The 144,179-nt window shown below is 43.9% G+C and overlaps 2 protein-coding genes and 1 long non-coding RNA gene across 12 annotated transcripts; all 3 read right to left on the bottom strand.

The window, feature by feature from the left end:
* Positions 1-19,431: 19,431 nt before the first annotated feature.
* LOC110079230 (uncharacterized) lies at positions 19,432-111,799 on the bottom strand. Of its 8 annotated transcripts, none has more exons than XM_072984767.2 (6): positions 111,767-111,799; positions 110,211-110,304; positions 45,210-45,302; positions 34,013-36,272; positions 27,721-27,783; positions 19,432-22,821 (listed from the first exon to the last, which is right to left on the bottom strand). In XM_072984767.2, the coding sequence occupies exon 4, from the start codon at positions 36,066-36,068 to the stop codon at positions 34,014-34,016; it is 2,055 nt and encodes a 684-aa protein (XP_072840868.2). In that variant the 5' UTR covers positions 36,069-36,272; positions 45,210-45,302; positions 110,211-110,304; positions 111,767-111,799; the 3' UTR covers positions 19,432-22,821; positions 27,721-27,783; position 34,013. The 8 variants fall into 8 exon arrangements, with proteins under 8 accessions (XP_072840868.2, XP_078235028.1, XP_072840861.2 ...); XM_078378902.1 differs by lacking the exon at positions 27,721-27,783 and adding an exon at positions 38,841-38,959; XM_072984760.2 differs by lacking the exon at positions 27,721-27,783.
* LOC110079283 (uncharacterized) lies at positions 87,671-111,810 on the bottom strand. Of its 3 annotated transcripts, none has more exons than XM_072984786.2 (4): positions 111,767-111,810; positions 110,211-110,304; positions 107,497-107,555; positions 87,671-98,573 (listed from the first exon to the last, which is right to left on the bottom strand). In XM_072984786.2, the coding sequence occupies exon 4, from the start codon at positions 98,364-98,366 to the stop codon at positions 96,519-96,521; it is 1,848 nt and encodes a 615-aa protein (XP_072840887.2). In that variant the 5' UTR covers positions 98,367-98,573; positions 107,497-107,555; positions 110,211-110,304; positions 111,767-111,810; the 3' UTR covers positions 87,671-96,518. The 3 variants fall into 3 exon arrangements, with proteins under 3 accessions (XP_072840887.2, XP_072840888.2, XP_072840886.2); XM_072984787.2 differs by lacking the exon at positions 111,767-111,810 and adding an exon at positions 109,432-110,126 and having other exon boundaries at positions 110,211-110,310; XM_072984785.2 differs by lacking the exon at positions 107,497-107,555.
* Positions 111,811-123,735: 11,925 nt separating this feature from the next.
* LOC140702946 (uncharacterized) lies at positions 123,736-138,195 on the bottom strand. The gene is made up of 2 exons (XR_012082213.2): positions 137,116-138,195; positions 123,736-129,317 (listed from the first exon to the last, which is right to left on the bottom strand). It is a non-coding gene; the product is annotated as an uncharacterized LOC140702946 (long non-coding RNA).
* Between the last annotated feature and the right edge of the window lie 5,984 nt (positions 138,196-144,179).

Genomic DNA, 144,179 nt, shown 5'->3' on the forward strand with positions numbered 1-144,179 from the left:
GCACATGACCCAGAAAGCTTTTTCCTCATTCTTTCTGGATGATGGCTGTATGTATGTATGTATGTATGTATGTATGTATGTATGTATGTATGTATGTATGTATGTATGTATGTATTTATTTATTTATTTATTTATTTATTCATTTATTCATTTATTCATTTATTCATTCATTCTATTTATATCTGGTCAATTACGACCACTCTTTTAATTGATTTGACCATTCCCATGCCTGCAAAGATGTTAGTGGAGGTCATGGTGAAAGGAGAAGACGTGTGTGTATCACACACAGAGAGATTTCAAAAAGAAAAGGCAATAAAGATATCTAAAGGCTTCCTGCTGATAGACAAATTGTGCATGTAGGACAGTTTTTGCCAGCATATTTCTTTTAGGACAAGAACTTGATGGTACTGTTTTGGGTTCTTTTTGACATATCAGTTTTTACAAACTGCATGCATAGGCAAATGCATGCATTATGCAGATGAGCATTCTGTTGTTGTTTAGCCTCTACTGTTGTTTTAAACAGGCTCCATGCACTCTGGAGAGATTGGATTATATTTACCTTCCTTTTCAGCTTCTTTTTAACTAGTTTCCTCATTTGAGGGAAGTCTGCTCTTCAGAAATAAAGGGTTTTTTGTGTCAGATTTGCTTGACACTTCACCCCACCCCCCAAACATGCATGGCAGGATGGTCACTATTCCCTAGATGGTCAGTGCCATTCAGCTCCCCAACCAGGTCCTGAGTTCCACACAATAATAAATCCAGAGTCATCTGTCCTCTGGTGGGTTCCATGAGAAATTACTCCCAGGCACAGTCATTTAGCATGTCAAGATGGTCTCTCGTTCTTGACCTGAGCATGCGTTGGCCCAGTCGATGTGAGGATAATTGAAGTTCCCCATGATTACAATCCTGTCCCTTTTGGATACCGCCCCGATTTCCCTCCACATTTCAAGGTCCCCCTCAAGTTTTTGATCTGGAGGATGATAGAAACACCCCCCTTCCACTATCACATCGCTCCTTGGGCCTGGCAGTTTAACCCACAGTGATTCCAGGATGGAGTCAGACCCGCCGTCCATCTCCATTCTGTGGGATCTTAATTCTTCTTTGACCTAGATGGCCACCCCACCTCCCACACACCCCTCCCTGCCCCTCCTATCGAGTTCATATCCTGGGATTGCGGCATCCCACTGGTGCTCCACATTCCAAGAGGTTCCCATTATGGCCATCGTGTCCATGTTATCCCTGTCAGCAAAGTCAATTTCCTAAGAAATTGCTCAGCCACGGGCAGAGAGGTTTCAGAGTAAATCGCTCCTTTACCAGGGTCCGTAAATTTTGCCTTAGGGCAGCTAAAATTTACTCTGGTACCAAGTCTGACCGATTTCATTGAGAACCAAACCACACACGTGAGTACTAGGGAATTCCATCCTTCTAGCACTCATAAATCAGTTGGACCCAAATTGGTAGCGTTAAGTATACGTGGCCTTGTAAAATGCATCAATTTAGATAAGCCAATTATTTATAACAGCTTGTGTCTATTCAAGCAGCTAACTTCCAGATCTTAGGCATATTTACTTTTATTAGAAAAATATAGTTCTGAGAGAAATCAGTTTAAGCAAAGCATAGCAAAGCGTATTTACATATTTCCAATCCCATCCCCATTGACAAGAGATTAAATTCCTCTAGAAAAAACGAAAATAATAACACAGCTAACTAACAAAAAGAAGGACCTCCCCTCCAACTTCAGCAAAATCTACCTTTTAAAGCAAAACTGCAGATTCCATAGTCCATTATAAAAACAACAATACATCAGGCTTCTGGAAATCCAAAAGTATGTTTGCTCAATAGGAAAAGCTCAGTCTTACTGTCCTTAGAATTATATAGTCCATCCCGAGTCCTTGTTGGCATCCATCTTCTTGCTTCCCTCGTGTTGGAATTCTCCTCCCTTTCTTCTTCCCACGAGGCTTAAGGAAAACTTGTTGAGTCTTCCTCACCCTGTACTAGCCAGGTTGCTTAGTTACGAGATAAGGCCATGCTGGACTGTACAGAGGTACAACTAGGAACCAACTTTGGAAATTTCCACTCTCAACTCACACACAGAAACCAAGATGAATTCATTCTGGCTAACTTTGTGATTGTAAATCCCATCAATAAATCATTTTATGAACTTTCATAACCAAGCTTATCACAATCCCTAGCTACCAAATGTTCCAGCTCTTCCATCTTTTCTCAGATGCTTCGGGCTTTTGCGTAAAAACACCTGTGCATGAGGTCCTCAAAGAAAGGCTACTGGTTTGTTTCTTTCCCCCCACGTCTTCTCCTTCCAGTGGACCAACTATCATGTCCCATCATGCTCCCAGTCCTAATTCCTACACTGTCATCACTTCGCAGTTCTCTACCCTCTCCACCCTCATTCCACAGGGAAGAGGAGTCCCAGCCTGGATGCCACTCTGCTCCTGTCCACTTTCCCCCAGGATTCAGTTTAAAGGCTGCTTTGCAACCTTTTTAATGTAACGTGCCAGCACTCTGGTTCCGTGTTCGTTCAAGTGACACCCGTCCCTCTTGTACAGGCCCGGCTTGTCCCAAAATGCTCCTCAGTGCCTAAAGAATCTAAACCCCTCCCCCTGACACCACCATCTCATCCATGCGTTGAGACCCCTGAGCTGCGCCTGGCTAGCTGGCTCTGCACATGGAACAGGTAGCATTTCTGAGAATGCTACTTTGAGGTCTTGGCTTTGAGCTTCCTCCCTAACAACTGAAATTTGGCCTCCAGGAACTCATGGATATATTTCTCCACGTCATTGGTGCTGACATGCACCACGGCTACGTCATCCCCATCACTCTCTATCAGCCTATCCAGATGAGATGTGATGTTAGCTACCTTTGTACCAGGCAGGCAAGTCACCTTGCGGTCCGCACAACCGTCACAGACCCCTCGCTCTATGTTCCTGACAATCGAATTGCCAAATACCAGAAGCCCCCTCCCCACGAGGAGTATTCTCGTATCCACTTATTTAAATTTAATTGTCTGAGAAGTATCTCTTAGGATCAGAAAACCAAAACATGTTAGTACATCTGGACACCGATAAAACTGCCATTTGCTATAAAATGCAATTGTTTTATAAATGCCCACTGGGATTAGCTCAGATTTTGACGAATTGTGTATCCTAAGATTTTACAAAAATAATCAGATCTTTTCATTAATATAGGAAAATCCCTAAAAGCACATGACGAGGGTTCCAAACAAAAATCATATAACAATGGGAAAATTTACTTAACACCCAATAAGGAGCATTTTTATGCACGATTGTGGCTACACCTTTAGAATTCTTAGAATAACCACTCCTAGAAACTTCCCTTATCCAATCTTTCAGCAAACTATCTTTGTCGTTGTGGTGTTCACCCTCATGCCCCTTGCTTGACTGTCAAGCCTCAGAGCACATGAAGGCAAACAATCCCTCTTTTCACTGCTGCCACCAGGTGATCACTAATCACCATTACCTCAGAAAGATTCAGGTCCACACTTCAAGGTCTTTTAAATAAAAGTTTGGTTTATTGATTACAGAGATTGATTCATGAATGTCTTCAGTAGCTAATCACACCTCAGAATAATTCCCCAAACTCCATACTCTGTCTACTTCTCCCTCTTCTCATTTTCCCCTCTCTGTTACTCGCTATCTGACTCTGACTCTTGCTGACTCCGTCTCTTTTATAGCATCTCTCAGCTCTGCCTCTCAGCAACATGAATATGCATGAACCATTACCTTACGCAACAAACATGAACCATTACATAAAACATGAACCACAGACCTAATAAATGGTGAACGCTACAGACCTCCCCCCTTAAATATGTTTGATTAGGAGGGAAAATACGTTTTTCCTCATAAACAAACAGGCACAGTTGCATAACTTACATAACATATAAGAGTTATGTAAGTAACATCATTCAATATAACAATTTCCATTCCTATTACTCTAAACATTTTACTAATTTCAACAATATACTTTACCTTTATATTGATCCACCTTACAGAAATCATCATCAGGAAACTTTTACATAACTAATTAAACTGTGAATCAAAATCCAAATCAGTTTAAAATAAAAGTCCTTGAATCATTCTTCACATTTCTGTCCATCAATTCAATTTTTATCTCATTTACAAATGTCTATTCCTACTCCATCAGTCATTTGGCTTCCAAGGCACAATCTGAGTCTCTTTTGCAAAGTCCAAGTTTGCAAAGTCCAAGACAGGCTCACTCCCGCAGTCATCTGCATGGCACTGCACCTCTCCAAGTCCATAGCTCGAAGCATCTGTAAAGAAGGTGGACTCACGGTGGTAACCAGGTGCGCTGAAGACTGATTCGGATCTTACCGCCTCCTTCAGCTGGACACATGACTGCTGGCACTCAAGAGTCCCTCTGTCGACCACTGGCTCCTTCCTCCGCAACCTTTTCCATTGACTGGTGGTCATCGGCCACTCGGTTGTCCACAGGATGTCGTCTGCTGGTCGTTTTATAATGAAGCCTGTTTTCTTTCTGGCTCAGGGCTTCACTATCTCATTTGGGGAAAGGGTAGGCAGTTCCCTCTCCTCCTCCCGACCATCTCTAGATGCGTCCCTCTTTAAGACATCAGAGCGGATGCCTTTCTCCTCATTCACATATTGTCCCACAGGTACTTTCATTGAAATGATTTCCCTATGTGGGGGACCATTATCAAGGGTTTCTTTAAGATTCTCAGGTCTGTCAAGTGCAATCTCAAATGATTGGGTTGCTTTCAATGCACTGCACTTGTCATTTGATTCTGTTTCTTTATTCAGGGATATGTCAGGTAGGGGTTTGCTTTGCAAAGTTTTAAGATCTACTTGTTCTACCCCTGCCAAAAGCAATTTTCTCCCCTCTATAGTTCTCAGTTTTACTCCTAGGTTCTCAGGAGAGACTCTCTTTCCTGGGCCTTATACAAGCTTTTTCCTTTTCTAGGAGCACTTCCCAGGCTTGGCTCTGCCATCTCTAAGGACTTTATATAAAAGGTCCTTATCCAGGCAAGACGTTTCAGGGTATTCAGGAGACAACAAAGTGAGTGTACTGGTATCTGCTTCAAAGCAATCTGCCAAACTAATCTCCTGCTGCTCCTGAGCCAAACTATTTTTATTTGGGGTTTTCACAAGCACAAGTTCAGCTTCAGCACCACTCTTAAGCTGGGTATCTGCAGAAACCTATCTCTGCAGGCTCCTTTCTGATACTGTATCAATTACAGCTGCAAAGGGTGATTCCTGGCCTCCTGGTGAGAGTGCAAGTGCAAAAGCACTCTTAACATGCTCTATTAACTGCAACCTATCTCCATATATCAGGTCTTTGTCAGTCACAGATTTCTCTGGGTATTCAGGGGTTACTGTTGTACCCTCTTTCAAAGTACTATCTGTGATGAGATTTGTTTTTATGGATAAGCCTGTCTCAATAGAATCCATTTTAAATTAGGATTTCTGTGTAGTTTCTGAGATGAGCCACCGTGGCTATCTCTTATTTAGTTGCTAAGGAGAAACATTCCTGGTAGCCAAAGCATTTCTGTAGCTCTCGTGGGAATATGGGGCGTGACCTGTCCAGAAGTTTCTGGCCCTTGGGAACTCTGGGAAGAAGAAGCGATGGAGGAGAAAAAGTAGTGTGTGTTCCATCATGGATTACAAATGGTTTCCTCTGCCATGGACTGAGGGGAAACACCTGGATTGCATCTACAACAGCTTGTGAACCCAGGACACGTGAGATGGACTATGTTACCCTTTATATTAGTTAGCATAGTTTCATTTCTTTATTTTTCTAGCTGGAGTGGGGGAGGAATTATCTGTGCCTTGTATTGAAAATGTACCAACTAAACATTTGGTTTCTTTACTTTAACAACTTTTATTAATAAAACAGTAATGATTGATTTCTATCTAGAAGCATTGTTTCTTGTTCAGACTAGCTGAGGAATATTAATTGGCCTTATATGTTCGCTACCAAAGATTTCTAGAGCCCAGATTAATGGGAGTATATCTCATGGTTATGTCTGTGTTGGCTATTTGGCTTATTAAAGGAGTGTGGCTTTTGGAGAAGAAGGAATAGACAAGACCCGGCTGAGATCCCCTGGGCTCTACTCAGCAGTATTGTGGTTTGTCTGTCTTTCGGATCCATCCCATTCTCCGGAACCCCGCGAACGTCTCCTTGGAGATATGGGCGGTGTTTTCGCACTATCTTCCCTCTGTTCCTCAATACAGGAACATTAAGGGTTTTCAAAATGCCCTCATCAGCCATTTTGGTTACCTCATGGTCCTTTTCTAAACTGGAGCATCCCTGAATAAATTCAGAGGTTAAGGAATCAATTTTTCCCTCAGGGATTGTTGACTGCTCCTTCATGGAACATGTTACTTCAAAAGCACTTTTCACATGTTCTATTACGTCCCAACCAAGTAGAAAAGCTGCTGGTGTTTCATCTGAAATGGCTACCTGCCACTTTCCAGACCAATTCCTATAATCTATTTGAATTTCAGCCACTTTTAACACGACAGTTTCCTTCGCAATCCCTTTTAAGGTCATTGTTCTATTTGGAATTATGTCATCCTGAGTTATCAGATCAGAATGTACTATAGAAATCTGAGATACCGTGTCCTTTATAGCAATGTATTTTTTTTCCTCCCACCATTATCTCTTCACCAGTGTTTCTGAGAAGGGTATTGTCATTTCTAATGTAAAAACAATGAACTACAGTGGCTTCAGGAATGTCCTCCTCAAGATCAGGGAAAGCATGCATATGTATGGTACGGGAAACATAAGGAACACACACAGTTTGGAGAACACATTATTAGGAAGGCCTTAGGGATGGTATGGCAAACATTCCAAGCACAAACCTATGAGAAAATCCCATTGTGGGTGACACCTATAGAAGCATTTACATTAAAAGTCTTGAACCAGAAAGGAATGCTGACCACATATGAAAATCTGTTAACTAAAGAGCAGAAGATAATCTTGCATCCCACATTTGAAAATTGTTCTGGTTCAGCTTTGGGATTGCAAATATGCCACTTCTGTTACATACACCCAGCTGAAAAACGTTGATAGGATGTATTAGCTTCTGGAGTAGTAGTAGGAACTGTAGACATCTTGATACTAATAAATGTTGTCTTCTAATAAGGCAAAACTCTAATAAGAATTTTCCTCTCCACAACTTCTGTCTCAATTTACTGAAGGTTATTTGACTGCGTATAAAAATTGCTGTTACTTTAAAAATGTTTTGCAGTCTCTTATCAAAATTGACTCCCTTTAGTCAGAGGCAAAAAACAACGCATTCTCCAACTGAAAAATGAAAAAAAGTTTGCAAAAGGCACTCTGTTCAATTATCTAAACTTCAAATGGAAAAAGTACAAAAGTTCAAAAAGCACGGCAACAAGTTATGTTGGAAATGGAGAGAGCTCTTAAGGTGTTAAGGATTCAGAATGTACCAGAAAAGATTCTGAAGATCTGGAGACACTAATGAGTTGAGGCCCTGGCACCAGCGATAGAGATGGATGTAGTGGAATTCCGCCAAGGTCTGGAAGCAGCCTTCAGAGTGAGCACAGCATATGTTAGAAAAAATAAGTTACCTAAAGAAGTGCATCTGAGATTCACAAAGAAGACAATCAGAGATAAGGTTCTAAGAGCCTCACAAGAAAAACAATTGACAATAGAAGATAAGCAAATTAACGTCTTAAAACAAATCCCATGGCAAGTGAGACAGAGAAGAAAAGAATATAACACTTTGGTACAGCTACTTCAACAAAATGGAATCTCATACAGATGGTTAACACCAGAAGGACTATTTTTCCAGATTGATACACAGAGATATAATATAACGTCTCCAATGAAAGCAAGAGATTTCATGGAAAAAAATGGGAAGAAGCTGAAAAAACCAGATGACAAGGAACCAGAAGAAAGATCCCGAGCAGAACAAACGCAATTATCACAACCAGAATCAGACACGGAATTAGAAGAACAAGAAACAAATGAGCCAAGATGCACCAGAAGCATGATGAAGAAAAAACAAAAAGATAGTAATTCCAAGCAAGATGTCTAGAAAACAAATGAAGATTATATCAGTAAATGTAAGCGGCCTAAACTCACCCCAAAAACGAAAAAGGACCTTTCTACAACTGCAGAAACAGAAATGTGATGTTATTTGCATCCAGGAAACTCACGTGAAAAGAAAGGATTTGAAATTATTAGAATGGCCAAGATTAGGAAAACTATAGTATTTGCGGCTTCAGACGTGAGCAAGAAGAAGAAAGGAGTTGCTATCTATATTAAGAAGGAATGGGAGCCTTGCCTTACCTTTGCCTCAGAGGATGGAAGGATAGTAATGGTAGAAATTCAAAGAGAATCCAAGAAATTGTGAATAGTCAATGTCTATGCACCAAATGGAAACCAGGAAAAATTTTATAAACAACTGCAACGAGAACTGGCAAATAAAGACTATGACCATTACTGTATAATTGGAGATTTCAATGCCGTCTTTGACAGAGAACTAGATACAAAATCAGGAAAAAGAAGCAAAAAGAAGAGAAACATCATCCCAAGAAATTTTTTACAACTAGCAGAAGAATTGAGTATGGAGAACATGTAATCCAAAGACAAGAGATTATACCTTCTACTCTAATAGGCATAAATCATGGTCAAGGATTGATGCATGCTGGATGTCAACAAACCTGATGAGAGAATTGGAACAAATAGATATTCTACCCAGTACATTCGCAGATCATAACCCAATTATGTTACAAATAGGCAGTAGACCAAGAGATTTCAACTGGAAACTTAATATACTACATTTAAAAAATGAAGAATTCAAGAAACAAGCAAAAGAAGAAATGGATTTCTTTTTTAAACAGAATATAAGACCAGATATTTAGGCTTTCTTTAGAGGAATTGCCATAAGATTTGGAGCAAAACTAAAAAGAGAAAGACGGAAAAAATATGAGATTCTAGAAAGCAGTTTAGCTTTCGAAGAGAGGCAGTTAAAACAAAATCCAACAAATAAAGATCTGACAGAGAAGATAAAATATATACAGACAGAAACAGAAACAGAAACCTTTATTGGCATGCTGCATAAATAAACATAATAACACAATAAAATACTGGGGAAAGATTCATTACTGGCAAGAGGAGGTGCCAGGAAATCGTAATTGGAGCCCCTCGTTTTCGGGAAGCATGTTGCGGCGTCTCTGAATAATGGCCTGGAAGTATCTAGCAGTTGATAGAGTGACTTCCTTACTAAGGTCACATAGAAGGTATTGTATTTTCCTCAGGTCTGCCCATCCGGAATGAGAGGGGAGAAAAACCGTCAGATGTGACAGACGGATGTCCTTGTACAGTGTGCAATAAAATAGCATGTGTTGCAGGGATTCAGTCTTTCCCTGGCCACATGGGCAAACTCTCAGTTCTGTTGGTAAGCCCTTGTACCTACCCTGCGCTAGACTTGATGGTACTATGTTACATCTAGCGAGGGTGAATGCCCAGCGGTCTTGTGGCTGTTCTAGATGATGTAGGTAACTGGGTCTGCATCCGAGGGTAAGGGGTAGCTGAAAGTGCAGCGGGGAGCAGACTTTCAGGGCCGTGCTAAACAGCGTTTGCCCTTCTATGTCCAAGACCCTGTTTTTGATGGTTTGAAAGACCCTGGGGGGGGAATTGAGCCCATTGAGTCTGGTGACAGCCCTAGGGTCTTAATTTTATTGAGGAATAGGGCCAGGCCTTTGGGTAACAGACTGTCAGCAAGCAGAGCTTGGAGTAGGGTGTCCTTGGGAGAAAAAAAAGCAGATTTTGACCCAATATTTTAAGAATCTAAGCCAGGCCCTAGTTTCAATTCTCTGTTGACCGCCTTCAAGACATAGGGCAGCATATGGAACGCAGTGGGGGAGGCCTAGGATTTTGTATAGAAATACAGATTGGACTCTCTCCACGGAGCTATGTAGTGAAGACATCCAGATGGGGACGCCGTATAAGAGCTGTGAGACTGATTTCGCGTTGAAGATCTGCAGGGCTGCAGGGATATAGCCGTGGCCCCAGGTGTGATGGAAGCGTAGGATGGCTTGTGCTGAGAGCTTGGCAGACTTAGTTGCTGCCCGTTGGTGAGTTGTCCAGGAGTGTCGGTAGTGGAAGAAGACACCCAGATACTTGAACTCTCTGACCTGCTGGATAGGATTCCCATGGAAGGACCATGAGAAGGATTTCCAAGCTTTGCTGAAGACTATGATTTTGGTTTTCTCGAAGTTTAGTTGCAGGTTGTTATGTGATAGATAGTCAAGGCAGCAGGTAATTAGCCGCTTTAGTCCAACCCTTGTACGGGAAAGGAGGACCATGTCATCCGCGTACAGTAGGATTGGTATCTGTAAATGGCCTAATTTGGGACTGTGTCCGATGGTATTGCGTAGAAGTGGGGCGAGGTCATTAATAAATAAATTGAACAGGGTGGGAGCCAGGACGCAGCCTTGCTTCACTCCTCTGTTGGCGAGAATGGGATTGGAAAGAGCCCCCTTTCCAACAAATAAAGATCTGACAGAGAAGATAAAATATATACAACACCAGATAAATATATTGCTCACCGAAGAAACCGCAAAGAAGCTTAAATTTGCAAAGCAAAACTTTTTTGAGAATGCAAACAAATCAGGAAGATGGTTAGCATATAAATTAAGGAAAGAGAAGGAGAAGACAATAATCCGAACTCTGAAAGATGAAAAGGGAACAGATAAATTCAAACAGGAAGAAATAAAAAAAAATCGCTGAAGATTTTTATCGGAAACTATATGAGAAAAAAGAAGTAGACAGAGAAACTCAGGAAGAATATATACTGAAAGACAACAATATGAAATTGACTAAAGAACAAATTCAGTCCTTAAATGAGCCCATAACGTATGCTGAAATTATAGAAGCCCTTAAAAAACAAAAAAAAAAGGGAAAGCACCAGGTCCGGACGGCCTGCCAGCAGAATATTATAAAGAATTGGAAGAGGTGCTACTTCAGCCATTTAAGAAGCTGTTAGAATGTGTTGAGGAGGAAGGGAAAATACCAGCAACATGGACTGAAGCGATAATTTCTCTTATACATAAAGAAAACACGGAAGGCAAAGAAATACAAAATTATAGGCCGATTTCACTGTTGAATGTGGACTATAAAATATATGCGACTATTCTGGCAACTAGAGTGAAAAGAATTTTAACTCACTTGATACATCAAGATCAGTCTGGGTTTCTCCCCAAAAGACAGATGAAGAATAATATAAGGATAGTTTTAAATGCCCTGGAATACTACGAAGCACACCTGGAGAAACAGATGGCCATGATATTCCTGGATGCGGAGAAAGCTTTCGATAATCTTGACTGGAATTTTATGATACACACGTTGAAAATACTGCAGGTTGGAGAAAGATTCATGAAACTAATCAAAACAATATATACTGAACAAAAGGCAAAAGTAAGAATTAATGGTGAATTATCAAAAGAAATCCAAATACAGAAAGGTACTAGACAGGTGTGCCCACTCTCCCCATTCCTATTTATTTTGACTCTGGAAATACTAAATGATCAAATTAGAAATAAGAAGGAATTGAAAGGATTAAAAGTGAAAGGTCAAGTCTACAAACTTCAGGCCTTTGCGGATGATTTAGTTATCATACTGGAAGAACCACTGGATTCAATAGAAGACCTGATGACAAAGTTAAAATTTTTTGGTGACATGGCAGGAATGAGAATAAACCAAAAGAAGACTAAATTACTTACCAAAAACATGAGAGAACAGGAATGACAAGAGTTAATAGAGAAGACAAACTTCCAAGAGAAGAAAATTCGATATTTAGGAATACAAATTACAAAGAAGACAAGCACACTATTCAAAGATAACTACATGAAACTAATGAGGAGATACAGGACAATTTGGAGAAATGGGACAAATTACAACTATTGTTGCTGGGAAGAATCGCGGCGATTAAAATGACTATCTTGCCAAAAATCTTATTTTTATTTCAGCCTATCATATTAAAACAGTCATTTTAAAAAGAATTTAATAAGATAATCATGAGATTTATATGGCAAGGTAAAAAACCAAGAATTAAAATTAAGGCAATGCAAGATGCTAAGCAGAGGGGTGGCTTTGGTCTTCCTGACTGGGTTCTGTATTATAGAGCTTGTATTCTAGATTGGATAAAAGAATGGATAACTCTAAAAAATGATAGATTACTTATCTTGGAAGGACACGACTTGCAATTAGGTTGGCATGCCTATTTATGGTATAAAAAGGACAAAGAACAAAAGAATTTTAACTCACATATGATAAGAAAAGCTTTACTGGGAATGTGGAGAAAGATTATACAACAAGTTTATTACAAAATACATGTATGGGTGTCACCGATAGAGGCCGTTACACAACCCAATCTTATGATAAAAGCAAATCTTTTAAGATATCAAGATATATTAAAAAAGGATGGTGAATTAAGGTCTAAAGAGGAACTAGAGTCGCAGAATGTATATTTAGACTGGTGGCCTAGAATACAGCTAGAATCTAGATATACAAAAGATAAAATAGAGGGTTTCTACTTAGAGCAAATGATTTTCGATAAACTGTTACTGGGTTCAAAAGAACAAATTGTTAAGAAAATGTATAATTATATGTTGGAAATTAAAATGCAAGATAAAATGGTTTAAAAACCTATGATTAAGTGGGCACAAAACATAGGGCACAACATTGATATTGATCAATGGCTGAAAATATGGCAAAATAACATAAAGCTCACAAGATCGGTTAATTTTAAAGAGAATATATATAAGATGTTTTATAGATGGCATATGAGCCCAGAAAAACTGTCAAAGATGTATACTGATGTATCAAATAAGTGCTGGAAATGTGAAACACAAATGGGAAGTTATTATCACATGTGGTGGTCATGTGGAGTAGCGAAAAAATATTGGAAAAGAGTACATGCTATGTTACAACAAATTTTGCTCTGTAAAATGCCACTAATCCCAGAATTGTTTTTACTAAGTATGATATCCGATAATATAGATAAATCAAAGGAACACATAGTTATATACATTATTACGGCAGCCAGAATTATGTATGCTAGAAATTGGAAAAGTCAGACGGTACCGGAACAAGATCTTATTGAAAAGATACGGGAAATAGCCGGAATGGATATCTTATCAGAAGTCATGAAAGATTAACCCCTGCAAAAGGCAACAGAAAGATGGGACTTATTTAATAAATAGACTGAATCAACAGGCAGTAGCTGAAATGAGAACTTTATATACAAGGCAGAAAAGAGTATATAGAATGATTCAAAATTTGATATGGCAATAGGTATAGATTGGATATTAGTATGTCATTGTCTCCCCTCTTCCTCACAAATCCCGACTCCCCTTTTCCTTTGTCACTCCTTATGTTAAAAAAAATAAAATAAAAAAATCTGGAAAAAAAAAGCACGGCAACAAGTTTCAGTGTCTCAAACTGTGGCTTATCAAAAATGCAACCATCAGAACCATCCTCTGCTACCAAATGTGTTGGGAAAAAAAGCAGGCTTTAAAAAAAATTGTTCACAGAAGAAAAAAAGAGAGAAAAGCAACAGACCAAGTATAAAGGGAAAAAAAACTAACTACTAACCCCTCTATTTAAACGAAACCCTCCCCCCTTTGGAGTCAGAGACTCCAGCCTCGTTAACCCCTCTACTCTCCCCGGTTTGGTTTCCAGTGTATACTAGGTAGATATACATATACAGTGGTGCCTTGCTTAACGAGCGCCCCGTTTAACGACGAATCCGCATACCAATGCGGATTTTGCGATCGCTTTTGCAATCGCATTGCTATGTTGACTATGGGGAACATAGCCCAATTTTCCCCCAGCTGAGCGGCGGGAGTTTCGAAGCCCCGCCGCTCAGCTGGGGGAAAATGCCGGTGGTGGCCTTGGAAGGACTTTCAAAAGGTCTCTCAAAAAAGAAAAAAAGAAAAAAAAAGGAGCTCTCAAAGGGTCTTTCCGAAGCCACTGCCTGCATTCTCCTTCGGAAGGGGCATTTCCCCCCAGCTCAGCGGGAGCCCCGCCGCTCAGCTGGGGGAAAATGTCGGTGGTGGGCGGCGGCCTCGGAAGGACCCTGAAGCCACCACCGACCGCCAACATTTGCCTTTGGAGCTCTCAAAGGGCCCTCTCTGACATTGGAGAGAGCCCTTTGAGAGCTTGGAAGGCTCTCAGCAGCAGCGGGAGCAGGGTAGGGTGGATCTGGATGGCTTCCAGGCAAAGCACTGGAAGCCCTCCAGACCGCCCCCTGCCGCCCCCGCCGCTTGAAGCCGCCCTGCGCCGCCTATCCAGGAGTCTGAGCATGCTCGGACTCCTAGATAGGCGGCGCGGGGTGGCTTCAAGCGGTGGTAGTGGGGTCCGGACGGCTTCCAGTGCTTTTCCTGGAAGCCTTCTGGACCCCCCTACCCAGCCCCCACCGCCCCATGCCGCCTATCCCAGCCATGCTCGGACTCTTGGATAGGCGGCGCGGGGTGGCTTCAAGCGGCGGCAGCGGCAGCAGGGGGATCCGGACAGCTTCTGGACTCCCCTACCCAGCTCCCACCGCCCCGCGCCGCCTATCCCAGCCATGCTCCCATAGCCCAATTTTCCCTCAGCTGAGCGGCAGGAGCTTCAAAGCCCCACCGCTCAGCTGGGGGAAAATGTCGGCGGTGGGCGGCAGCCTTGGAAGGACCCCGAAGCCACCGCTGGCTGCCAACATTTGCCTTCGGAGCTCTCAAAGGGCCCCCCTCCGACATTGGAGAAAGCCCTTTGAGAGCTTGGAAGGCTCTCAGCAGAGGCGGGGGCAGGGTAGGGTGGATCTGGATGGCTTCCAGGCAAAGCACTGGAAGCCGTCCGGACCCCCCCACCCTGCCGCCACCGCCACTTGAAGCCGCCCCGCGCCGCCTATCCCAGCCATGCTTCAAGCGGCTTCAAGCGACGGCGGCAGCAGGGGGGGTTCCGGATGGCTTCCAGTACTTTGCCTGGAAGCCATCCGGATCCACCCTACCCTGCCCCCGCTGCTGCTGAGAGCCTTCTGAGCTCTCAAAGGGCTTTCTCCAATGTCGGAGGGGGGCCCTTTGAGAGCTTCGAAGGCAAATGTCAGCAGTCGGCGGTGGGTTCGGGGTCCTTCAGAGGCCACCGCCCACATTTTCCCCCAGCTGAGCAGTGGGGCTTCGAAGCTCCCGCTGCTCAGCTGGGGGGAAATTGGGCTATGGGAGCATGGCTGGGATAGGCGGCGTGGGGCGGCGGGGGCAGGGTACGGTGGATCCAGTTGGCTTCCAGGCAAAGCACTGGAAGCCGTCCGGACACCCACCCACCCTGCCGCCGCCGCCGCTTGGAGCCGCCCCGCGCCCGGTTTCCCAGCCATGCTCGGACTCCTGGGAGTCCGAGCATGGCTGGGATAGGCGGGCGCGGGGCAGCTCCCGGTGGCAGAGGCAGGGTGGGGGGGTCCGGACCCCCCCACACCCTGCCGCCGCTACCACTGGTTGGAGCCGCTGGCCGGCAGGCCCTTCGGAGCAGCCGTAGGGGAAGGGTTCCCCCACCGTCATTCCGAAGCGCTCCAGCTGGCCAGCTGTGTGAAAATGGGGGCTTTTCCTCCCAAAGGCCCCATTTTCACACATCTAATTGGCGGTTCTCAAATGGCCACCGGCGGTGTCCTCGCTTACCGAGGCGGCGAAAATGGCGGCCCTATGGAGGAAACCTCGCATAGCGGTGAGTTTTCACCCCACAGAAACGCATTAAACAAAGTTTAATGCGTTTCTATGGGGTTTTCCGTCCCACATTGCGATGTTTCCATATAGCGACGATTAATCCGGAATGGATTAATGTCACTATGCCGGGCACCACTGTATCATAAACTTTGCCCTACACTCCTGTACTCTTCTGGGCCCAAGAGTACAGTGGTGCCTCGCTTAACGAGTGCCTCGCTCAACAATGAATTCACATAACGATGGCCTTTGCTGGAAATTTTGCCGCCTCACCTAACGATGTTTCCTATGGGGGATTTTCGCATAACGGTGTTTGGGACCTTGCTTCACTTAACAATGACAGTTTTAGGTCCCCTGTTTAGCTTAACGTTTTTTTTTGATAGCCCTGTTTTCGCTATTTTAAAAATATTCTAAAATGTTTAAAAATGGTTAAAATGCTTGGAATTGTTAGTGCACCTAATAAAACCTTCGTTAAAGTAATTTGGCGTCGTTCTGAGTCTTCTTGAATTTTTGGTGATTTTTTTCACCATTGAAATGTATTGAATAGGCTCCTATTGGAACGGATTAACCGGTTTTCAATGCATTCCTATGGGAAATGGTGTTTCGCTTAACGATGTTTTCACATAACGATGTTTTTAATGGAACCAATTAACATCGTTATGCGAGGCACCACTGTATATTAGTTCCCAGCTTTGTTTTACATAGTCTCTTGGTTGTTCCCATAGTGCTTCTGATAGAGTATCCAGTTCTGCTATATCCCATAGCTTCTTTAACAACTCTTCTATTGTCGGAACCTCTTCGGTTTTCCATTTTTGGGCCCAGAGTAATCTGGCTGCTGTGAGTACATACATGAGACAAAGCTTCAATTTAATATCATTAATTCCTGATATGACATTCAATAATGTCATTTCAGGTTTTATATCTAATTTCTGCTCAGTAATTTCTTTCACTAATTCCCATACCTGTGTCCAATAATTTTTGACCTTTTCGCACGTCCACCACATATGATAATAAGTTCCTGCATTTTTTTACACTTCCAACATATATTGCTGTTACCCTCTGACATTTTGCTAGTCTTACAGGTATGTCATGCTATCTGTAGAACATTTTGAGGATATTTTCTCTAAGATTTACTGGTTTAAACATCTTATAGCTTTCTTTCCACATCTTAGTCCAATCATCAAGATCCATATTGTATCCAAATTTTTTTGCCCATTTTACCATTGTCTCTTTCACCCTCTCATCCTCTAAGTCAGTGGTCCCCAACATTGGGCCTCCAGATGTTCTTGGACTTCAACTCCCAGAAATCCTGGCCAGCAGAGATGGTGGTGAAGGCTTCTGGGCCTTGTAGTCCAAGAACATCTGGAGGCCCAAGGTTGGGGACCACTGCTCTAAGTCATATTCTAATAAGTATATGTACATTTTCTTAAATTGGGGGAGCAGAAGGGTTAATGTGGCTGGAGTCTCTGACTCCAAAGAGGGGAGGGGTTAGTTTAATTTGAGGGATTAATTAGTTTTTTCTTTTTTCTTTTCCCCATGTTTTTCTTCTTTTTTTGTGAAAATAAAAACAAAACAAAACAAAACAAAAAGATCAGTGTAAGCTGCGGTTGCCATGGAAACAAGACAATGTTTACTGCTTCCCTCAGAGAATTCAACTTGTTTTAAACAGTAAACCTTTTTGGTTTGATTATCATTCTTCCCTGTATTAGGATTATTCCGCCCACACTGGAATTGTAAATGACCTGGCTGGCCACAGTTAAAACATAGTTCTTTCTCTCATTCTGAGGAGATTTGTTGAACTTTGACTCAGGGTTTATTTACCTTGGTAGGCTAGGTCTTGGCAGTTTATGGGAAAGACTGGCCTTCTCTTTCTGATGTTTTGCTGAGGTAATTTTCATTAAAGGGTTTCTTATTGTTGGCTCAGTTTGGTCTGTTAATTTTTAACTCTGAGAATCATGGGTTCCTGTACTCATTAATAAAATCTGCCTGTTCACCCACTTCTAGTAGATCTTTAGGATTTTTGTCCCTAACTAAATATTGCAATTTCCCAGGTAATATGGAGTAAAATTGTTCTAACCAAATTAGATTCTTCATTTGTTCTAGGATAGTGATATTCTCCCTTTTCATCCACTTCTCGAGACATTGCAGCAATTTAGCTTCCAACTGTGAACAAGATTCCTCCTGCTTTTTAGTAAGAGAGCGAAATTTTCGCCTCAAGTGTTCAGCGTTAATACAAAAACGTGGATAAACCATCTTTTTATACACCTCAAAACCTTTTGCCTTCTCGAGGGGTATCTGGGAATACAACTCAGTGAGGTCCCCACTAATTTGAGCCTTCAAAACAACCATCCTTTCCTCATCTCGAATTTCAAAGTCCCAGCAGGCACGCTCAAAGGCAATGAGAAAAGATTCGGGACAGTCCCCTCTTTTATATTGGGGAAACTTCTAAAGATTAATTTTTGAGAGAATTCCCCCTCCAACACTGTTGTTATTGTTAAGGTTATTGTTTGGAGCAGAAATTTCTAACTGTCTCATCTGTAATTGAAAATCCATCTCTTTTTCTCTTAATTCCATTTGTCTAGCCTCAGCTTTTTCTCTAGCCTCTAGCTCAGCTGCCATTTGTCTGGCCTCTTGCTCAGCTGCCGTCTGCCTGGCCTCTTGCTCAGCTCTGAGGTGTAGTTCTTTAAATTCTAATTCCCTGGCTTTAGCTTTGAATTCCTGTTCCAGCTTCTATTTTTCAAACTCCTGAGGGCTTAATTCCTTTTGTTCCCCTGAGACACCCTCATCAAATTCCTCTTGTTGTTGTTCTATTTCAGATAAAGGGTCACTGTTTCCATCCATTTCTTGAAGTAATACCTCCCCCTTTTAGTACATTTGTGTGGCAAATTTACTTATGGAATGATTAATATAGAGTGTTTACTGAATTTTAAAGGACCTGTCTTTCTTCTCCTACTTCCAGTCACTAAAATAATTCTATTTCAAGCGAAGGCTTTCTCCTTTCTTCCCTCAGATCTGCTCTGACCCTTGGCTTCTGCTTTTTCACAAGCACTCTCTAAGAGCCTTGGGCCTTAAGCTAGCTGACTGGTCCTCAGATCCTGAGGTAAAACACAAGAACTTTCAGAGTCGTTCCCTAACTTAGACCCCCCCCCCCAGTTCTGGGTTCAGAAGCCTCCACCACTAAGCTTTTCCCAAAAGCTCTAGTGAGGTGCCAAACTTCTTTGCCAAAGACCTCCGTCTAAAAGGTACCCTTGACTCAAGAAAAATTATTTTTAAATTCAGGCTAGTCTGGAATTCTTTGAGTTCAAACTCAGGCTTCAATGGATTCCTTCATATCCTGCCACTGGACACCAATTGTGGTGTTCACCCTTGTTGACTCCGCCTCTTATAGCATCTCCCTCGGCTCCGCCTCTCAGCAACATGAATATGCATGAACACCTTACATAACAAACACGAACCATTACATACAACATGAACCACAGACTTAAGAAATGGGGAACGCTACAGTCATCTTTGACATGTTGTCTTTCTTGAAGTAGGAACATATTTCTTTTATTTATTTATTTTAGTTTAGAAAACTTTCCTTTCTCCAGGGTCACACCGTCCCTTAACATTCCATCAGAAACACTGTTTCTTCAAAAATGACTTGCCCTAATTTCATAGTAGATTATCAGTAGCTGGTAAGTAATTCAATCAAGAAACATAACATTTAGTATTCCTTTAATGGTAGAACCTACTGTACTACATTTTAAAGGCAAAGAGGGGAAAAATAAAAAAAGAAATCAAAATGAAAAAGAAATGCAATAGCTAAGACAAAAACAACATAATTGTTCCAGTGAATCGGAAAAGACGGAAGGGATGACTTTATAGCACTTTTAATCTCATTTCAGTTTTGAACTTTATTTATAAAAAAAATTATCCTGCTTTTCTCCTTATAAAGAACTGAAGGCCCTGATTCCATTGGCACAATAACTGACTGTTAGCTCATTGAAAGAATACACTTTTCTGTGTCCTCAGGCTTATGAAACAAATCAACAGGGAGCCAGATGGAATACAAACACACACACACACACACACACACACACACACACACATCACATCACATACCATCCCTAGGGCCTTCCTAATGTCGTCACATAGTGTGAAATGGAATTTTCATATGTCAGCTTATGTGCTGTTGTGAATGCCTTTCGTTGCCAAACCACAGGAAATAACAGAATCTGCTGCTGTTTTGGTCCTCCAAATAGCTGACCCTTCTCCCTGGCATGTTTGTGGCAACAGAAAAACTCAGAAGTCTCACAATAAACAGAGGAGGTCTACAAATTGCTTCTGAATGAGGAGGAGACACACAATGAGCCCTCCTTATAACAACCTTGTCATCACCCGGTAGTTCTAACGCAGTTCGTAAAAGGCCTTCCCAAAACGTAATTGATTGATCTTGCTCACTCTTAACTAGAACACCAAGGCTTCTCAAATTCAGTCGACATCTGATGCCTTCCAGCTGATCTGTTTTAGCCATCGGTTCTGCATTTGACTTTTGTAGGGCGGTCATTGCTCTGCTATGTGTTGAAGTGATATTTTCTGAGTCAGGGCTTCTGGCTTCAGCCTCACCAACCATGCCTGCTACCTTTTCAAGGTTAAGAGCCAGAGTGGCCAGGCCCCCTCGGCAGGTCAGGGGGGGAATGGGATCTGCCTGCTGTACACCGGGGCCCTGGAACAGAGAAGACACCCATCACATGGCCAGAAGCACCGCTGCGGCCTCAGCAAGATGAGAAATAGGAGAGAGCTGGGAGGAGGAGAAAAACTCCGAGGAAGCCCAGGAAGATGCTCGGGAGTTCCTGACAATGGCAGCAGGAGGGGAGGATGAAGGCACAGGGCTGAAGGAAAGAGACTGGGCAGAAGGTCATGGAGGTATGTTGCCCTGTCCTGCAGAGGCTCTCCGGGTGAGACCAGGAAGTGAGGGCTGGGAGTCAAGTCAATGGTAAGTTCAGGGAGACCCCTGGCACCTAGGTGAGCAACAGAAACTCCTTCCACCTTGTCTTCCATCCTGTTTCTGATGCAGAGCCTGAAGCCTGCCTAGCCTAGGCTGTGGCTGCTGTCCGACCTCTCCTTATGTGGACCCAGCCCTCCCACCCAGTTTTTCCCTCTTGCAGAGGCCAACGGTTAGAGGGAGAAGCAGGGGAGTGGGGAGAGACCTCTCCCTCTTGGGGCTTAGGCAGTTGGACTGGTGAGACAGACATCCTTGGGGGGAGGGTCTGAGCTGTCTCAGGCCTGGAGTATCTCAGTATAGTCATAGCATATGACATCATCCTTACCCCTCCTGACAAAGATCCTCTTCTCTTCTAAATGAACTACAAAATCTCTGTGTCTTCTCTGAGTTGAAACAAGGCCATGTCCTCAAAACATTTTCTACCAAGCTTCCGAATGCTCAAGAGGTTAACCTCTCAACCACGTCTTTCTCCAGTTTGCACAGATCCCAGGATCCTGCCTTTCAAGCAGAGACTCACCCCTCCCATGAGTTCATGTAGGTTCATACAGTTCACAGAGCAGAAGGCAATATTGCTGTTTCATGTTGATTTCTATTAATTTTTATTCAATGAAACATTTCCCTATTTAGTAAGTAAAAGCAAGTAAGCAGGAGAGAAAGTTTTGCCAAAATTACACACCTCAAAGTCTGCAGTCTTTAGGATGGCAGTGATGGACCAGTTCCAGGCCCCAATTGAATTAGCGACAATGGTCTCTGGGGCAGGTGTTTCTTGGACTTATTCCCCCATGTTGGTTAAGGTCACTTCTTCCTCTCCCGATCTATTGCTTCCCTGCCTTTGCCTTGACTCCCAGTCTCCAAAACCTTAATCACTTCCAGTACTTCCTACCAACCTCTGGACAGTTTGCAAGTAAATGACGCAAGGCACACATCGGCCACTTCCCCAGCAACCTGGGGACTTACTTTACCAACCTCAGAAGGACGGAAGGCTGAGTCATTCTTGATCCAGCTACCTGAATCCACGGTTGTCAAACACAGGTCCTCAGCAGAGTCTTGGCTGCTGTCCAGCATTTTATCCCATGCACCACGAGGAGGAGTCACAAGTATATCAGTTCAGTTCACTTCCAATCAGGTCTCGAAGCAACTGATAAGGTTGAGATCCATCTGATTCAACCTTTTATGTGTCTTAAACTCCAGTACTGATCTTACCTATTACTAATTGTTTATTTATTTATTTTATTTTATTTTATTTATTTATTTGCTTTTTACCCCGCCCCTCTAGACCATATTGTTGAGGTATGGGATTGTTGAGGTATGGGATTCTTCCCTTGCCACAAAATCCTGTTGTGTAGCTCAGCCAGCGTAGCTTCAGAGTTGTGCCAGATGCTGTGAAATTGGCCCTGAGGACAAAGTCATATTCAAGAAGCCGTTCCATTGGCACCGTCTCACATTCTGTTGTGTGGCTGTTGTGGAATTCGTTGTGTGGTTTGTTCAATAACCAAATTGTGTAGTTCAGAGGAAAACCTATGGACTGCGTGGGCGCTAACTCCTGCTGTGAATATAAGCTTGTGTCAATTTAAACGACACAGAGTACAGAGATTTCAGTAAATTTTAACGACAATAACTCCAAGCACATAAGCTTGTAGCCCTACTATATAAGTAATAATAGTGTAAATAAGTAAAATAGAGCTTCATATGCATTTTATATACCTTAGCTTTAATTTTATCTATCTAGATTAAGAGGGCTTCTCCTGAAAGGCATAAGGGGACATGACAGCATAGTTCCACAAAATGTTAGCCCGAACCTCACAAACGTATGAAGAGTCTCTACAATGCTGGCTATTACTTTGAGGGAAAAAGCTTTTCCCCCTTAACTGAATGTCACATGTAAATTTCCATCTATTTAAACATCTGTATCATTCCTAGATGGCCGGATGGCTCTGTGTATTTTTCATTCGCAAGTCGAAGCTCCGTTTGCAAGTCGAAGCAAAATTTTGCAAATGGAGCTGTTCGTAACTCAAAATGTTCATAAGTAGAGACGTTCGCAAGTCGAGGTACCACTGTAGATCCAGCCATTGTGGCCTCAAGGAGGCTGCACAGTCTCAAGAACTGCCAAGAAAGGAAGGAGAAAACATTTATGAGTTACTTTCTACCTGGAGAACCTTGAAAAGGGTTGTCATAAGCCAGCATAGGCATGACAGCACACAATTATTTTATAAATTGGAATAAAACAGTTACCCCTTTAACGTTTAAGCTTTTCACCAGTGTGAGTTCTATGATGTGAACTAAGGGCTTTGCCATCACTGAAGCTTTTTCTACATTCCATACAGTTATTGTATTTTTCCGTGTATAAAATGATACCTTTTCCTACAATAATTAGAGGAAAAATTGAGGGTCATTTAATCCATGGAAGGAGGCAGTCACATGCGCGCTTGAGCGCCTCTTGCAGCTGCTACCCAATTGCCTCTTCCCGAGCTCACGGCTTGTCCCCTGTGGTTGCTGAGGCAGCAGCAGCAGGCGAAGGCGAAGGAGCAGTCACACATGCTCAGGCACCTCTTGCTGCTGCCTCCCCGATCACCTCCTCCACTGGGACAGACGGGGCTCAGCTCACGTCGCCACCTTGTCCCCTCCAGTGGCGGAGGCAGCAGGAGGCGGAGGTGAAGGAACATGCTTGGGTGCCTCTTGTTGCTGACGCCACTGCCGGATCACTTCCTTCAGCGAGAGTCTCCTTAGGGCAGGGGACAAGGCGGTGACATGAGCTGGAGGTGAGCCCCACCAGTCACACAGGAGGACATGATGGGTGGGCAGCGGAGACAACAGCAGCGGTAGGAAATGGAGGCGGAGAAGCAGTTGCCCATTAACTGCTCCTCTGCCTCCATCAAGGGTCAAAATTATGGGCTCGTTTTATACATTGGGGGATCATACACAGAAAAATATGGTATATGGTTAAACCGCAGAGCCTCTGCATTGCAAGGTTGAAAGATCAGCGGTTCGAATCCACACAATGGATTGAGCTCCCATCGCTTGTCCCAGCTTCTGCCAACCTATCAGTTTGAAAGCATGTAAATGCAAGTAGATATATAGGTATTACTATGGTGGGAAGGTAATAGCGTTCTATGTCTAGTCACGCTCGGCATGTTGTTGGTATGTCAATCTGTAACATGCTTCTCACTAAGGGTTAATACCTATGGACCTCATATGTAACCAATTAGGCTTATACAGTGGGGTCTCTACTTGCGAAAGGTTCTACTTACGTACTTTTCCAGTTACGTCCTTCTCCGTCTGCAAAAATCCATTTCCACTTACGAAAGGAGAATCCACTTACGAAAGGAACAGGGGAAAAAAAAACATTGGCCAGGGAAGTGCCTACGACCAAATAAGGGCAAAAAAACAAAGCGGGAGGTGCCTAGGATCATGCCTACGACCAAATAAGGGCAAAAAAACAAAGCGGGAGGTGCCTAGGATCATGCCTACGACCAAATAAGGGCAAAAAAACAAAGCGGGAGGTGCCTAGGATCATGCCTACGACCAAATAAGGGCAAAAAAACAAAGCGGGAGAGGCGGGGAAAGCAACAGATTCAAACTGCTTCCATTCGTCTGTTGGCCAGGGAAGAGAAAATTGTTTCCTTTTCTCCGCTTTGCTGATTACTGTACTGTACATCTGGGAAAACGTGGGGTGAGTGTTCTGGGAAAACGTGGTGGTTGGGAGAAGGAATTGTTTGCTTGCTGCGGTTTGATGGTTCGATCTGGGAAAACGTGGGGGTTGGGAGAAGGAATTGTTTGCTTGCTGCGGTTTGCTGGTTCGATCTGGGAAAACGTGGTGGTTGGGAGAAGGAATTGTGGGGTGAGAGTGTAGAATGAACTCCAAAAATGAATTGTTTCCTTAGAATCTGAACATTTTCTACCCATGGTGCATGCATGTTTTCCCCCTTTGAATGGAAATGGAAAAATGGGCTCCTGATGCTTGCTATGCTGGATACTTGCCAAAACGGGCAGCCTGGCAGGGAGGGAGGCTTTAAAATGCAGTTAAGACTCCATTCTTTTTTTCTTTAAATCATGGAATGTGTTGGTTTGCTGATGCAGGGTTCGTGCACTGTGGTGAGCTGAACCATAGTCATGGCTCCAAAGAAAGAACAGAGCAAGCCCAAAAAGAAGCTCATCTCCATTGAGACCAAGAAAGAAATCATCAAAAAGCATGATGAAGGCATGTGTTTGAGTGATCTGGCCACTGAGTACAAGATGGCAAAGTCAACGATTGGAACCATCCTGAAAAGGAAAAATGTTCTGAAAAACATTGATGTGGCAAAAGGAGTCACCATCATAACAAAGAACAGGCTACCCCTGATGGACAATGTGGAGAAACTTTTGCTGGTGTGGATCAACGAGAAGCAACTGAAAGGGGACACCATCAGTGAAGCCATGATCTGCGAAAAAGCGAAGAAGCTGCGCAGCGACTTGTTGGAAGGAAACCCCTCCGGAAGTGCAGCGCAAGAAGAATTCAAGGCCAGGAAGGGGTGGTTTCAAAAATTCCAGAAGCGAAGTGGCATCCATTGTGTGACAAGACATGGGGAGGCTGCAAGTTCTGACCATGCAGCTGCAGAAGCCTTCAAGGTGGAGTTTGCTGAATTCCTCAAGGAAGAAGACTACCTCCCCCAGCAAGTCTTCAATTGTGATGAGACAGGGTTGTTCTGGAAGAAGATGCCCAGGAGAACCTACATCACCCAGGAGGAAGAGAAACTGCCGGGCCACAAACCAATGAAGGACAGGCTGACCCTTTTGTTCTGCGCCAATGCCAGCGGAGATCTGAAGATCAAGCCTCTGCTGATCTACCACTCCCAGATTCCTCGACCATTCCAGAGAGAGAAAGTCAACAAGGCCAGACTGCCTGTCATGTGGAGGGCGAATGCAAGAGCTTGGATGACAAGGCAGCTGTTTCTGGAGTGGCTCTATGAGGAGTTTGCACCGACTGTCAGAAGATATCTTTCAGACCACCAGCTTCCTGAGAGGTGCCTTCTGCTGATGGACAACGCCCCGGCACACCCCCCATCCTTGGTGGAGGAGACTGATGAGGATTTCATCAAGGTCAAGTTCCTCCCCCCCAACACAACACCTCTTCTGCAGCCCATGGACCAGCAAGTGATCAGCAACATCAGAAGCCACTGGCAATGGTGCGGCTAAAAAATATTGTAAATAAATAAATAAATAAATAAATCAGGAAGCTGTACACAAAGGCACTCTTCAACAGGTGCTTCAACATCATCGAGGAGACGTCCCTGACTCTGAAAGAATTCTGGAAGACACATTTCAATATCCTCCACAGCATCAGACTCATCGACAAGGCCTGGCAGGATGTCACAGCCAGGACCTTGAACTCCGCCTGGAAGAAAATCTGGCCAGAATGCTTCGCAGACAGTGCCACGGAGGGGACTGATTCACAGCTGGTGAGGGACATCGTCACCATGGGTGAAGGCATTGGTCTGGAAGTTGACGAGGACGACGTAGAGGAGCTTGTGGAAGAACATGAAGAGGAGCTGACAACAGAAGAACTGGCAGAACTGCAAGCCAAGCAGCACAAGGCTCTTGTGGAGGAGCATTCCACAGAGGAAGAGGAAGTTCAGGTAAGCAGCGAGGAGATCAAATCCGTCTGCCAGATGTGGACCAAGTGCCAGGAATTCTTCGAGAGGCACCACCCAAACAGGACTGTCACAGGAAGACTTATGGACATGGTGAACGACAATGTGGTCAGCCACTTCAGAAAGATCCTTCACCAAAGGAAAAAACAGACCACATTGGACCGATTTTTCACTAGAATGCAGCCTGCAGGAAAAAGACAGCGAAAGGAACCCCCTGCAGAAGATGACCCAGAGGAGGGGACCTCACAGTGATGTCCTCCAGAAAGAAGACAACGAAAGATAAGTTGGTTGGTGGGTGGGTTGTTTGTTTGTTTGTTTTGGTGAAAAGTTGCTTTGTTTTAAAAATGTTATTAAAATGGTTTAATTGAAATGTGTTTTAGCCTCCAAACTCCCCCCTCTTTGTCTGAGGGGTCTGTGTGCCCCAATGATGACCATTTTGTGCTTCAAAGCACAAACATTTGTCTGAGGGGTCTGTGTGCCCCAGTGGTGACCTTTTCTTTCTTCCTTCCTTCCTTCCTGCCTCTTTTCCACATTGTTCCCTCCCTCCCTCCCTCCCTCCCTTTGGGTTGGTTTAGTTTGGTCGGAAAAGAGCTGTGTGTCTTTGTGCTGAAGAATTGTGTGGGTCAGGCATTCTGGCTTGCAAAGAAAGGGCTAAGGTGTGACTTCAAGAGTTCTGCCTGTGTTTTGCAGAAGAATTGTGTGGGTCAGGCATTCTGGCTTGCAAAGCCTGGGTCAAGGTGTGACTTCCAGACTCCTGCCAGTGTGTCTTTGTGCTGAAGAAATCAGCACAACAAGCTTTAAAACATGTTCCTGAACCTTTCTTGACCTAAGAAAAAAAATATCCCCCTCTAGTGGTCGAAGGTGGAATAGCAGCTTCCCATTAGTTTCTAGGGACGGAAAAGAGCAGATACGGATTAAATGGTTTTCAATGCATTCCTATGGGAAATGCAGATTCTACATAAGAACTTTTCCACTTGAGAACCACCTTCCAATACGGATTAAGTTCTTAAGTAGAGACTCCACTGTAAAGCCTTGTCTCCTCTACCGTCTCTCACACCCTCAATGGTGCTGAGTTACGGAGCGAAGCAGAAGCTGTGTGTGTTTGCCTGTTTCTCGGTATTACCCGAACTGCAATCACTTACTCTGTTTACTCTTTTGGTATGTTATGTAATAGAGTTTTAGCACTTTGTTTTCTTAGGAACCCCCATTTACCGTTCCCTAACAGAACTAGATAAAATACAGTGGTGCCTCGCTTAACGACGATAATCCGTTCCAGGAAAATCGCCGTTAAGCGAAAACATTGTAAAGCAAAATAAAAACCCCACTGAAACACACTGAAACCCATTCAATGCTTTCCAATGAGGTAAAGACTCACCGTCCATTGAAGATCCTCCATACGGCGGCCATTTTCGCTGCCTGTACAGCGAGGAATCCGTCCCTAAACATAGCGGGGAGCCATTTTAATTACCCGGTGGCCATTTTGAAACTGCCGATCAGCTGTTAGGAAAACATCGTTTTGCGAAGAATCGGTTTCCGAAGCAGGGAACCGATCATCGCAAAGCGAAATTCCCCCATTTAGACCATTGCGATCGCAAAAAGATAGTTGTAAAGCGGATTCGTCGTAATGTGGGGCAATCGTAACGCGAGGCACCACTGTATATGTACTATTTATCTCAGTGTCTCAAAGCCTCCTTTTTCCCAACACATTTGGTAGCAGAGGGTGGTTCCAACGGTTGCATTTTTGATAAGCTGCTTTTTGATACACTGAAACCTGTTGCCGTGCTTTTTGAACTTTTGTACTTTTTTCATTTGAAGTTTAGATAATTGAACAGAGTGCCTTTTGCAAACATTTTTTTCATTTTTCAATTGGAGAATGCGTTGTTTTTTGCCTCTCACTAAAGGGAGTAAATTTTGATAAGAGACTGCAAAACATTTTAAAAGTAACAGCAATTTTAATACGCAGTCAAATAACCTTCAGTAAATTGAGAGATAAGTTGTCGAGAGGAGAAGAGAATTTAACTTTTGCCTTATTAGAAGACAACATTTATTAGCATCCAGATGTCTACAGTTCCTGCTACTACATCCACTCAATGGTGTAAGTAACAGCAGTGGCATATTTGCAATCCCAAAGCTGAACCAGAACAATTTTCAAATGTGGGATGCAAGATTAAGTTTCCCTTCAAGTACAGGATTGTTTAAATGTTATAGACCAAGATATACCTGAAAGTCAGCCATTAAATCAAGTAAGTAAGAATATAATATTTTTGAAGATTATATAGCATGAGAATGGAAGAAGGAACTAGCAGTGATGAGCATTTGGATGAAATGCTGAAACTTGTCTCAGAGCTTCAAGTTGCAGGGGTAGAAATATCTGATTCTGAGTTCCATACTTGTATATTATTCAGTTTACTACAATCTTTTGCAAATCGGAAAGTCATGCTTGAGTGTACTGCAAAAGTGAACTTGGATTATACAATTGCCTATTTGAGAGACTCTGGACTTAAAAGGGCAATAGATAACATGCCTGAAAAACTGCTTATATTAAGAATAAGACCTGATCCTAAAGAAAGGCGATACTACGTACAGTATGTTCAAAGGTTGAAGACATTGCCAAATATTGCAGATTTAAAGGCACAGGAGCTCAAATATCCAGAGGTGCAAGTGTTTGTATTGAAAGAGCGGCCCCTAGTGTCCGAGGACATTTTAGCAGTCATGGAAATTTCAGAACATCACAAGGTAGATCAAGTATGAGTTACAAGCAAAGATCCAATGATGGAAAAATTGCTCATAATAATAACCAAGTGTTCCAAATATCTGATTATCAAGGTGTGGATGATAAGAGACATTTCCTTCTTGATAGTGGCAGTTTCATACATATTTGCTGATTTCGAGAAAGCTTCAGTCAACTTGATACAGAGAATAGACCAAAGATATTACAAGCAAACCAGCGAAGTTTAAATGTGCTTGGAACTGAAACAGTACCTTTAAAGGTTCTTACTTCTAAAAATGAGGTGGTGAATCTTAAATTAACAAATGTTGCTTTTGTCCCTGAAGCCTCAAATAATTTACTTGGCACGAAAATGATTGTAAAAAGTGGTTATACTGTAATTCTTAAAGGTGACTCGGGAAAGGTTATCAATGATAAAACTGGTCTAGTACTTAAGGTTGATGAAAAAGATGGTTTCCATTATATAATTGATGTTAGTGTGATTTAAATACTGTAGTAGATGAAGGAAGATCTGTATGTCAAACTAGGCAAGATACTTGTGATCATAAAATTTGTCTTTACTCATGGCATGTAAAATTGGCACATAGAAACATGCAAAGTATTGAAAAATTATTGACACAATGTGGAATTGATGCTTCTAAATGTGATAAGTCAAAAGAAAGATGTGAAATTTGTATAAAAGCAAAGGGAACTGATCCCATTTATACAGGACAGAATAATATACAGGATAAAGAGTTTCTAGAAGAGGTCTATTCAGATTTAGTGGGTCCCATGCCATTATCCGCAGGCAAAAATAGATATTTCCTTACCTTCACTGAATGTAAAAGTAAATATACATATGTATATCTACTAAAAGGTAAAGATGAGACTCTTGAAAAGTTCAAATGCTATATAGCTGCAATTAAAAATTGATTTGGCAACGTTCCCCTAGCATTACGTACTAATGGTGGTGGAGAATATTGTAATGCAAATTTCAGGAGATTTTTGGAACAAGAAGGTATAGAACATAAAGTAACCATATCCTATTCCCCACAACAAAATGGATGTTCTGTAAAACTGAACCGTACATTGCAGGAGATGACTACATCTATGCTAATGCAAGCTGGATTACCAACTTCTTTGTGGGCCGAAGCAGTAGTTATAGCAGTTTATTTGCATAATAGAGTCCCTGGCAGAGCAACAGGTACTGTAAAACACCTTTTGAATTATGGATTGGAAAAAGACCTGGTTTAAAGCATATAAAAGTTTTTGGCGCTAAAGCATATACACATGTCCCAAAAGAAAAGAGAGGAAATCTTGATCCTCGAGCTGAATTTGGAATTATTGCTGGATATCCTATTGGAGGGAAAGGGTATAGAATTTGGAACCCTGAGACTTCTGAAATTAAATATTTTAATGTTGTATACAGTGGTGCCTCGCTTAACGGCGATAATCCATTCCAGGAAAATCACTGTTAAGCGAAAACATCGTAGAGCAAAAATAAAAAGCCCATTGAAATGCACTGAAAACCTTTCAATGCGTTCCAATGGGCTTAAAACTCACCGTCCAGTGAAGATCCTCCGTACGGTGGCCATTTTCACTGACTGTATAGCGAGGAATCCGTCCCTAAACACAGCGGGAGCCATTTTATTTACCCGGCGGCCATTTTGAAACCGCCGATCAGCTGTTGAAAAATCATCGTTTTGCAAAGAATCGGTTCCCAAAGCAGGGAACCGATCATCGCAAAGCGAAATTTCACCATTTAGACCATCGTTTTGCGATCACAAAAAGATCGTCGTAAAGCAGATTCGTCGTAATGCGGGGCAATCGTAAAGCGAGGCACCACTGTATGTGGATGAAAAACTTGTAAAGCAACAGATAAATGAATCCATAGTAACTACTGATGTACAGAGTATAGAGACTGTTTCACAGGAATTGGTCGATTGGTTATCTGCAGAGACCACTGGTCAACTGGTAGATCCATCTTCTAAAGGTGTTACCAGAACAGAAGGGGAAGCAGAAACTGGACCAAGGGAAACAAAAACAACTTCTGTAAGACGATCAGAAAGGATTAATAAAAGCAAACCTCCAGAAAGACATGGATTCTGTAAAAACCTGCATATAATAAAGGAACCAAAAAATTGGAATGAGATCACTAAATTATCTATTTCAGAGAGAGAGAGAAATGGATAGAAGCCATGAAAGAAGAATATCAATCTCTATAGGAAAGACAAGTTTGGACTCTCACAAATCTACCTCCTAACAGACCAGCTACTGGGAGTAAATGTGTTTATAAAATTAAATATAATCCAGAAGGCAGTGTGGATAGGTATAAGGCACGTCTGGTTGCAAAAGGTTTTTCCTAGAAATATGGAGTTGACTATTTTGAAACATTTGCACCAGTAATTAACCATACAACACTTAGGATACTTTTCAGTGTAGCAAGTTCAAGAAATATGTTTGTGGAACATCTAGATGTTAAAACAGCTTTCCTTAATGGAGATCTTTCAGAATAAATCTATATGGAGCAACCTGAAGGATTTCAAGAATGGGACAAGAAAATTTTGTTTGCAAACTTAACAAGAGTGTGTATGGACTTAAACAATCAGCCAAAAGCTGGTATGATAAATTTACAAATCTCCTACACTGCCAAGGGTTTAAGCAAGGGAAGGCTGATCCTTGTCTATATATGAAACTTAAGGATGGACAGTGCCAATACATAGATGATTTATTAATATGCTGCCAACATAAAGAGGACATTAAAGAGATAGCTGATAAATTGAAAAAGGAAATAAAGATTAAACAACTAGGAGAAGTAAAACATTACAGTGGGGTCTCTACTTAAGAACTTAATCCGTATTGGAAGGTGGTTCTCAAGTTGAAAAGTTCTTATGTTGAATCTGCATTTCCCATAGGAATGCATTGAAAACCATTTAATCCGTATCTGCTCTTTTCCGTCCATAGAAACTACTGTATCTTGGAATGGAAGTTGAAAGACTCAATGATGGAAATTTCCTTTTAAGCCAGAAACGAAAAATCAGTTGAAATGAAAAACTCTAAAACAGTGAGTACTCCATTAGAACCAGCCTACTGTATTTAAAATTTAAAGTTGGACAGCCACTTAAAATTAACAATGAAGATCAAGACGCTATAGGCAAGATCCTTTATTTAAGTAAAACTACGAGGCCTGATAAGGGACGTGGTGGCGCTGTGGGCTAAACTGCAGAAGCCTGTGCTGCAGGGTCAGAAGATCCGGCAGTCGTAAGATCGAATCCACGCAACGGAATGAGCACCCGTCGCTTGTCCCAGCTCCTGCCAACCTAGCGGTTCGAAAGCATGCAAATGCGAGTAGATAAATAGGGACCACCTCGGTGGGAAGGTAAACAGCGTTCTGTGTATAAATCACACTGGCCATGTGACCACGGAAAGATTGTCTTCGGACAAAACGCTGGCTCTATGGCTTGAAGAGCGAGATGAGCGCCGTCCCCTAGAGTCGGACACGACTGGACAAAAATTGTCAAGGGGAATCTTTACCTTTACGAGGCCTGATATTACAGCAACTGTATTTTAAGCAGAAAAGTGAGCTCACCGAACCATCATGATTGGAGTGCCATAAAGAGAGTGGCAAGATCTTTGAAAGGGACAGAAGATTCAAAATTAAAGACATTACTTTGTGACAAACCTAAATTAATTGGATATATGGATGCTAGTTGGGGAGAATTAACAAACTATAAATCAACCAGTGGATACCTGTTTTATTATGAAATAATCTTATTGATTGGACTAGTAGAAAGCAAACTATTGAGGCCCAATCTTCAGCAGAAGCAGAATGTATCTCAGCAGCAAATGCATGTAGTGGGTTGGAATGGATCATTGATCTCTTGCAGGATTTTGGGATTGATGAATCTATTCCCATAGCGATGTTTGAGGATAATCAAGCCTGTATTACAATATGTAAATCACAAAGTACAAAAGCTAGCAGAGCAATAGGACTAAAATGTCAGCTTGTGAAGGATTTATACCAGAAGGGACTTATTGATATCAAATATTGCCCTACTAACAAAATGGAGGCGGATATTTTGACAAAACCATTGATGAAAGAGAAATTTGTATATCTTTGGGAAATGTTAAATATGCTCAATGTAAATACCACCAGAATTGACCATGGTTGATGTACAGTGAGGTCTTGACTTGAGAAAATCCGTATTGGAAGGCGGTTCTCAAGTCAAAAAGTCTGCAAGTCAAGTCTCCATTGACCTACAGTGCATTGAAAACCGATTAATCCCGTAACAGGCCGTTTTTGTTCCATTTTGGTTTTTTTCTGGTCTGTAAGTCAAATCTCAGTCTGCAAGTCAAACCTAAATTTTGCGGCCAGAGAAGTCTGTAACTCAAAAAGTCTGTAAGTCAAGCCGTCTGTAAGTCAAGGGTCCACTGTACTTGATTATGTAACTAAAATTGCATTCATGTTACATCTTGAGAAGGGGTGTTGATATATGTCAATCTGAATATGCTTTTCACTAAGGGTTAATACCTATGGACCTCATCTGTTCCCTGTAACCAATTAGGCTTATAATTCAGGCACAGGTCTCCTCTACCTTCTCTCACATCCTTCTTTGATGGTGCTGAGTTACGGAGCAAGGCAGAAACTGTGTGTTTGCCTGTTTGTCGGCGTTACCTGAACTGCCGTCGCTTACTCTGTTTACTTTTTTGGTATGTTCTGTAATACTGTTTTAGCACTTTGTTTTCTTAGGAATCTCTGTTAACCCTTCCCTAAGAGAACTAGATAAAAAATATATACTATTTATCTCAGTGTCTCGAAGTCTCCTTTTTTAAAAACACATATGACCAGAGAAACTGTCTACGGACAAAAGTTGGCTCTATGGCTTGGAAACTGGGATGAGCACTGCCCCCTAGAGTTAGGCACAACTGGACAATTGTCAATGAGAACCTTTAACTTTACCTTAAGGCTTTGCCGTCAGTGAAGCTCTTTCCACATTCCATGCATTTATATGTTTTTCTTCTGTGTGAGTTCTTTGATGTGAACGCAGGTCATTGCTCTGACTGAAGCACTTCCCACATTCCATGCATTTATATGGTTTCTCTCCAGTGTGAGTTCTTTGATGGGAACTCAGGGCACCGCTCTGACTGAAGCTCTTTCCACATTCCATGCATTTATATGGTTTCTCCCCTGTATGAGTTCTTTGATGTGAATTCAGGGTGCTCCTCTGACAGAATGTCAGTTCACATTCCATGCATTTATATGGTTTTTCTCCAGTATGAGTTCTTTGATGGGAACTCAGGTGAACTTTCTGACTGAAGTTCTTTCCACATTCCATGCATTTATATGGTTTCTCTCCAGTGTGAGTCCTTTGATGAGAACTCAGGTGAACTCTCAAACTGAAGTTCCTTCCACATTCCAAGCATTTATATGGTTTCTCTCCAGTGTGAGTTCTTTGATGGGAACTCAGGTTAACTTTCTGTCTGAAGCTCTTTCCACATTCCATGCATTTATATGGTTTCTCCCCAGTGTGAGTTTTTTTATGTAAACTTAAGCTACTATTAAACCTGAAATTCAATCCACATTCTATGCATTTATATGGTTTCTCCCCTGTGTGAATTCTTTGATGGGAACTGAGGCTACAGCTGTGCCTGAAGTTCTTTCCACATTCTATGCATTTATATGGTTTCTCCCCTGAGTGAGTTCTTTGATGGGAACTGAGGCTACGGCTGTGAGTGAAGCTCTGTCCACATTGCATGCATTTATATGGTTTCTCCCCAGTGTGAATTCTTTGATGTATACTAAGGTGAACTCTCTGACTAAAGTTCTTTCCACATTGCATGCATTTATGTGGTTTCTCTCCAGTGTGAGTTCTTTGATGTAAATTCAGAGTGTTCATCTGACAGAAGTTCAATCCACATTCCATGCATTTATATGGTTTCTCCCCAGTGTGAGTCCTTTGATGTAAACTCAGGGAACAGCTGTGACTGAAGCTCTTTCCACATTCCATGCATTTATATGGTTTCTCCCCTGTGTGAGTTCTTTGATGGGTTCTCAGCTGACTGCTCTGAGTGAAGCTCTTCCCACAATCCATGCATTTATATGGTTTCTCCCCTGTGTGAGTTCTTTGATGGGTACTCAGCTGACTGCTCTGAGCGAAGCTCTTTCCACATTCCATGCATTTATATGGTTTCTCCCCTGTGTGAGTTCTTTGATGGGTACTCAGCTGACTGCTCTGAATGAAACTCTTTCCACATTCCATGCATTTATATGGTTTCTCCCCTGTGTGAGTTCTTTGATGGGTACTCAGCTGACTGCTCTGAATGAAACCCTTTCCACATTCCATGCATTTATATGGTTTCTCCCCTGTGTGAGTTCGTTGATGTGAATTCAGGCTGCTCCTCAGACAGAATGTCAATCCACATTCCATGCATTTATGTGATTTCTCTCCTGTGTAAATTCTTTGATGTCTGTTAAGGTGAACTCTCTGACTGAAATTCTTTCCACATTCCATGCATTTATATGGTTTCTCTCCAGTGTGAGTTCTTTGATGTGAACTTAACTTACTGCTAAATCGGAAGCATAGTCCACATTCCATGCATTTATATGGTTTCTCCCTAGTGTGAGTTCTTTGATGAGAACTAAGGCTATGGCTGTGACTGAAGTTCTTTCCACATACCATGCATTTATACGGTTTCTCCTCTGTGTGCTTTCTTTGATGCTTATTCAGGCTGCTCCTCTGACAGAATGTCAATCCACATTCCATGCATTTATACGGTTTCTCTTCTGTGTGAATTCTTTGATGTGAATTCAGGTTCTCCTTCTGATTGAAGCCTTTTCCACATTCCATGCATTTATATGGTTTCTCTCCTGTGTGAATTCTTTGATGTCTAATAAGGTGAACTCTCTGACTGAAATTCTTTCCACATTCTAAGCATTTATATGGCTTTTCCTCAGTGTGAGTTCTTCGAGATGAACACAGGTTTCTTCCCCCACTGAAACTCTTTTCACATTCCATGTTTTTCTATGATTTCTCCCTGGGGTGAGTTCTTTAAACTGAACTAGCGGCACTGGTCTGAAGCAGTCTCCACACTTCAGGTGTTTAAGCCGTTTCTCCTCTAGCTCAGGGGTTTTTGCAAGCTTTTCTTCCGAGCTGCACACTTAACTGTTTTGAGAGCCAGAAGAAATGGCTCTATATAATTCTGGCCATCGTGTTTGTTACCTAATGGGGAAAAAAGATTTCTTAAGAATGCAGCACAGAGTGTAATCTAACTGGAAGTCAAACGAAAGAGTTTGCTTTGTCTTTGACCCCTTGAAAGGCATATGTCTCCTAAAGGCTTTACTGGCAACATTTGAATAATTAGCTGTATTGTGAAAACAGCATGAACTCTACTTGCCTGAATTGATACTTCCCAAAGAGACAGTTGATTAGTACTAACCACTATCCAAAATAATAGTAAACATGGTTCATCAAGTCAATTCTCACTTAAAGCAACCCTTTTTTTCAGGGGTTTTAAGGTAGGGAATACTCATAAATCATTCCCCATTCCCTGCTCCTGGGACTGTGCAGTTTCCTGATGGCCACACAGGCTGACCTTAGCTTTGTGAAGCACAGTGGGGAACTGAACACCTACCTCTGGCTCTGCAACCAGATACCCAAATCACTAAGCTATCCAACCAGCTTACTCAGAAATACAGGGACACATTCAAATCACAACTGAGGTTTTACTGGAAAGGTTTCAAGGTTGAATTCAGCAAATTTCCTCCACTGTACTTAATTTAAAGGCATTGCAAGTCTGTCAATGTATTAAAAATGGTGAACCCGTGAAAAGAGAAAGAAGAACTTTGAGAATATGGATTAGAAATTATTCCGTAGCAAAGTTATTTAGAGCTTGTATGATAGAGGTAGGGATAATAAAAGTAGCACATCACACATTGGTGAATATGGATTTTAAGGGTACATGTGATTATAAAGAAGCTAGGAGGTGGAGGTTACGTACAGGAATTTTACAACATATATATTAGAGAAAATGGAGAAAGAACTGATGGAAATATGAAGGATAATTCATAAGAGAGGGTAGTAAGGAAAGCCTAATTTGATGCACTATGAAAGAGACCTTTGGGTAGTGTGGGTGGCATATAAATTAAATAAATAAAATACCTAATTTATTTATTTTTTTAGGATGAAACCAATAAAGGAAGATCTGAAAGACTGGCAAAACATAATTAATAGAATTTGAAGTGGTGATGAAAAAGCAAGGATTAATAAAAGTACTGGTATTAATATCAGAAACTAGGAGGATTAGGTTTACCAAGGAGAGGGGAACTAGCATCTCATGGGGTTTGGAGACTCTACCTCTCTTAATGCAGCCTCGATAACATTGGCCTTTTTTGCAGCCACATCACACTACTGGCTCATCTTCGACTTGTAATCTAAGACAATACAAGGTCCTTCTTGCTCCTAGTATGGCTGAGCCAGGTATCCCCCGTCTTGTAACTGTGTGAAATAGTATGGGAAATCATGGAACCCAGAGACACTCTAGTGTCCAAGAGGTCAAGGGGTGGAGCAGGAGTCGCCCAGCACCACTACCGTTCACAGAGTGACATCACACAAGGGAAAATCCCAGAAGCTGACTCCCTTTGTTCACCAGTCCACCGCTTCTCTCCCAAACCCAAGGCAGTGGTCAGGCCTTTTCCTGAAGAGGAAGCTGAGGCAGGAGGTGAGCTGTGTTTGGGGGGACATTTTATTCACTGAGATATTTTCTTCCAGGCTTACCTTTGTTCTCCCTGTCTGCATGGGTCTGAAGGGGCGGGGTTTTGGCTTTAAATGAGTCCGAGCAGAAATGCGCACCTAATGGCGTGAAAAATTCTTTGATTCTATTTTTTACTCTAATCTGGTAAATAGGAAAGCCAAATAGCCTTGCATACACCTGGGGGGCAGGAAAGTTTTAGGGGTAGGATCAGACTTTCTCTCTTTTTTTAATTCACTGACCAATCAGTCGAGGTGGAGAGTGCAGGATCTGTTGCACTTGTAACACCTGTGGCACACTTGTTTTCTTGCCAATGAGGTGCCTGGGTAGAAATGCTGTAAGTGCTAGTTGGTGGTCCTCTTGGAAGACAAGGTCCGGCAGCTGGAGGTCTGTGTTCTAATCTGCACACTATTAGGGAGCAGGCTCAGTAGGTGGGGCTCATCAGGAAGGCAGCCCATCTAGGAAAAGGAAAACTCTGATTTCAAACCTCCACTGCCTTGTGGCTATATCCACTGATGGAAAAGGCTTCCGAAATTAACCTTGAGGCAAAATCCGGAGTTGGAGTCCTGGAGGCAGTTCATTTTCTGGCAACTCCTGCAACGTCGCTGGAATCAGATGTATTGGCTCTTGCCTTTCCACTGGACTATTTCAGTGACGTGGAGAGGGGGGATTTGCTGCTTGGGTAATAGCCTATTCTCCATATTATTTTACCCAGGCTTCATGCTCTGGAGAGGACACTCCAGCTTTGCATACACCGTTGAAACAATACGGGAAGTAGCAGTTACCGGTTATAAGTTTTTGCTCGATTGGCGTAGAGCATGACGCCAGGGCCTACTTCTGACATTGGGAGAGGTCATTGCACCTCAATAGGCAGCTACTGCCCGCCTTAAGCTGGGCAGTCCCCAGCCAGTAAGATGCTACTTTGCCACGGTCTGTTAACCTCATGGGGTGCATAGGGTTTAGGGTGAAAGCCGACAAGCAGATTGATAACCATTCACAATGCAACAATCATAAGAAAACTTCTGCCCTAAAGTTTTCACCTGGAATGTTCGGACAATGACCCCTGGCTTTTCTGATGACCTGCAGGAAATAGATGATGTGCGCAAGACAGCTGTCATCGACATGGAACTGAGTTAAATTGCAGATGGACATTGTTGCCCTGCAAGAGACAAAATTGCCAGACATGGGATCTGTCAAAGAAAAGAACTTCTCATTCTTCTGGTAGGGAAAACCATTAAATGAGACCAGGGAACATGGTGTTGGCTTTGCAGTCAGAAATACTCTGCTGAGATCCATTGTTCCACCTACTGTGGGGAGTGAAAGAATCCTGTCTCTGCAGCTCCACTCATCAGTGGGACCGGTTACCCTCATCAGTGTATATGCACCAACACTGTCATCCACAACAGAAGTCAAAGACTAATTCTATGACGATTTGGCAGGTACTATCAAAAAAAAAACCCCAGAGAGAGAGCCACTGTTAATTCTTGTAGACTTTAATGCTAGAGTCGGTGCTGATCACAATTCTTGGCCCACTTGTCTAGGCCGTTTTGGCATTGGGAAGATGAACGAAAAAGGGCCAAGCTTGCTGGAGTTTTGCTGTTATTATGGTCTTTGTGTCAGCAACACATTCTTTAATACGAAGCTTCAACATAGAGTTTCCTGGAGACATCCAAGATCCAAGCATTGGCATCAGCTCGATTTGATCCTCACTAGACATTCTAGCCTTCCTCATATTACAATCACATGCAGTTACCAGAGTGGTGACTGTAATACTGATCACTCCCTGGTGTGTAGTAGAGTAAAACTGCAAAGAGATTGTATCACATGAAAAATGAAGGAAGATCATGTATTGACATCAGCAAGATTCATGATCAAAGAAAAGTGGAAGAATTTGCCGAAGCGCTTGAGGAAACCCTTCCAGGCCTGGCTGATGCAAATGCACCTAAACAATTAGAACATTTTAAGAACACCGCCTTGTCCACATTTGGCAAGAAGGTAAAAAAGACAGCAGGCTGGTTCAAAGCCCATTCAGAGGAGTTTATGTCAGCCATCGAAGATAAGTGAACAACTCTAGCAGCATACAAAGCCTGCCGTAGTGAGTACAACTCGGCAGGCTCTTCAACTTGCTCGCAGTAAAGTCCAAGAGGCTGCCAGGAGATGTTCCAACGATTATTGGCTTCAGCTCTGCTCTCAGATACAGATAGCAGTGGACACAGGTAACATCAAGGGAATGTATGACGGTATCAAGCAGGCTTTAAGTCCAATACAGAAGAAGTCTGCTCCCTTGAAGGCTGTTACAGGCATGATCATCCAGGACCGAGCACAGCCAATGGAATGCTGGGTGCAGCACTACTCTGAGCTATATTCCAGAGAGAATGTAGTAACCGAAGAGGCACTAAATAACATTGAGTGCCTGCCTGTCTTGGAAGAGTTGGACAGCAAACCAACTTCAGCAGAAATAAAAGTGGCCTTGGATTCCCTTGCCTCCAGCAAAGCACCTGAGAAGCATAATATCCCTAATGAAGAAATGAAGGGCACTGTAGTTTTTGATGGCTCAACATCAGATCCCTTTGACACCTGAAGCAGAGTGAAACAGGACTGTGTCCTTGCACCGATCCTGTTTGGGATATTTTTTGCTGTCATGCTGAAGCATGCCTTTGGAACGGCAACAGAAGGTGTCTACCTCCGGACTAGATCAGACAGAAAGCTCTTTAATCTCTCTAGACTAAGAGCAAGGACCAAAGTCCAACTGAAATGCATACGGGACTTCCTCTTCGCAGATGATACAGCCATTGTTGCCCACTCTGCTGAAGACTTCCAACAACTCATGAAACGTTTTAGCAAGGCCTGCCAAGACTTTGGACTAACAATCAGCCTGAAGAAAACGCAAGTCATGGGCCAGGGCGTGGACTCATCTCCCTCTATCTCCACACAAGAATTGGAATTTGTTCATGATGTTGTATACCTTGGCTCAACAATCTCTGACACTCTCTCCCTAGATGTCGAGCTGGATAAACGCACTGGCAGAGCTACCATGTTCTCTAGACTCACAGAGAGACTATGGCTTAATAAGAAGCTGACAGCATATACCATGATCCAGGTCTATAGTGCCTGTGACCTGGGTACACTCCTCTACTGCAGTGAGTCCTGAACCCTTTATGCATGGCAGGAGAGGAAGCAGAACACGTTCCATATGTGTTGTCTTTGGCACATTTTTGGTATCACCTGGCAGGACAAAGTTCTAAATAGAGTAGTCCTAGAACAAGCTGGAATTTTTAGCATGTATGCATTACTGAAACAGCAACGTCTACTTTGGTTCGGGCATGTTGTGAGAATGGTTGATGGTTGGGTTCCAAAGGATCTTCTGTACGGAGAATTAGTGAAGGGAAATTGCCCTGGGGGAGACCGCATCTGTGATACAAGGATATCTGCAAGCGGGATCTGAAGGCCTTAGGAATGGACCTCAACAGATGGGAATCTTGACATCTGAGCATTCAGCCTGGAGGCAGGCGGTGCATCACGGCCTCTCCCAATTTGAAGAGACCCTTGTCCACCAGGCCGAGGCAAAGAGGCCATCCCGAAACCAGCAAAATCAAAGAGCTGGACAGGGAACAGACTGTGTTTGTCTTCAGTGTGGAAGGGATGGTCACTTTCGAATTGGCCTTCTCAGCCAAACTAGATGCTGTTCCAAGCCCTCCATACAGAGCATGTTACCATAGTCTCTCGAGACTGAAGGATGCCTAATCTAGGTCAGGGCTGTTTTTCAACAAGTGTGAATGGCAGGGAGCAGAAGAGGGGGTGTCCTGTGTAGACCATCCTCACTCCTCCCAGTCCTGCTGTCAGTCCCGGCTGCCCTTTCCTATGGGAAACTTGGCACCTTTTTCTCCTGTTGGCAACAGAAGCGCAACATTGTGCAGCAATACTGGACCATTTTTTTGAATTGTGGCTACAGAAGCACAATATCCCACATTTATACTGTCAGGTTATATAAAATAAGCCAAATAAAACAGAACCTGAATTTTACAGCCATGAACACTCGGCACAGAGATCACATATAAAGTGTCAGCAGGTGTGCCCGGCAAGGACACTGGAATACACATTTTAAGAGTGAAGATGATGTTACGTTTCTGACAACCGATTGGACAGTGGGATAGTCTATATGGACACTGGGCAATGATTTCTTTCTCTTGGCTAATGCAGAGGGTTGTGGACTGTTATGCTGTTGCTGCTGTATATAAATGTCAATAGACTTAGTTGCTAGAAGTCTAGTGTCTCTGCCTGATTTCTTTTGACTGCTGGGACTACAGCAAGGAGCTTCGGCAACAAGCGCTGCTAAAAAAAACCTGCCCCACTCTGACATAACCACTACGTAGGTTGATGAAGAGTTCTGGAGGACTCCAAAGCTTGCACACCAGGTTGGAATTTCAGTTGGCCCTAATGAAGGAAAGCTCATCCACCCGACCACCAACCCCCGTGTGCACGGAACAGACCTCCCCAGCCTTTGCTTTTTTATTCATGTTCTTCCCAACCACACCGGGGTAAAGATCACTTGGAATTTAAAAGATGTATTTAAAATAAATTTGGATAGGTTAAGGAACGAGATAAGTAAAAAGATAAAGGAATATAAAACATTAAACATTTTGTGATTTGGCAGAAGTGCATTATTTAAAACGAAATAGATCCTTAAATTGTATTTCCTATATTGGATGCTACCAATAAAGATTTCAGGTAAGTAGTTAAAAGAATGGCGAGTGATGATTAATACACATTGCAATAATAGTAAGAAAGTTACGTAAGAAATTTTGGTAGATATTACAAAAAGATCATCAGACAACTAATATTAAATATTATTATATAGCACATCAATTGAGATATATTTCAGATATTATAACCAACAATAAGGATTTAATATGAAAAGAATTAGAAATGCATGGAAGAGAGGGAATTTTGGATAACTTTTTTTCAAACAAAACACTGGGGAAGAGGTTAAGAAAATTGATAAACCTGTTCTAAAAAAATACTGCTTTTTCCATTTATAAGACATTTTTGTTTACAAGACCCACACAGACTCTTTTCTAACCCAAAAATTAAGAAAACTTAGTTTTGAGTATTTAGCCTCTGGGCTCAGTATGTTTGGACATTAGGAGTCCCTGTTGTATCTGAGCCTACAGTCTCCACCACCAATGAGTTTGTACAGCATCAGCTGATGTCAGATCCATAAGACTCATGATTGGAGCAAGCTAAGTCTCCTGACTGTAGGAAGCTAAGCCTCGTGATTAAAGGAAGTCTGTTTACAGAGGCAACATATGGGCCCTTTTTTGTTCTCTCCGTGCTCCCAGCTTACTTCCGTGTAAAAGAAGCATCTCAATTTTTAGTGTAATGATTTTAGGAAAAAGCATCTTATACTTAGAACAATACGGCATGTTAGGAAGTTGGTAATGTTACAGGGGAGTATTAAGTCCACCAATCTCCCCTCTGACCAAAGTGGTTGAAAAATTTTCCAGAAAATCTTAAATGGGTTTATAAAAATTGGATGAAACAGATACAAGATAGCAAGCACTTAGGAAAGATAGTGGGAGAAGAGGGGTTTCATGAGTAAACATAGTTCAATTAGAAAAATAGGCAAAATAATAGAAAAGGAAGGAAAAGGTAGAGAAATTAGGAAATTTTAGGAAACTATTGAAAAAGGACTGCAGTTAGAAGCAATGAAAACAGAAAGGGGATCGTAGATTAAATAACTTGCATCTTAGTTTATTTTCCTTCTATCATTTCCCCCCCCTCAATAAGGAAGAGGTCCATCGGATTCTATATTCTCTGTCTCCATGCATCTTTCACCTCTTCATCTGACACTGGGATTCAAAATGTAAACACTTTCCCTCAATGTCCTCTCCTTATGACCAAAGATCATCACCCACAAACTATATTTCAATGAGGTTTCTGCAACAAATTCAATAGGTTTTGGGGAAATGATGGATAAAGATCTTGGCAAAATTTATTTTAAAAAACTGTCAGATCCTCGGGGGAAGAAATCCTCCACCCACATTTATGTATGTATGCATGTATGTATATGTGTGTATGCACTCCATCTACCACTTGCTTAAAGCAAGTGGTACCTTCTCTAAAATCCATGCCTGGGTCCTGATAAATGCACAAACACCCTCACCCGCCCCCTGCAACCTTCCCACCTCTTGTTTCTTTCCAGAGGCGGTGCAAACCTTCCCTCTTCTCTGTGAGAACTTCCCTGCAGGAGCCCTTCTTGAGGAAGAGACTGCACGCCTTCCTCCTCCTTGGCTCTCCAGCTTTCCCTTCCCTTCCTTTCAAGGGCAGCTGAGGCTCAGCGCCTGGCCAGGGGAACCCTGCCTTGGTCATCACAGTAAGAAACCAAAGAGATACAGGAAGGTTAGCGGGTGTTCTGCTAGGATAGCATCAATCCTGCAAAAACAATTCTCAGAACTTGGAAAAGGTCATCAAGGATCACTTTCCCTCTCAAAGTGGGAGAAACGGCATCTTTTGGGATATTAATCCCCTTAATTCTGCAGCAGAAACTTATGGTGGAGAATTAAGACGATGTGTTTCTCTCCAGCTTCAGCAACTATTATCTTTTAAAGAGGTGCCTGAGATGTCACATGGAAGGAGAATGGATGCTCCCCAAATCAATCAATCAATCAATCAATCAATCAATCAATCAAATCAGTCAACTGAAACTGACCTAAAAGACTCCATGGATGGAAAAAAAGTCTCCTCTTGCAGAGAAGCGAGAAGGGAGCTCTCTTCCATCTTTCCCTCTCCAACAATCCCCACATGCAGGAGTGAATTCTTCACTTCACCGTCTTGGATCCCAAAAGAGGAAAGGAGAAATCCAGGGGAGGCCCCATGCTTGGCTGTCAAGGGTTGGAATCTCACCGACAGCACCTGCTCTTGGTGACCACAGGGTTGAGCCAAACAGGACTGGGAAACAAAAGAAAAACACTCTGCACATGTTCAGAGAGGCACTGCTGTAGACAGTAAAACTGGGGCTCACACAACCTGGGTTCGAACACCCACTCAGCCAGGGAACTCACAGTGTGTGCTTGCTTTCACAAAGCAGAGGCCTCCAGAATTGGGTGACAGAAGGAAGTTGACAGAAGAGACTCAAACTGAACCTCAGAATACAGGGATTTCACACCCACTCAGTACTTTGCACTGTCACGCCCATCTCGGTGGCCTCTCTTGCCCTCACCAGGTACCATGGAAGAGCTGATAGAAGGCATCCTCCAAATGCTCCCGATGCTTCCTGCGATTGGGCTAAAATTCTCTGAAATACTGATGTAAGCTTTACAACATGTCACATCCTGCTAATCATAGGGTTATTGTTTAATAAATAAACAAGCAGTGTCACATCTGATCTCAAAGAATGAAAGAGATCTCACCTGCTATTCAAGTTTTAGGGGGGCTTTGCAGTTTGATTCTTGTCTTTTCGTCCAGAGAAAAGCAGGAGAGCATCAGCTGAGTCTCGCCCTACCCTTGGGAGAAAAGAAAAAAACAAATCATTCTGGAGGCTTCTTGGATGGACAAAGGCAAAAGCTTTCCCTAAGCATAGAAGCTTTTGTCTTTTTGACAATCTGGAGAATTCAATTCTTTTAAAAGAAATCTCCAGATTATGAATGTTGGGAGGGGGGGATGGTGTGCTTCTACACCCACAATTCCAAAAGCCAGGAAATAGCCCAAAACTGCCGCACAATCCCTTGCCTGCCTTGCCAGCAGGAAAAAGGAGGCCAAGCCTGACAGAGCAAAGGGTGGCGGAAGGCTGGCCACACCAAAGGCAGACGTCCAGAGGGTCTACAGCAGGGGTTCCCCAATCTCGGGCCTCCAGCTGTTCTTTGACTTCTGCTCCCAGAAATCCTGGCCAGCAGAGTTGGTGGGGAAGGCTTCTGGGAGTTGTAGTCCAAGAAAGTCTGGACGCCCGAGGTTGCAGACCCCTGGTCTGCAGGAGACCCCCTTCTGCTCTTTACCCTTCACAGCCCTGGCCATGGCTTTGTGTCTGGGGGAGGAGTGGTCACTTGACGAAAAAGGGAGTCAGCTTCTGGGATAGTCTGTCCTGTGGTGTCACTCTGTGAACGGCAGTGGTGAATGAATGAATGAATTGTAAACTAATTAACACTCTAATCTGAATTTCCTGCCTCTAAGAAGGTCTCTTCCTGGAAACCAGGAGGAGATTCAGACAATTTCCTGATAATATTTTCTTTAACTCAAAATCATCTTCAGCAAACCTCACACGAGACTTCACCCGCCACACCTTTCCCAGTATAGGAAATGGGCAGCCCCTCTTCCCCAGGGGCTCTCCTGCCCCCATTGCTCTGGGTGAGAAGAGCGCTGGGGTGGTGGGTTTGTGGGTCAGGATTCAGGTCAGGGTCTGGTTTTTCAGCCGGGAACTTTCCTCCCTTCCAGGGGCATCATCAGCCACCTTGGCTGCTAGATGGGTGGTACAGAAATAAAATATCATCAACAACAACCACTTCCCTCCCTCCCAGCCAACCCCCTCTCTTCTCCCACCCAAAGCCCCATTTCTCTGGGCCCCCTCCTATCCCCCCTACACCCAACCCTTTGCAGCCCCCTCCTCTTCCTCCTCGCCACCCAAAAGCCCCCCCCTTTCCCACGTGGGGCTTTCCGGGGGGGGGGGTTTAAGCTCAGACTTCGGCTGGAGAAGGTCCTGGGGGGGGGGAGAAACAACCACAACAGGGGAGGGAGAGGCGCGCCTGAGGGGACTCACCGAGAAAAACCCACAAAGACACACACACACACAAAGAAGCCCCGCGGAAGATTCCGCCCCCCCCCAGGAGGAGACGAGGAATGGAAAGGCTCCTCCTGAGGAGTTTGGGGGGCCGGGAGGATATTTTTTATACCCTTTGGGGGGAGTCTCTTTGTAGGGAGCCCCCCCTCATCACCCACCTCTGCCTGCATCCTCGCGAGGAAAAGGAGGGAGTGGCACAGCCCCCACTTCCGGTTCCGGGAGAGAGAGAGAGAGAGAGAGAGAGAGAGAGAGAGAGAGATTGCCGGAAGCAGGACCTCCTCTTCCACTTTCGTAGTTCTACGGTCTCCCCTGTCTCTTTGAACATCTCCCGTCCTGATTCATCAATAAAGCCAAGACAGAGAGAGTGGGTGGTGGTTGCGGGGTTTTGGGGGGGTGTCATTCGGGAGAGAAGCGGGGAGAGGATTGGGGGCGCGCGGGGGGGGGAGCTGTGCGTTTTCTTCCACACAGACGCACACACAGCCTTTCCCGCCTTCCAGGCCAGGAGCGACGCCTGCCAAGGGGCAATGATCCGCGTCCCCCCCCCCCCCCGGCGGTTCTCTGAAAGGAGGCGGGGGGGGTGCGGGGAAACAAGGGCGGCCTCGCTCCCCGGCTCTCCGGGAGACCTCTCCGGACCCAGAAGGGCCCTCCCGGTGGAAAGCGGTTCCCGGGCAGCCGCCAGAGGAAGGAGAGAGAGAGAGAGGAAATGGAGACTAACCTCACTCACGTTCCTCAGTGAAACTCACGCCACAACATTCCCTGACCTTTAAAGACAACCACAATTCACTCCGCAATTCGCGACAAAAACTAAAAAATAAATAAACGGATCCTTCGAAGAGCAACGTGTCATGTCACATCAATTACAAAACAAATGATTTGTATGGCATTTTTATCCACAAAAGCTTGTACGTTGTATGGCTTTTTTTAAAAAAATTGATGGTCTCTAAAGGTTTTGTCTGTTGCCTAATCTTGCTGCTCAAATCCCATATCTGAACCTTGAAGAAAAGACAGAAGAATTTAGGAAGACCCCTTGTGGGGTCCTTTCTATCCATTTGATCCATCCCCTGCATACTTTTATATATCTGAATCATGTCAGGCACCTTTTCTCTAAAGAGCCTCAAACGCTGTCCGCTTTCCTCATCAAGGAGGTGCCCCAGCCCAGTCCTCCTCTTGCTCGCTCTCTTCTGCCCCCTCTCCAGCTCCACTCGGTCTTTTTTGAGGTATGGCAACCAGACCTGTACACCCTACGCCTTGTCCTCCTGGGTCTTCCGTTTTGATGCTCTTTCTCCTCCGGCGCCTTTGTTGATCCGAAGCTCCCGCTCAAGACTTCCAATGACGGACATAGACTTCGTCTTCCCTTTATAGCTCGAAGTGGAGCTCCTCTCCCTGTTCCGGTTCTCTCAAGGTTTCTTACCACAGTGCTAACCATTGACATGTGTTGCGTGTGTACACCGTGTTACACTGAGGCACAAAGACAAACATTTGCAGATCCCCACAACTGAGGCACCTCTTCCCTTCCTCATCCCTTTGATCCTTTTGCTTTGATCTGTTTATCTATTTAGGTTAGGCATCCTTCAGTCTCGAGAGACTATGGTAACGTGCTCTGTATGGAGGACTTGGAACAGCATCTAGTGTGCCTGAGAAGGCCAATTCGAGAGTGACAATCCCTTCCACACTGAAGACAAATCCAATCTGTCCCCCGTCCAGCTCTCTTATTTTGCTGCTTTCGGGATGGCCTCTCAGCCTCGGCCTGCTGGACAAAGGTCTCTTCAAATTGGAAGAGGCCGTGATACATCGCCTGCCTCCAGGCTGAGTGCTCAGATGTCAGGGTTTCCCATCTGTTGAGGTCCATTTTCAGTTTGTTTGTCTATTATTTGTTTGTCTATTATTTATTTAGCTTTTATACCACCCACCTAGACAGATCTATTCTGCGCGGTTTACAGTCCCAAAAAAGGCAATACAATTAAAATCATCAATAAAAAGACTGAAACAAGCCAAAAACCAGAAGAAGAAAAATAAGTAGTTGCAGGAGGGATTTAATACCCTTTCCCTTTATTTTGTTACCTTAAAAGTAGCTGGGAAAGTCCACTGATCTGCCCTTTTCTTTTGTCCCACTTCCTCCAGATTAAGACTTTTCCTTCCTCCCTTTCCTTTCTTTCGGTTCCCTGTCATACTCCTGTGAGCTCTGATTCCTGGTCCCAAGATCCCTGGGTTCTGCCTCAGCTTTATTCTCAGCTGTGCTCTGTTATGAAACTGATATTTTTCCTATTATTTTCACTCTGTTTCCATATGTCTGATGAAGTGGACATGTCCACAAAGGCTCACATTAAAATATAATTGTTAGTGTATAAGGTGCCGTACATTTTTTCTTGTCTTGTTTTTTTTGGGGGGGGAGTTTGCCTGATAGTGCTTCTGCAGACGAACATGGCTGCCTCTTCTACAACTACAGCTACTAAAATATTTCTTAAAATTTTCCATATCATTTTCTATTTTATTTTTGCTTGTAGGTGGGCAATGGTTGTCGACTTCTTTGGTTCTCTCTCTCCAAGGCCATTAGCCTTTCCTTTGTTCAGTGATCACCGCACAACCCATTAGCTCAGGAATGCTAGTTTTTAAACTTACAGGTTTTTAAATATGTTTGAAATTGTTTCCCCCCCCTCCAAAATCTAAACATATGTTTAATTGTTTTGTGGGGTTTTTTTTTGTAAATGTGGTATCTATAGACTTTTTAAATTTCCTGTTTTATCTGTCACAAGCTGCCTCGGGTCCCTCTTTTGGGGAGAAAGGTGGCCTCTAAATAATATTCCTGAATAAATAAAATCATCCCCCTTTTAAGATTTCATGGCCAAGCAGGGGTGCGAACCCAGGTTCTCCAGAATATGAATCCGCCACTCGAGCCACTGTGCTACACTGAGTCCGTTTGGCTGAGCTGTCCCTCACAGAGACCGTTTTCGTGCTACAAAAATAAGCAACAGAAATTCCAATGAAGCCTTTCCTGGAAGACCAGCATGAACTTGCATTCCTCCTGCAACATTCAAAAGGGGTTTTTAAAACTCTAGCCTTTAAGGAACCCAAATGGGAGACTCTAGAATTAAAAATGGAGCCATCGGAGAAGAGAGAGATGGGAAGGGAGGGAGGGGGTGACTGGGCTGGGGGGGGGGAAAGGTCCTTGGAGGCAAAACTTTGGCTCCTGGGAGTCACCGTGGACTGGAAATGGCTTTTTCAAGAACAAAACGGAAACGGAAACATACCCCCCCCCAAAAAAACATAAACCCTATGAAATGGCCAGTCAGGATTTCTGGCTTTGATTTTGATTCAGGGTTTGGGGTTGGCAGCCTTGACAGACCTCCTCCCTCAAGATCTCAGATGTGAAAACTGCCCTTCCAGGACAAGAAATAGGGCTTTTCACAACCAACACAATTGTAGTTTTTGTTTGTTTGTTTTGTTTTAATGAGGGAGCTCTTGGGAAGCCTAGAAGACTGCATTAAAGGCGCTAACCCCCAGGGGAAGGGGGGGTTGCATAGGGCAAGGAGGCCCACACCCTGCCTGCCTCCGTTTCACCTGTGAAGAGCAAACCCCATTCCTCCACTGGCCCCCCTTCAGCCTTTCGTAGAATGTTTAAAACTCCAAAAATGCCCAAAGGACCCTCGCCCTGCCATGTAGGGAATGGACGTTGCCATGGGGAGCCCTCTTCTTCTTCTTCTTCCTCCTCCTCCTCCTCCTCCTCCTTGGTCCATTTTTTTCCTCCCCTGCTCTCTTTCTTTCAAAGCCCCCTTCCTCCTACTCCTCCTCTTTTCCCTCCCTTTGAAGCTCCCTTCCTCCTCCTTTTCCACCACCTCCTCCTTTCCTCCTCCATCTCTTCCTATCTTCTTCCTCCTCTTCCCGTCAAAGCCCCCTTCTTCTCCCTCCTCCTCTTCCTCCTCCTCCTCCTTCCCCTGATCCGTATCCCATACTTAGGACTTCCGGACTAAGCACTGGCGCTTCACCTGTGCCTTTTTCCTGAACCTGGAGCCATTTTTGAAAGCTGGAAGCAGATAATAGAGCACTGTGACGGCTGTGATGATGTCACCTGCCTGTCACTGCTATGGCTGGAGTTTATCTGCCTATGGCAGGACAGGAGGTGGGACTTCAGTGGGTGGAGTTAATGTATATAAGGGGGGAGTGAATGTGGTGAGAGCAGATTGGGGAGATTTGGGAGGTTGGGATGAGATAGAGTGTTAGGGCCTGTTTATTCATGTTATGAGGTACTGTGCTAGAGTAGGTCTGAATGAGAGTGATTGAGGGGGATACTTTATTACATTGATTGCCTTATTTAGTTCCTACAGTGATTTACTATTATTTATGTTTTCTCAATAAACAATCCTTTTAAATTTTTAAATCCATACCATTGTCTGATGAGTCAGATCAATAAGTGTGGTTGGTGGCAGCAAGTAAAGTGTGAATGAGAGAGTGTCGTGACCATTGTGACGTGAAAGGAGGACGTCACAAGCACTATTATTGTTCACTAAATGGAATAAGAAGAAGGAGGGTCTTTCTAAGGCCCCTAAAGCCTGCAAATGGTTCTCCCCCCCCCACATTTCCTTCCTGCTCTGTAGTGAAGAGACCAGGAGATCTCAAAAGTCACTTCTGTCCTGGGGGAGCCTTTAACAGTCAAGACTCGCTGCCTAATTGAGAGCAGTGGCCCTGACCCCAGCAATACTGGCCCAAAACTGCTTTTTGACTATTAACCACCACCACCCGCCACCTTGAACTGCTGGATAGCTCAGAGGTTTAGGCATCTGGCTGGGCGTTCAATTCCCCATGGGGCATCCTTGACAGGATCTGGACCGGATAAGCCATAGGGTCCCTTCCAGCTCTGCAATTCCAAGAGGATGATGATTCTTAGGAAAGAGGCCTTGGAACCTGAAAGGAGTGGGAGAATATGAAGCTTTCCACTCCTTTAAGCCAAATATTTCTGGTGCCAGGTCTGGTTCACGCCCCACCAGAGAGGGGGCACGTGCTGCATTAGAGAGAATGTCGGTGGGAGAGGGCCACAATGTCCTGGAGGTACGCTGGCAAGGATTCTCGCCAGCCCGACCTGCGTCCTGGGTTGCCCGCTGGTGGCAGCGAAAAGGGCGTATTTACCTTTGTGGAGCCCAGAGGTATAAAGGGCACAAAGGGGGATCGCCACAAGTGGTGGCAGCAAAAGTGGGATTCGAAAGATAATCCGGAGAGCCAAAAGATTTAAGTAAACCAAAGGAAAAAAATTGAATTTCCTGAGCTTAGGGAACCCAGTAGTCTGGTGCTGACAGGGCAGGAGTTGGAACCTTGGAAGTAGCTTGGTGAAAAGCTTAAAAAGGGACTCCTGAGTGCATACCAGAGAAAGACTACAGAAAGGGGAAGCTCTGAGGAAAATTCTACAGTTTAAAGTTTACCTCAAGATTGTGAAAGACCAGGGGGGCTAGCTTTGGGGTCCTGGGCTCTGAGAGGAGAGTGCTGAGAGGACAAGAAGCAGAAGCCAGGGTCAAACACAAATCTGAGGGGAACAGAGCAAGCAGAGGGGCTTGGAAAACTGAAAAATAAACAGTAATAAGTGAGTGGCTGGAAGCCAAAAGAAACAGTGTATCCCACAAGGAGCTCAGGCAGGGTGCCTGGAATAATAACAAAGTAGCAAAGTAAGCCGAGAACAGGTTGTCTAAAAGCTACTTAGTATTTCCCTAGCACACAGAGAGAAAAAATAGGTCCCTTTTAAAATAAGGCTTGTGTTTTAAATCTGAGAACACAGAGAAGCCATGCCTCCCAAGAGAGGGAAGAAGCTAATAATGGAGGTATCTGAAGGGGAAGGGTTACCTCACGAAGAGGAAAGTCCTCTTGAGGTAGCTGAGCAGGAGAATACTACCCAGGAGAAAGATGATGCTCAAGAGGTGACTGCTCAGGAGGAGAATGCCTCTAGGGGAGGAGAAACTACTTTAACCTCCCAAGAATTTCAAAAATGGAAATTGGAGAAAGAGTTTCGATTAAGAGAATTACAGCTCAAGAGTGAGGCTGAAGCCAGACAGTTAGCCATGGAGCAAGAAAAGATGAGGACAGAGGCAGAAGCCAGACAAATGGCCATGAGGGAAAAGGAACTGAAACACCAAATTAGAATGGCACAATTAGAATTAACATTACTAAATCAGAATAATAACAAGTTATCAGTTGAAGAAATTTCAAAAAGAGAAAAGTATGAGGCTCAGGCCAGACAAAGTGAGCAAGATCTTGAAAAATGGAATCTGCAAAAAGACATTAAATTAAAAGAAATCAGAGTTAAGACTGAAGAAAAGTTAAAAGAAATAAGATTTAGGGCTGAGGAAGAAATTTTACAGATCAGGGCTGAGTTTGAGGCTAAGCAAAAGGAGCTGGATTTGAGAATAAAAGAGAAGAAATTGCACCTAGAAAAGAAACAAATGAAATTATCTGCCCAAAATAAAAGTGCTAATAATGATTCAAATTCTGAGGTAAAATTTGAAAGGAAACCTTGGGATGACAGAAATAAAGAACCAAGAATGTACCTCAGAGACCAACCAACAGTTGGAAGCCATTTTAAGGGCAAGCCCTCAGATCAAGGACAGAATAAATTTAAAAACCGGGAAGGGAAAGGAGAAAAATCTCCTAGTTTTGAACAAAGAGCTGTAAGATGTCTCTCTTGTGGAGAACTAGGCCACTTCAAAACGCAATGTGTGAAAACCAGAGATTTTGGGCAACAAAAAGGGAATTTAGAAGTGCCTAAGAAAGTGTATTGCGTACAGCAGAAAGAGGCACCTACAGAGACAGCTGAAGCAGGCGCCATGGCAACCACAGTTAGTGGCAGAGAAGAAAGCTTAGAGCAACAAGAACAACTCCCAATAGCTCAAATTCTCCATTGTTACTTGGTTGGAGAAAATTTGGAACTTATGAAATATTCTGGGTGTCGCAAACACGGGTTCGAAAACACACGTGTAAGCTTGGACAGAGAGCAATCAGGAGTTTGCACATGCTAAAATGGGCTGAATGAGTCCAAATTCAGCTAGCCTTGATACAACACTCCTTCTCGCAGGTCTGCCCACATAAGAACACCCTTGTACTCTCAGATATTATTATGAAAAGGTCAAGTGGGCTTTGTAGTCCTCAGACTTAACTTGCACCACTGACAGGACTCTAAGTAAGCTAGGCCGAGGCAGCACTCTCAGATGACCCTATGACAAGTGTACTGTTCAGGAAACCAAATGAGTTTTATAATCTTTATTTTAATAAAGAAAAAGCATGTTACTAAGTATCAAAGCCAAATTAAACCAAAACAAATAAACTAGCATTGTGCTGTTTAGTTACAAAGATGTAGTGAGGCAAAGAAAACATGAAAAATATAAAAGAGTCCAAAAACCTTACAAAAACACAAAAAGCCATTAAAAAGAATAAAAACAGTTCCACTCCAGTAATTCATTAGTAAAAACAAAATAATCCAAGTAGGTTATAAAAAGGCTATAGTCCTCAGTGATCCTATAGAATAAAAATCCCTTAACAAAAGTAAAAATCCCTTATATGTCCCATAGTCCTTAGAAAAGAAAAATCCAGTAAATATACCATAGTCCTTACAAAATTACAAGAGCATAGTCCATATGGAGTATTCCAAGAAAAGAAGTCCATAAGGAATATTCCATAGAACAGTCCATAGAAAATAGTCCATGCACAGTTCTTAGGAAAAATCCCATAAGTCCAAAAGTAATCCAGCAAAGCATAGGAACCAGTCCATGTAGGTAGGCCACCAGTCTGTCTCGAAAGACATTAGGGTGAGTCCCAAATGGCTGAATAGTAGGTCACGAATCACTGAAAGTCCGGTCTTGGAAGACTATGTCCATAGTGAAAAAGTTCCTTTTTCAAGAGTAACTGGCAAGGGCTTAATGCACCTTCCCACGATGTCATCCAATCAGAGTTCGTTACTAAGCAAACAGTCCTGTCACATCACATGACTTCTTTCCCATACACAGCAGATGTTATTTGGGTTTACTGTGGTTTATCAAAGAGTCACAACAATTCCCATCTATCTAATCACACAGAGTCCTTTCTCATGCTTTCGGAATAACATTTTCTCTGCTCGCCTAGAAAACAACTTGTCAGCATAGCAAAGATACTTCATACAAAGAAACAAGATGGAACCTCTCTGGCTTATTTCCTAGTTACAAAACCCATATGCCTTAAAAGATTTTAACTCAAAAACCCATCTCATCACAAACCCCCGGAAGATTAACAAAATTCTCAAACAATTTAAGTTTTAATTTTGATAACTGAATAAGATGAGATGTCATAATTAAGCAGTAACAAAATAGAGAAAGATATTAACTGGAACATAAAGTAATACATTTCAAATATGATTCTAAAATAGCAAAACAATTGATACATGAGAAGTATTATAATCACAGTATTTACCATACATGAGAGAAATTTGCGTTAGACACTTCTACTAGTCTGAAAAACAGAAGAACAAACATGTTAGTATACTTAATCAAATACATCACTCTGCATATGCTCAGATAATACTCTAGTCATCAAACAGTAAAATAATGAAACCAGGGTTAACATCATAATAACTTGTCAAACCAATATACTGATATGAAGTAATAATAGTGAAAACACTCTATGTATGCTCAGGAACATAGTCATACAGAATACCATGAAAATTAAACATCAGAGCTTTATCAATTCTAGCCATTTTCTCCCCTTGCATCTGCACTAAACCTTCGAGATAAACAATGGGCAATCAAGGCCTCCTTTCTAAGTAGATGTTCAACATCAAAATCATATTTTTGCAATCTGAAATACCACTGCATTAATCTTGGGCTTCGATATCTCTGCTTCTCTAAGAATGTCAAAGCATTTTTGTCTGCTTGAATTGGATCAGGGCTGTAAATTACAAGGTTGTCTACATAGCCAATCACGTAATATAAATCACCAAACAATTCATCAACCAATTTCTGAAAAGTAACAAAGGTATTTTTCATTTCAGGTGCTAGTTTTCTGAGTTGGTAAATTCCCTGAGGGCAAGTAAATGATGTATAAGGGCGGTGTTCCTCTTTAATTAAAATCTGATAAAGCCCTCCTTTTATTCCAATCACAGAAATGTATTCAGCGTTTGCAACAATTTCTATCAACGTCTCAACATTGATTGTAGGGGTTGTCTCAGTCTCCGTGAACTCATTTAACTGGCTAAAATCTAATTCTACTTTGAGACCATCCTGTTTGCCTTGACACATTGAAATAGTATTGAACACAGCTGTTCTACATGGTTCAATCACTCCTTGTGAAATAAGACTTTCAACAGTTCCAGACACTAAATTGCCCTTAGTCCCTTCTAGGTCCATAGGAACAGAAACAGCAGTCAAACCATCATTGACTGTAATAAAATGTTTCACCACATTAGTTTCTCCCGGTGAATTCGAGAAGACATTTTGGTGATTAGCTAACACAGACTCCAATATCTGTCCTGGGCTAAATTGATCAATGCCTTCACCCCTGAATACCTGTATTGCTGAATTAGCTGTGCTATCAGGTTTGGTCACAAGAGGCTGCTGTTGCATCAAAGTTCCCTCGGGAGTACTCTGCATAGCCCCAGAAACAGTATCAGCATTCTCACCACTTCCTTGGAAAATAGGCTGTTGAAAATAAGTATGGTCCCAAACTTCTGCTTTTCTTTCTAAAGATCTTTCTGAGAAGTTTATCTGTGGTACTGGGCCAAAGTTTCCAGATATGATTTCAGTCTCTGGAGAAACATCAGTACTTTGTAATCTCAAAAAGTTAGCGCTTCCCCCTACATTGGTTGTGTTAGAAACAGTCTCACAATCTGACAGGTTCAAATGCAGCCTTGTATCTTTAAACAAGCTTACAGAATTAGCTCCACATTCACTTGTACTATTGAAACAATGTGAAAGTCCATGCTGCAAAACCGCTCCACTATCAACTACTATGGCACTTGGCGATGACTCTGAGAAAACCTTCACTCCTTCAGCCTTCTCAACAGACTGCTCCGGTACGCTAAGTAGGCCACCCCCCTGGTAACACTCGTTACTCCCTAACTGCCATGAAGTACACGGGGTCCCTGCCAAACTTCCAGTGTCTGATTTCGCTGTTCCCTCTGGGCTAAGAGAAGGGGGGTTGTTTGAGATCTGACATGCATCAAAATCTGCTGACACAAGTCCTAGCGAAGAATTAAGCTGAGTCTCTATTTCATCATCTCGGTATTTCAGTCCCCCATGAACTACTGTGGCTTCTAAGCTGATGTGAGGCCTCTCAGTCACAGCAATTGCTTTAATATTCTGGAAAATCCCTTGCTCTCCTTCTTTTGGCAAACCCATAGTCTCATCCCGAATTATTTCAGAACTTCTCACCTGTCCTGTGCTCTGGAAAAGAGCTGAGGTTGGTGCTGTGCTGAATTCCAATGCACTGAAATTCTCTGGAGCACTGCAGTTTTCCCTTGCGTCGTCCGATGCTAATTCCCCCAAGGAAACAGCTTCTCGGCGAACTTTCTCCTGCATTCCTTTCTCTGTGCGCGGCTCCAGGGCCTGTGAATCCTTTGTTTGGACGGGCGATAAATCGCTGTCTCCTCTGGAATGCTCATTAGAATTCCACTGGGCCTCGTTAACTCTTTCCACACAAGCATCTTGCATCTCAGGATCGCTCCCAATTGTTTGGAGCGTCTCATTGCAGTAATCCCCAAAGGAACCCTGCTGAGCTTGGAAAAACCTTTGCATCAAGCCAGGTTCTGTGCTTAAAAAACGTTTTAAAAGTATGTTTTCATGGTACAGATGTTCTATAATAGAATCTCTTTCCCTAATTTTCTGCTTGGCTTGCTCGAAAAATCCCGAAGCCACTTCCAAGATTCTGTCCACAGTTGCCGACTGTTTTTGCTCCCCCATCTTCTGCTGGCAATCTAGCCTAGGCTAGGTCAGCAATAAAACAAACAAAACTCCAAAAAAGAGAGAAAAAATTTAAAAATCTCCTCTGCACCTTCGACCAACTGCTGTCACTCTGTGATCCTAAGATCTGTGAGAGGACAGACAGCTGCCAAACCAAAATACTGAAAAATCCAAAAGGAAGAGAAAAGAAAACTGTGATCACTCTGTGAACCCTAAAGTTACAGAGATGATCAATGACTGAGCTGGGTGCAGATAGATATCCTAAGATCATAGGGCATGACTCTAGGCCAAGCCAGATGCAGCTAGGTACTCCTGCCAGATCCTAAAATCGTAGTGGAGTACGCTTAGGCCAAAACAAGCTGAACAAGGTAGCCAGAACAAAGTAGCCAGAGTCATTTATGCAATCCTAAGATTGTGAAATGACCTGCTCAACTTGGGTGCTATTACAGAATGCAAGCACTCTAAAAATAAAGGACATGCATCTTGGAATTTCTTCACTACAACGTTGTAACAACCTGCACATGCCTATTGATTAAATCCAATTGTTTCCTAACAGTTTGCTTGTCCCACTGGGAATCTCTTTCTTAAAAGAGCACCCCAGATTCTAACACACATTACCACAGCCTGAAGATTTAACACCTCTCACCACAGCCTAATTGCTGGCAAACAGTGTTTCCTAGGAAACTACTGTTCACACCTAGAGAAGCACTTAGCTCCTTGAAGCCTCAGTGTCCCACTGCAATCAAAACTTAGCTTGTGGATCAGAGTCACTCAAGCTGTTAGATAGAACAAAGATTGGTCATCCTGAGGTACTACAAAACCCAGCACGTGGTCCATCGCGCAGCTGCCACCATGCCGCAAACACGGGTTCGAAAACACACATGTAAGCTTGGACAGAGAGCAATCAGGAGTTTGCACATGCTAAAATGGGCTGAATGAGTCCAAATTCAGCTAGCCTTGATACAACACTCCTTCTCGCAGGTCTGCCCACATAAGAACACCCTTGTACTCTCAGATATTATTATGAAAAGGTCAAGTGGGCTTTGTAGTCCTCAGACTTAACTTGCACCACTGACAGGACTCTAAGTAAGCTAGGCCGAGGCAGCACTCTCAGATGACCCTATGACAAGTGTACTGTTCAGGAAACCAAATGAGTTTTATAATCTTTATTTTAATAAAGAAAAAGCATGTTACTAAGTATCAAAGCCAAATTAAACCAAAACAAATAAACTAGCATTGTGCTGTTTAGTTACAAAGATGTAGTGAGGCAAAGAAAACATGAAAAATATAAAAGAGTCCAAAAACCTTACAAAAACACAAAAAGCCATTAAAAAGAATAAAAACAGTTCCACTCCAGTAATTCATTAGTAAAAACAAAATAATCCAAGTAGGTTATAAAAAGGCTATAGTCCTCAGTGATCCTATAGAATAAAAATCCCTTAACAAAAGTAAAAATCCCTTATATGTCCCATTGTGTGTTTAGTCGTTTAGTCGTGTCCGACTCTTCGTGACCCCATGGACCAGAGCACGCCAGGCCCTCCTGTCTTCTACTGCCTCCCGGAGTTGGGTCAGGTTCATGTTGGTTGCTTCGCAGACACTGTCCAGCCATCTCATCCTCGGTCGTCCCCTTCTCCTCTTGCCATCACACCTTCCTAACATCAAGGTTTTTTCCAAGGACTCTTTTCTTCTCATGAGATGGCCAAAGTACTGGAGCCTCAGCTTCAGGATCTGTCCTTCAAGTGAGCATTCAGGGTTGATTTCCTTTAGAACTGATAGGTTTGTTCTCCTTGCAGTCCAGGGGATTCTCAAGAGCCTCCTCCAGCACCACAATTCAAAGGCATCAATTCTTCGGCGGTCTGCTTTCTTTATGGTCCAGCTCTCACTTCCATACATCACGACAGGAAAAACCATAGCTTCGACTACTCGGACTTTTGTTGGCAAGGTGATGTCTCTGCTTTTCAAGATGCTGTCAAGATGTGTCATCGCTTTCCTCCCAAGAAGAAGGCGCCTTTTAATTTCAGGGCTGCTGTCTCCATCTGCAGTGATCATGGAGCCCAGGAAGATAAAATTTGACACTGCCTCCATATCTTCCCCTTCTATTTCCCAGGAGGTGATGGGACCAGTGGCCATGATCTTAGTTTTTTTGATGTTGAGTTTCAGACCGTTTTTTGCACTCTCCTCTTTCACTCTCATTACAAGGTTCTTTAATTCCTCCTCACTTTCTGCCATCAGAGTGGTATCATCTGCATATCGGAGGTTGTTGATATTTCTTCCGGCAATCTTAATTCCGGCTTGGGTTTCTTCCAGTCCAGCCTTCCGCATGATGTATTCTGCATATAAGTTAAATAAGCTGGGGGACAATATACAGCCTTGCCGTACTCCTTTCCCAATTTTGAACCACTCAGTTGTTCCATGACCAGTTCTAACTGTTGCTTCCTGTCCCACATATAGGTTTCTCAGGAGACAGATAAAGTGGTCAGGCACTCCCATTTCTTTAAGAACTTGCCATAGTTTGCTGTGGTCCACACAGTCAAAGGCTTTCGCATAGTCAATGAAGCAGAAGTAGATATTTTTCTGGAACTCTCTAGCTTTCTCCATGATCCAGCGCAAGTTAGCAATTTGGTCTCGAGTTCCTCTGCCTCTTCGGAATCCAGCTTGTACTTCTGGGATTTCTCGGTCCACATACTGCTGAAGCCTACCTTGTAGGATTTTGAGCATAACCTTGCTAGCGTGCGAAATGAGTGCAATTGTACGGTAGTTGGAGCATTCTTTGGCACTGCCTTTCTTTGGGATTGGGATGTAGACTGATCTTTTCCAATCCTCTGGCCACTGTTGAGTTTTCCAAACTTGCTGGCATATTGAATGTAGCACCTTAACAGCATCATCTTTCAAGATTTTAAATAGTTCAACTGGAATGCCATCACCTCCACTGGCCTTGTTGTTAGCCAGGCTTTCTAAGGCCCACTTGACTTCGCTCTCCAGGATGTCTGGCTCAAGGTCAGCAACTACATTGTCTGGGTTGTCCGGGATATCCAAATCTTTCTGATATAATTCCTCTGTGTATTCTTGCCACCTCGTCTTGACGTCTTCTGCTTCTGTTAGGTCCTTCCCATTTTTGTCTTTTATCATGTTCATCTTTGCGCAAAATGTTCCTCTAATATGTCCAATTTTCCTGAACAGATCTCTGGTCTTTCCTTTTCTGTTATCTTCCTCTATTTCTTTGCATTGTTCATTTAAGAAGGCCCTCTTGTCTCTCCTTGCTATTCTTTGGAAGTCTGCATTCAAGTTTCTGTAACTTTCCCTATCTCCCTTGCATTTTGCTTCCCTTCTCCTCTCTGCTATTTCTAAGGCCTCGTTGGACAGCCACTTTGCTTTCTTGCATTTCCTTTTCTTTGGGATGGTTTTCGTTGCTGCCTCCTGGACAATGTTACGAGCCTCTATCCAAAGTTCTTCAGGCACTCTGTCCACCAAATCTAGTTCCTTAAATCTGTTCTTTACTTCCACTGTGTATTCATAAGGGATTTGGTTTAGATTATACCTGAGTGGCCCAGTGGTTTTTCCTAATCTCTTCAGTCTAAGCTTGAATTTTGCTATGAGAAGCTGATGATCAGAACCGCAGTCAGCTCCAGGTCTTGTTTTTGCTGACTGTATAGAGCTTCTCCATCTTTGGCTGCAGAGAATATAATCAATCTGATTTCGATGTTGCCCATCTGGTGATTTCCATGTATAGAGTCGCCTCTTGTGTTGTTGGAAAAGAGTGTTTGTGATGACCAGCTTATTCTCTTGACAAAACTCTATTAGCCTTTGTCCTGCTTCGTTCTGAACTCCAAGGCCAAACGTCCCTGTTGTTCCTTTTATCTCTTGGCTCCCTACTTTAGCATTCCAGTCCCTTAGAATGAGAAGAACATCTTTCTTTGGTGTCAGTTCTAGAAGGTGTTGTAAATCTTCATAGAATTGTTCAATTTCAGTCTCCTCAGCAATGCTGGTTGGTGCATAAACTTGGATTATTGTGATGTTGAATGGTCTGCCTTGGATTCGTATTGACATCATTCTATCATTTTTGAGATTGTATCCCATTACAGCTTTTCCCACTCTTTTGTTGACTATGAGGGCTACTCCATTCCTTCTACGGGATTCTTGTCCACAATAGTAGATATGATAATCATCTGAGCTGAATTCGCCCATTCCTGTCCATTTTAGTTCACTGATGCCCAGGATGTCGATGTTTATTCTTGCCATCTCCTGTTTGACCACCTCCAGCTTCCCAACGTCCATAGATCTTACATTCCAGGTTCCTATGCAGTATTCTTCTTTGCAGCATTGGATTTTCCTTTCACTTCCAGGCACGTCCACAGCTGAGCGTCCTTTCGGCTTTGGCCCAACCACTTCATTAGCTCTGGAGCTACTTGTACTTGTCCTCCACTCTTCCTCAGTAGCATGTTGGACGCCTTCCGACCTGAGGGGCCCATCTTCCAGCGTCATATCTTTTAGCCTTTTGTTTCTGATCATGGGGCGTTCTTGGCAAAGATACTGGAGTGGCTTGCCATTTCCTACTCCAGGTGGATTGCGTTTAGTCAGAACTCTCCACTATGTCCTGTCCGTCTTGGGTGTCCCTGCACGGCATAGCCCATAGCTTCTCTGAGTTACTCAAGCCCCTTCGCCACGACAAGGCAGCAATCCATGTCCCATAGTCCTTAGAAAAGAAAAATCCAGTAAATATACCATAGTCCTTACAAAATTACAAGAGCATAGTCCATATGGAGTATTCCAAGAAAAGAAGTCCATAAGGAATGTTCCATAGAACAGTCCATAGAAAATAGTCCATGCACAGTTCTTAGGAAAAATCCCATAAGTCCAAAAGTAATCCAGCAAAGCATAGGAACCAGTCCATGTAGGTAGGCCACCAGTCTGTCTCGAAAGACATTAGGGTGAGTCCCAAATGGCTGAATAGTAGGTCACGAATCACTGAAAGTCCGGTCTTGGAAGACTATGTCCATAGTGAAAAAGTTCCTTTTTCAAGAGTAACTGGCAAGGGCTTAATGCACCTTCCCACGATGTCATCCAATCAGAGTTCGTTACTAAGCAAACAGTCCTGTCACATCACATGACTTCTTTCCCATACACAGCAGATGTTATTTGGGTTTACTGTGGTTTATCAAAGAGTCACAACAATTCCCATCTATCTAATCACACAGAGTCCTTTCTCATGCTTTCGGAATAACATTTTCTCTGCTCGCCTAGAAAACAACTTGTCAGCATAGCAAAGATACTTCATACAAAGAAACAAGATGGAACCTCTCTGGCTTATTTCCTAGTTACAAAACCCATATGCCTTAAAAGATTTTAACTCAAAAACCCATCTCATCACACTGGGGATACCATTTATATAAATAAGATTAAATACCAAGCTCTAAAAGACTCGTGTTCGCAGGTGACATTATGCCTTCCTGAAATAATCCCTTCAGAATTTATAATGAAAGGAGAAAGCATAAAAGTCAAAGGAATAGGGACAGAGGTAATTACATTACCAGTAGCAAAAATACCAATAAAATATCAAGGGTGGACTGGTTGGTGGAGAATTGGAATTAGCAGTGAACTGCCAATGTCATGCCTGATAGGTGTAGGCCTCTCTGAGCACGTCAAAAGTGTTAGTGAATTCTTGCGCCCAGAAAGAAAACAAGCAAATATCTGAGGAAAAACTTGAGTCCTCTGATGTAATAATAGGAGGGAATAATGAAATAGCTAATTTGGTGCCAATGATAAATCCAAATGAAAGTATATTTAAACAGGAGCAAGAAACTGATCCATCGTTAGAACAGTGCTTTAAATTGATTAGTAAAGATCCAGTATCACCGGAGAACCCTGAGAGATACTCTGAGGCAAAAGGCCTTTTATATAGGGAGATTTTAATAAACACCAGGAGAAAAGGGGAGAGCCTACAGAAATTACTAGTGGTTCCTTCCAAATACAGAAAGGAAATAATAGAAAAAGGACACACAGACACCTTATCTGGACATTTAGGTATTGCAGAAACTAAGCAAAGAGTATCTCAGAAGTATTATTGGCCAAAAATGGGAAAAGAGATAAAAGAATTCTGTCAAGCTTGTGACACATGTCAGAGAAAAAGAAATAGTGAGGATAAGGCCAATAGGGAGGACAGGAGTAGGGATGATTATAAAAATTATATGGAAGATATTAATAAGATCTTTATTCAACTGAGACAGGAACACTCCGAACAACAGAAACAGGAACACAGAGAGGTGTCAGAACTTGGAAAGAGTGGGAATGAGGTGAAACAGGTCAATTTAGTGTATACAAAACCAAAAGGAAAACAGGAAACACTAAATTCAAAATTTGAGGAGAATTCAGGTCCTACAAAAGCAAGTCAAAGTATAGATAGACCCCTAGAAATTGCAGCAAAAAGTTTGCAGAGCCAACAGAAACAAGAGCTAGAGGCTGACAGAAAAGCCAAAGGGGTAGCAGAGAGAGCAGTGCCCCAAATTGATGCTAGAGGTGTAACCCTAAAAGGTACACCAGAGTTTAGGGAAATAGCTGTTCCTACCCTTAACCTGACACATAAAAAGACAGCTGAAAATATCCAGAGGGCGACCAACTGCGAGGAGGTCGTTGGGAAGTCGGTGATGGCCGGTCGGGTCGTGAGAGGCATAAAGTCCCGGAAGGAGTTCCACACTGAGGTATCCAGATTCGAACCCAGAGTCGTGCTGAGCCAAGCAGACTACGAGGAAGATCACCACCCAGCTGAGTTCCTGAGTGGAAAGCTGCAGCCGAGGTGGAGACATCGTGCTTTGAGGAAACGTAAGTGGGACAAAAGAGGGTGGTTGTTGCAGGAAATCCAACCGTGCAAAGGAAAAGGACAATTTGGACTATGCACAGACTCAATACCATTAATGGACTCACGAACCGGGAAAGCTTACAAGAACAAGCTTGCAAACTGGAAGAGAGACTTGCAAGGTATGGACTTTAAATTCTGTAAGAAAAGAAAGATAGCTGCTGAAGCGTGGGCTCGAAGACCTAATGAACTTCCAGTTATGTATAAATTAATATAAGTAATTGTCTTTGAAAAAAAAAGTAAGAAATGTAGAATGTAATACTGTAAACTGTTTTAGTTATGTATAAGTAAAAATAAGTAACTATAAATGTAATTGCATTGAAAATGAAAGAATGGTAAGTGATGTAGAAATTAATAAGCTGTTCTTGTTATGTGTAACTAAAAGTAAGTAACTGCAAAAGTAACTGTACAGAGTAAGCAACGGAAAAGTGTATTAACAAAGAAATTGAAAGTATTGATTGAAGATGTTAATTGAGAAAAGTACTGTAAATGAAAAATTGATAAACAATGGAAAAATGTAATAACAAAGGAATTGAAAATGATAATTGCAAATGATAAGTAATTGAAGGTAAAAATGTGGAGTAAGTATTAATGTGAATTTAAAATATGTAATGTTAATAAGTGGTGGAAATATTAAATTGCTTCTATGTTGTTCATGGAGCAAACCACTACAGGTTTACTCCATGGAACAAACTTGCAAAGGAGGGAGGTATGTAACGGAACCCAAGGTATGACGTCATTCCTGCATGTCAATCAGGGGATGGAGCAGGAGGGGCGGAGTCAGGATGACAGTTGAAACAGCTGGGTGAGACAGGTTTTTTTTTTTTGGACTTATACACCGCCCCATAGCGCTACAAGCACTCTCCGGGCGGTTTACAATTTTAATTATACAGGCTACACATTGCCCCCCCAGCAAGCTGGGTACTCATTTTACCGACCTCGGAAGGATGGAAGGCTGAGTCAACCTTGAGCCGGCTACCTGGGATTTGAACCCCAGGTCGTGAACACAGTTTTAGCTGCAATACAGCATTTTAACCACTGCGCCACGAGGCTCTATTATGTTAGGAGTTGGAATCAGATAGAGAGAGGTTCAGAGAGAGTTAGGGACCAGAAGTTATTGAAACAGTGCTAGGGCATAGGAGTAACAAAAAGGGTTAAGAAAAGAAATTGAAAGAATAAAATATATTGGACAAGCAGGAATGATCTCATCAGTTTATCAAAAGAAATATTGACATGATCTGATATACGTTAACACCTGATTTAACACACATGAATATATAACACAGTTACATTTGATTATACTTATGATTCTGTTCAATAATAAAATAATGTTTATTTAGAGCCCTTGTCTCCTGAAATTGTATGACCCTTTGGGGTGACAGCTCCTGAGTGTGTGGGATTTGATTTGGTATTGGTATAATACCTGGTGGCAGTGAAAAGGGCGTATTTACCTTTGTGGAGTCCAGAGGTATAAAGGGCACAAAGGGGGATCGCCACACCCGCCTTTCAGGGGATCCCGCGGGGTCCCTTCCTCTGCTCACTCCCTTCCGAACTTTGGTGAGTTCCCCCAAGCCAAACCCGGGATTCCCGCCCAAGGGAGATCTTGGCTGTCCTATTCTCTTCTGTGGGGCCTCCCTTTCCAGAGCTGCCACACTACTCTCCAAAGGCCAGCCCGCAGTCGGATTCCCCGGCGCCTCCCACCACTTGGACTCCAGCTCCTCTTGTGGGTTGCTCAGCTTCTGCTGGAGGGTGCGCAACTCTTCTTCCGTGGGGCTGGGCTCCCCACCCCTCGGGGCATCCAGCTTCTCTTGCAGGGCATCCAGTTTCACCTCCACAGCCTCCTGATGGGGGCTGCAAAGAAGGCCAACCTGGCGCTTCAGCGTGCACAGGATCTCCTGTGGGACGTCTAGCTTGTGGCCCAGGGATCGCTGGATCCCAGCCAGCAAAGCCACTTCCTGCAGGCACTCCCATGGCACCTCCTGCAGGGCAGCTGCCTTCTCCTGCAGCCGAGCCAAGCCAGGGCCCGGAAACGCCTCAGGGGTTGTTCTCCTCCTCCTCCTCCCACAGCCAGGTGTGCAGCTTCTGCCAGAGGGGTTGAGCTCCTGCTCAGGCACCCGCATCGCCTGCAGGGGAATCCCCCTGCAGGGCCGTCACCTGCTCTGGCAGAGCCGCCAGCACCCCCACGGCACCCTCCCCAGCCGCCAGCCCGCCTCCAAGGGCACCTCCCCTGATAAGGCCCTGAGCAGGCCAGCTCTCGCCTCCTGGAGGGAGGCCACCTCCTCGAAGCCGGTGCCCCTCAGCAGAGCCTGCAGGGCAGCCACTGACCGTGGTGGCCACCACCGCTACTCCGCCTCCGTTAGGGCATCGGCCTTCACCCGGATGGCAAAGCAGGCCCTCGTCGACTGGGCAGGCCCACAAAAACACATCCAGCCACCGGCAGGCATCTGGAAGGAGGGCACAGGTCTCCCTGGGGCCCCGCTGGGTGTTGAGCTGCTCTCCGGAGGTCTCACTAGCCCTCCTCCTCCTCCCCTGGGAGCCTTTGCACAGGAAGGCCAGGAGTGCCTCCCGCAGCTCAGCCACCCGGATCGTCAAGCCGGCCCTGTCCTCCTCACCCAGGGTGCCCTCCAGCAAGCCCCACACCTGCCGGGGGAAAGTGCCCACAGGGCGTCCAGTGTTGCCTGCAGCGCCAAGCTGACCAGCCTGTCCTGCTGGCCTTCCGAATCTGCCAGGAGTGCTGCTGCTTTGCTCAGGGTGGGGTCTGGCAGGGCTACCACTTTCCACTGCAGGGCCTTTGCCTCCCTCAGCCAAGCCTGCAGCCGGACCTTCGCCGCCACTGCCTCCTCTCCTGGAGCACCACCGACTTCTTCTGCGCAGTTTCAATCACGAGCACCACCGACTTCTTCTGCGCAGTTTCTCAGTGCGTTGCTGCTGCCAAGCACTCTGCCAGCTGGCTCTTCTTCTTCCCTTTCGGGCGGCCAGTCTCCTCGTGAGCTGGAGGCAGCTGTCATGGATTGGTTTATGTGATTTAAATCTTGTACTGAGGATGGGATATGTAGTAGTGAACAATGTAAAGAGGATTCCATGTTGGTTCTGTATACTGTACCGTAAATGATTTTGCATATTGACAGTGTATTTTTCCAGAGGGTTGTGGGAATGTTTTCCTGTAGGCCTGAGGAGGACATTCCAAGATAAGAAGACCAGACACTTGTTATGGGGTAGATGCAGATGGACTAAGAAAAACAACACCTGTTTCCCATGGGAAGAGAACAAAGAAGATAAGGAGGGACTGTTTACCTGACCTCATGCCGTGATTGGATGACAGCTTGAGAGATGGAGAAGGGTGGTTCTTGCAAAGCTTGAAAAAGGAACTTTAACTATGTGCAGGATTCCCTTACCTTGTTCTACAATTTTGGACTATTTTTCTATCATAGTTTTTCTAGGTCTGTTTGCCTGCTGCTCAGTGCAGGTAAAGGACTGAGAAAGATGTAGGGAGACCAGGAAAGAAGAAAGGGGGGGCTTTATGCCTTTTGCTTACCCTAAGAGAGCTTTTTAGAGGTTTTAGGATTTTTAGTGCTTTTAGAATTAAAGAGAATTATTGCTTCATTTCTATTTTGTAACAATCCTTGAAAATGGTAATATGCTTGCTTTTGCATCAAACTGGGGCTTGGCGGAGCTCCTCCAGGCACTGCTGGGAACTTGTCTGGCCCAGCTTCACCTTTCTGCCAGGCATTCTCCTGCACCTCCAAGGAAACCCACTGTGCCTTGCGCACCTCCACCTCAGTGCACAGCTGCTCCAGATCATCCAACTCCATCCTGCCCCATGCCGGCCTGTCCTGTCCCCTCTCCTTAATTTACAGCCAAGCTGGTACAGTGTGAAACCTGATAAGGATGCAAGGACAAGGAGGCCCAGCGCAAAGACCCAACAAATTCTTTTCTAATTGGAATGGAGATAAACCACCAGCATCTCCATGAGAATTGTAGGTGGATCGGACATGCCTCTGAGTTATTGGTTTACAGTCATGAAGAAGGAGGTCTGAGGAATGTAGAAAATGGATGATGGGTTATGTTTGAGAGAGATCATGGCGTGGAAGAGAACTTTTGCCTGAGAGAAGTTCTTGATGGTGTGTGTTCTGTAGCTTCAAGGAAAAGAATGTAGGTAAGAAAGAAGGTTCCCCTTCACGGATTGCTGCCTTGTTGTGGCGAAGGAACTTGAGTAATGCAGAGAAGCTATGGGCTATGCCGTGCAGGGACACCCAAGATGGAGAGGTCAGACTGGAGAGTTCTGACTAAACACAGTCCACCTGGAGCAGGAACTGGCAAGCCACTCCAGTATCTTTGCCAAGAAAACCCCATGAACAGAAACAAAAGGCTAAAAGATATGATGCTGGAAGATGAGCCCCTTAGGTCAGAAGGCGTCCAACATGCTACTGAGGAAGAGTAGATGACAAGTAGCTCCAGAGCTAATGAAATGGTAGAGCCAAATCCGAAAGGACGCTCAGCTGTGGATGTGCCTGGAAGTGAAAGAAAAGTCTGATTCTGCAAAGAAAAATACTCCATAGGAACCTGGAATGTAAGATCTCTGAACCTAGGTAAGCTGGATGTGGTCAAACAGGAGATGGCAAGAATAAACATTGACATCCTGGGCATCAGTGAACTAAAATGGATGGGAATGGGCAAATTCAATTCAGATGGTTACCATATCTACTATTGTGGGCAAGAATCCCTTAGAAGGAATGGAGTAGCCTTCACAGTCAACAAAATAGTGAAAAAAGCTGTACTGGGATACAATCTCAAAAATGATAGAACGATTTCAATATGAATCCAAGGCAGACCTTTCAACATCACAATAATCCAAGTTTATGCACCAACCACTAATGCTGAAGAGGCTGAAATTGACCAATTCTATGTAGATTCACAACACCTTCTAGAACTGACACCAAAGAAAGATGTTCTTCTCATTATAGGGGACTGGAATTCTAAAGTAGGGAGTCAAGAGATAAAAGGAAGAACAGGTAAGTTTGGCCTTGGAGTTCAAAATGAAACAGGGCAAAGGCTAATAGAGTTTTGTCAAGAGAACAAGCTGGTCATCACAAACACTCTTTTCCAACAACACGAGAGGCGACTCTATACATGAAAATCATCAGATGGGCAATACTGAAATCAGATTGATTATAGTCTCCGCAGCCAAAGATGGAGAAGCTCTATACAGACCAGAGCATGCCAGGACAACCAAGATAGTCTGGTTGCTGACCTTGAGCCAGAAATCTTGGAGAGTGAAGTCAAGTGGGCCTCAGCAAGCATGGCTAACAACAAGGCTAGTGGAGGTGATGGCATTCCAGTTGAACTACAGTGGTGCCTTGCTTAACGATGATAATCCATTCCAGGAAAATCGCTGTTAAGCGAAAACATTGTAAAACGAAATTAAAAATCCCATTGAAACGCATTGAAACCCATTCAATGCGTTCCAATGGGGTAGAAATTCACCGTCCAGCGAAGATCCTCCATATGGCAGCCATTTTCCAGGAATCCATGCCTAAACACAGTGGGGAGCCATTTTAAGCACCCGGTGGCCATTTTGAAAACCCGATGATCAGCTGTTTTGGTTGTCATAATGCGAAGAATCGGGTCCCGAAGCAGGGATCCGATCTTCGCAAAGTGAAAAAACCCCATTTAGACCATTGTTTTGCAATCGCAATTGCAATCACAAAAGATCATCGTACAGCAAATTCATCATAATGCGGGGCAATCGTTAAGCGAGGCACCACTGTATTTAAAATCTTAAAAGATGATGCTGTTAAGGTGCTGCACTCAATATGCCAGGAAGTTTGGAAAACTCAGTAGTGGTCAGAGGATTGGAAAAGATCAGTCTACATCCCAATCCCGAAGAAGGGAGTTCATGACTGTAGCGTACAGCCCTGCCCTCACCTGTCCGTCACAGCTGAGCAGTGGAAAAGGAGCCAATGAGTGAATGGAAGGTGGTGCCAAGGGGGGAGGGGTTTGGATATAAAGGCTGGTGTATGGAGTATGAGGGTGAATCAGTGAGTTCAGTTAGTGAGTAAGGAGAGTCAGTGAGTGAGAGAGATTCTGGTATTGAGAGACTGTGTGAAACTTAAGAGTGAACTAAGAGTGAGTGAGAGATCTCAGAGGACGCTGATTAGTAGTACTGATTCTGATTCAAGTGATTATCAACCTGTGATTTTCCTACTGCATATTAATCAGATGTTACCCTCCCTGATCAAATAAGTAAGTTAAGTTTCAAAGATACACATGTCTCCTTGACTGATTGGTATTGAGACAGCAATACCTGGTGGCAGCGAAGAAAGAAGAAGAGCGAGAACCTCGTGGAGGCCTGAGGGAATAGGGGCTTCAGAGAGGCCGCCACAATGACCCACCTTATCTATCTCCTGAGAAATCTATATGTGGGACAGGAAGCAACAATTAGAACTGGATATGGAAGAACTGATTGGTTCAAAATTGGGAAAGGAGTATGACAAGGCTGTATATTGTCTCCCTGCTTATTTAACTTATATGCAGAATACATCATGCGAAAGGCAGGACTGGATGAATCCCAAACTGGAATTAAGATTGCGAGGAGAAATATCAATAACCTCAGATGTGTAGATGATACCATTCTGATGGCAAAAGGAACCTCTTAATGAAAAGAGCATCTTAATGAGGGTGAAAGAGGAGAGAGCAAGAAATGGTCTGAAGCTCAACATAACCCCCCCAAAGATCATGGCCACTGGCCCCATCACCTGCTGGTAAATAGAAGGGGAAGATATGGAGGCAGTAACAGACTTTACTTTCTTGGGTTCCATGATCACTGCAGATGGGGAAAGCAGCCACAAAATTAAAAGACACCTGCTTCTTGGGAGGAAAGCAATGACAAACCTAGACAGCATCTTAAAAAGCAGAGACATCACCTAGTTGACAAGGGTTGGTGTAGCGAACAGCTCTACCCTCACCTGTCTGTCTGAAATAGTAACAGTGGAGTAGGAGCCAATGAGAGGATGGAAGATGGAGCCAAGGGGGGAGGGGGCTGGCTATAAAGGCTGGTGTATGGAGTCTCAGAGAGGAATTCTGTGAGTGAGAGACAGTGTGAAACTTAAAAGTGAACTTAAGAGTGAGTTAGAGGTCTGTAAGAACACTGAATGGAACAGAGAGTTGTTAGAGTTTTAAAGTAGAATTGACTTAGATACAAGTGATTAGCAACCTGTGATTTACTTATTGAGTAATAATCCTATATGAACTTCCCTGATCTAATAAATAACTTAAGTTTTAAAAGGACACATGTCTCCTTGATCAAATGGTATTAAAGTAGTAATACCTGGTGGTAGCGAAGAAAGAAGAAGAGCGAGAACCTCGTGAAGGCCTAGGGGAATAGGGGCTTCAGAGGAGATTGCCACAAAAGTGGTGACCAGCTGTTGGGATACGATTTAATCCAGTAACGCCTAGATACAGAACAGTTCCCAGAGCAGAAAAATATATTTTAGTCAGGGGATTTGAGTGGAAGGAGTGAGTAACTTCCTAGAGCTTTTTCAGGGAAAAAAAGCTTAGTGGGAAGGCTCCTAAGCTCAGATCGGGGGGGGGGGGGGGCTAAGATAGGGACAGGCTCTGAGGAAACCATTTTCGGAAGGAGTTTACGTGAAGCAGAAACTGGGACCAGTTGGCTAGCTTGTCCTGAGCTCAAAGGATAGAGTTCTGAGGGGACAAAGCGGAGACCAAGGGCAGAGAAGCTGAGGTGACCCAAATCAGCAAAAACTTTAAAGAGTTAAAGCTGATATTTCTGTTTTATTTGGTGCCTAGAGGCAGGGAGAGACACTTTGTCTCAGGAAGAAGGCCTGGCTGGGAGCCAGAGGTCTAAATACAGTGGGGGATCGCTGGGGGAAGCAAATTTATTACAGACTCTAACTCACTGGAAAGGAAAAAAGTGTACGTTTTAAATTTGAGGCTTGTAAATTGAAGCAGGAGCCTACATAACTAAACATGCCTTCCATGTGGGGGGAAAAGGCGGCAGATGTGCCTCCTGAGGTGGCAGTTGGCTCAGATCAGGAGGGGGAAGATATTCAAGGAGGAATTACCTCAGAGGGTAAAAAGGAGACCTCGAGGGGGAAAAACCTAAAATTTCAAAAGTTTCAAAAATGGAAATTACAAATGGAATTGGAATTGGAAGCAATGGTGATCAAAGATGAGTGGGAGGCCAGTCAAATGCCCTTTGAGCAGAGAGAGCGGCAATTAGAGTTGGAAAAGTAGAAAGCGAAACAGAGATCTGAGTATAGGCAGATGGAGTTATGCCTTAAGAAGAAGTGGAAAATAGATGATGGGGCTGAGGAAAAAGTTTTACAGCTCAAAGCTGAGATGGAAAAGTTTTTTGATTCGGAAAGAAAGATAAAGCCCAAAATTGTTCAGGAATCAGGAGAAGTCACAGGTTTTAGTGCACACATTTGTAATCCAAATTTTTCTGAGGTAAAAGTGGGAAGAAAAACTTGGGAGGACAGCAAAAAGGAGCACAAGGTTTGCTTCAAGAAGCAGCAGGCAAGTGACAGCCATTTTGTAGGCAAGCCCTCAGAACAGAGTCAGCCAAAACACAAGCACTGGGAAGGGAAGGGAGATAAGACCCTTAGCCCAGAACAGAGAAACTTCTGATCTTGCTTTGGTTGTAGGCAGAAAGGCCATTTAATTTCACAATGGGACAAAGCCAGAGAAGGGAGTCAAAAAGCCAATTTATCCAAGCCTAAATCAGTGTACTGCATGCAGCAAAACAAAGTTACCTCAAAGAATGGAGAAACAGTAACACATAATACAAATGCAGCACGGCAGAGGGTCAGGAAAGACAAGCAGAACAGCTGCCTATAGCTGAGATTGTCCATTGCTATCTTATAGAAACCAACCAGGAACTTTTTAAAAGTTCTGGGGACAGCATTTTCATAAATGAGACAAAATGTATGGCTCTGAAAGACTCTTGCTCTCAAGTCACTTTGTTCCATCCAGACATAATCCCACCAAAGGTGAAAGACTGACAGTTAAAGGGATAGGTACAGAACTAATTACTATGCCAGTGGCTGAGGTGCCTATAAGATATCAAGGGTGGAAAGGATTGTGGAGAATAGGTGTAGTTGAGCGGATGCCTGCACCTTGTTTAATTGGGATTGATCTCACTGAGCATGTCAAAAGTGTTTTAGTGCAGACTCGCGCCCAGCAGGAAGAAATAGGCAATGCAGAGGAGAAGAGCGAATTTCATACAGAGCTGGTGAGGGAAGAGGAGCCTACAGCTGAATTAATACCATTAAGGTTCCCCTAGAATGTACATTTAAAAGGGAACAGAAAGCAGTTCCCACATTGGATCCATATTTTAAGAAAGTTGGCGAAGGTCAGTTATCCCCTGAGGGTCCTGAAAGGTTCTTCCTAGAAAAAGACTGTGTGGACTGGGAGGCCTGTGAGAATCCCGGAGGGGGAAGGGAGACTCACCTCGAGCAACTGATTGTTCTTCTCATAGATCAAGTGGGGATAGAGGAGCAGGGGCACACTGGTACCCTTGCAGCTCACATAGACTTAACTAACACTTACCAGAGATTAGGACAAAACTTTTACTGCCTTGAAGTGGACGAGCAGTTAAAAGAATTTGGCCAAAGATGTGAAGGAGGTCAGAGGCCAGGGGATTGCAGTGACAAAACTGATGCCAGGCTGTGTCCTTTACCAGTCATTTTGAACTCAGTACAAGTTGGTTCAGACATAGTTGAACCGTTGCCCAGAGTCCCCATGAGGGGAAACAAATTCAGTATGAATATCGCTGACTGTGTAACAAGTTATCCCAAAGCAGTTCCCCTGAGAAATATTGAGGCTTAGAACATTGTAGACCAGGGGTCAGGGAACTTTTTTACCTTTTACCCCCCCCCCCCCAAATTTATATACGCCGACATTACCGCCTTGATTCGAAAGGAAGGAAAGCATACATTATTTGAATTAAAAATATTATTGAATCTACACAGGCTGTGTATCGAACTAGCAGGATGCACCAAATTTGATAAAGATGTGCACTATATTTGCTGCAGAGCTCTGTCCTCCTGCTGTCTTGTCGCGACGTCAAGCCGGAAGTCCCCCCTCCATTTTCTTATTTATTTATTTATTTACTACATACAAAGACATACACTCATAAAGAAAAAAAACAAGACAAAGCAATACTAAAAAAATCAAAAACCAAAACACAAACAACAAAACAAAACAAAACAAAAAAACCCCACATGTATTGGCAGGGGGGAGGCATTCCATACAAAATTTCCATTCTTAAGAATCTGACTGCATCAACCTAATTATTCTATAGACATTCCAAATGTGATCCATCCTAAAAAAAATCGTACTAAATTCTAACAGTTATTTCTCTTGCATCCTTGGCTTCCCATCATTCCTCAAAATATCCCTACTAGCATCATAAAAAGCAAAAACAGGAAAAGAAAGAAAAAATAGAATTAGAATCCATACAAATGTGTATTCCACACAAGGTTTCATATAGTATCAACGTTTCAGAGAGTAGATATGCTCAAATATCTTGCCTTCCAAGTTTCAACATATTACACTTCATTTCTATAAAATATATGCCTTAAAGTCATCAATTTCTAATATTATATTCATCATAAACAGAGTCACAAGTTATATTTATCCAGCTTAATAATCTGCCATGTTCTATTATCCAGATCTCTCATAACATTATTACCCTATAGTTGATTTAGGTCTTAAAGTGTACCTTAAAAATCTTTGATTTCTAATATTATATTCAACATACATGTACCAGATCACACCATTAATAATTCTTAATCATCATTTATCTCCAAATATAATCAGAATCGTTTACTGATTTCAATTATCCCTTTTTCCTAGTTTTATAATACCATCTATGGAACCCAGTTAAGCTATTTTGTCTCTGATTTGGATTATTTGGATTGTTCCCAAACATCATAGCTTGCCATTGAAGCCAAGGAGTGCCTAATTTGCAATCATCCCATCTCCCCTTGTGCTTTTTTTTTATTTTTCTGATTTCCACATTCACCCACCAAATCAGGACACATTTCATTTCCATTCCTCTTGTTCACCTCCTCACAATGTCTCTCAGTTTTCTTAACCTGCTTTTTAATGCTTTTGCACTGCTTTCCACAAACCAACAAGTTCTCTGCTTCCGAAGGGAACTGGCCTGCTTCTGCTCCAGCGCTCTGTTCCTGCGGGGATTCCCATTTCTGCGTTCTTTTCCCCAAATCCAAAAGAACAATGTGAAGTTCCGCAAACTGTTCTTGAATGCATTTCATAATATTCACTTTTGTATTCTGAATAGCGTCCAAAATCTGCCCAGTTATATCCATCCTTAATAAAAGGCAAGTGAAGAAAATGCTTTCCAATCCCTAATTTCAAGAAATAGACCTCACTTGGAGAGACACAGCTTGCTGTTTGTTTACTTCTCCCAGCCGAAAGCCATAAAGTACTTAAAGGTTGTAAACGTCAGTTCCTCAACAAAGCTGATGATTTATGCTGTCTCAGACTCCAGCTTTCTCCAGCTTCGGTTTAAAAGTTCATTAAAAGTTACTGTGAGTGTGTTCTCCTCGAGGACAGGAAATAAAATAACAAAAATCACTGTCCTTGATCGCTCCAGCTCCTCTTTTCAGCATAGCACAAATAGTTGAAAACAGTCTATTTGGGTTTCACGCTTTTTTGCCGCTTCCGATTGCCTTATCTCCTCAGAATCAGTCATTTAAAGTTTATTTGTACAGTACTTACAAACGTTGAAACTAATTGGCTCTGTTGATGCAGTCCTTCATAAATTCTTGTGCTTCTCCCTCTGCCGCGGGGCTTTTACAGCTGGAACGCCATAAAATGGCGTCGACGATGAAAATCCTTTGTCTAGAGAAGGAGTGAAATCGCGGGGGTGGATTGCTTTCCTACCCCCCCAAGTCCTCCGCTCTCTTACGACCTAAAAGGGGGCATCTCCTTGCCCCCCTTATTTCTCCCCAATTGTTCAGGGGGGCTCTGGATTCTCGACATACAGCAGAAATCTGGAGAGCCTCAGATTCCTTACTGCTCGCTGTTTGGAGCCCCGCCCCTCCCCCCTCCATTTTCTACATACATTAAATAAGCTTGATGAAGTCCTTTCTTCCCTCCTTCCCTTGCTTGCTCCTTGATCCTTTCCCTCCTGCTGCTTCTTTGCAGTCATTTCTGGAGGAAGCAGTCATTCAGAAGCCCTGGATTGATTGATTGATTGCCTGGGGCTAATCCACAGCTGTAACCAATCAAGGAGGCTTATCTCCAATCTCTGAACTAATGGAGGATTTACAAGTGTCCTGCTGCAACCAAGGAAGTAACAGGGAGAGATGGCTTACAATTTGAGGTTTGGCTGCAGAGGATGGGGGTGGGAGGGGGGTAGCACTCTGTTCATTACCCCCAGAATTTTCACTTTTACCCCATTTGGGGTATTTTACCCCTGTTCCCCGACCTATGTTGTAGACGTTCTGCTGCGGCAAATGGGTAGCATGAGGTTTGCTTCTGGTTCTTCATGTGTTTCAGAACCTCTTTCCTATCCGAGATTGTGAGAATAACCTCCCAAGTGAACGAGGGAGATCTCATTGAACTGTTAAAGGGGAAGACAGGCAGGATAGGAGACCGGGAGAAAACAATCAAGCCCTTCTATGGGAAGGAAGACATTGTCTTGCTAGCACTGAAAGGAGGACAGTGAAAGCATCGAGTTACCTTATGGGGAAAGATGGGGCGAACTCAAATACACCTCAGAGGAGGACCAGATCAGTCCCCCAGTTTCCCCAGAACAACAAAGAAAAGCTAGAGCCGTGCTTATGAGGTGCAAGCAGATTTTCTCCAACAAGCCTGAAGTAGCCAAGGGTGTAGTGCACAGGTTTGACAACGGGGATGCACGCCCATAGGTGGTTACACCTTATAGAGGACAAACCTATCCATCCAAACTTTGGGACCAGAAAGCAAAGTTGGTTCAAAATAAGAGAAGGAGAAAGACCCTGAGAAAACGTGCATGGCCACATTGGGAAGGCAGAGGGGTGACCTATCGAAAATTAAATAGGTTGAGATGTAGCCTAACCCGGCCAGTGGTGCAAAGTGCAAAAGGATTGAGAGTTAGGCTCGACCTTGCTAGACCCTACCTGAAGGGTTTATCCAAGAGCATTGCAAAAGCAGCTCCAGAGGGAGAGGTGAAACTCTGTAGAGCAGCTAAAATTACATGGAAGAAAGAGAGATGGTAGACTGCGCCGGTGGCTGATCACGTACGGAGAGGTTCCGAGTGCCAGAGAGAGTGCCACCATCATGGAGAGGTCTGGATGTGAGACAGGGGTTGCGCCAAGCCAGGCGGATGACTGCAAGGTCCTTCATCCTAAGTTGTTCCTGAGAGAGAAGCTGCAGGTTGGCAAGGGACCCGAGCTGCTTGCAAGTCGTGAGTATTGTGAAGATGCAGAGGGAGGTGGACTTCACCACATCTCCAGGCATGCCAGAGGGTAGGACACTTACTTTATGAGCACTACCACTCCTCTATGACTACAGTTTTGGACTTTCAAAGAGGTTGATAACATGGTGTTGAGAGAGTACACTTACGTCGTAGAACTTGAACTGAGAAAATTTAAGATGTGGACAAAATGGACAAAAGAGACTCTTAATGTTGTGGCAGATGCCCTGGCGATGCGCGCCAAAGAAGGGAATGGACTTGGTTAATATAGCAAAAGCGATAAAACGTTTATTTGCACCTCATTGAATGTTATATGTTGCGGGTTCTATGGAAAAAATATAAGTACTATAAGTGTTATATGGTGTTGTTGAGTAAGCACCTGTGTAGATAATTGAAGGGGTGAGGAATGTAATTGTACTAGTAATGGAATTACAAAGGTAATGTATAGCATGCATATAAATTGTTTAATTATTGTTGTTGTTTAGTCATGTCCGACTCTTTCTGACCCCATGGACCAGAGCACGCCAGGACCTCCTGTCTTCCACTGCCTCCTGGAGTTGAGTTAAATTCACGTTAGTTGCTTCGATGACACTGTCCAAACATCTCATCCTCTGTCGTCCCCTTCTCCTTCTGCCTTCACACTTTCCCAACATCAGCATCTTTTCCAGGGAATCTTCTCTTCTCATCAGATGGCCAAAGTATTGGAGCCTCAGCTTCAGGATCTGTCCTTCCAGTGAACACTCAGGGTTGATTTCCTTTAGAATGGATAGGTTTGTTCTCCTTGCAGTCCAGGGGACTCTCAAGAGCCTCCTCCAACACCACAATTCAAAAGCATCAATTCTTCGGCGGTCAGCTTTCTTTATGGTCCAACTCTCACTTCCGTACATCACTACAGGAAAAACCATAGCTTTGACTATTCAGAGTTTTGTTGGCAAGATGATGTCTCTACTTTTTAAGATGATATCGACGTTTGTCATCACTTTCCTCCCAAGAAGCAAGCGTTTTTTAATTTCAGGGCTGCTGTCTCCATCTGCAGTGATCATGGAGCCCAAGAAAGTGAAATCTGTCACTGCCTCCATATCTTCCCCTTCTATTTGCCAGGAGGTGATGGGACCAGTGGCCATGATCTTAGTTTTTTTGATGTTGAACTTCAGACCATTTTTTGCACTCTCCTCTTTCACCCTCATTACAAGGTTCCTTAATTCCTCCTTACTTTCTGCCATCAGAGTGGTATCGTCTGCATATCGGAGGTTGTTGATATTTCTTCCAGCAATCTTAATTCTGGTTTGGGATTCCTCCAGTCTGGTCTTTTGCATGATGTATTCAGCATATAAGTTAAATAAGCAGGGGGACAATATACAGCCTTGTCGTACTCCTTTCCCAATTTTGAACCAATCAGTGTTTCTGAATCCAGTTCTAACTGTTGCTTCCTGTCCCACATATAGGTTTCTCAGGAGGTAGATAAGGTGGTCAGGCACTCCCATTTCTGTAAGGACTTGCTATAGTTTGCTATGGTCCACACAGTCAAAGGCTTTTGCATAGTCAATGAAGCAGAAGTAGATATTTTTCTGGAACTCTCTGGCTTTCGCCATAATCCAGCGCATATTAGCAATTTGGTCCCTACTTCCTCTGCCCCTTCGAAATCCAGCTTGTACTTCTGGGAGTTCTCAGTCCTCATACTGCTGAAGCCTGCCTTGGAGGATTTTGAGCATAACCTTGCTAGCGTGGGAAATGAATGCAATTGTACGGTAGTTGGAGCATTCTTTGGCACTGCCCTTCTTTGGCATTGGGATGTAGACTGATCGTTTCCAATCCTCTGGCCACTGTTGAGTTTTCAAAACTTGCTGGCATATTGAATATAGCACTTTAACAGCGTCATCTTTTAAGATTTTAAATAGTTACACCGGGATGCCATCACCTCCATTGGCCTTGTTGTTAGACAAGCTTTCTAAGGCCCACTTGACTTCACTCTCCAGGATGTCTGGCTCTAGGTCAGCAATCACACTATCTGGGTTGTCTGGGATATCCAAATCTTTCTGGTATAGTTCCTCTGTGTATTCTTGCCACCTCTTCTTGATGTCTTCTGCTTCTGTGAGGTCCCTACCATTTTTGTCCTTTATCATGTTCATCTTTGCACAAAATGTTCCTTTAATATCTCCAATTTATTACTTATGTTCAAAGGTGGTAAGTTTTGATCGCAATGTTGTGTAGTGGATGATTTACTGCTGTAAAGCTCCTCGTTGTTCATGAGGGTAAAGCACTATAGTTTTTACCACATGAAACAACTTTTGAAGGGGGGAGGTGTGTAGCGAACAGTCCTGCTCTCACCTGTCTGTAGCCGCTGAACAGTGGAGTAGGAGCCAATGAGAGGACAGAAGGTGGAGCCAAGGGGGGAGGGGGCTGGATATAAAGGCTGGTGTATGGAGTCTGAGAGAGGGATTCTGTGAGTGAGAGACAGTGTGAAACTTAAAAGTGAACTTAAGAGTGAGTTAGAGGTCTGTAAGAACACTGAATGGAACACAGAGTTGTTAGAGTTTTAAAGTTGAAGTAGAATTGACTTAGATACAAGTGATTAGCAACTTGTGATTTACCTATTGAGTAATAATCCTATACAAACTTCCCTGATCTATTAAATAAGTTTTAAAAGGACACGTCTCCTTGATCAAATCGTATTAAAGTAGTAATACCTGGTGGCAACTGTAGCATTCAGCCCTGCCCTCACCTGTCCGTCACAGCTGGGCAGTGTAACATCAGCCAATGAGGGGATGGAAGGTGGTGCCGAAGGGGGAGGAGCTGGTATATATAAAGGGGTGTATGAGGTAAGAGTGGAGATTAGAGAGAGATTTTGTGAGAGTTAGAGATTAGTGTGTCTATGGGCCTGTGAGCCAACCAGTCAGTGAGGGAAGAGTCTGTGTGTGCCAGTGAGTGAGAGACCTTGATTAACATTTTGTGATTTACTTACTTTATTTTGTTAAACCAATAAACAAGTTTAAATTTTGAAGAAACACATGATTCAGTGATTTATTGGTATTGAAACAGCAATACCTGGTGGCAGCTACTTGAGAAGAAGAGTGAGCACTCCTGGAGGCCTGAGTTGGTAGAGGCTTCTGCCTCAGTAATGAGGCGGGGGGGGGGGCAGCCAGGTGAATGTGAGGAGCGGTGGAATAAAAGTTTAGGAGGCCAACGTGCCACCTCGGCCATGCCTTGCCTTCTGACCTGGAGGGTGTTTGACTGGAGTCTTGAATGATGGGTGAGGTGTGAATGGTCAGATTAGCCATTTGATTGTTTCTTTCTGATTTTTGTTCAAGTTGCAGGGAGGGGGACCGTAAGTAACATGTGAAAGAAGAGTGAGCACTCCTGGAGGCCTGAGTTGGTAGAGGCTTCAGTGTGCCCGCTACAAATGGTATTAAAGTAGTAATACCTGATGGTAACGAAGAAAGAAAAGTGAGAACCTCATGAAGGCCTGGGGGAATAGGGGCTTCAGAGGGGATCATCACAGTCAGCATAGTCAAAGCTATGATTTTTCCAGTGATGTATGGAAGTGAGAGCTGGACCATAAAGAAAGCTGACCGCCGAAGAATTGATGCTTTTGAATTGTGGTGCTGGAGGAGGCTCTTGAGAGTCCCCTGGACTGCAAGGAGAACAAACCTATCTATTTTGAAGGAAATCAACCCTGAGTGCTAAGTGGAAGGACAGATCCTGAAGCCGAGCGTCCAATAATTTGGCCATCTGATGAGAAGAGAAGACTCCCTGGAAAAGACCCTGATGCTGGAAAAGTGTGAAGGCAAGAGGAGAAAGGGATGACAGAGGATGAGAGGGCTGGACAGGGTCACTTAAGTGACTACCATGAAAGTGACCCAACTTCAGCAGGCAGTGGAAGACAGGAGGTCCTGGTGTGCTCTGGTCCATGGGGTCATGTAGAGCCGGACATGACTAAACGACTAAACAACAAAGAAAGATTGAGGTGAGGCTAGCGCACCTTAGCCCAGTTTTAGTGCTCATAATTTTAATGGGAATTAGTTGTTGTATTTATTGCTAACATGCGCTGGATTATGGAGAAAGCCAGAGAGTTCCAGAGAAACATCTACTTCTGCTTCATTGACTATGCAAAAGCCTTTGACTGTGTCGACCACAACAAACTATGGCAAATCCTTAAAGAAATGGGAGTGCCTCACCACCTTATCTATCTCCTGAGAAACCTATACATGGGACAGGAAGCAACAGTTAGAACTGGATTCAGAAACACTGATTGGTTCAAAATTGGGAAAGGAGTAAGACAAGGCTGTATATTGTTCCCCTGCTTATTTAACTTATATGCAGAATACATCATGCGAAAGGCCGGACTGGAGGAATCCCAAGACAGAATTAAGATTGCCGGAAGAAATATCAACAACCTCAGATATGCAGATGATACCACTCTGATGGCAGAAAGTAAGGAGGAATTAAAGAACCTTGTAATGAGGGTGAAAGAGGAGAGTGCAAAAAACGGTCTGAAGTTCAACATCAAAAAAACTAAGATCATGGCCACTGGTTCCATCACCTCCTGGCAAAGAGAAGGGGAAGATATGGAGGTAGTGACAGATTTTACTTTCTTGGGCTCCACGATAACTGCAGATGGTGACAGCAGCCATGAAATTAAAAGACACCTTCTTCTTGGGAGGAAAGCGATGACAAACCTCGACAGCATCTTAAAAAGCAGAGACATCACCTTGCCAACAAAAGTCCACATAGTCAAAGCTATGGTTTTTCCTGTAGTGATGTACGAAGTGAGAGTTGGACCATAAAGAAAGCTGACCGCCGAAGAATTTATGCTTTTGAATTGTGGTGCTGGAGGAGACTCTTGAGAGTCCCCTGGACTGCAAGGAGAACAAACCTATCCATTTTGAAGGAAATCAACCCTGAGTGTTCACTGGAAGGACAGATCCTGAAGCTGAGGATCCAGTACTTTGGCCATCTGATGAGAAGAGAAGACTCTCTGGAAAAGACCCTGATGTTGGGAAAGTATGAGGGCAAGAGGAGAAGGGGACGACAGAGGATGAGATGGCTGGACAGTGTCATCGATGCCACCAACATGAATTTGGCCCAGCTCCAGGAGGCAGTAGAAGACAGGTTGGCCTGGCGTTCTCTGGTCCATGGGGTCACGAAGAGTCGGGCACAACTAAACAACTAAACAACAACAGTTGTTGTATTTAACAATGGTAATCCTTTGAACATGTCTTTATACTAATGCTTGAGCAAAAACAAACTTTTTCTATGAAACTATTTTCTTAATAAAAATAATTATATAAATAATCACTGAGGACTGGTCTCTTGGATCAGCAGGGTTTGGCTAAATCCAGAGGAATGGTAAAGGCCATTGACGAGCTACCAGAGAAGTCCTAATTAACTGAGCTGTTGTGAGTTCTTAGGAATCACAAAGCCATTTTGCTGTACTTACAAAGTACTGAGTAAAAATATTATTTAAAAGTCAGGCTTGTTCCAGGTGCAAATGCTATGCACTGTTGAGGACTTGCCCCAGCGTAAAGTGATAGATTTGTGACTTGTGAACTCCCTGCCCGAAGGACCCATGCTCCTTAGGGAGATTTGGTCCTGACAAACACCCCTCCTGATTTACTCCCGAGCAGAATGTACTCCCATCTCTTTAGTTAGCTCTGTCTTTGCACATTCAGTGGTTTAGTTAGAATGTCTGCCACATTCTTTTCAGTTTCACAATACTGCAGTTGAATTAATTTTTCTTTTACTGCCTCTCTAACATTGTGATACTTAAGATCACTGCATTTGCTTCTGCGTCTCATTTTTTCTGTGGTTGCCATTTGTATACATGTAGTGTTGTCCTTAAACACTCTTATGGCCTTATTCACTTTAATTTTCAGATCTATAAGCACTTGCTTATACCACACCAGCTCTGAACACACTTCTGAAAGTACCGCAAACTCTGCCTCAGCAGTGGATGTGGCAACTGAACTTTGCTTCCTTGATTTCCACCCCACCAATGTCTCTGCAAACTTTATTGTGAAACCTAAAACTGATTTCTTATCAGCCATGTCGTTGGTCCAATCACTATCTACATAAACCTTTAATTTTAAATCATTGAAGGGTTGTATTACCAAACATGTGCCAGGGGTACCTTTTATGTATCTAAATATTCTTTTCACCCCAACCAGTGTTTCTGTGTTGGTTCTGCAGTATGCCTACTCAGAATATTAACTCCTACAGCAATATCTGGCCTTGTCCAGTTTGCTAGATATTGTAAACTCTCAATTGCTGATTGGTACACTTCTTGTTCTTCAAACTCTTTGCTTTCATTGTCTGACTTTTGAAAATCTACTGTCATAGGTGTCTTACACTATTGCAGTCCTGCATCTTGTATTTTATTAGCATTTCCTTTATCTTCAATCTGATTTAGGATATAACCATTGTCTTTTTTCTGAATTTGAATCCCCAAATAATTCTCTATCTGGCCTAGGTTCTTTAGCTTGAACCCTTTTTTCAATTGTTTTTCAAACAGATCAATTTGAGCTTGTTCTTTTGACTTAAAGCATATGTCATCAACGTATGCTAGCAAAATATTTAGCTCTTTTCCATTTTCTTGAACATAAATGCATGGGTCTGCCAGGCTACCCTTAAACTTCAATCTTTTCAGTGCTAAATCTAGGCACTGGTTCCAATTTTATGCAGACTGTTTAAGACCATAAATTGCCTTGTTTAATCTCTACACCATTCCTGGTTGAGAAGTCTCAAACCCAGGTGCCTGAACCATGTATAGCTCTTTTTGCAGATCTGCATTCAAGTATGCCGTAGTTATGTCAAAATGACTAACTAGGTAATTTCTTGAGGCAGCCAGAGTTAATGCTAGCCTCAAAGATTTTGCCTTTAGTGTTGGGGAAAAACCTCATCACAGTGTACATTTTTTCTTTGTGTGTATCCCCAAGCCACATGTCTTGTACCTATATTCCCCATTGATCTGCATTTTTCTTTTGTAGACCCATTTGCTTCCAATTTCTTTGTGTTCTTGTGGCAATGTGGTTTCTGTAAACACTCCATGGTCATCCATGGATTGTAACTCTTATGTATTCGCAAAGGCTTTCATGGCCGGGATCTAATGGTTGTTGTGGGTTTTTTGGGCTCTTTGGCCGTGTTCTGAAGGTTGTTCTTCCTGACGTTTCACCAGTCTCTGTGTCTGGCATCTTCAGAGGACTGGACTAGGAACTCTGTCCATGCTCTGTTGGTGTTCGTTGGTATTTATAGCTGTGGGAATGGCTTTTTTCTTTTTTTCAGGAGATAAGAGTGATCAGCATGTTTTTGTTGTGATGGGGGGAGAGGGAGAGATTATCTGTCACTGATTGATGGGTGTCATTAGCTGGTCTTTTTTGTGCAATGATCTCTGGCCCTTGTGGCTGGGTAAGAGTTTGTTGACCTTTTGCAGTTTGTATTTTTCAGAATGGGGCGCCAGGCCTTCCAGACATGAACTCAGCCCCTCTGTCTGTCTGCAACTGGCCCACCTTTTGGCTATAATGTCTTTCCACAAAGTGCACCTATCTCTTGAAATGGTTACACACTTCTGCCTTACTTTTCATGAGGAAGCAGAATAAGAAACCAAGACTAAAACATATTTACTCCTCCCACAGATGGTGCTAGAGGTCCTATTACATCTGCATCAACCAACTGGGAAGGCCTCAGTGTTTGCCTGTTACTTTCCTTGCTTATTTTTTGGACCTTTGATTTTGCAACTTTGCATACATTGCAATCCAGAAAATTCTTACAGGGTTTTATTTTCAAACCTTTTGCCATCTTTTTCATTTTTTCTACCACCCTGAAATTACCATGACCCAGTGTCCTGCACATCAAATGAGCACACTGGTCAGGTGGTGGTGTGTTTTTGACTATGGCATGTGTTACTTTGTTTTGTGTTCTTCCCTTCTATACATATAAATTATTTTCAAGTTTTGCTGTGGCACACATCCTGTTCCCTTTCTTAATTACACGTGTGCTATCAGCAAATGTAACTGTAAACCCCTCCTTGTCCAAACATGAGGCACTTAGAATATTGTGGGTGATCACGGAACAAAAGAAGGCTAATTGCCTTAGAGAAAGAACAAAGGAGTCAACAGCAGATGTCCAAGGCAGTGGAGCCTACAGGCAACACTCTGAGAGCTCTTTTATTTACTTAGCATGATTTACATAGTATGTTGTGAGAGAGACAGATAGGATACTAGTTATCTAATCGTTAACTAGGATTGGCTGAAATAACCCTTTGATCCTATGATCTACCTCTAAGCGAAAGGGCAGAACCCCGCCTGCTGGCAGCTGCTGCTTCCTGCCAGGAAAGTATGCATGTCACTGGAACAGAATGCAGCTACAACCTTTAAGCAGAAGTTTCCCACAGGATATTACAGTCTAAATTGGACACATGCAAAACACCATGTAGTTCCCTTCTCAAACCTGGAATGTAAATTGTTCCCTCTCCCATTACTGATGATTTCTCTCCATTCACCAGGCTCACATAGCTGTGTTTTGAAGCACCTAGGGAAGAAAATAACTGATTTATGAGTCAAATGACAAAACAGCTCCACTGTCAAGAATCCAGCTGTTGACCTTGGAGTTATCAGAAAAAGCCTGTACAAGATAAATCCTCCCCATTTTGCTGCCTTTTTATCTCAGTCCTCTGTCCTTTACCCCTTCTTTGACTCTGAATGGCAGGATGTTCCGCTTACTGGACTTTCTCCACTTCTGGACTGGTTCCTCTAGCCCTCTGGCCTTGTGGTAACTTCTGGCACTCACCAGCTTCTCTGGCACAAGGCAGACGCCTCTGAGCCCATAACCCCTTGTTGGTGTGAATTAGCAGAGTTTTGTCCCAGTCCAGGCAGTCCAGTTGAATCACACAGACAAAGACAGCTTCTTCCAACACCAAGTATATTTACAATATATACAGAAGTTTTAGCAGTACAAACCGGCAGCATCACATTCATCAGAAGAGACCCTGCATCTTCTCCACATGTCCACACAGTTATACACATGCACAATATACATATAGCCATTACACATGCACAATATACATATAGCCAATCAGTGAGGACATTGCATCAGCCCAGACGCTACTTCATTTAATACACATACTGCATGACTGAGCCTTTTGCACACCTGTCAAATATGTCTGCTGGTTATTATAGGCCTTGTTCTGCCTCAGTGTGGAAATTATCCTTGACAAGCCGTAACATCTCAGCAGACATCTAGGAACAGCACTTCTCTACTCTTTTTTGGGGATATTAAAGAGTACTCAATAGATTTCTTTCCAACTATAGATTTAAATGACATTCCTCCATGGAGGCCAGTCATAGTGACAGAAATAAAAACCCTGATTAGAAGCATGAAATCAGGTAAGGCCCTGGGAATAGATGTCATTCTCTCTGAAATTCTAAAGGGTAACATGGATTGGTGGGCACCTCTGTTGGGAAACTTGTTTTCCCATACAGTGGGGTCTTGACTTATGAACGGCCTGAGTTGCGTACTTTTTGAGTTGCATACTGCTCCGTCGGCAAAAATCCATTTTGACTTGCGAACGGAGAATTGACGTAAGAACCAAAAAGTAGAAAGAAAAAAAGCGGTAGAGGCAGGGAAAGCAGGAAATTCAAACTGCTGTCGTTCATCCATTGGCCAGGGCAGTGCCTAGGACCAAATAAGGGCAAAAAACAAAGGGGGAGAGGCAGGGAAAGTGGCAGATTCGAGCTGCTTTCATTCATCCGTTGGCCAGGGTTAGAGAGAACAGTGCTGTAGCCTGCTTCCTCGCTCATCCCAGCGGTTACAGTGCTGTATTCAGCGAGTCTGCCTGGTACAGTACTGTAGGTACTGTACTGTATTGGCTGGTACTGCCTTACAGTACCGGGCTGTATTTTTTTTTAAAAATGTTATTTTTTATTTTTTCATTTTTGATTTTTTCATTTTTGGTTTTTTCATTTTTGACTGTATTTTTTTAAGCGGAGAAGCTGCCTGTTCCGGGTGAGTACTGTACAGTAATGGGCTTTTTGCAGCTTGGTGGGGGTGGTTAGGGCTAGGTGGGGGGGTTAAAGTATGTTTCTGTGCTCTGATCGGTCTTTCCGTTTTGCTGCCCTTTTTAATTTTGCCCTTTGGATCTGGGTAAACGTGTTGCAGGACTCAAAATGCATTCCTTCCGTTTCTCCTCCCTTTTTAAAATGAATGCTTTCTTTTTAAAAATGAATGCTTTGCCTCTGTTCCCTTCTGTTTTCCCTGCCCTATTGTGCTGTGTGATTTAAGGACACGTGTTGTGGGACTCCAAATGCATTTCTTCCGTTTCTCCTCCCTTTTTAAAATGAATGCTTCCTTTTAAAAAATGAATGCTTTACCTCTGTTCCCTTCTGTTTTCCCTGCCTTACTGTGCTGTGTGATTTAAGGACACGTGTTGTGGGACTCCAAATGCATTTCTTTCGTTTCTCCTCCCTTTTAAAAATGAATGCTTCCTTCTTAAAAATGAATGCTTTGCCTCTGTTCCCTTCTGTTTTCCCTGCCTTATTGTGCTGTGTGTTTTAAGGACACGTGTTGTGGGACTCCAAATGCATTTCTTCCGTTTCTCCTCCCTTTTTAAAATGAAATGCTTCCTTTTAAAAAATGAATGCTTTGCCTCTGTTCCCTTCCATTTTCCCTGCCTTACTGTGCTGTGTGATTTAAGGACACGTGTTGTGGGACTCCAAATGCATTTCTTCCGTTTCTCCTCCCTTTTTAAAATGAATGCTTCCTTTTAAAAAATGAATGCTTTACCTCTGTTCCCTTCCGTTTTCCCTGCCTTATTGTGCTTTGTGATTTAAGGACACGTGTTGTGGGACTCCAAATGCATTTCTTCCGTTTCTCCTCCCTTTTTAAAATGAATGCTTCCTTTTTAAAAATGAATGCTTTGTTTTTTTAAATGAATCCCTTCCGTTTTCCTGCCTTCTAAACTGTGTTGTGTGATTTAAGGACACGTGTTGTGGGACTCCAAATGCATTCCTTCCGTTTCTCCTCCCTTTTTAAAATGAATGCTTCCTTTTTAAAAATGCTTTGCCTCTGTTATGAATCCCTTCCGTTTTCCCTGCCTTCTAAACTGTGTTGTGTGATTTAAGGACACGTGTTGTGGGACTCCAAATGCATTATTTCCTTAGAATCTGAACATTTTCTACCCATGATGCATGCATGTTTTTCCCCTTTGAATGCACTGGAAAATGGGAAATGGAAAATGGGCTTCTGATGTTTGCTATGCTGGATGGCATGCTGTAAAATAGGTAGCCTGGCAGGGAGGGAGGCTTTAAAATGCAGTTAAGACTCAAGTGTGAAGTTAAAGTTTAAGACTCCATTCTGTGGGGAAAATTTATGCTGTTATGCTGTTACAATGTATATGTCTGTGGCAGTAGCAAATGTATATATCTATGGCAATGGCAGGCCTCATGCTAAAACTGCAAGTCACTAGCTTCCAGTAACATGATTCATTAAACTGCTGTTTACCTATCTCTGGATAATGTAGTTAAAGTGTTCGTGTATTCAGGAACTTGTCTAACTTGTCTGTGTATTTGGATGTTATCTGTGTCTGTTTACTATTAGCTGTCTGTTTACCAGCCTGTCTGTTGATTCCGGCTGTGTATTCAGGAAATTAAATGCCTCTGTTTAAAATAGTATTGATTAACTAGAGCAAATGTAGTAGGAAAACAATAAAAGAGGAGGAGGCAAGGGATCGAGAGTTTCCCTCTGAACAGCTGCCACACACTCATCGACAAGGCCTGGCAGGAAGTCACAGCCAGGACCTTGAACTCCGCCTGGAAGAAACTCTGGCCAGAATGCATTGCAGACAGTGCCACGGAGGGGACTGATTCACAGCTGGTGAGTGACATCGTCACCATGGGTGAAGGCATTGGTCTGGAAGTTGACGAGGACGACGTAGAGGAGCTTGTGGAAGAACATGAAGAGGAGCTGACAACAGAAGAACTGGCAGAACTGCAAGCCGAGCAGCACAAGGCTCTTGTGGAGGAGCATTCCACAGAGGAAGAGAAAGTGCAGGTAAGCAGCAAGGAGATCAAATCCATCTGCCAGATGTGGACCAAGTGCCAGCAATTCTTCGAGAGGCACCACCCAAACAGGACTGTCACAGGAAGACTTATGGACATGGTGAACGACAATGTGGTCAGCCACTTCAGAAAGATCCTTCACCACAGGAAAAAACAGACCACATTAGACCGATTTTTCACTAGGATGGAGCCTGCAGGAAAAAGACAGAGAAAGGAACCCCCTGCAGAAGATGACCCAGAGGAGGGGACCTTGCAGTGATGTCCTCCAGAAAGAAGACAACGAAAGATAAGTTGGTTGGTGGGTGGGTGGGTTGGTTGGTTTTTTTGGTTAAAAGTTGCTTTGTTCCTGATTTGTTTAAAAGTTGCTGTTTTTAAAAATGTTGTTAAAATGTGTTGATTGATGTGTTTTAGTCTCCAAAATCCCTCCCTTCTCTCTCTCTCTCTCTCTCTCTCTCTCTTTGTCTGAGGGGTCTGTGTGCCCCAGTGATGACCATTTTGTGCTTCAAAGCACAAACCTTTGTCTGAGGGGTCTGTCTCCCCCAGTGATGACCTTTCCTTCCTTCCTTCCTTCCTTCCTTCCTTCCTTCCTTCCTTCCTTCCTTCCTTCCTTCCTTCCTTCCTTCCTTCCTTCCTTCCTTCCTTCCTTCCTTCCTTCCTTCCTTCCTTCCTTCCTTCCTTCCTTCCTTCCTTCCTTCCTTTCTCTTTCTGGCATTCTGGCTTGCTTGCAAAGCCCAGGTCAAGGTGTGAGTTCCACACTGCAAGGTGTGGCTTCCACACTGCAAGGTGTAAGTTGCACACTGCAAGCTGTGAGTTCCACGCTCCTGCCCCTGTGTCTTTGTGGTGAAGAATTCTGTGGGTCAGGCATTCTGGCTTGCTTGCAAAGCCTTGGTCAAGGTGTGAGTTCCACGCTGCAAGGTGTGGCTTCCACACTCCTGCCCCTGTGCTGAAGAATTCTCTGGGTCAGAATGCTGGCTTGGCAAGAAATGGCTAAGGTGTGACTTCCAGAGTCCTGCCAGTGTGTCTTTGTGCTGAAGAACTGTGTGGGTCAGGCATTCTGGCTGGCTTGGCAAGAAATGGCTAAGGTGTGACTTCCAGAGTCCTGCCCCTGTGTCTTTGTGCTGAAAAAAATCAGCACATGCTTTAAAACATGTTTGAAAATTGGCATCCTTGAAAAAAAGGGTTTCAAAAGTGCTTTGCAAAGTGTTCCCTGCTTTCCTGAACTTTTCTTGACCTAAGAAAAAAAAGAAACAAAATATCCCCCTCTAGTGGCCGAAGGCAGAATAGCAGCTTCCCATTAGTTTCTATGGACGGAAAAGAGCAGATACGGATCAAATGGTTTTCAATGCATTCCTATGTCCCCCAGCTTATTTAATTTATATGCAGAATACATCATGCGGAAGGCTGGACTGGAGGAATCCCAAGCTGGAATTAAGATTGCTGGAAGAAATATCAACAACCTCCAATATGCAGATGATACCACTCTGATGGCAGAAAGTGAGGAGGAACTAAAGAACCTTGTAATGAGGGTGAAAGAGGAGAGTGCAAAAAACGGTCTGAAACTCAACATCAAAAAAACTAAGATCATGGCCACTGGTCCCATCACGTCCTGGCAAACAGAAGGGGAAGATATGGAGACAGTGACAGATTTTACTTTCTTGGGCTCCATAATCACTTCAGACGGAGACAGCAGCCACGAAATTAAAAGACGCCTGCTTCTTGGGAGGAAAGCGATGACAAACCTTGACAGCATCTTAAAAAGCAGAGATATCACCTTGCCAACAAAAGTCCGAATAGTCAAAACTATGGTTTTTCCTGTAGTGATGAATGGAAGTGAGAGCTGGACCATAAAGAAAGCTGACTGCCAAAGAATTGATGCCTTTGAATTGTGGTGCTGGAGGAGGCTCTTGAGAGTCCCCTGGATTGCAAGGAGAACAAACCTATCCATTCTAAAGGAAATCAACCCTGAGTGCTCACTGGAAGGACAGATCCTGAAGCTGAGGCTCCAATACTTTGGCCATCTCATGAGAAGGGAGGACTCCCTGGAAAAGACCTTAATGTTGGGAAAGTGTGAAGGCAAGAGGAGAAGGGGATGACAGAGGATGAGATGGTTGGACAGTGTCACCGAAGCAACCAACATGAATCTGACCCAACTCCGGGAGGCAGTGGAAGATAGGAGGGCCTGGCGTGCTCTGGTCCATGGGGTCACGAAGAGTCGGACACGACTAAACGAACGAACGATGGGAAATGCAGATTTGACCTGCAAAATCTTTGACTTGCGAACCACCTTCCAATACGGATTAAGTTCGCAAGTCAAGACCCCACTGTATTAATAACTCAGGTAAATTTCCCACCGCTTGGTCCGAAGCCAAAATAAGACATAAGACATAAGACATAAGAAATTTATTTGTCATTGCGCTCACAAGTGGGTGCAACGAAATGAGGTGCTCTTCCCCAAGGTAAAACTGGACAACACTACAAAAAAAAGTTAAAATATACACAACTTTCACCATCCAAATATAGATACCCCGTTTTCTCTCAGCAATTAAAATCCACCAAAAACCTATGGCCCCACATTTAAACTCAATACTGCACTTGGGTAAAAACTGTTCTTGAATCTGCTTGTCCTTGCTTTCAATACCCTGAATCTCCTTCCTGATGGTAATAGTTTAAAGAGCTGATATCCTGGATGAGAGGAGTCTTTCAGTATGTTAGATATCTTCCTCTTACATCTGTTCTTATACAGTTCTTCCAAAGAGGGGAGTGAACAGCCAATGATGTTTTGGGCTGTCTTAATCACCCTTTGAATTGCCTTTTTCTCTGCCACTGTGCAGCTCGTGAACCATACACAGAGACAGTAGGATAATATGCTCTCAATCGAACTCCGATAGAAGGTGATTAACAAACTCTCAGTCAATTGTTGCTTTCTAAGAATCCTTAGAAAATACAACCGTTGTTGTGCCTTCCTGATTAACGCAGCGGTGTTTGCACTCCAAGTCAGGTCATTTGTTATGATAGTCCCAAGAAATTTACATTCAACCACCTGTTCCACACAAACTCCATCTATATACAGTGGCTGAATGTCTGCTCTTTTTTTCCTATAGTCCACTATGAATTCCTTGGTTTTTTGGATGTTAAATAAAAGATTGTTTTTTTTGCACCAGCGGGATAGCTGTAATACCTCGTCCCGATACGCAGACTCATCATCCCCAGAGATAAGTCCTACTAGTGTAGTATCGTCTGCAAATTTGATAATCCTATTACTGGGATGGTTATTGGTGCAATCCGATGAATAAATGGAGAACAGTAGTGGACTAAGGACACAGCCTTGTGGAGTGCCAGTGCTGAGTATCTTGTCAGTAGAGATGTAGTCATTCAGTTTAACCCTTTGTGGACGATTTGTCAAAAAATCCAAAATCCACAGACAGATAGAATCTGGAAAATCAAGATCTTTAAGTTTGTCTATTAATCTGTGGGGTATAATGGTGTTAAAAGCAGAGCTAAAGTCCGCGAACAGCATTCTTACATAATTCCCTTGTGTTTCCAAGTGGGATAAAGCCATATAAAGCACAGTATTGATCGCATCCTCGGTTGATCTATTTTCTTTATAAGCAAACTGAAGCCCATCAAAGGGATCAGGAAGGCAGGAGATAATATATTTCCGAACTAACTGCTCAAAGCACTTCATTAAGATTGAAGTTAGTGCCACCGGCCTGTAGTCATTCGGACTGTTTGTAGGCAACTTTTTAGGCAGTGGAACGATGACGGAAGCCTTGAGACAGACGGGAACTGCGCATAGTGTCAGGGATCGATTAAAAATTACAGTCCATATCCCGGCTAGCTGATCAGCACAGTCTTTTACCACCCGACCAGGAATTAAGTCGGGTCCAGCTGCTTTTCTGGAGTTAACCACTTTCATAGTCTGTCTCACATCCTAATAATAATAATAATACCTATCTTTAAGAAAGGAGAAAGAGGAGACCCAACTACAGACCAATCAGTCTACTCTCTGTGCTGGGTAAATTGTACTCCAATCATTTAAGTCAAAGACTACTTACTTGGATAGAGGAGGAAAATATCTTGGGGGAAGGAACAGGCAAGATTTAGAAAGGGTAGATCAGCAATCGCTCACTGTATGATTTTGAGACATCTTGTGGAGAAATATATGTCCTCTCATAGTAATAGGCTTTATACTGCATTCTAGACTTAAAATCAGCCTTTGGTTCTGTTCCAAGAGATATGCTATGGTCAAAATTATATAAAACCTCTATAGATCAGAGACTCCTATATCTCATTAAATGTCTTTATCAGGGCACCACACTTCGTGTTAGATCTGGTACAGAAGGAAACCTGACGAAATCTATTCAGGCTAAAAGGGGTTCAACAGGGCTGTATATTAGCCTCTACATTATTTAACCTCTATTTAAATTATCTGTTTGGGTGGCGTCTTGGAACAGACTTCCATCCTCCTAGACTGGTAAAGATCAAATGCCCCCTACTGCTTTATACAGATGATACTGTTCTTCTGTCACTATCGAAAATAGGCCTTAAACAGCCGATCTGTACATTTGTGACCTACTGTAAGAAAAACCAATTGGTTATAAATTTTGTTAAAACCAAAATTATCGTTTTTGCTCAAGTCTGTAACACCAAGAAATTGGACAAATAATGGTACTTGCATTGAGCAAGTAAAACAGCTAAAGTATCTAGGTATTATATTCCACCATAAACTTGGGCTGCCCATGGATGGTCCATAATCCAAGCAGCCCAGAACATGCAGAAAGCTGTCTTGCGGTTTTTTTTTCTTTACTAAGGGGGGACAATTTATATCAGCTGCTATCCAAGGTTTTAAGCTCAAGATTCTGACCCAATGCTATATGGTATACCAACTTGGATTTTAGGATTTCACACAAATATAGAGAGTGTTCTTTCAATTTTCCCAAGATCCATTCTGGGAATACCAAGATGCGTCCCTGCAGATGCCTTATGATTAGAGACTGGTCTAACATCACTAGCGCTTGGCTCTTTGCTTTTAGATATTGGAATAAGGTAATACATGCTGATCCCTCCATGGGATATCTTAACCTTCTACAAAAAGATGTCAATAATAGCTCATGGCTTAAAGCTTTTCCAGCCAAACTGCATCTATTAGGGCTCTTTACAGACTTTCTTTATGCCCAGGAGTCCAAGGCAGTCAACTCTATCTTAGAAAAGCGGATCTGAGACATTGGCTTCCAGTATTCTACTTCAATGGCAACAAAACATGCTCCATCTTGCACCTTGGCCTAAATTATAATTTCTCCCACAGTGCCAGGTATTTGGAGAACTTGATGATCCCAAAATACAGGCACGTCTTAAGAGCCCGATTTAACTGTCTCCAATCCGTAATTTTAGATGCGCAATATTTGGGCAATCCTTATGAAAAAAGATTGTGTCTTTAAGGATAGAGAAACAGCAACTTTGAAGCACATCCTTTTTGAGTGCAATTTTTACAGCAATGAGCGTATCAAATTCCTCAAGCCCATAATGTCTTACTAGACAGGACTCTGATTTGGCTTATAAAATATTTATTAAGTGACACAAACAAGATAACCACTAAATCAGTGGCCAGATTCCTTCTCTCTGCCCAAATATGAAAGACAATCTTGACCTCTGCCTAACCCTGTCATAAAAAAACAATGTATGAGTAATCTATGTTATTAATTTATCTTGAAATGTTTTAATTGCTTCCATTTATTTTAAATATTACATGTATGTATCCTATTGAGTCAGAGACCGCAAATAAAGATTAACTGATTGTATATAATAATAATATTAAACAATGTATGGGTAATCGATTTTATCAACTTATACTGTTTTAGCTATCTTGAAATATTTTAAGTGCTTCAATTAATTTTAAATATTACATGTATGTATCCTAATGGGTCGGAGACCACAAATAAAGATTGATTGATTGAAAAGGGTTGTCATAAGCCAGCATAGGCTTGACAGCACATAATTATTTTATATATTGGAATAAAACAATTACCCCTTTAACGGCTGTTATAGGTTTTCAGGGCTTTTTGGCCGTGTTCTGAAGGCTTTTCTTCCTAACATTTCACCAGTCTGTGTGGCCGGCATCTTCAGAGGTCAGAAGTCTGTACTCTGATGCAGTTTGTGGGACAGTTGAGGTAATTAAGGTGATCAGCGTGTTTTTTGTTGTGGGAGTATTTTGTGATAAGGTGGAGAGATTATCTGTCACTGTCATTGATGGGTGTCGTTAGCTGGTCTTTTGTATGCAGTGATCACTTGTGATCCTTGTGGCTGGGTAGAGTTTGCTGATCTTTTACAGGCTGTATTTTTCAATGCTGGGAGCCACACTTTGTTTAGTTTTAGACTTTCTTCTTTTTTGTTGAAGCTCTGTAGGTGTTTGTGGATTTCAACAGCAGCCCTGTGCAGTGTAACATAATGATTGCTGGTGTTGTCCAGTACTTCTGTGTTTTGAATCACACAAACTACTGAAAAGGACAAAAAGCTGATTTCACAGCTACAAAAACTCAACTATCCCACAAATTGCACCAGAGTACAGAGTGAGTTCTGAAGATGCCTGCCACAGAGACTGGAAAAATGTTGGGAGGAAAAATCTTCAGAGCACGGCCAAAAAGCCCAAAAAACCTACAACAACCATCGGATCCCGGCTGTGAAAGCCCTCGAGAAAAAAAGTACCCCTTTAATGTTTATGCTTTTCACCAGTGTGGGTTCTATGATGTGAACTAAGGGCTTTGCCGTCACTGAAGCTCCTTCCACATTCCATGCATTTATACGGTTTCTCCCCTGTGTGAGTTCTTTGATGTGTATTAAGGTGAACTCTCTGACTGAAGTTCCTTCCACATTCCATACATTTATAGCACTTCTCTCCAGTGTGAGTTCTTTGATGGGAACTCAGGTGAACTTTCTGACTGAAGTTCTTTCCACATTCCATACATTTATATGGTTTCTCCCCAGTGTGAGTTTTTTGATGTGAACTTAAGTTACTGCTAAACCTGAAGTTCAATCCACATTCTATGCATTTATAGGGTTTCTCCCCAGTGTGTGTTCTTCGATGTGTATTAAGCTGAGCTCTCTGACTGAAGCTCTTTCCACATTCCATACATTTATATGGTTTCTCTCCAGTGTGAGTTCTTTGATGAGAACTCAGGCTACTGCTCTGGCTGAAACTCTTTCCACATTCCATGCATGTGTATGGTTTCTCTGCTGTGTGTGTTTTTCGATGTAGACTGAGGTGACTGCTTTGGCTGAAGCTCTTTCCACATTCCTTGCATTTATAGGGCTTCTGCCCAGTGTGAGTTCGCTGATGACAGCTAAGACTTTGGCTATGACTGAAGCTTTTTCCACATTCCATGCATTTATATGGTCTCTCGCCTGTGTGAGTTCTTTGATGTGTGTTAAGGTGAGCTCTCTGACTGAAGTTCTTTCCACACTGCATGCATATATACAGTTTCTCCCCAGTGTGAGTTCTTTTATGTAAATTCAGATTGTTCATCTGACGGAATGCCAATCCACATTCCATGCATTTATAAGGTTTCTCCCCAGTGTGAGTTTTTTGATGTGAATGCAGGCCACTGCTAAACCTGAAATTCAATCCACATTCTAGGCATTTATATGGTTTCTCTCCCGTGTGAGTTTTTTGATGTAAATTCAGGCTGTCCTGCCGACTGAAGCTCAATCCACATTTTATGCATTTATATGGTTTCTCTTTTGTGTGAGTTCTTTGATGTAAATTTAAGGTGCTATGCCGACTGAAGCTCAATCCACATTCCATGCATTTATAAGGTTTTTCCCCAGTGTGAGTTTTTTGATGTGAACGCAAGCCACTGCTAAACCTGAAATTCAATCCACATTCTAGGCATTTATATGGTTTCTCCCCAGTGTGAATTTTTTGATGGAAACTGAGGCTACGGCTGTTGGTAAAGCTCTTTCCACATTCCATGCATTTATATGGTTTCTCCCCTGTGTGAGTTTTTTGATGTGAACTGAGACCACAGCTGTGGCTAAAGTTCTTTCCACATTCCATGCATTTATATGGTCTCTCTTCTATGTGCGTTTTTCGATGTGAACTGAGGCTACTGCTGCTCTTGAAGCTCTTTCCACATTCAATGCATTTAAATGGTTTCTCTTCAGTGTGAGTTCTTTGATGAGAACTAAGGCTATTGCTGTGACTGAAGTTTTTTCCACATTCCATGCATTTATATGGTTTCTCACCTGTGTGAATTCTTTGATGTGTATTCAGGCTGCTCCTCTGAGAGAATGTTGATCCACATTCCATGCATTTATATGGTTTCTCTCCTGTGTGAGTTCTTTGATGTGAATTCAGGTTCTCCTTCTGACTGAAGCCTTTTCCACATTCTGTGCATTTATATGGTTTCTCTCCTGTGTGAATTCTTTGATGTCTATTAAGGTGAACTCTCTGACTAAAATTCTTTCCACATTCTAAGCACTTATATGGTTTCTCCTCAGTATCAGTTCTTCGATGTGAACGCAGATTTCTTCTCCCAGTGAAACTCTTTTCACATTCCATGTTTTTCTATGATTTCTCCCTGGGGTGAGTTCTTCAAACTGAACTAGCAGCACTGGTCCAAAGTTGTCCCCACTCTTCAGGCATTTAAGCTGTTTCCCCTCTAGCTCAGATTTTTTTTTCCTAAGCTTTTCTTCCCGGTTTCACACTTGACTCTTTTCAGGGCCAGAAGAAGTGGCTGTATATAATTTTGGCCATCGCGTTTGTTACCTGATGGAGAAAAAAGATGACTTGAGAATGTAGCACAGAGTGTAATCTAAATAGAGGTCAAACCAAAGAGTTTGCTTTGTTTTTGACTCCTTTGAAAGGCATATGTCTCCTGAAGGTTTTACTGCAACATTTGAAAAATTAGCCGTATTGTGAAAACAGCATGGACTCCCCTTGCCTGAATAGATACTTTCCAAAGGGTCAGTGATAGGAAAATATAATTGATTAATATTAACTAACATTCGACATAATAGTAATTATGGGCCATCAAGTCAATTCTGATTGATGGCAACCCTTTTTTCAGGGGTTTCTAGGTAGAGAACACTCAAAAGTCATTCCCCATTCCCTGCTTCTGGGACTGTGCAGTTTCCCGAAGGCCACACAGGCTGACCTTAACCATGGGAAGCACAGCGGGGAACCTCTGGTTCTGCAACCAGATATTTAAACCACTGACCTATTCAGCCAGCTAACTCAGAATTGAGGTTTTACTTGAAAGGTTCAATGGTTTATTTGGAAGTTTCCTCCACTGTACTTAATTTAAAGGCATTGCAAGTGCATAAACGTATTTAAAATGGTGAACCTGTGAAAGGACAAGGGGAAGAGCTAAGAGAACCTGGATTAATAATGATTCCATAGCAACGCTTCTGAATTCTGTAGAACCAGATCAGAGCTTTGTTGTAACTGATGTGGGTGATGCATGTGGATACATCTGTTCCTTGGTGGTGATTTGATTACTATTTTGAAACTTGCTGCTTGACTCGGTGGGTTTGTGTTCCCTCAGCTAGAGCCAGCCTACTGTGTGTTTCTGTGTGTGTAAGTAAAGGCCTACTGTTTCCTCTCAGCCCAACCGGCACAGCTAGAGAATAGGCTGATCCTTGAGATCAAGATACTTTACCACTAACCATCTAGACATACTGCTGACCTCTACACAATCACCTTGTAAACTAATTAGAGAGGGCTTTAAGTATGATGGGGTGATATAGAATCAGGACCCTTTGCTTTGCCTTGGCTTGGCTTGGCTGGAGGGCCTCTGACCTTGAAGCGTAAAAGACCTGCAGGCTTTCAGTAAAAATGTAGGAGAGGAGGTTTTTACACTCCAGTGGAGCAAGGCAGGAATTCTTCCATCAGTGGGGCTTGCTAGATGACATTGAAGCAGAGGAAAAAGGAAGAAGAAGCAGGAAGGAGGAGGAGAAGCAGGAGGTGGAATGTGAATGGAATCCATGACCAGAGTGGTAGTGGAGGGTTCAAGGGATCAAGTCCTCAAGAGAAAGCATAAGTAAAGAGACAGAGCAGTGGGGGTTCATGGGGCTAGGTTTAGGTTTAGTTCATGTTTGAAGATTTGTTACTAATTGGGTGTTGCTTTGTTGGGGTATGTCGTCAGAGTATGGGACCAAATAGAGATGATGCTAAAATGGAATGGTTAAGAATTTAAGACTATTCAGTTTGAATGTCAAACTGAATGTCTGCTTGGAGGTTTTATTAGAAAAATATTAAAAGTCTTGAGAAATAAAGATAAAGGAGATACTGTTTTCCTATAGAAACACATTTTAAAAAGAGGAATGATTTTTTTGATGGAGGCAGTTAATGAACTGGAAAACCATAGAAAAGGATATGTACGTAATAATGGCAAGAGATTTTAACATGGTAATGGATGAAGAGGAAGATATATTAAACCCTATAAAAGGTCAAAGAAAGTATAATTTTACAAGGTAAATAAATAAATATTAAATAAAACTGATATGAAAGATTTTTGGAGAGAACTGAAAGGAGAGGCAAAGCAGTTTGCTTTTTCTTCCTCAGCATATAAAAGTTATTCTAGGATAGATTATATATTTACATCTAGTGATTTGTTATCTAGAAGTTGTTAAACACATAGAGTTAATAAAAGTAACAGATCATGCATCGATGAATATGGATTTTAAGGTTATATGTGATTATAAAGAAGTCAGAAGATGGAGGTTACATACAGGTATTTTACAACATAAACATAGTAGAGAAAATGGAGTATGAATTCATGGAAATTGATGGATCAATCCCAGGAAAAATTCTGGAACAGGTCATAAAGCGGTCCTTGTGCAAGCACCTTAAAAACAATGCAGTAATAACTAGAAGCTAACAGACTTGTTAAAAACAAATCCTGCGAAACTAATTTGATTTCATTTTTTGATCAGGTCACCTACTTGATAGACAGAGGGAATGCTGTAGGTGTACCATATCTTGAGTTCAGCAAAGCTTTTGACACAGTGCCCCATGATCTCCTGATTAGCAAGCTAACTAGGTGTGGGCTGGGCATATTAAGGGTCAGGTGGATACACAATTTGCTATAGAATTGTTCTCAGAGGATGATGATGTGGTTCCTCCTCTAACTGGGAGGAGGTAACTAGTGGGGTACCCCAAGGCTCAGTCCTGGTCCCAATGCTCTTCAATATTTTTATTAATGACTTGGATGAGGGAGTGCAGGGAATGCTTGTCTAATTTGCAGATGATACCAAATTGGGCAGAATAGCTAATACCCTGGAAGACAGAAACAAAATTTAAAATGACCTTGGTAAGTTGGAGCACTGGGCCAAAAACAACAGAATGAAATTCAACAGGGAGGAGTGCAAAGTCCTGCACCTCAGAAAAAGAAACCAATTGCAGTTACAAGATGGGGAAAACCTGGCTCAGCATAAAATATGAGCAAGAAGGATTGTGGAATTGTCATAGAACACAAGCTAAATATGAGCCAACAGTGTGCTAGTTTAGACTGCATTAATAGAAGTATACTTTCTATTAGTATTAGTGTTAGTCCCCTTCTATTCAGCACTGGTTAGGGTTAATGTATTGTTTAATGTCTGACTTAGGCAGGGGAGGGAAATATAAGATTGATATAGTGCCAATTTATAAACTACGAAGTGTATGCTTTAAATAGATTTCATAATAGAATCAGACCATCAACTAGAGAAATACAAGTGTGGCCAGTGGGTGCCTCTGAGCAACTTCGAGATTGTTTTAGGAGCACTGAATGGCAACTGTTTGAGGAGGACAATGTTTTATATTGACAGTACTGTTTTATATCAAAAGCTGTATCAACATTGTTGCTACCACCAGACAACTGCTATCAGCAGACAATTACGAGTGTGTTCTAATAACAAGCCTTGGTTAAACAGAGAAGTATGCCTCTTACTAAAAGCCAGAAATGCTGCTTTTCATTCTGGTGATGTGCTACTGTATAGAGAGGTCAGAGTTAAATTGAAAAAGTGTATCAGGGATGCCAAAGCTATGTACAGCTGGAGGATTGAGCAATACCTTGAGAGCTCTGACACTAGTCGGGTATGGCATTGTTGTTTAGTCATTAAGTCATGTCCGACTCTTCATGACCCCATGGATTAGAGCAGTGGTTCTTAACGTGGGCGATAATGCCCCCCAGGGGGCAATTTCATTTTTCAGGGGGGCGGTAGAACAAAAAGGGGCGGTGTGGGGGCGCTGGAGCAGAAGGGGGGCGGTAGGGGGGCGCTGGAGCAAGCCAAACCTGTGAAGATGGCTGCAGCCTTTTTACAGTGTGCATGAGTATATATTTTCCTCCAATCTTAATTTAGTTTCAGAGTTTTCATCTTGAAATTTTTAGTTCCTGCATTGCGGGGTTTTTTTATGGCCTTTTTATATTTCTTTTTGCGTCTTAAAATTCGCTTGCAACTAAATCATTAAATGTTACTTTTTGGGGGCTTTTCATTTTCTTGGAATTGAATTTTGTTTTCAGGAGTCATTGGATTTAAGTGTCTTAAATAAATAAATAAATAAATAAATAAATAAATAAATAAATAAATAAATAAATAAATAAATAAATAAATAAATAAATAAATAGGATATCATCACCACGGGGAGGGGGGGCGATGATAACTTCCTCAATGGCTCAAGGGGGCGTTTCTTTCAAAAAGGTTAAAAACCACTGGATTAGAGCATGCCAGGCCCCACTGTCTTCCACTGCCTCCCAGAGTTGGGTCAAATTCATGTTGGTCGCTTTGATGTAGCTCTGATCATGAGCTTCATAGCAAAATTCAAGCTTAAACTGAAGAGAGTAGGAAAAACCACTGAGCTAGTCAGGTATACTCTAAACCAAATCCCTTATGAATACACAGTGGAAGTGAAGAACAGATTTAAGGAACTAGTTTTGGTGGACAGAGTGCCTGAAGATCTATGGATGAAGGCTTGTAACATTGCACAGGTCGCAGCAACAAAAACCATCCCAAAGAAAAGGAAATGCAAGAAAGCAAAGTGGCTGTCCAACGAAGCCTTAGAAGTAGCAGGGAGGAGAAGGGAAACAAAATGCAAGGGAGATAGGGAAAGTTACAGAAAATGGAATGGGGACTTCCGAAAAATAGCAAGGAGAGACAAGAGGGCCTTCTTAAACGAACAATGCAAAGAAATAGAAAAGGAAAAACCAGAGATCTGTTCAGAAAAATTGGAGATATTAAAGGAACATTTTGTGCAAAGATGGACATGATAAAGGCCAAAAATGGTAGGGACCTAACAGAAGCAGAAGACATCAAGAAGAGGTGGCAAGAATACACAGAGGAATTATACCAGAAAGATTTGTATATCCTGGGCAACCCAGATAGTCTGGTTGCTGACCTTGCGCCAGACATCCTGGAAAGTGAAGTCAATAGGCCTTAGAAAGCCTGGCTAACAAGAAGGGCGGTGGAGGTGATGGCATTCCAATTGAACTATTCAAATTCTTAAAAGATGATGTGGTTAAGGTGCTACACTCAATATGCCAGCGAGTTTGGAAAACTCAATATACTGTGTCGAGAGGATTGGAAAAGGTCAGTCTACATCCCAATCCCAAAGAAGGGCAGTGCCAAAGAATGCTCCAACTACCATACAATTGCACTCATTTGACGCACTAGGAAGGTCATGCTCAAAATCCTCCACGGTAGGCTTCAGCAGTATGTGCACCGAGAACTCCCAGAAGTTCAAACTGGATTTCGAAAGGGCAGAGGAACTAGAGACAAAATTGCTAACATGCGCTGGATTATGGAGAAAGCCAGAGAGTTCCAGAAAAACATCTACAGTACTTCTGTTTCATTGACTATGCAAAAGCCTTTGACTGTGTGGACCAAAGCAAACTATGGCAAGTCCTTAAAGAAATGGGAGTGCCTGACCACCTTATCTATCTCCTGAGAAACCTATATGTGGGAGAGGAAGCAAAAGTTAGAACTGGATATGGAACAACTTTTTGGTTCCAAATTGGGAAAGGAGTACGACAAGCCTGTATATTGTCCTCCTGCTTATTTAACTTATATGCAGAATACATCATGCGAAAGGCCAGACTGGAGGAATCCCAAGCCAGAATTAAGATTGCCGGAAGAAATATCAACAACCTCCGATATGCAGATGATACCACTCTGATGGCAGAAAGTGAGGAGGAATTAAAGAACCTCTTAGTGAGGGTGAAAGAGGAGAATGCAAAAAATGATCTGAAGCTCAACATAAAAAACGCACAACCAAGATCATGGTCACTGGTCCCATCACCTTCTGGCAAATAGAAGGGGAAGATATGGAGGCAGCGACAGATTTTACTTTCTTGGACTGCAAGATCATTGCAGATGGTGACAACAGCCACACAATTAAAAGACTCCTGCTTCTTAGGAGGAAAGAGCTTATCTTGCTGGCAAAGGTCTGTATCATCAATGCTATGGTCTGTATCATCAAAGAGATGTATGGAAGCAAGTGCTGGACCATAAAGAAAACTGACAGCCAAATAATTAATGCTTTTCAATTGTGGTGCTGGAGGAGGCTTTTCAGAGTCCCCTGGACTGCAAGTAGAACAAACCTATCCATTCTAAAGGAAATCAACCCTGAGTGCTCACCGGAAGGACAGATCCCGAAGCTGAGGCTCCAATACTTTGGCCATCTCATGAGAAGAAAAGACTCCCTGGAAATGACCCTGATGTTGGGATAGAGTAAAGGCAAGAGGAGAAGGGTACAACAGAGAACGAGATGGTTGGACAGTATCATCAAAGCTACCAACATGAATTTGACCCAACTCTGGGAAGCAGTGGAAGACAGGACAGCTTGGTGTGCTCTGGTCCATGGGGTCACGAAGAGTCGGACACATCGATGACTTAGTCCAATCATCTTGTCCTCTTATGCTTGGCAATCTTGTCTCTTGCAGGGAAACAATGTCCATCTGCAGTCTACTCAGTTCCATGTTGATGACAGCTGTCATCTATATACTGCAGGTCATTAGAAAAGCCAAGAGTCATTGTCTGAACTTTCCCGGTGCCCAACTTTAGGGCAGTTTTCTTATGATTGTTGCATGGTGAAGGGTTATTGATCTGCTTGTTGGCTTTCCCCCTAAAACCTATGCACCCCATGAGGTTAACAGACTGTGGCGAGGTAGCACCTTACTGGCTGGGGATTGCCCAGCTTAAGGCGGGCAGTAGCTACCTAGTGAGGTGCAATGACCTCTCCCAATGTCAGAAGTAGGCCCTAGTGTCATGCTCTATGCCAATCAAGCAAAGACTTATAACCAGGAACTGCTACTTCCCGTGTTATTTCGATGCTGTATGTGAGCACGAAGGCTGGGTAAAATAATATGGAGGATAGGCGGTTACCCAAGCAGAAAATCCCCCCTCTCCACATTCCTGAAACAGTCCAATGGAAAGGCAAGAGCCAATGCAACTGGTTCTAGCAATGTTGCAGGAGTTGCCAGAATGACACGAACTGCCTCCAGGACTTCATCTCCGGATTTTGCCTCGAGGTTAATTCCGGAAGCCTTCTCCATCAGTGGATATACCCACAAGGCAGTAGAGGTTTGAAATCAGAGTTTTCCTTCTCCTAGATGGGCTCCCATCGAAGGCTGACGAGCCCCACCTACCTGGCCTGCTCCCTAATAGTGCAGAAGTATGATCCGACCCCTAAAACTTTCCTGCCTCTGAGGTGTATGCAATGCTATTTGGCTTTCCTATTTACCAGATGGTCCCATCATCTCTTGGCAAATAGAAGGGGAAGATGTGGAGGCAGTGACAGATTTTACTTTCTTGGGCTCCATGATCACTGCAGATGGTGACAGCACTCACAAAATTAAAAGATGTCTACTTCTTGGGAGGAAAGCGATGACTAACCTAGACAGCACCTTAAAAAACAGACCTTGCCGACAAAGGTCTGCATAGTCAAAGCTATGATTTTTCCAGGGGTGTATGGAAGTGAAAGCGGAACCATAAAGAAGCCTGACCGTTGAAGAATTGATGGTTTTGAATTGTGGTGCTGGAGGAGAATCTTGAGAGTCCCCTGGATTGCAAAGAGAACAAACCTATCCATTCTGAAGGAAATCAATCCTGAGTGCTCACTGGAAGGACAGATCCTGAAGCTGAGGCTCCAATACTTTGGCCATCTCATGAGAAGAGAAGACTCCCTGGAAAAGACCCTGATGTTGGGAAAGTGTGAAGGCAAGAGGAGAAGGGGACGACAGAGGACAAGATGGTTGGACAGTGTCATCGAAGCGACCAACATGAATTTGACCCAACTCCAGGAGGCAGTGGAAGACAGGAGGCCCTGGCGTGCTCTGGTCCATGGGGTCACGAAGAGTTGGACATGACTTAATGACTAAACAACATTTTTTTCTAATTAAGTTTGCCTGTCATACGGTTTTGTATCATGAGAGAAAGACAAAGCACGGAGTTCCTGTCAGGTGTCTCTCATTCTCTCCAGAGGGCAACATCTATGCTTCCACCAAGTACACAAAGAGTCAGACACGACTTAACAACTAAACAACACTGATATTAATATGAGGTTTGGAGACTGTACCTCTCTTAATGCAGCCTAAATTGTATTGACCTTTTTCGCAGCCACATCACAATGTTGGCTCATCTTTGGTTTGTGATCGAAGATGATTCCAAGGTCCTTCTTGCTTCTAGTATGGCTGAGCCAGGTACCTCCCGTCTTGTAACGGTGTGAAATAGTACGGGAACCCATGGAACCCAGAGACACTCCAGCGGTCAAGAGGTCAAGGGGTGGAGCAGGAGTCCCCCAGCACCACTGGTGATATTATCACAGAGATATTATCACAGAGCGACACCACACAATGTAAAATCCCAGAAGTTGACTCCCTTTGTTCACCAGTCCACTGCTTCTCTCCCAAACCCAAGGCAGTGGTCAGGGCTATTTTTCAACAATTGTGAATGGCAGGGAGCAGAAGAGAGGGCGTCCTGTGTAGACCATCTTCACTCCTCCCAGTCTTGCTGTCGATATTCAGGCTGCCCTTTCCTATGGGAAGCTTGGCAACTTCTTCTCCTGCTGGAAACACAGGCACAACATTGTGCAGCAATACCGGACCATTTTTTAAAAATCGTGGCTACAGAAGCACAATATCCCACATTCATACTGTCAAGTTATATAAAATAAGCCAAATAAAACAGAACCTGAAATTTACAGCCATGAACACTGAGCACAGAGATCACATACAAAGTATCAGCAGGTGTGCCCGACAAAGACACTGGAATACACAAATTAAGAACGAAGATGACAGCAGGTCTCTGACAACCGACTGGACAGTGGGGTAGTCTATATGGACACTGGGTAATGATTTCTTTCTCTTGGCTAATGCAGAGGGTTGTGGACTGTTATGCTGTTGCTGCTGTATATAAATGTCAATAGACTTAGTTGCTAGAAGTCTAGTGCCTCTGCCTGATTTTCTTCACTGCTGGGACTGGAACAAGGAGCTTCGGCAACAGACGCTGCTAAAAAGCTATGCCACTCTGACATAACCACTATGTAGGCTGATGAAGAGTTCTGGAGGTCTCCAAAGCTTGCACACCAGGCTGGAATTTCAGTTGGCCCTAATGAAGGAAAGCTCACCCACCCAGGATTAACGTCGCTATGTGGAAACATCGCTAAACGGAAAGAAAAACCCCATTTAATGCGTTCCGATGGGGCAAAAACTCACCGTTCAGCGAGGATCCTCCATAGGGGCGGCCATTTTCGCCGCCTCGGTAAGTGAGGAGTCTGTCCAGAAAACAGCGGGGGGGGGGCATTTTGGAACCGCCGATCAGCTGGCATTTTCCCCCAGATGGCCGGCGGGCCCTTCAGAAGGAGCCTCCCAGGAAGAGGAGAAGCGGGAGAAGGAGAGCCAGGTGCCCGGCTGCGCCAGGGCCCTTTCCCTTCCACCTTCCCCCTCCTCCGTCGGGAAGAACAAGCCGACGGCTGCCGGCTTTTGGAAGCAGAGGGGGAGGCGGAGACAAGCGCCCAGCGTGCCAGGGCTCTTTCCCTTCCCCCTTCTCCGTCGGCCCGGGAAGAACAAGCCGACGGCTGGCGGCTTTTGGAAGCAGAGGGGGAGGCGGAGACAAGCGCCCGGCGCGCCAGGGCCCTATTCCTTCCACCTTCCCCATCCTCAGTCGGCCCGGGAAGAACAAGCTGACGGCTGCCGGCTTTTGGAAGCAGAGGGAGAGGCGGAGACAAGCGCCCGGCGTGCCAGGGCCCTTTCCCTTCCACCTTCCCCCTCCTCCGTCGGCCCGGGAAGAACAAGCCGACGGCTGCCGGCTTTTGGAAGCAGAGGGGGAGGCGGAGATAAGCGCCCGGCGCGCCAGGGCCCTTTCCCTTCCACCTTCCCCCTCCTCCGTCGGCCCGGGAAGAACAAGCCGACGGCTGCCGGCTTTTGGAAGCAGAGGGAGAGGCGGAGACAAGCGCCCGGCCCGCCAGAGCCCTTTCCCTTCCACCTTCCCCCTCCTCCGTCGGCCCGGGAAGAACAAGCCTATGGCTGCTGGCTTTTGGAAGCAGAGGTGGAGGCGGAAAATTTAAAAACTGTGGGAACATTGGGGAAAAATCATCAACCCAGACATCTGTGTGTGTGTGTGTCTGTCTATATGTGTGTTTGAACATCTCTGTGTGTGTATGAATGTGGTCTATTGACCACTTGCTTAAAGCAAATGGCATCTTCTCCAAAATCCATGCCTGGGGCCCTAATAATGCACAAATGCCCACACCCACACCCTGCAATCTTCCCATCTCTTGTTACTTTCCAGAGGCGGTGCAAACCTTCCCTCTTCCCTGTGAGAACTTCCCTGCAGGAGCCCTTCTTGAGGAAGAGACTGCACGCCTTCCTCCTCCTTGGCTCTCCAGCTTTCCCTTCCCTTCCTTTCAAGGGTAGCTGAGGCTCAGCGCCTGGCCAGGGGAACCCTGCCCTGGTCATCACAGGAAGAAGCCAAAGAGATACAGGAAGAAGGTTAGCGGGTGTTCTGCTAGGATAGCATCAATCCTGCAAAAACAATTCTCAGAACTTGGAAGAGGTCATCAAGGATCACTTTCCCTCTCATAGTGGGAGAAACAGCATCCTTTGGAATATTAATCCCCTTAATTCTGCAGCGGAAACTCATGGTGGAGAATGAAGAGAACGTGTTTCTCTCCAGCTTCAGCAACTAATATCTTTTTAAGATGTGCCTGAGATGTCATATGGAAAGATAACGAATGCTCCCCAAATCAATCAATCAATCAGTCAATCAATCAATCAATCAATCAATTGGAACCCACCAAAAAGACTCCATGGATGGAAAAAAGGTCAACTCTAGCAAAGAAGCGAGAAGAATGAGGTGGCTCTTTTCCATCTTTCTCTCTCCAACAATCCCCACATGCAGGAGTGAATTCTTCACCCTCTTGCATCCCAAAACAGGAAAGGAGAAATTCAGGGGAGGCCCCATGCTAGGCTGTTCAGGGTTGGAATCTCACCGACAGCACCTGCTCTTGGTGACCACAGATTTGAGCCCAGCAGGAGTGGGAACAAAAAAACACACACACTCTGCACATGTTCAGAGAGGTACTGCTGTAGACAATAAAACCGGGACTCACACAACCCGGCTTCAAACCCCCATTTAGCCAGGGAACTCACAGGGTGTGCTTGCTTTCACAAACCAGAGGTCTCCTGAACTGGGTTGGTTGGAAGTTGCTTAATAGACGACACAATGAAGTTGACAGAAGAGTCTCAAAGCATATGGGGATTTCATGTCACTGTTTTGATACTGTCATGGGGTCAAAATTTTTTAACTCAAATAGAGTTAGCATAGCAAGTGCAACTAATCAAGAAAACTGGAAAGTCATCTTGTATCAACAGACGATGGAAGTTGTAAGAGAACAATGTAACGTAATTTGTCGTGGGCTGATGTGGATATAAATGAGTAGCAAGACATGCACCATTTGGTTGAGTTTGAGAGCTTATGTTATCCTGAACTCAACTACTCTGAGAGCTCACATTTCCTCAAAGACAGAGAAGCTGCCCGTTGGTATCTCTCTCTCTCTCTCTCTCTCTCTCTCTGTATATTTGGAAATAGACAAGTGAAGGGAACTATTTGTTTGAGACTTCTGTTCCACCAAGACTGAAGAACTTGGGGGAGAACGTTTCAAATGCTGACATTTCACACCAACTCAGTCCCTTGCGCTGTCACGCCCATCTCGGTGGCCCCTCGTGCCCTCATCAGGTACCATGGAAGATTTGGTAGAAGGTGCCCTCCAAATGCTCCTGATGCTTCCTGCGATTGGGCTGAAATTCTCTGAAATGCTGATGTAAGCTTTACAACGTCTCGCATCCTGCTAATCATAGGGTTATCGTTTAATAAATAATCAAACAAACACAGTGGTGCTTCTCATCCCAAAGAATGAAAGAGATCTAACCTGCCATTCAAGTTTTAGGGGGGCTTTGGAGTTTGAGTCTTGTCTTATGGTCCAGAGAATAGCCGGGAGAGCATCAGCTCAGTAACATCCCATCCTAGGGAGAAAAGAAAAAAAAAACCAAATCATTTTGGAGCCTTCTTGGATGGACAAAACCAAAACCTTTCCCTTAGCCTAGAAGCCTTTGCCTTTTTGACATTCTGGAGCATTCTATTCTTCAAAAAATACTTTCCAGTTAATGAATGTGGGGGGGATTGTGTGCTTCTATACCCATGATTCCAAAACCCAGGAAATAGCCCAAAACTGCTGCACAATATTGTGACTGCCTTGCCAGCAGGAAAAAGGATGTCATGCCTGACAGAGCAAAGGGTGGCTGAAAGTTGACAACACCCAAGGTAAGCTGTCCAGATGGTCTACTCTGAAGGAGACCCCCTTTTGCTCGTTACCATTCACAGCCCTGACCAAGGCTTTGTGTCTGGGGAAGGAGTGGTCACTTGAAGAAAAAGGGAGTCAGCTTCTGGGATTTTCCCTTGTGTGGTTTCACGCTGTGAACGGCAGTGGTGCTTGGGGGGGGGGGCTCCTGTTCAAACCCTCCACCCTCAGCCTGTGGAATGTTTCAAGTTTCCATTAATTCCCCGTACTATACCACAGAGGCATGAAAAACTGGAAAGAGGCTATCTGGAATGTTATTATTATGTCTTATTATTTTATATGTCTGTGATTTTATCATGATTTTATTTGATCATATTTGTATTTTAAACAATTGTGACAGCTTTTAGCTAATACAATAAGCTTGAACTTGACTTGGCTATCCGGAATGTTGTGGTTCGGCACCACCCATGTGAGGATGACACACAACTCCGCCTGCTTTTTAAGATCTTCCAGCTGGCCCTTCTCTCAGCCTCTCAAGCCTCCAACGTCTAGCCGTCCCCTGCGCCAATGAAAACAGTAAGACATAAACAAGCAGAGGATAAAAGTCATTTTGACTGAATGCATGAATTCTAAGCTAATTAACAATCTAATGACTGAATTGCAAGGGCCAGCTGTGGGGTGGAGATGGGGACATGCAGAGGCTGCCGTGTAGGAGGGCAGACTAAGGGGCCCGAGTTGGGCGCCCTCCCAGCTCACCCCCTATCTTCTTCCCTCCTCCAAGCCCCATTTCTCTGGGGCCCCTCCTATCCCACCCCCACCCTTTTGCAGCCCCCCCTCCTCCCAAAAGGCGCCTCTTTTCCCACTTACAGCTTTCCAGGAACTTCCCTCAAGCTTTCCAACAAAAGGGGTTGGGGGGGGGGGAATTGGTGTCGCGTTCAGACTTCAGCTGGAGGTGGGAGGGGAAAGAAACAACCACAACGGGGGAAGGAGAGGCGAGCCTGAGGGGACTCATGGGGAAACACACACAGATTATCACCCTCCAGAGGAGACGAGAAACGGAAAGCCCCCTCCTGCCCCCTCTGAGGAGTGGGGGGGTGAGGTGGGGGGCTATTTCTCTCCCCTTTGAGAGAATCTCTTTGTAGGGACCCCCCCACTGCCCTCTCCCCCCTCCAGGGCCCATCGCCCACCTCCGTCCAGATCCTCAGACGGGGAAGTCTACGCGGGAAAGCGGTCGGAAGAAAAAGCGAGAGGAAAAGGGGGAGGAAGGGGCACGACTCCCACTTCCGGTGGGACCCAGAGCCGGAAGCAGCCCCTCCTCCTCCACTTCGTAACTCTATGTTCCCCCCCTTCTTCCCCAGGACGGAGACTAAAAGTCACCAATTGTATCCCCCCTCCCCCCCCACACACAAAGAGAGGACTGGGCGGAGATCCCGATACTCCGCCGCCCCCCCCCCCCCGCCTCTCTCAGTGTGTCCCTGCCGAGTCCCCTCAGGCTTGCTTCTCCCTCCCCCGTTGTGGTTGTTTCTTCCTCCCCCCCACCTTCTGCAGCCGACGTCTAAACGCGACCCCGCCCCCCCCACACATCGCTTTTGTTGGAAAGCTTGGGGAAAGTTCCTGGAAAGCCCCAAGTGGGAAAAGGGGGGCCTTTTTGGGTGGCGAGGAGGAAGAGGAGGGGGCTGCAAACGGGTGGGTGTAGGGGGGATAGGAGGGGTCCCAGAGAAATGGGGCTTGGAGGGGGGGGGGAGAAGATAGGTGATCAGCTGGGAGGGAGGGATGATGATGATGATATTTCATTTCTATGCTGCCCATCTGGCAGCCAAGGCAGCTGCTGCTGCCCCTGCAAGGGAGGAAAGTTTCCAGCCCAAGAACCAGGCCCTGACCTGAATCCTGACCCACAAACCCCCCACACTAGCGCTCTTCCCACTGCTGATTTTGGGTTAAAAATATTCTCAGGAAATTGTCTGAATCTCCTCTTGGAGTCCAGGAATACTTTCTTAGAGGCAGGAAATTCAGTCATTAGATTGTTAATTAGCTTACAATTTGTGCATTCATTCAAAATTACTTTTCTCCTCTTTGCTTGTTTATATCTTACTGTTTTTGTTGGCGCAGGGGATGGTGGTAGGCTGGATGGCCAGACCTTGGATGCTTGAGAGGCTGAGAGAAGGGCCTCCTGGAAGATTTTAAAAAGCAGGCGGAGTTGTGTGACATACTCACACGGGTGGTGCCGGAGCACCACATTCCAGATAGCCTCTTTCCAGTTTTTCATGCCTCTGTGAAACAGTATGGGGAATTAATGGAAACCTGAAAAACTCCACAGGCTGAGGATGGAGGGGTTGAACAGGAGTTCCCCCCAGCACCACTGCCGTTCACAGAAACCACACGAGGGAACATCCCAGAAGCTGACTTCCCTTTTCGTCAAGTGACCACTCCTCCCCCAGACACAAAGCCATGGCCAGGGCTGTGAAGGGCAAAGAGCAGAAGGGGGTCTCCTGCAGAGTCCAGGGGTCCCCAGCCTTGGGCCTCCTGATGTTTTTGGATTACAACTCCCAGAAGCCTTCACCACCGCCTCTGCTGGCCAGGATTTCTGGGAGCGGAAGTCCAGGAACATCCGGAGGCCCAAGGTTGTGGGCCCCCTACTGTAGACCCCCTGGCCTTGGGTGTGGCCACTCTTCAGCCGCCCTTTTCTGTCAGGCTTGACCTTTTTCCTGCTGGCAAGGCGGGCACGGGATTGTGCAGGAGTTTTGGGCTTTTTCCTGGCTTTTGGAATCATGGGTATAGAAGCACCCAATCACCCCCCCATTCATAATCTTTTGAAAGAATTGAATTCTCCAGATTGTCAAAAAGACAAAGGCTTCTATGTTTAGGGAAAGCTTTTGGTTTCCTCCACCCAAGAAGCCTCCAGAATGATTTGGGTTCTTTTCTTTTCTCCCGAGGACGGGGCGAGACTCAGCTGATACTCTCCTGCTTTTCTCTGGACGAAAAGACAAGAATCAAACTCAACCCCCCCCCCAAAAAAAAAAACTTTAATGGCAGGTGAGATCTCTTTTTTTCTTTGAGATCAGATGCGCTGCTGTGCTTGTTTATTTATTAAACTATAACCCTATGTTTAGCAGGATGTGACATGTTGTAAAGCTTAGATCAGTATTTCATAGAATTTTAGCCCAATCGCAGGAAGCATCGGGAGCATTTGGAGGGCACCTATCAGATCTTCCATGGTACTTGTTGAGAGCAAGAGAGGCCACTGAGATGGGTGTGAAATCCCTGTATTCTGAGGTTCACTTTGAGTCTCTTCTGTCAACTTCATGCTGTTGCCCAGTTCTTTAGGCCTCTGATTTGTGAAAGCAAGCACACCCTGTGAGTTCGCTGGGCGAGTGGGGGTTCAAACCCAGGTTGTGTGAGTCCCAGTTTAACTGTCTACAGCAGTGCCTCTCTGAACATGTGCAGAGTGTTTTTCCATTGGTTCCCAGTCCTGTTTGTCCCAACCCTGTGCTCACCAAGAACAGGTGGTGTCGGTGAGATTCCAACCCTGGACAGCCTAGCATGGGGCCTCCCCTGGATTTCTCCTTTCCTCTTTTGGGATCCAAGAGGGTGAAGTGAAGAATTCACTCCTGCATGTGGGGATTGTTGGAGAGGGAAAGATGGAAGAGAGCTGCCTTCTTCTCGCTTCTCTGAAAGATTAGACCTTTTTTCCTTTCATTGAATCTTTTTGGTCAGTTCCAGTTGACTGACTGATTGATTGATTGATTGATTGATTGATTGATTGATTGATTGATTGATTGATTGATTGATTGATTGAGTGGTAAATGGAATGCGCATGCACGCACGCACACACATACACACACACACGGATGTTAGAGGAGGTGCCAATTGCTTTAAGCAAGTGGTAAATGGAGTGCGCGCGCGCACACACACACACACTGCATACGTACATAAATGTGGGTTGAGGATTTCTCCCCTGAGGTTCCCACAGTTTTTTTTTAATTTTTTGCCAAAAAATTTGTCCATCATTTCCCCAAAACTTACTGAATCTGTTGCAGAAATGTCATTGAAAAAAAAGTTTGAGGATGATGATCTTTGCTCATAAGGAGAAGATATCAAGGGAAAATGTTTCAATTTTGAATCCCAACATCAGATGAAAGATACATGGAGACGGAGAGTATAGGATCCGATGGACCTCCTCATTATTGAGAAAAAAAATGACAAAAAGAAAATAAAGAGAAGATACAAGTTACAATACACACCATTCCATCAGCTGAAATTAACCCATGCTGCTCACGTCCACCTTTCTCCACCTCTTGCCACCTTTCCCCTAGGGAATAGGTTAGGGTTAGGATTATGGTTCTTTTTGCATTCCGTAGCACCCTGTTTCTTTCCAAAAGCACATGGATCATTCTCCCGGGCTACCCCTCTTCCCTTTTCAAAAGACATAGTCTTGAAAAATATTCCATATTGCTTTAAACTTACTAGATTTTAATATCGCTCTTCTAATTTTTATTTCACTGGCCCATTGTCATCAATGGCCACTTTCCACACTTTTCTATACCGTTCCTCAAGGTTAATTTGGTAATCACTTTTCCAATTCCTTGCAAAGATGAGCCTTGCCATAGGCACCATTTAATAGCTAACTCCTTTTCTTCTTTCTTGGTTATCATTAACCATATTCAATAAGGCAATCATGGATTCAATCGAGTTATTTCCTTAATCTCCATTAAAACCAGCATCCGTTCCTTCCTCCTTATTTGACAGAATCACCACATATGGAAATATGTCCCTTTTTCTTTTTTTACACCTCCAGCACAGAGATGATGCATTATTACTTAATATATTCAATGCTACCGGAATTAAATGCCATGTCCATTTTACTTTGTAGCCATTTTCTTTAACACTTATGGACATATGCTTCATAATTCTGTTATTCCACATTTTACTCCAATCTTTCTCTTCTGTTTCTTTAAGCAAGTCTTCCTTTTAACACCTGGGGTTCATATCCTGCCTCTTCTCACAGTTTGTACATTTCACTTATGATCTCCTTTCTGTTTTTCATTGCTTCTATCTTCAGTCTTTTTTTCCAATCATTTCCTCAAATTTCACAATTTTTCTACCTTCTTCCTTTCTTTTCTATTATTTTGCCCATTTTTCTAACTGAACTATGTTTCCTCATGAAATCTTCCCTTCTCCCACTATTGTCCCTATTTGCTTGCTCTCTTGTATTCGTTTCATCTAATCATTTATAAACCCATTAAAGAATTTCTGGAAAATTTCTCAACCACTTTGGTCAGAGGGGAGATCGGTAGACTTAATACTCCCCTGTAACATTACCAACTTTCTAACATTTTTAAAAAAACAGGCGTATCATTCTTCTCAACCTCTTCCCCAGTGTTTTGTTTGAAAAAAGTCTCCAAAATTTTCTCCTTTCCATGCATTTCTAATTCTTTCCATATTAAATTCATTTGCTCCATAATATAATTTAATATTGAGTATCTGATCACCTTTTTAATTTTTGTGATATGTATCACAGTTACTTATCAATCCTAGCTTTTTTTACTATTATTGTAACAAATGTTAATCAACACTTGCCATTCTTTTAACTACATGTCAGTAATCATACATACATACAGAAACCTTTATTGGCATTACAGGGTACAGGGAGTACACAGGATAGTTACATGTCAGTAATCTTTATTGGTAATATCTAGAATATGAAATTTAATTTAGGTATCTATTTCATTTGAAGTAATACAACAGCTTGGGTCCAGGCTACCTGAAGGACCCTATCTCCCTATATGCGCCTTCTCGGTGATTAAGATCAGCAGAGTGGGTCCTCCTCTTGGTCCCATTGCCAGCCCAAGGACAGCTGATGGGGACACCAGAGAGGAGGGCCTTCTTGGTGGTAGCCCCCAGGCTATGGCACGCTTTCCCTCGGGTGATCAGGATGGCCCCTTCCCTGTTTATCCTTTTGAAAAGAGCTAAAGAGTCATCTCTTCAGGCAGGCTTTTAACAATTATAACTGAAACCCTGAACCCCATTTTAGCAGATAATATTAATTTTTCCCTGTTTTTATCTTTTAATTCTATTTTAAATCATATTGATTAATTTGTTTTCTACTATTTATTTATTTATTGGACTTATATACCGCCCCATAGTGCTACAAGCACTCTCCGGGCGGTTTACAATTTTTAATTATACAGGCTACACATTGCCCCCCCAGCAAGCTGGGTACTCATTTTACCGACCTCGGAAGGATGGAAGGCTGAGTCAACCTTGAGTCGGCTGCCCGGGATTTGAACCCCAGGTCATGAGCACAGTTTTAGCTGCAGTACAGCGTTTTAACCACTGCACCACGAGGCTCTTAGTTAACTTAACTGTGTGAATTTTAATGTTCTGAGCCACTTTAGTCCCTTGTTGGGAGAAATGTGGCATATAATACATTAAGATGATGATGATGATGATGATGATGAGTAGTAGTAGTAGTAGTAGTAGTAGTAGTAGTAGTAGTAGTAGTAGTAGTAGTATTCTGCCAAACTGGAAAAAAATTAATGTTTTTAAACTTTATTTTTTCATCTCTCTTTTATCAACCTCTCCAAATTCATTTTAAATACATATTGTAAATTCCAAGTGATCTTTACCCTGGCGTGCTTAGGAAGAATGTGAATGAAAAAGCAAAGGCTGAGGAGGTCTGTTCCGTGCACACGGGGATTGGTGGTCGGGTGGGCGAGCTTTCCTTCATTAGGGCCTACTGAAATTCCAGCCTGGTGTGCAAGCTTTGGAGACCTCCAGAACTCTTCATCAGCCTACATAGTGGTTATGTCAGAGTGGCATAGCTTTTTAGCAGCGTCTGTTGCTGAAGCTCCTTGTTCCAGTCCCAGCAGTGAAGAAAATCAGGCAGAAGCACTAGACTTCTAGCAACTAAGTCTATTGACATTTATATACAGCAGCAACAGCATAACAATCCACAACTCTCTGCATTAGCCAAGAGAAAGAAATCATTGCCCAGCGTCCATATAGATAGACTACCCCTCTGTCCAGTCGGTTGTCAGAGACCTGCTGTCATCTTCATTCTTAATTTGTGTATTCCAGTGTCTTTGTCGGGCACACCTGCTGATACTTTGTATGTGATCTCTGTGCTCAGTGTTCATGGCTGTAAAATTCAGGTTCTGTTTTATTTGGCTTATTTTATATAACATGACAGTATGAATGTGGGATATTGTGCTTCTGTAGCCACGATTTTTAAAAAATGGTCCGGTATTGCTGCACAATGTTGTGCCTGTGTTTCCAGCAGGAGAAGAAGTTGCCAAGCTTCCCATAGGAAAGGGCAGCCTGAATATTGACAGCAAGACTGGGAGGAGTGAAGATGGTCTACATAGGACACCCTCTCTTCTGCTCCCTGCCATTCACAATGGTTGAAAAACAGCTCTGACCACTGCCTTGGGTTTGGGAGAGAAGCGGTGGACTGGTGAACAAAGGGAGTCAGCTTCTGGGATTTTCCATTGTGTGGTGTCACTCTGTGAACAGCAGTGGTGCTGGAGGACTCTTGCTCCACCCCTTGACTTCTTGGCCGCTGGAGTGTCTCCGGGTTCCATGGTTTCCTGTACTATTTCATACCATTACAAGATGGAGGATACCTGGCTCTGCAGTATAGGAGCAAGAAGGACTTTGTAACCACCTTAGATCACAAGCTGAAGATGAGCCAACAGTGTGATGTGGCTGCAAAAAAGGCCAATGCTACTTAGGCTGCATTAAGAGAAGAAGAGTCTCCAAATCCCATGAGGTGCTAGTTCCCCTCTCCTTGGTAAACCTAATTGTACTAGGTTTCTGATATCAATACCAGTACTTTTTATTGTTGCTTAGTCGTTTAGTTGTGTCCAACTCTTCGTGACCTCATGGACCAGAGCACGCCAGGCCCTCCTGACTTCCACTGCCTCTCGGAGTTTGGTCAAATTCATGTTGGTAGTTTCGATGACACTCTCTAGCCATCTTGTCCTCTGTCGTCCCCTTCTCCTCTTGCCTTCACACTTTCCGAACATCAGGGTCTTTTCCAGGGAGTCTTCTCTTCTCATGAGATGGCCAAAGTATTGGAGCCTCAGCTTCAGGATCTGCCCTTCCAGTGAGCACTCAGGGTTGATTTCCTAAACAACAACACTCCTCTACGTTCCTCGCTGAGGGCCTCCTGAATTCCAGCCTGACACTCTATCCACTATGACGGCATAGGTCTCAACAGGTCATAAAGTCCACCTTCAACCCTCATGTTGACCTAACAAGAAGATCCATCCTGACCAGTTGAAGGCTCAGTCTGACTGTTAACTGCCTCTCACTTTGCAGAGATACAAACCGATTGTGACCTCATTCTGACATCCGAGGATTCTGACCTATGGCTCGGCTGGTTAGGAGTATTGTGGGAGCTCCAGTCAAAGAAAGTAACTTTCTCAAGCTCTGCTTGGCATGTGATGAGCTTGCCCAAGGTGACACTAGCCGGCTCTTCCTCCCTGAAGGCAAAGTAGGAAATCCAACTCCCAACCTCTGGCTCCACAACCAGCCTTTGTAACAATACCCAATGAAACCTTTAGCATGACCTGAAAGCCTGCTTGTAATAGAAAAGCAGAGACACAGATCCCAAACCCTGGGGATCACTCATTACGTGAAGTGTGTCATCCTCAGTCAGAGGACATTTTCCCCCTATCAATTGACGTTCAGGAATGAAGAATTTCAGGAGCATCTTTAAAGCAAATGGGTTGCTGATTATTAGTACAAGGGGGCCTTGAAGCTTTTCAGAATATATTTTTAAGCTCCTGCTCACTCCTCTAGGTTCCTCACTCAAGACCTCCCAAATTCCTGCCTGACACTCTATCCACTATGACATCATAGCTGTAAACAGGTCATAAAGCCCACCTTCAACCCTCATCTTGACCTAACAGGAAGATCCATCCTGATCACATGAAGGCTCGGCCTGACTGTTAACTGCCTCTCAGTTTGCAGAGAAACAGAACCTCTCCAGGTTGTGACCTCATTCTGACATTGGCGGATTCTGACCTATGGCTAGGATGGTTAGGGGAATTATGGGAGCTACAGTCAAAGAAAGCAACTTTATCAAGCTCTGCTTGGCATGTGATGAGAGAGAGAGATGACGGTGGTCCACGGGGACTCACCATGGCCTGCGGGCTGGGGGCTGGCAAGGCATTGATACTGGGGGGGGGTTGTGGGGGAGGAAACAGGAAGGGATCCTTCCCACAAGGCTTCTCCATGGTTTGACTTCGTAACCAACCAACCCTCCCTCCCTCCCTAGGAAATGTCTACCCACCCAAAGTTCCCAGGAGCTCTGTGTCCAAAGACTTTGCTAGGACAGTGACAGGAGAGTGAAAGGGCTTTTTATCTGGGGATAGAGGGGAGAAAACCACGTGGCCCTTACTCCACACAACTCCAGGTGTAGACGCGAGGCAGGTCATGGCGAGGGAGGCAGTGAGTGACTGTCCTTCAGTGGAATGGTGAGCCTCATGGCTGAGCAAGGATTGGAACCCCAGGACTCCCATTTTGTGGCTAACACTCTTCCCCCCTCGCTTCTCTGCAAGTGGGGTGGGGGTGAAGGGCAGTAAGTGAAACAGAGGCTGGGACCAGATGGTTGGTGATGGTTTAGCCATGGGACTCTCTGCCACAAGATGTAAAGAATTCCACCGACACGGGCAGCTTGGGAGGAGGAACAGATAGGAGAAAGGAAGGGCCACCCCATAAGGGGCAGCGACGCCCCCCCAGAAGTCCATCGGCCTCCCCCCACCGATGGACAGCCTTTGGACGTGAGCACTGGTGGGATTCATCCTTCTGGCCCCAAGGCTGAACTTCTTGGCCGGCCACACAGCATTTGGGGGTGACCCCCCTAACAGCCAGCACATCTGTCTTTAGGCCATTGGGAAATTTATGGGATGCTCCCCCCCCCCACTGCCCAGTCCTCTGCTTTCTTTTCCTCCTGGCCAAACAGGACCCCCCCCCATCCACTGGTCTTGATGTGGAAACGTACCTTTCTGCTTCGACTGAGATCCCACCCTGCGCGGAAGCCATCTTTCCGGGAGCCGGGCCACCGAGGATGGTGGTGACAAATGGAAGGGCCTGCCGAGGGGGGGGGGGATGACAAAGCAGCCCTCCCCAAGTCATGCGAGTTGTACATCATGAGGGTTGCTAAATATCCTTCCCAGCAGCTGCTCGTCTACCTCGAAGAGTGACTTATTCCTCCTTGGGAGGAACTCAGGCTCACGGATCCCACCCGTTGAGAGGGGTTTAGTTTGCAACCCAAAGTTGGTGGGTCTCTCTTGGGGGGAGGGAGAGGAAGAGAGAGAGAATGGAAGGCAGGGGTGCAAATGGAGAAACATGAATTTGCTTATTTGTTACAGTATTTCTAAGGTATGTCCAGAGCCTACCTGCCTGGAACAATTTGCTAGAGGCAGATAAATCTCTCTTTTAAAATGACATCCTTTTAACACCCCTTCCCCTCAGTGTATGTATGATGCTATTCCCCCACCCCCTGCACTTTCTTTTGCCCTAACCTACCTCACAGGGTGGTTGTGAAGCCTGAGGCTACCCTGAGGTCACTGGAGGGGGAAAACCAGCTATAAAGGTTGAAAAACCGGCTGGGGGGCCCTCCTTCCTCCATGCAGGTTCAGAGTCAGGGAGAGGGACCTACATTGGGAAGGGGGGGATGTGGGCAAGGGCCCCTCTGCCCCCTCCCTCTGTGTGGTCTGGTTTGGGGGGGCACAACACCCATCCCACTCTTTTTCCTAAAACAGACCTAGCCCCCACCCCACCTTTGAGGGGGGTGTCAAAGGTGCCAAAGCCTGCCTCTCTCTCTGCCCCCCCTCCCCAAAATGCAGCTGGGCTCACGGCTGCCCAGCCTCCAGGGAAGCTGGGGCATTTTTTCAATTTAAGGAGGGGGTGTTGGCTGGCTCAGGACTTGCCAGGGTTGGATGCGGGTTCATCTCCAAATGAGTAGCTTGCTTTTCCCTCTCCCCTCCCCTGGGGGGGGGGGGAGAAGAAAGCAGGAGCCACCCATGGAAGTTTTTTCTTGGGGGGACTGGCCACTCCCAGGGTTCACGGGGTCAGAAGGGAACCCCCAACCAGCCTCAAGGGGGTGACCCGCCAGCCCACCCAGGAGGGAGCACACCCACACCTGGCCACCCAGGTGTGATGCAGGGGGGTCTCCCTCCTCCCCAAGAGCAGGTGGGCTTGGGGGGATGGGGACAGGGGCAGCCACTCCCCCCCAGCTGGGGTTTTTGGGCCCTGGGTTGGCCCCTTGTCTACGCCCGGTGAGCCTGTGGGAGACTGGGTGGGGCATGCCTTGTCCCACCTCACAAGGTTGTACAGAGGAGGAGGAGGGGCACGGGTTCAAGCCCCCCATCCCGATACCCTCAGAGGAGCTCCCCTCCTCCCCTTTCTGGCTCAGTCTGCCATCCCTCGCAGGGTTCATGTCAAGCCAAGGTGGGTGGGAAAATGGGTATTGGAGGCGGGAGGGAGACCCTTGCAGTTGGATTGACCCCAACTTGATCTGGTTTGCTTTTTTGGGGGGGGGGTCCTGCAAGTTCATATGGTACCAGTGGTCCTGCCAACTGCCCTGCTGGGTAGGCCACCCCAACCACTTTTTCCTCAAACTTTCCCCTTCCTAAATGTCAACAAGTCATTTTTTTCTAGCTCAGGGACAGAAAATGCCCCTAAACTGAGTCAGGGGTCTTATAGGAAGGCGAGTGGGATGATGGCTGCTAAAAGGTGCTTCCTGGGGCTCTGCCAGGAAATTTCACAAGGTCAGAGGAGGGGAAAAGCTTCCCCTGTCCTCTCTCGCTCCCCCCCCCGTGGCCCCATCCCCAGTCTCCCATCTGCCTGTCCTTTGGGGGTCTTGCAAAATGCCCCTCCACACCTTGCCCGGTGCTGGCTCCACGGTGTGTGGGGTGGCTTCTCTTCTCCTTGGTGGGAAGGCCTCTTGGTTTTTACGGACCTTTCCCCATCTCTGTCTCCCTTTCTTTTGGCCCTGGACAGAGAACCACATCTGTTGCAACATGTTTTTCCACAGTCTGTCATGTATTGCATTTTAAGTAGACATTTTATCTTGGGTGGTAGAGGTTTTGCAGATGGGAAGAGGCGAAAATATTCAACTAGGTTTTTGAATTCTCTCCCCCTCCCTGTCTTTAGGAAACTCTTACAACCTGGGGGCCCTATGGGGGAAATTCTCACACCCCTTGGGTTCTTTTTTTTGCCGGGGTTCCCTTTCCAGGAGAGCTTTGATTTCAAAAGAAGCGCTGGAGAAATGTGGTTTCCCCTCATTTCCTTATGTTCTTTTAGGTGAGATGATCCACCCCTCTCAGCAGTGGGACTGACCTTTCCTTCGGCTTCAAGTGGGGTGGAGGATACAACAACCTGAATTTTGCACAACCTCCTGAGTAAGAGTCAGAATATCATGGATATGTAGAAAGGCTTCACAGCCTTCCCCCCTCCCTCGCGGTGACTACTGCCTTAAACAATCCAAATTTTGTATTCTCGAAGGCTTTCATGGCCAGGATCTGATGGTGGTTGTGGGTTTTTCGGGTTCTTCTGAAGGTTGTTCTTCCTGACGTTTCGCTAGTATCTGTGGCTGGCATCTTCAGAGGACTGGAGTAGGAACAGTAGACAGAGCATGAACTGAGTTCCTACTCCAGTCCTCTGAAGATGCCGGCCACAGAGACTGGTGAAACGTCAGGAAGAACAACCTTCAGAACACGTCCAAAGAACCTGAAAAACCCACAACAACAATCCAAATTTTGTTTACAAAGAAGTAGCAGTTGTAGTCTGGGCAAGCATTTCAGATAAAAACAAGAAAGAAAAATGTGGTGGTACCTTAAAGACAAGCAACTGTTTCTCTTTTTGGTAGCCTTTGTATGCGTGTGTCTGAAATCTAAGTTTAGGGAATTTCTGTTGCCTGTAGTGTCTGCATTTGTAACCCTTGGGATCACGCCTACTACCAACACATCATCGTCGTTTAGTCGTGTTCGACTCTTTGTGACCCCATGGACCAGAGCACGCCAGGCCCTCCTATCTTCCACTGCCTCCCAGAGTTGTGTCAATTTCATGTTGGTTGCTTCGCAGACACTGTCTCATCCTCTGTCGTCCCCTTCTCCTCTTGCCGTCACACTTTCCCAACATCAAGGTCTTTTCCAAGGAGTCTTTTCTTCTCATGAGATGGCCAAAGTATTGGAGCCTCAGCTTCAGGATCTGTCCTTCCAGTGAACACTCAGGGTTGATTTCCTTTAGAATTGATAGGTTTGTTCTCCTTGCAGTCCAGGGAACTCTCAAGAGCCTCCTCCAGCACCACAATTCAAGGGCATCAATTCTTCAGCGGTCTGCTTTCTTTATGGTCCAGCTCTCACTTCCATACATCACGACAGGAAAAACCATAGCTTTGACTAGGCAGACTTTTGTTGGCAAGGTGGTCTCTGCTTTTTAAGATGCTGTCAAGGTTTGTCATCGCTTTCCTCCCAAGAAGCAGGCGTCTTTTAATTTCGTGGTTGCTGTCTCCATCTGCAGTGATCATGGAGCCCAAGAAAGTAAAATCTGTCACTGCCTCCATATCTTCCCCTTCTATTTCCCAGGAGGTGATGGGACCAGTGGCCATGATCTTAGTTTTTTTGATGTTGAGTTTCAGGCCGTTTTTTGCACTCTCTTCTTTCACCCTCACTAAGAGGTTCTTTAATTCCTCCTCACTTTCTGCCATCAGAGCGGTATCATCTGCATATTGGAGGTTGTTGATATTTCTTCCAGCAATCTTAATTCCCACTTGGGATTCCTCCAGTCCAGCCTTCCGCATGATGTATTCTGCATATAAGTTAAATAAGCCGGGGGACAATATACAGCCTTGTAGTACTCCTTTCCCAATTTTGAACCAATCAGTTGTTCCATATCCAGTTCTAACTGTTGCTTCCTGTCCCTCATATAGATTTCTCAGGAGATAGACAAGATGGTCAGGCACTCCCATTTCTTTAAGGACTTGCCATAATTTGCTGCGGTCCACACAGTCAAAGGCTTTTGCATAGTCAATGAAGCAGAAGTACAGTGGGGTCTCGACTTACGAACTTAATCCATATTGGAAGGCAGTTCTCAGGTCGAAAACTTTGTAAGTCGAATCTGCATTTCCCATAGGAATGCATTGAAAACCATTTAATCCGTATCTGCTCTTTTCGTCCATAGAAACTAATGGGAATCTGCTATTCCGCCTTCTGCCACTAGAGGGCGATATTTTTTCTTTTTTTCCTTTTAACCTAAGATGACTTAGCTTTAAAAAAAAAGGAAAAAAAAGAGTTCATAACTCGAATCTAAGTTCGTAAGTCGAGTCCATATATTCCTATGAGAGCGGTTCGTAAGTCGAAACGTTCGTATGTCGAGCCGTTCGTAAGTCGAGACCCCACTGTAGCTATTTTTCTGGAACTCTCTGGCTTTCTCCATAATCCAGCGCATGTTAGCAATTTGGTCTCTAGTTCCTCTGCCCCTTCAGAATCCAGCTTGTACTTCTGGGAGTTCTCAGTGCACATACTGCTGAAGCCTACCTTGTAGGATTTTGAACATAACCTTGCTAGCGTGGGAAATGAGTGCAATTGTACGGTAGTTGGAGCATTCTTTGGCACTGCCCTTCTTTGATATTGGGATGTAGACTGATCTTTTCCAGTCCTCTGGCCACTGTTGAGTTTTCCAAACTTTCTGGCATATTGAATGTAGCACCTTAACAGCATCATATTTTAAGATTTTAAATAGTTCAACTGGAATGGCATCACGGCCACTGGCCTTGTTGTTAGCCAGGCTTTCCAAGGCCCACTTGACTTCACTCTCTAGGATGTCTGGCTCAAGGTCAGCAACTACATTGTCTGGGTTGTAAGGGATATCCAAATCTTTCTGATATAATTCCTCTGTGTATTCTTGCCACCTCTTCTTGATGTCTTCTGCTTCTGTTAGGTCCCTCCCATTTTTGTCCTTTATCATGTCCATCTTTGCACAAAATGTTCCTTTAATATCTCCAATTTTCCTGAACAGATCTCTGGTTTTTCCTTTTCTGTTATTTTCCTTCATTTCTTTGCATTGCTCATTTAAGAAGGCCCTCTTGTCTCTCCTTGCTATTCTTTGAAAGTCTGCATTCAGTTTTCTGTAACTTTCCCTATCTCCCTTGCATTTTGTTTCCTTTCTCCTCTCTGCTATTTCTAAGGCCTTGTTGGACAGCCACTTTGCTTTCCTGCATTTCCTTTTCTTTGGGATGGTTTTTGTTGCTGCCTCCTGTACAATGTTACGAGCCTCTATCCAAAGTTCTTCAGGCACTCTGTCCACCAAACCGACTTCCTTAAATCTGTTCTTTGCTTCCACTGTGTATTCATAAGGGATTTGGCTTAGATTATACCTGAGTAGCCGAGTGGTTTTTCCTACTTTCTTCAGTTTAAGCTTGAATTTTGCTGTAAGAAGCTGATGATCAGAGCCACAATCAGCTCTGCGTCTTGTTTTTGCTGACTGTATAGAGCTTCTCCATCTTTGGCTGCAGAGAATATAATCAATCTGATTTCGATATTGCCCATCTGGTGATTTCCATGTATAGAGTTGCCTCGTGTTGTTGGAAAAGAGTGTTTGTGATGACCAGCTTGTTCTCTTGACAAAACTCTATTAGCCTTTGCCCTGCTTCGTTCTGAACTCCAAGGCCAAACTTCCCTGTTGTTCCTTTTATCTCTTGGCTCCCTACTTTAGCTTTCCAGTCCCCTAGAATGAGAAGAACATCTGTCAGTACTAGAAGGTGTTGTAAATCTTCATAAAATTGTTCAGTTTCCTCAGCAATGGTGGTTGGTGCATTAACTTGGATTATTGTGATGTTGAAAGGTTTGCCTTGGATTCGTATTGACATCATTCTATCATTTTTGAGATTATATCCCATTACAGCTTTTGCCACTCTTTTGTTGACTATGAAGGCTACTCCATTCCTTCTACGGGATTCTTACCCACAATAGTAGATATGATAATCATCTGAGCTGAATTCACCCATTCTTGTCCATTTTAGTTTACTGATGCCCAGGATGTCGATGTTTATTCTTGCCATCTCCTGTTTGACCACATCCAGCTTACCAAGGTTCATAGATCTTACATTCCAGGTTCCTATGCAGTATTTTTCTTTGCAGCATCAGACTTTCCTTTCACTTCCAGGCATGTCCACAGCTGAGCGTCCTTTCGGCTTCATTAGCTCTGGAGCTACTTGTACTTGTCCTACGCTCTTCCTTGGTAGCATGCTGGATGCCTTCCGACCTGAGGGGCTTATCCTCTAAGCGTCATATCTTTTAGCCTTTTGTTTCTGTTCATGGGGTTTTCTTGGCAAAGATACTGGAGTGGCCTGCCAGTTCCTGCATCAGGTGGATCGCCTTTAGTCAGAACTCTCCACTATGATCTGTCCGTCTTGGAGTGTTCCTGCACGGCATAGCCCATAGCATCTCCGATTTACTCAAGTCCCTTCGGCACGACAAGGTAGAAATCTAATTAATTGTCCGCCACTTTGAAAAAAGAATGAAAGATAAAACATAGCTGTCCTTCAGGATCCTTTTCTCAAAGCCAAACATACTCAGTTCTTTCAGTCTTTCTATGTTTGCTTCGATTCTTATTGCATTCTTTTCAGGTTGCTTCAGAGTGTCTGTTTTATAAACTGCTCAAGAATTTTCCCTAAGATGGATGTCAGGCTGAGTGGTCTACAGCTCCCTGCTTACCCGTTTCCATCAGATATGGACGGTTTCAGCACTCCTCTACCTGTCTGGCTCTTCACTTGTCTCCCATGATGAGAAGACAATTTTAGACACTGGTTCTGCAGTTTCTTCAGTCACTTCCTTCAATGTCCTGGATTCAGTTCATTTAGACCTGGGGATTTGAACTCATCCAAAGAAGTAAGGTGTTTATTTTATGGCGCACTCCTCTTTCATCTTTCTTTTTTTTCCCCATCAGGCAATGAACAGGACAACAGGAATTCTATGGAGCCATTTGTTCTTTCAATTAAAAAAAAAACCCACCAAGTCTAAAGGACCAAAAAAAAAAAATCAGCACATTTAAAAGGAGGAAAATGGAAGATGAGAAGCCAGGAAAAAAAAAGATAAAGAAATCTGCAGCTTCTCCTGCTATTGATGTTAATGCACTTCTGATTACATGAAAAAATGAACAGGGAAGAGAAAGGAGAAAAGGTTCCCTGGCCAGATGAGCATTCAAGGTAACTCAGATGACAATAGATTTGACACAGTCCATCCAGACGAGAAACAAAGTGAATACATAAAATAAGGAAAGAGTATCAAAATGCACAGTGATTGTACTTCACGTGCAAACCCTCTGAGAAGTGAGAAACAGTACAAAGGCCAACAGTGTGGAAAGAGCTTCAGTCAGAGCAATCACCTGAGTTCCCATCAAAGAACTCACATTGGGGAAAAACCATATAAATGCATGGAATATGGAAAGAGCTTCAGTCAGAGCAGTCACCTGAGTTACCATCAAAGAACTCTCTGGGGAGAAACCATATAAATGCATGGAATGTGGAAAAGCTTGTCTGAGCTGTCACCTTAGTTCCCATAAGCAAACTCACACAGGTGAGAAACTGTATACAGTGGTGCCTCGCATTGCGACGTTAATTCATTCTGCAAAAATCGCTGCAGAACTAAAATGTTGCAATGTGAAATAAAAAAGCCCAACGCATTAAAACGCGATTAATGCGTTCCTATGGACTTAAAACTCACAGTTCAGCGAAAATCCTCCATAGCGCGGTCATTTCTGGTGCCTCTTCAGCGAGGAATCCGTCCCAGAAAACAGCAGGTGGCCATTTTGTTTACCCAGCGGCCATTTTGAAACCGCCAATCAGCTGTTTTAAAATCGTCGCTTTGTGATGCTCGGTTCCCAAAGCAGGGAACCAATCATCGCAAAGGGAAATTCCCCCATAGGGAACATCACAAAGCAATTGCTTTTGCGATTGCAAAAAATGCATCGCAAAGCGATTTTGTTGCTAAACGGAGCAATCGCTATGCGAGGCACCACTGTAAATGCATGGAATGTGGGAAGAGGTTCAGTCTCAGCGGGAGCCTCAGATCCCATCAAAGAACTCACACTGGGGAGAAAACATCTAAATGCATAGAATGTGGAAAGAGCTTCAGCCACAAGGTCAACCTGCATTTACATCAGAGAAGTCACACTGGAGAGAAACTATATAAATGCATGTAATATGGAAAGACTTCAGTCAGAGCAGTAGCCTCAGTTCCCATCAAAGAACTCACACTGGGCAGAAACCATTTAAATGCATGGAATGTGGAATGAGCTTCATTCACAGCGACAGGCTCAGTTCAGGGGTGACCAGAGTAGAAAAGGCCACCATTTGGGGCAGATGGTGACTTTGGCCAGATTGGCCTTGATGGGAATTGTGCTAGTCCATGATCTTTGTCTCCAGTAAAGAGCCCGCTTTTCAGAACAGCTCTGAGGTTGCCTGGTGGTTGGATTTTCTGAGATCAATTGATTATGTCCTTCATTGACGTTTTGAAGGTTTGGCCACTTCTATCAACAGTAGCATGTTAGAATCTAGGCATCCTGGCAGGACAATTGGGAATATCTTTGCAATCTGTGCCCATGTGGTCAAGGGATCCTTTCTTGACCTCATTTTCAGAATGTTCCTCTCTAGCCTGGATCCAGAAGATCTCGCTCCACATCCAGCACAGGCTGCAACCCTCTGCCATGATCTGCTGACCAAGATGATGCCTGAAAGTAAAATGAAAACTGGATTTAAAAAAATAGCATTGAATATTTTTAAATGGTTTAATTCCATGGAAAGGGCAGCATTAAAAGCACAGACATAAAAATTTTGATCTGGCACAGAGTATGTTGACTGAACACGGAAAGGTTTATGACAGTAATAGTAAGCAGAACACACTACTTGAGGCAAGATAAGGATACCACCTTTCCCTGTTGAGGCCACTCAATTAATTAATTAAAGCGCCCAGAGTTGACCCATTCTAGATGGCTGGTGCATCAATCAATCAATCAATCAATCAATCAATCAATCAATCAATCAATCAATCAATCAATCAATCAATCAATCAATCAATCAATAAAAAAAATCAAAAACAGGATGCTGGCCAAAAAGTTAAGTCTATGATCAATATATTTGCTGAGGCTGCTTTGTTAAAAATAGAGGACCTATCTAAGGTTAAGCATAGTATAAAAAGCTCATTTGGAGGAAACAGGAGAAATAAAGGATCTACAAAGAAACTGAAATATATCATAAGTCATTAAAACTATTCAAAAATTAAGAGATGTGTTGTTACAGGAGACTCATGAAAATAAGTACCATTAAAACTTTCTTGGGTCAATGAAGCAAAGAATGAATATAGAATTTGGAGTTTGAGCTCTAACGTATGTTTAAATATAGAAATTATTGGAAAAATAAAAGAAATTAAAAATGTCTATGAAATAAATCATACTGCAGAAATAGAATCAGCATTGCTATGGGATGCCCTAAAAGCCTACTTAAGAAGATTTTTTTATTATGGAAACCTCTAGAATAAAAAAAGAATGAAATAAGCTCCAAGAACAATTAGAAAGTAAAAGAACTATCAGAACAACATAAACCATTAGGAACCAAGAACATACTTAATTAACTAACAAAAACTAAAGCAGATTTAGAAGCACTGGATACGGCAAAGGTTCGGACTGCTATGAACTGTTGGTGTAAGTGAGCAGAGTTTCGGTCCAAGTCCAGGCAGTCCAGTTGAATGACACAAAGACAGCTTCTTCCTTCGCCAATTGTATTTACCGTATTTACAATTGTATTTACCCTCCATTTCTATATCTGTCCAGATTAAATTTTTATTACCTTTAATAATATCTGGGATATGTCTAAGCTGATTTGCTATATAATGTAATTTATATTGTAATCCAAGACCTCCCTTTTTTGTGTTACATACCATAATTTTTATCGTTTATTTCCATTACAATAACAATTTATCATTATCTGCCGTTCTTTCAGTTGCTTTTCTGTAATCTTTATAGAAACAATTAGAAAGTAAAATAAAAGAACGATCAGAACAATATAAACAATTAGGAACCAAGAACATACTTAATTAACTAACAAAAACCAGAGCAGATTTAGAAGCACTAGATACTGCAAAGGTTCAGACTGATATGAACTATTGGTGTGAGTGAGCAGAGTTTCGGTCCCAGTCCAGTTGAATCACACAGACAAAGACAGCTTCTTCCTTCACCAAGTGTATTTACAGTATATACAGAAGTTCAGCAGTACAAACCGGCAGCATGACATTCATCAGAAGAGATCCATACATCTTTTCCACAGGTCCACACAGTTTAGTTAGTTAGGCATCCTTCAGTCTCGAAAGTCTATGGTAACGTGCTCTGTGTGGAGGACTTGGAACAGTGTCTAGTGTGGCTGAGGAGGCCAATTCGAGAGTGACAATCCCTTCCACACTGAAGACAAATCCAATCTGTCCCCTGTCCTGCTCCCTGGTTTTGCTGCTTTTGTGACTTCCTCTTTGCCTCAGCCTGTTGGGCAAGGGTCTCTTCAAATTGGGAGAGGCCGTGATGCAGTGCCTGCCTCCAGGCTGAACACTCAGATGTCAAGGCTTCCCATCTGTTGAGGTCTATTCCTAAGGCCTTCAGATCTCGCTTGCAGATGTCCTTGTATCACAGCTGTGGTCTCCCTCTGGGGCGATTTCCCTGCACTAATTCTCCATACAGGAGATCCTTTGGAATCCGGTCATCAGCCATTCTCACAACGTGCCCAAGCCAACGTAGACGTCGCTGTTTCAGTAATGTATTCATGCTGAAAATTCCAGCTCATTCTAGGACTACTCTATTTGGGACTTTGTCCTGCCAGGTGATACCAAAAATCCGTCAGAGGCAACACATATGGAACGTGTTCAGCTTCCTCTCCTGCCGTGCACAAAGGGTCCAGGACTCACTGCAATACAGGAGTGGGCTTAGGACACAGGCTCTATAGACCTGGATCTTTGTATGTGTCATCAGCTTCTTATTGAGCCATACTCTCAAACGAGCACGAGAACGTCAATTCAACCCAGGGGATGAGGTTCTTAGGCTGAGACCCATTAAGGGGAACAAATTACAACTTAAATGGGATGGACCATATAGAGTGATTCAGAAAATGAGTGACCTTAATTATATTATTGAGGACGATGGAAGTTTAGGCAGGAGGGTTGTTCATGTCAATGCCCTTAAGCCCTATTATAGAGAAACGAACCAGGTGCTGTTTGCCATGAAAGCTGCTGATAAAGAGGAACATGAGTTACCCTTCTGGGAAGGGAGGGGTCAGCAGAAGTTTAATCCACAAGATGTGCAGATCAGCCCTAGTCTATCTAGTGAACAGCAGAGTAGTCTTAGGACTCTGGTTACAAAATATCAAGAAGTGTTCTCAAGCAAGCCTGGTGTTGCCAAGGGAGTGCTACACAGGATTGACACAGGGAATGCTTCCCCTCAATCTGTAACACCATATAGAGTAACAGGTCCTTATGTAGAGAAAGTGCGCAAAGAACTGGATGAAATGCTGAAAGACCAAATTATTGTACCCTCTTCTAGTGCTTGGTCAGCCCCGGTAGTCTTAGTGGACAAGCCGGACGGTTCCATCAGGTTCTGCGTGGACTACAGAAAGTTAAATGCAGTAACCAAACCCGATGCGTATCCTATGCCCAGGCTTGATGACCTAATTGAAACCATTGGGGGTTGCAGATTCATATCTTGTCTGGACCTAACGAAAGGGTTCTGGCAAGTAAGAATTGACCCAAAGGACCAAGAGAAAACAGCATTTTGTAGTCCATTTGGTCTGTTTGAATTCCGGGTTCTTAGTTTTGGCCTGCGAAATTCACCAGCTACATTTCAAAGGCTCATGGACAAAACTTTGCAAGGGCTCAGTGCATTTACTGTGGCTTATATCGATGACATTGGGGTATTTAGCAACACATGGCTAGATCACCTATATCATTTAGAGATAGTGCTACAAAGACTAAAAGACGCTGGGTTAACTGTCAAAGCCAGTAAGTGTCAGCTAGGTAGCACTGAAATGAAATACTTGGGTCATAGAGTTGGAGGAGGTCTTATCAAACCCCTAGAGGCCAAGATAGATGCAATCCTTAAATGGCCCAGACCCAATACCAAAAAGAAAGTGAGATCCTTTTTAGGTCTGGTAGGGTACTATAGAAAGTTTATACCCTGCTCTAGTGAAATTGCCGCACCATTGACGGAGCTAACGAAGAAAAGGAGCAGTGACCGTGTTTCCTGGTCCCAGGACTGCGAGGTGGCATTTGGACAGCTGAAAGAAGCTTTAACCAACCATCCTGTGCTGCATGCTCCTGACTTCAGCAGAGAGTTTATCATCTATACCGACGCATCCAATGCCGGTGTTGGAGCGGTGCTGTGTCAACAAGATGACGACGGAGACCAACATCCTGTGTCGTACCTAAGCAAGAAGCTGAATCCAAGTGAGAAGAACATGTCTATCATTGAGAAGGAGTGTTGGGCCATTGTTTTTGCAATTAAGAAATTGAAGGCCTACATCTGGGGTCGTCATTTTACCTTGTGCACTGATCACTCACCTCTAATGTGGCTAAGGACAATGAAAGCCCAGAACAGTAAGCTGATGAGGTGGGCGCTTCTCTTACAGGACTATGACTTTTGAGGTTAAGGTGGTCAGAGGGACTCTGAACTGTGTGGCTGACGCCTTATCCAGAAGACCAGAAGACAACGGATGAACTTATATGGACATTTAAAGTATATGTGAATGTAAATGGTTATATTATGTGTTGAAATGTCGAGTGTGTTTTCAATGCATTATTATATGTGCTTTTATTGTTTAAAGTAAGTAGTGGTAAGTATAGGTATGCTTAGAAATGTGTTATTTTATGTGTGTTATTGAAATGTTGTAGATAACAATGTAATTTGCTTGCTGTTGTTTTGTGGTGAAAAGCACTATAGCTTTTCATCACAAAACAACTTATTAAGGGGGAAGGTATGTGACGGCTGCGATGACGTCACCTGCCTATCATGGTTATGCTGGAGCCCATCTGCCTATAGCAGAGCAGGAGATGGGACTCTAGGAGGTGGAGCTGTGTATATAAGGGGGGGGAGCGAATGATGTGAGTCAGTTAGTTAAGAGTTAGCAGTTAGGAGTTAGGAGTTAAGAGTCATGAAGAGTTAAGGTCTGAGTGACAGTGTGTATGAGGGGATACTTTATTATTACTGATTGCCTTTTTATTTTAGTTGATAAAGTGATTTACCATTCCTTCTGTTGTTATCAATAAAATACAAGTTTTTATTTTTAAAATCATACATTTGTCTGAAGAGTCTTATGAAGGAGTGGTTGGTGGCAGCGTAAATAAAGTGTGAGTGAGAGAGTGTCCTGACCATTGTGACGTGGCTAACAACAAGGCCAGTGGGGGTGATGGCATTCCAGTTGAACTATTTAAAATCTTAAAAGATGACGCTGTTAAGGTGCTACACTCAAAATATAAGTGAGTTTAGAAACTCAGCAGTGGCCAGAGGATTGGAAAAGATCAGTCTACATTCCAGTCCCAAAGAAGGGCAGTGCCAAAGAATGCTTCAACTACTGTACAATTGCACTCATTTCATGCGCTAGCAAGGTTATGCTCAAAAACCTCCAAGGCAGGCTTCAGTAGTATGTGGACTGAGAACTACCAGAAGTAGAAGCTGGATTTCGAAGGGGCAGAGGAACTAGAGACCAAATTGCTAACATACGCTGGATTATGGAGAAATTCAGAGAAAAGCATCTACTTCTGCTTCATTGACTACGCAAAAGTCTTTGACTGTGCGGACCACAGCAAACTATGGCAAGTTCTTAAAGAAATGGGAGTGCCTGACCACTTTATCTATCTTCTGAGAAATCTATATAGTGGTGCCCTGCTTGATGACGATAATGCGTTCCAGTAAAATCGCTGTTAAGTGAAATTATTGTCAGGCAAAAAAAAATTACCCATTGAAATGCATTGAAAACCGGTCAATGCATTCCAATGGGGGAAAAATCTCATAGTCCAGCGAAGATTGCCCATAGAGAACCGCCAATCAGCTGTTAAAAATCTCTGTAATGCGAAGCCATTTTGCGGAGCCAGAAAGCAGCCATTTTGAGAAGGGAGGGAAACCATTTTGCGGAGCTGGAAAAAACAGGCTCCTAATCAACATAAAGTGGATTTCCTCCATTGGAACCATTGTTTTGCGATCACAATAGCAATCACAAAAATGTCATTGTCAAGCAACTTCAACATCATACGGGGTAAGCGTCTAGCGGGGCACCACTGTATGTGGGACAGGAAGCAACAGTTAGAACTGGATATGGAACAACTGATTGGTTCAAAATTGGGAAAGGAGTACGACAAGGCTGTATATTATCTCCCTGCTTATTTAACTTATATGCAGAATACCTCGTGCAAAAGGCTGGACTGGAGGAATCTTCAGGAATGCTTCTTGGGAGGAAAGCGATGACAAACCTCGACAGCATATTCAAAAGCAGAGACTTTACCTTGCCAACAAAGGTCCGCCTAATTATTTTTTTACCTCATTTGCTCCTGATTTCTACCGGTCTTATGTATTGTCAGAGGGATTGGAATCTCAGGAGATGAGTGAAAACCTCAGGGTGGATGTTCTTCTTAGAACATCCTCGACTCTGGAACAGTCTCCCATCAGAGATTTGCCTGACTCCCTCGCTGGGTGTTTTTAAGAGCCAATTTAATACCCGGCTCTTTAGGCAGGTCTTCCCTCTTGTCACTACTTGATCTTTACTTTTCTATCTTTATATTTCTGTTTTTCATTTTTCCACTTTGATCTTTACCTTTCCATCTTGAATATCATTATTGTTGTTTTAAATTGTTGTTTTTGTTTTTATGCTATTTCTGTTGTAAGCTGCCCAGAGTAGACATTGTGTAATTGGGACAACCCGGTATAACATCTCATTTCAATCTCCATTTTGAATTTTGAATTAGGCCCCTACAACACATTGCCGATACTAGCGCCCCTTATAGAAAATGGTGCTGGCTCAGAAGACGATCGGTTCAAAGCCCTAACATCATTACTATCTCTACTCAGAACAAGATTTACAGGGCATTTACTTGTAACAACATAATCAAATTTTAAAATGTTTTCGCATACTGAAAACTTTTCTACTAGGATTTCTTGATACACTGTTTATCTCAGAGAGGGTTGACGAGAGATTCTGGTTTGGATGTATTTGGAACATCGTGCGGACATGAAAGTATAAATGTCTCAAGATGGCGAGGAAAGAGGAAGTGATGTTCGATAACTCTATTCCTCCCTGCCCCAGGAGCGCTGCTGCTGATAAATCCCATTTGTAAATGGCCCTTCAGGTCATACAAATCATGATGTCTTAATGACACAGTTACCAACAGGAATTAATATTGACAGAATGATGGTTCGGAAGAGGGGGTGAAATTGAACAGCACTAGCATTTTAGATCGTTGCCAACGAAAACAGCTGGAACCACCGGCTGCTTGTATGGGGACTTCAGTTGGTCTGTTAATTGCTGGTCATAGGAAGTGTTGGTGAAGGGTTCGTGAATGGGTTGTAGAGGAAGAAGTTGTACCGTATTTGCCGGCGTACAAGGTGACTTTTTGGCCCTGAAAAACATGCCTCCTAGTGGGGGGGTCATCTTGTACGCCGGGTGCATGTCCAGCAAACCCTCCCTCTCTCCCAGCGAAGTCACTTACCTGGTAGTAAGACCGAGTAGAGCCCCGCTCCTAGCCTGGGAACAGCCTGACTCTAGCGCCAAACAGCTGACTGTCGGGAACAGCAGAGAGGCGGCAGCCATTTTGAGATGCGACCACAAGGCTGCTGCCTCTCCAAAATGGCTGCCACCTCTCCAAAATGGCTGCTGCCTCTCTGCTGTTCCTTCTTCCAGCAAACCCTGGCTCTCTCCAAAAAGGAACCAAAAGGGGCAAAAGGAACTCTCCCCATGATGCAGCCAAAGCAGAATCACGCATGCGGAAGAGGGGGTAGTCTTATACAGCAAGTATATAACAAACTCTACATTCTGAGTGGGAATGTTGGGGGGCCATCTTATATGCCCAGTCGCCTTATACACTGGCAAATACGGTATATAACAGATGGAATGGTTTACGTTTTAATTTAAATCGGATGAATTAACCTTCCTGTCTAATACATCCATCTTATGAAATCCAATTTGGATAACCTAGTTTAAATCCCATTGAGTTCTGTTTCTGCTTCATTATCCCTTGAGGGGGTGGGGGAGATGTACATTAGTGGAGGGAATGAATAACATCCAAGTGGTAACCGGCAAAGAGAGGTACGGTGCTTTCCCAATAGCAAGTAGATCTAGAAGAACCGGGGTGTGCATGTGTGTCAGGTATCTGTAGGCTGTCCTTTCTTCTAGCCCTGATGTTGTTGAATGCCAGACCCATATCAAATAAAATCCAATTAATCCTTTATGATTTAATAGATCTCGCTTCTAGGATGGTAGTGCCTCCGATAGCAATAAAAATGGGCTCACCTGCCTTGCAATGGTTGGCGGAATCTGGAGTTTGATTTCTTCTCTTTCAGTTCTGAGAAGTAATGGGAGAGATCGGCTCCGGCTCCACTCCCGATCCCTGGAAGAAAATGAGAAGCCAAAGGATCCCTCTGGAGAGATCCCGGGAGAAAGCAAGAGCAAACGGCTGCTTTTCTCCTTCTTCCAGAGAAAGGAGCAGTGGACAAAGCTGGGAGGGAGGGACGGGCCTTTTGCAAATCGTACAACTCTGAATGGCGCCTCCAGGAGAAATGTCCCCACCCAGAGAAGCCTCCTCCTTGCAGCCAGGAGAGCTGGCCAGAGGATCCTCTCCTTCTTGGGGAGGGGGGAGATCTCCTTTCCGCCTCTGCCCCAAACCTGTGGCCTTCCTGGGCCTCTTTCTCTTCCTGCCTGCTTTCCTCTCTGGGGGAAAAAGGCTTTTCCTGCAATGCCACCAGGAAGCCCCCCAAGCACAAAAAGGGAGGGAGGAAATCACTCCAACCTCCCCCCTTTCTTGCAGTGGATCCCCAGCCTAGGATCTGGTCTGCCCTTCCCTCTCCTCCACCCAGAGCCACTGAACCAAGAGCTTCTGAAGAGCCCCCTTCAAACACCAGAGACTGGGGGGAGGCTCAGGATGGCAGGCCAGGCATCTCGGAGGGGGGGAGAGGGTCCCCGTCACCCCCAGCTGACCCCCCTCTTCTCCAACAAAGCCCCATTTCTGGACCTTCTCGTGTCCCCCTCTTTGCTCGGAAGGAAGCTCTGGCTCTTTCTGAGCAAGTTGAAAGATTGCAAGAAGCCTTCCTCCTTGCAGAAGGGAGGGTGAGTCAGTCTCTCTCTCTCTCTCTCTCTCTCTCTCTCTCTGTGTGTGTGTGTGTGTGTGAGAGAGAGAGAGAGGGGGGGGGCTCAGCCTGACTGTTAACTGCCTCTCACTTTGCAGAGAAACAGAACCTCTTGTGACCTTATTCTTACATCAAAGGATTCTGTCCTATGGCTTGGGAGGTTAGGAGAATTCTGTGAACTGCAGTCAAAGAAAGCGAATAAATCAAGCTATGCTTTGTTTATGATGAGCTTGCTCAAGGCAAGACAGGCCGGCGCTTCCTCCCTGAAGGCACACTGAGAAATCCAACTCCCAACCTCTGCAGACTGATAGGCAGTTAATAGTCAAGCTGAGCCTTCAACTGTTCAGGATGGATTTCCCTGTTAGGTGAAGAGGAAGGTTGAAGGTGGGCTATATGACCTGTTGACAGCTATGGTGTCATAGTGGATAGAGTTTCAAATCATCTCTCAAATCATCTTCACAGAATATGTCTGACTCCATCTTACATTTCTCTGACTAAATATCTCATCATCATGACAGGGGTCAACAACATCCCAAGACATTTCAGGGAGCTGGGGCCATGATGTCCCCAAAAGGCAAATGTTTTCCCCCAAAGGTGCTGTGCCCTCAACCACTTGGGTGTTCTTGTTGTCAGAGATACAGAAGTAGTCCAGGTTGGGATGTGGGGTTTTTAAATCCTTCCTTGGCCTGGTGGGTCAGACTAGAGGACCTCTGGGATCGCCCTCCAGTGACTCTGAATCTTGTTTTTCTGCAAGAACCTGGCCATCAACCTCCACAGCCGCCTCCGAATCAGCCTCCGGTGAGTGAAACCTCTCCTGGAAATACCGAGCAGAACCATCATGGGAGAAAAGGAAGGGAAATGGGGGGACTCAGAGGAGCAGTAAAGCAGGGAGTGGCGCTCAAAGTGACCAGTCGGGCCTTTCAAGGAACCGCACTCCTTTCCCCCGTTGAGATCCATTTCCACATCAGACATTTCAAACCAAGTTTGGTATGAGATAACCGCTTCAAGTGTAGATCGATAGATAAAACTTTATTACGGTCAAAGACCAGCCACAAATAAAAGATCAAAATATGTAAGTATACAGAGGTATACAAAAATATTGGGATCAAATGCAAATACTTGGTTCTGAGGTGAACAATAACAGCATCAAAAGTGTAGTAATATCACATTTCATTTCTCCAACTTTAATTCTGCCAAGTATCCACATATCTTATATGGGGTTTCACCCTTGAGTTCCTGCTCCTGCCTACAAACCCAATAAATGGTAATCCATCCAAGTCTTTGTAAGGGTGCAGGTGGGGTCCCCCCACCCGCAGCCCAGGCCCCACTGTTCCCTCATTTGTTCACTTTTTGACAAGGGCTCTCTACCATTCTGCCAAACTTCCCAACCCTTGGAGCAGGACGAGAGTGGAACCAGTCACCTTGGAGGTTGGGGAGGGCTCCAACCCTGGAGCCTTCAAGAGGAACTGAGATCCTTACCTGGCAGATCTGCTTGATTTTCCTGCCTTGAGATGGGGGTGGGGGGTTGATCTTGATGGCCTCGGAGGCCCTTCCAACTTCACTTTTCTAGGATTCCCCTTTCATCCCAAACAGGAAAAGGTAATGGTGCAATTGACGTCTGTCCTTTGACTTTTTCCATTCCAGCAGCTATCAGAAATGGGAAAAAAATGAATTCCTTATAGGGAGGTTTTGCCATGGGCAATTTTTTGCCATTTTGAGGGCCTCTGGCAATCCCTGGGACCTACCAGCATTCCAAATATATGTATTTAAAGGAAACTCTTTTGATTCATATCTTTGTATGTACAAAGGATGCAAGGGAGTCTTTTTGGATAAACCTCCCCCCATCTTTGCAAGAAGACTGTTTAGGGGGGAGCATTTTTGGAAATGGCTTGTGCCCCTCCAAGGCCCTGGGGTGGTCCCCTGCATCTCCTTGATCACTGGAAGTTCTATCCCTCCCCCCATGCCAAAGATCTTTTGAAAATGGCTCACCAATCGGCAGGATACGCAAAGCAGTGGGGATGAGCTCTTTTTAAAAAATGCTGGTCAGTTGGGGGCATCTGTCAGACACAACGGTGGGCAGGGCCCAAGGCTGTGAAATAAAATGTTATTGTTGTTTAGTCGTTAAGTCCTGTCCGACTTTTCATGACTGTCACATACAGCACTGATGGTACCTGTCTGTCATGGGTTTGGAGGGAAAGTTCCATCCTATGGGGAGTGGAAGGCGGGACATCAGGGGGGAGGAGCTGTACTGTATATATATTTGGAGCTGGTGTGGAGAAGTGAAGTTGGAGTCTGTGTGTCAGACTGGGTACAACTGTTTGTCAGTTAGTACATACCTGATAGGTTCAGGTTTCTATCTAGGTAGCCAGAACTGATAGGTTCAGGGTCTGTGCGTTACCTTAAAGTGTTCAGTGGGAACCAATCTGTTGTGGGTGTATGATTGGGACTATGCCACGTTCCAGTATCCTATTTACCTGATCCTTTTATTTACCCTGTTTGTTGTTTCAATAAACCTTGTTCTTTTGTTTATTAAAATCCATTCCTGGTCTGTGTGACTCCTTATAGGGAATGGTTGGTGGCAGCATAACTACAGTGTGGGATACTCCAGTAGGTCTGGGGTTGTCACATTGATTGGTGTCCAGCGTGTGGGATACGACTGGTCCAGTTGTCCAGTGGTCCAGCAAAGCCTTGGCAAGTGTGCCCAGAGCAAGGGGGGTCTAGTCAGGGAAAATCTGAGGGCGCGTAGGTAATCTTCTAGGCTTACCTCACGGGGAGGTAGGCTAGTGGAAGAACGTGCAAACTCAGATTGGGGGGACTAGATTAGGGAGCTCTGAGGCAACCCGTTTTGGCGGGAAAGGGCTGAGGCAAAGCTGCGTGAAGTAACAGTGATCTAGCCTGTCTGCTGAGAGGCCTAGCAGAGGGGGTGGATTCTGCCTGGCAACAGTTGCAAGTTGGTGCTGGAGGGACAGCAGCAGTCTATAGAAGGCTGTTTCTGAGGCAAAAGGAAAAAAGTCGTCGTTTTATTTTGAGGCGTGACTTTTGAAGGCAGCCTGTTCTGGGGGGATTATGCCCTTGACTCGAAGCCAAATGGCAGAAATGGGGGAAGTGAGAGAACCACAGGGAGACCAAGGTTCTGAGGAGGAATTTGGCTCAGTGCAGGATGAGAGCACGGGAGAACTGACCTCAGAACTCAGAAAAATGCTCCTAGCCCAACAGCATGAGCTGAGGGTGAGGGAAATGGAGGAAAGGGAAAGGGAGAAACAAAGACAATTCGAATTAGAGAGAGAGAGAATGGAAAGAGAAGAAAGATTGGAGAGAGAGAGGATGGCGTTTGAGTTAAGAAAATTGGAAATGATGAACCAGAACAATAATAACAATAGAGATTCTGAGGTGGGCCAATTGTCTAAAACTGACTTGAAGAAATTCCCTGTGTACAACAAGGGAGATTGCCCTGAGGTGTTCTTTTCCCTCATGGAAAGAGCGTTTGTGGACTTCTCAGTAAGGGAAACTGAGAAGATGACCATTATGCGATCTTTAATCAGTGGCAGCCTGGCAGAAGTCTATGCAGAGATGCCAGTGGAACTGCTGAAGGACTTCGCTGAGTTTAAAAAACTGGTGTTTGCCCGGCATGGGATAAATGCGGAACAGCTGAGGCAAAAATTCAGGTCACTCACAAAAAAAACAGAGCAGACTTTTACCCAAGTGGGGGCCCAACTGGTGAGGTTGCTAGAGAAATGGCTGTCTCAGGAGGGGACAGAGACCTTCCAGCAGCTCAAAGACCTGATAGCGCTGGAACAATTTTATTCAGTCCTGCATGGGGAACTAAAGTTCCAGGTGAGGGAGAGGAAACCGAAATCGGTGACAGAAGCGGCAGAGATCGCAGATTTTATTTACCAAATAAGGAAGCCCTTAGGTGCTGAGGGGAAATCTGTGGGTAAGCCCAAAGAAACCTACAGCAGGTACTCTCAGGAACCAGGGAAAAACCAGCAAGGGGGAGGGGCCCATGTTGAAGGGAAGCCCTCGGATATGAAACCACCAAGACCTCAGATTTTGGAGGGAAAACCAAAACCAGATGAGAAAGACTCCAAGTACAGCAGAAAATGTTACTTCTGTCAAGGAAAGGGCCATCTAATCTCAGAGTGTGAGAAATTAAAGCAGCTAAAGGGAAATTTGCCTCATGATTTGACTGGAACCAAGCCAAAAGCTGTGTTCTGTGTCCAGAAAGAGCAAAGCTCCTTGCCATTGAGGGAGCCTGTTGCCATGGCTACTCACTCTGGACCAGTTACATCTGCTGATCAGGCTGGGGAAAATGGTCCTCTTGTGGAGGTCAAGCGCTGCTTACTCGTTAGGACAGATTCGCAATTGTTTGAGACCGCAGGGGTGGACGTAGGAATACTTGACCATCAGTATAGGGGCTAAGGGATACTTGTTCCCAGGTGACCCTGTGCCATCCAGACATTATTCCTAGGAAGTATATAATCCCAAATGAGAGCCTGAAGGTGGCAGGGATTGAGGGGCAGGTGATCTCACTGCCAGTAGCTGAGGTACCTGTGAGCTTTCAAGGCTGGAGGGGAGTTTGGCGGCTAGCGATTTCATCGACTCTGCCAGCAGCCGTGCTCGTGGGAAATGACCTGGCTGAACATGTGAAATGGGTGCTAGTGATTACATGTTCACAAGCTACCACGGGGACAGTTCAGGGGGGTACTGAAGAGCCCGAGGCTGAAGCAGATGAGGGTAGTCCCGAAGCTGTGGCAGAAACCTTAACCACAGACAGCAAATTTGGCCAAGAGCAAAAGGCAGACGCCACTCTCCGAAAGTGTTTTGAAAAGGTGACAGACACCCAGCTAACACCTGAAACCCCAGCGAGATTTCACGAGGAAAAGGGAATTTTATATAGAGAGACCCTGATGAATATCTCAAAAGGGGGAGATGGGATCAGAAGTCAGCTAGTGGTACCTGAAAAGTATCGCCCCATGATCTTACAACGGGGACACTCTGACATGTTTGCTGCACACTTAGGGGTGAACAAAACACAGCAGAGAATCACACAAAATTTTTACTGGCCTGAAGTAGGGAAGCAGATCAAGGAGTTCTGTAAACAATGTGATGTGTGTCAGAGGCAGGGGAATAACCGTGACAGGACCAAAGCGAAGTTGTGCCCTTTGCCTGTGATTGACACCCCGTTCAAATGTATAGGAGTGGATATTGTGGGATCTTTGCCCAAGGCCACAAAGAGGGGGAACCGGTTCATTCTCACCATTGTGGACCATGCCACGAGGTACCCCGAAGCCATTCCCTTGACTAACATCGAAACTAACACAGTGGCAGATGCCTTGGTGGGGTATATGTCCAGGATGGGATTTGCCTCAGAAATAATCACAGATTTGGGCACATCGTTTACATCAAAGCTCATGAAACGGTTATGGCAAATCTGTGGAATTAAACACAAGGAAACCACTGCCTATCACCCCGAAAGTAATGGGTTAACGGAGAAGTTCAATGGGACTCTAATGCGCATGATTAGGGCTTACTTGGCAGAGAATCCAAACAATTGGGACCAGAAGCTGCAATCCCTGTTGTTTGCTTATCGATCAGTGCCCCAAGCCAGTACCGGGTTCAGTCCGTTTGAACTTTTGTTTGGGAGAAAAGTAAAAGGCCCACTTGATTTAATCAAACAAAATTGGGAGCAGATCACCCAGGATGACCCACAAGATGTTGTGACGTATATAGACACTTTAATGAATGACCTGAAGAGAAACCTAGAGCTAGCAGCAGAAAACCTGCAAGCTCAGAAGGTCAGACAGAAAACCTGGTATGACCAGAAAGCCAGGGAGAGGCACTTTAACCCAGGGGAGGAAGTGCTTTGGCTTAGGCCCTGCAAAGAGAACAAACTGCAGCTCAAATGGGCAGGACCATACAGGGTCATTTCCAAGATGTCGGATCTGAACTACCTTATAGAACAGGAGGAACACCAAGCACGGAGGGTGGTACATGTGAATGCCCTGAAACCCTACTACAGAGGGGAACAGAGGGTTTTATTTGCCATAAAAGCAGCTGAGAGTGAGGAAGCTGAATTACCCTTCTGGGAGGGTAGAGGGGAAGTGAAATACAACCCAGATGAGGTGAAGATCAGTCCTGCACTCACCCAAGACCAGCAGCAAGAACTAAAAGTGCTGCTCACTAAATATCATAAGGTTTTTTCAAATGAGCCGGGGATAGTGAAGGGAGTGA

Source organism: Pogona vitticeps, chromosome 7 (genome assembly GCF_051106095.1).
Source record: "Pogona vitticeps strain Pit_001003342236 chromosome 7, PviZW2.1, whole genome shotgun sequence".
Classification (NCBI taxonomy): Eukaryota; Metazoa; Chordata; class Lepidosauria; order Squamata; family Agamidae; genus Pogona; species Pogona vitticeps.

Excerpts from the sequence above, each read along its gene's own strand:
- LOC110079230 (XM_072984760.2), bottom strand. The coding sequence starts at position 36,068 with ATGGAATGTGAAAAGAGTTTCAGTGGGGGAAGAAACCTGTGTTCATCT.
- LOC110079283 (XM_072984785.2), bottom strand. The coding sequence starts at position 98,366 with ATGGAATGTGAAAAGAGTTTCACTGGGAGAAGAAATCTGCGTTCACAT.